The sequence below is a fragment of the Oncorhynchus kisutch genome, unplaced genomic scaffold, assembly GCF_002021735.2.
Source record: "Oncorhynchus kisutch isolate 150728-3 unplaced genomic scaffold, Okis_V2 Okis02a-Okis13b_hom, whole genome shotgun sequence".
Taxonomy (NCBI): Eukaryota; Metazoa; Chordata; class Actinopteri; order Salmoniformes; family Salmonidae; genus Oncorhynchus; species Oncorhynchus kisutch.
Window position 1 is genome coordinate 350,909 of NW_022261979.1, and position 128,752 is coordinate 479,660.

Consider the following 128,752-nt stretch of genomic DNA (forward strand, 5'->3'; position numbering starts at 1 on the left):
TGCAAATGAAATTAGCAGCCAGATGCAAAATGTCATTACCAGGGTTATTTTAAGCTTTGCTGTTTGACCTTCTTACTGTGTGTGAGAGAAACGATGGATTCCTCCAAATATGATCAACATTGCAAGAATGCTTGGCAAGCTCATTGGACATAAATATCTGTGGATTTTAATGTAATTTAAAGCATTTCCCGCTTAAAGCCACAAAGAACCCTCAAATCGAATGCTTTTTAACTCTCTGCTCTCCGGCGTGGGGACAGATCCTCAGCGCAGTATGCTGTCTGGCGTGGGGACAGATCCTCAGAGCAGTATGCTGTCTGGCGTGGGGACAGATCCTCAGCGCAGTATGCTGTCTGGCGTGGGGACAGATCCTCAGCGCAGTATGCTGTCTGGCGTAGGGACAGATCCTCAGCGCAGTATGCTGTCTGGCGTGGGGACAGATCCTCAGCGCAGTATGCTGTCTGGCGTGGGGACAGATCCTCAGCGCAGTATGCTGTCTGGCGTGGGGACAGATCCTCAGCGCAGTATGCTGTCTGGCGTGGGGACAGATCCTCAGCGCAGTATGCTGTCTGGCGTGGGGACAGATCCTCAGAGCAGTATGCTGTCTGGCGTGGGGACAGATCCTCAGAGCAGTATGCTGTCTGGCGTGGGGACAGATCCTCAGCGCAGTATGCTGTCTGGCGTGGGGACAGATCCTCAGCGCAGTATGCTGTCTGGCGTAGGGACAGATCCTCAGCGCAGTATGCTGTCTGGCGTGGGGACAGATCCTCAGCGCAGTATGCTGTCTGGCGTGGGGACAGATCCTCAGCGCAGTATGCTGTCTGGCGTGGGGACAGATCCTCAGCGCAGTATGCTGTCTGGCGTGGGGACAGATCCTCAGCGCAGTATGCTGTCTGGCGTGGGGACAGATCCTCAGAGCAGTATGCTGTCTGGCGTGGGGACAGATCCTCAGAGCAGTATGCTGTCTGGCGTGGGGACAGATCCTCAGAGCAGTATGCTGTCTGGCGTGGGGACAGATCCTCAGAGCAGTATGCTGTCTGGCGTGGGGACAGATCCTCAGAGCAGTATGCTGTCTGGCGTGGGGACAGATCCTCAGAGCAGTATGCTGTCTGGCGTGGGGACAGATCCTCAGAGCAGTATGCTGTCTGGCGTGGGGACAGATCCTCAGAGCAGTATGCTGTCTGGCCTGTTCCTTCCAAACAATGGATAAGGAAACGAAAACAAAAAGCAGGAACCACATGAGTCAGTTAAAGTGTGTTTTTGCTGACCTTGTGGCCTTTCTTAGGAATATTTATTAGTAGTGGCTATTGAGAAATCAAAATGGGGTCTGTAGGTGTTGTAAAGGGGTGGATCCTTTAGTTGGTCACCGTTCTAATGGCAACATGAAAAAGCTATTTTGTGTTTGGTGCGGTATGAATAGAGCCAGTATGTGGTGCTTCATCACGCTGTGATGAGCTTTTAAGAACACTGTGATGGTCACACCAGAAGAATCCTCTCATTGTGAAGATTACATTAAAGAGTTGTCCCTTCCTCCAAGCCCAACTCTGAACAACGCATGAAATATTTAGACGTTTACATATACCCTCATTTACATAGGGCTATGATAGTCACTCAATTGTTCAGTCAACTCTACTGATGTCACTATATTGGCACAACATATAAATATAGCATCAGAAGACAGAATCCTGAGTTCATCAGTACTCAAGCATGTTTGATGACACTAAATGACCTCTAACCTGTTTTATATCTGAGACAAAAAACACAACTTCCCATTTAGGGTAAGCAGCAGGGTAGCCTAGTGGTTAGAGCATTGGACTAGTAACCGGAAGGTCAAATCCCTGAGCTGACAAGTTACAAATCTGTCGTTCTACCCCTGAACACTGTTCCTAGGCTGTCATTGAAAATAAGAATTTGTTCTTAACTGACTTGCCTAGTTAAATAAAGGTTAAAAAAAATATATATATATTTTTTTTAGCTCTGGTAGTACTACAATGCCATCTGTTGTTGAGACTGGGGTAGTACATGATCAGTTAGGTTTGACTTGTGTCCTCAGCTCCTGTCGTTTGTGGCCTTCATTCTTGAAGAGGTAGTGACCAACTGTATGAGCTGCTCTCCGCTGTACTTCTTTGAGTTTGTCAGCTGCACAGCCTTCCTCTTCACAGCTCTCCTCCTCATCCTCCTCGCTACCACCCTGCACAAGAGAGTGGGCATCAGTTACTGGCCCTCCCTGGTGAGTTGTGTGTGTGTGTGTGTGTATATGAATATACACATATGTTGATAAATGAGGCCCACTGACCTGCCTAACATTTGTATGTTTATCATTCATAAGACTGTGTGTGTGTGTGAAGATACTTGTATTTCCATTTAAATGTATGCTGGTGTGTATAACCATGCTAACTTGTCTCTTACAGGACTGTGTGTGTGTGTGTGAGGATACTTGTTTTCCCATTTAAATGTATGCTGGTGTGTATAACCATGCTGACTTGTCTCTTGCAGGACTTTGTGTACACAGCTTTGATGGCTGCATTCTTCCTCATCGCCTCCATTGTGTTTGCCTCAGATAATGGTGGAACTGACCTGGAGAATGCTGCTGTGGTAAATGAACATCTTTACTCAGACTGTCCTCATACCTCCGGGTCCTGGTTACTGTTTTTTCAAATGAAGACAAAATATGAGCCCAAACCAAGCTGGGTTTCGATTGAAAGGAGAACCTTTTTGTTTGTTTGTTACAAGATGTTTTACTAATGTTAATACTTAGTAATAACTTATTACTATTTATTTTCAGGCATTTGGCTTCCTGGCCACTGTGGCATTCCTGGTGGATGCTGGCTGGTTTGTGAAGACCAGGGGTTTTCCTTTTAAAAAGACCAACCAGCAAGCTGCAAGCAACGGCGGGGCTCCTGTGGCAGAGGCCGAGAAACTCAACAGGGAACAGAACGAAGCAGACTAGGCCCAAGGATACCTTACGAGTGGAACACTGGTATCTCTTTCTCCCACATTTACACACACAAACAGGCAACACACTAAGACTATCAGAGGGCCACCTTATATCTGCTTAAAGGAAGGAAAGACATCTCCAGTAGTTTTAACATCTTATTCAGAGCTTTTATTCTCAGCAGAGGGACCATTTTTGTAGGAGACATGGTCTGTGTTGTATACATTCTGTTTCCTTGGACCATGGACCTGCTTGGAATGGGACCACTCATTGATAGAAATAGACCAAGGCTCTCCAACCCTGTTCCTGGAGATCTATCCTCCTGTAGCTTTTCACTCCAACCCTGTTCCTGGAGATCTATCCTCCTGTAGGTTTTCACTCCAACCCTGTTCCTGGAGATCTATCCTCCTGTAGCTTTTCACTCCAACCCTGGTCCTGGAGATCTATCCTCCTGTAGGTTTTCACTCCAACCCTGTTCCTGGAGAGCTATCCTCCTGTAGGCTTTCACTCCAACCCCAGTTGTAACTAATCTGGTTCAGTTTATAACCATGTAATTATTATTAGAATCAGGTGTGTTAGATTAGGGTTGGAGTGTGAACCTACAGGAGGGTATCTCTCCAGGAACGGGTTGGAGTGAACCTACAGGAGGGTATCTCTCCAGGAACAGGGTTGGAGTGAAAACCTACAGGACTGTACCTCTCCAGGAACAGGGTTGGAGAGTCCTGGAATAGACTATTATGAGATTTTAAGATCACTGTATTGCCTTACCACTGACTGTCATTCCTGCATTTCTCAGTGTTACTGGGATGAGCACCTATCTGTACTTGCGTCTTATCAAGATGGCTCCAGCTATGCAAAATGATGTATCTAATCTCTCTCTAAAAAATGGTTTGGGAGTTGAAGAACAATATTTATCCAGTTATTTACAGTCAAACACAAGTACAGTTACATTATTTAACTGGAAGAAATGGTTTTAAAAGTCGACATCATTTATTAGCCAGTTTTAAGGAAGGACAATATGATTCAATTCAAACTCTTTAGTAAGGAAAGGGAACAGTAAAGCCAGAAACGTTTCTACAGAAATATGATATATCTGTTTTAATGGGCCCCTATGTCTGTCATTTTATTTTAGACCTATTTCTCACAAGTATCCCCAAGTCATTGATTTCTATGGTTTTAAAATTTCAGTCCATGCAAGCAAGCTCCCCAGTATTTCTATATGAGGCCAACTCCACGTTCCTTATTGGTGTTCATACCATATAGATTCATTTTAAATATAGCAATCAATGAAACTAACTGACTATATCTGTAATGTTTTTAAATGCTTTTTCAATCGCAGTTTATGTATTTTAATTGTATGTGTTTTTCTTTATTTCAGAAGTAACTTGGAGGGGTCAGGGAGGGAGGGAGGGGTCAGGGAGGGGTCAGGGAGGGAGGGAGGGGTCAGGGAGGGAGGGAGGGGTCAGGGAGGGGTCAGGGAGGGAGGGAGGGAGGGGTCAGGGAGGGAGGGAGGGGTCAGGGAGGGAGGGAGGGGTCAGGGAGGGAGGGAGGGGTCAGGGAGGGAGGGAGGGAGGGGTCAGGGAAGGAGGGAGGGAGGGGTGAGGGAGGGAGGGGTCAGGGAAGGAGGGAGGGAGGGGTCAGGGAAGGAGGGAGGGAGGGGTCAGGGAGGGAGGGAGGGGTCAGGGAGGGAGGGAGGGGCCAGGGAGGGGGGGTCAGGGAGGGAGGGAGGGGTCAGGGTTTTGGAAGATTGAACTATTTATTGTCCTGGATGGATTTTATCTTTCAGTTTTTCTTCTGTTCAGTCAGGTGACCTTGTGTGTAATGAATTTAGTTACTTTCAGGTTAGAATGAGACCTTAATGTTCATATTTTAGTCAACAGCTAACTTAAAGGTCAGCGATATGACGTAGATGCACAAAGTGAACAGCATAGTGGGTCAATTTCCACAACTAGGAGCGTTGGCGTGCGAGTCTAAACTTCTCCTCTGTTTTGTTCCCGTGGCTACCACATTGTAAGAGGTTTAAGTGAACCTGTGCAGATATTGTGTGACTGTGTGAGAGTGAAGTCTTGCAGTGTTGCTTGTGCAACGTCATTTCGCTGACTCTACCTTTAACTCCCAGGTTGTAGATTAATAGTTTTGAAATGTTCGTTTCAGAGAATATCCTGGGATTGTACTGATGAACACCTCTTTTCCCCCAAAAAGTTCATACACATTTGATTGGCCAATGAATTACTTACTTGATAAGTAGCATGGTTAGGGTCAGAAATCCAGATTTCTTAAAACATTTCTTTAAAAAATATAATCGGAGTCAATCAACAGTGAAATAAATGATATGCTGGATTCATCCAACAGCTGATCTGAAATGTCTTAGGTGATAGTAGAAAGTAATAGGGTAGACATCTATAATACGCCTTTTTTCTAGTGTTGGAATAAGACATAAGTATTGAAGCGACTGCTGTTATAATTAGTGACCCCTGACTGACAATTCCCTTATAAGCAAGACATTCCCATCCAAGTACAGTACAATAAGTGTTTTCTCAGGACAAATACTGTAAAAGGTTCATGTGGTGTTGTCGATGAAAGCAATGTGATACTAGTGCCCTATTCCTATCAGATACACAGTACATGAAATAACTTGGTGTAAGGGTTGAAGGTTTGACTTGGAATTGGGCATATACATGGCCCTTATCTAAACCTGTGCCTTTATACTGACTAGTAATATTCATAGATAGCAATATCTACTCAATGTTTTGCGCCAATGTTTTATGCCTTCATTTTTGTAATTTAAAAAATGTCTATACTGTGTCAATAATTCGTCATGCAATAAATGCCATCACTTTTCTGAAGTATTTAGTTTCATGGGATTACTGGTTAAGAGCTTATATCTGTACATATATCTCTCTCTCTCTATATATAGATATATCTATCTATCTATAGATCTATATATCTATAGATCTATATATCTCTATCTCTATATCTCTATCTATACATCTCTATCTATATATCTCTATATATCTGTCTCTATCTATATATCTGTCTCTATATATATATATATATATATATATATATATATATATATATACACACATATATTTAAACATACACACATATATACACACATATTTATACATACACACATATATACACACATATTTATACATACACACACATATATACACACATTTATACATACACACACATATATATACACACATATTTATACATACACACATATATATACACACACATATTTATACACACATATATATACACATATATATATATATATATGTGTATATATATATATATAATATATACACACATATATTTAAACATACACACATATATACACACATATTTATACATACACACACATATATACACACATATTTATACATACACACACATATATACACACATATTTATACATACACACACATATATACACACATATTTATACATACACACACATATATACACACATATTTATACATACACACATATATATACACACATATTTATACACACATATATATATACACATATATATATATGTGTATATATATATATATATATATGTGTGTGTATATATATATACATATACATATCTCACTATATCTATCTAGCTCAATATATATCTATATATAATCTGTTATTTAGCCCTTGTAATAATTCTACTGTATCAGAGATAGTAGTGTTGTGCTGGTCCAACCCCTCAACCTACGTGTGAATTCAGTTAGTCCACAAGGGGGCACATGTTATTCACGACAAAACCATCAGTAGTTCAACAGGAATTGCTTTAGGGAATGCGAACCATAATATAAACCTTTTTTAACCACTTTAAAGATATTAATAAAATGTTCATCCCTGAGGTCATTTTTGCTATTCTAAATCCAAAGCTTATCATTTTAATGCAGTTTTAATTTTTGTACTAAAAAAAGTCAATATACTGTCCTTTTACTTAATTTTTTCATTTTAGCAATTTAGCAGACGCTCTTACCCAGAACGACTTACAGGAGCAATTAGGATTAGGTGCCTTGCTCAAGGGCACATTGACAGATGTTTCACTTAGTCAGCTCAGAGATTCTGTATTATATGGGTGGGTTGAGACCAAAGTCATGCCATGAATTTTATCCCCAGCTCATGTTATGTAAATCACCTCCACTAATGAAACTGAATAACATGACTTTATTTCCTCAGCTTATATTGTGAGGCAGATGGAGCTATAGAACAGCATGTCAGAATAAATGCAGTTGGACATGAACATGAAGCTGCTACTTTGGGCTGCTGAAAGTAAACAAATGGGGCCCCAGGGAGAGCAGGGCTGCTGGAGCCAGCACAGTGTGAGTAATGTTCTCCCTACTAGCCTCCCATCTCAAACCCAAACAACGTTTCCACAGACATCTCACTTCTTCCACTGCTCCCTCCCTCCCATCCGCCTTTCCTTCTCCCTTCTCAGACTGGACTAAGCTGCCTTCTCCTGACGTGTATGTAGCTGAAACCAAACAGAGCTTTCATGGAGGGTTTGATCAACAGGCCAACAATGGACACCATATTGCATGGGGGTAGTGGTACTGATATCTCTGATTCTCATACATAATGTCTCTGCTGCCATATTCCTGGCAGGTCTCTCTGTAACAGGCCTCTCTGCGCCAATAGAGTAGGTTGATATCAGATCGTCACGAGACCAAAATATCAAGAATATCTCCTCCATTTACATTAACACATACACAAGCCTGAAACACGGGAAGACAACATGATTTTGTCAACAACATAACTGTAATAATACCATCCAGCCTCTTTTAAAAAAGTGTACAACCCTTTCCACAGAGGGTTCTACATGTAACCCAAAAGAGTTCTACCTGGAACCAAAAGGGGTCCTCCTATAGGGACAGCTGCAGAACCCCTTTTCTAAGAGTGTGTACTTTAAAGTGAATTCCACCAGGAATAGTGAGGAGGAGGTACTAATCAGTATTTCCCTGTGTTTAGGCCATGTCCCTTTTGCGATTATGTTAGCAGAGCTGAAAACTGTTGTTCTGATTAAAGAAGCAATAAAACTGGCCTTTAGATTATTTGAGTATCTAGAGAATCAGCATTTGTGGGTTCGATTACAGAAACAAAGACCTTTCTTCTGAAACTCGTCAGTCTATTCTTGTTCTGAGAAATGAAGGATATTCCATGCGAGATATTGCCAAGAAACTGAAGATCTTGTACAACACTGTCTACTACTCCCTTCACAGAACAGCGCCATCTCTACTACTCCCTTCACAGAAAAGCTCTAACCAGAATAGAAAGAGGAGTGGTAGGCCCCGGTGCATAACTGAGCAAGAGGACAAGTACATTAGATTGTCTAGTTTGAGAAAGACGCCTCACAAGTCCTCAACTGGCAGCTTCATTAAATAGTACCCGCAAAACACCAGTCTCAACGTCAACAGTGAAGAGGCGACTCCGGGATGCTGGCCTTCTAGGCAGAGTTGCAAAGAAAAAGCCATATCTCTGTCCAGTTTCCGTGTTCTTTTTCCCATCTTAATCTTTTATTGGCCAGTCTGAGATATGGCTTTTTCTTTGAAAACGTTTGAATCGTAGTGTATATACACACACAGCATACAATAAGAAACAGTAATGTGCATGTAAGTCAAGGATCCGGTTATACTATTCGTATCTACCACTCTGAGAGAAAACGCTTTATGTTCAACGACTTCTCAACCAGTGGCGGTCGGTGCCGTTTAAGATGAGGGAGGACGCAATCGTTTTTTATGAGCATGGCCTTTTTTCTATTACAGCATATTGGGTGACTGTCATTCATTTTCCATTCACCCTGCTCAATGTAACATTGATAGGTTTAGGCTACTACATGATAAATAAACCACATGAATAAATACACCCGTTGACACACAAACATAGTCACTTTCATAGCAGCCACATATAAACCCCATGATCCCTGTGATCGTTGGATAATTCCTTCTAGCATCTACGCGCTCACCTCTCACCTTTTTCCTTCACTTTCTTTTTACTTCTGTGCACAACATATCAGCTGTCTTTGACCAGGCGAAAAAACCTTTCCAAGCCAAACCTTCATATCATAACCACTACACACAGCCTACATCGTTGTCACCATATTAGTTAATGTCAAGTCAACATGGCTACTAGAACTCAGTGGTGGAGAAAGTACCCAATTTTCATACTTAAGTAGTATCTTTACTTTTACTCAAGTAAAATAAGATTTGGTTTTAAATATACTTAATTATCAAAAGTAAATGTAGTTGCTAAAATATACTGAGCGCTGTACTCAGATTATTGCATGGTGTGCTTTCGCTGTAAAGCTTTTTTGAAATCTGACAGCGGTTGCATTAAGGAGAAGTATCTTTAATTCTATGTATAACACTTGTATCTGTTATCAACGTTTACGATGAGTATTTCTGTAAATTGATGTGGCACTCTGCAAAATCACTGGATGTCTTGTAAGCAAAACATTACTGAACATAACGCGCCAATGTAAACTGAGATTTTTGGATATAAATATGAACTTTATCGAACAAAACATACATGTATTGTGTAACATGAAGTCCTATGAGTGCCATCTGATGAAGATCATCAAAGGTTAGTGATTAATTTTATTCTCTATTTCTGCTTTTTGTGACTCCTCTCTTTGGCTGGAAAATGGCTGCATGTTTTTTTGTGACTAGGCGCTGACCTAACATAATCGCATGGTATGTTTTCACCGTAAAGCCTTTTTGAAATCGGACACTGGTGGGATTAACAAGAAGTTCATCTTTAAAAAATAGTGTATAATACCTGTATGTTTGAGGAATTTTAATTATGAGATTTCTGTTGTTTGAATTTGGTGCCCTGCACTTTCACTGGCTGTTGTCAAATCGATCCCGTTAACGGGATTTGATCCCTAAGATTAAGTATCAAAAGTAAAAGTATAAATAATTTCAAATACCTTATAATGCAAACCAGACGGCATAATTGTCCATGTTTTTTAAAATTGACTGATAACCAGGGGCATGCTCTAACACTCAGACATCATTTATAAACGAGGCATGTGTTGAGTCAAGTCTGCCAGATCAGAGGCAGTAGGGATGACCAGGGATGTTCTCTTGATAAGTGTGTGAATTGGGCAGTTTTCCTGTCCTGCTAAGCATTCAAAATGTAACAAGTACTTTTGGGTGTCATGGAAAATGTATAGAGTAAAAAGTACAAAATTGTCTTTAGGTATGTAGTGAAGTCAAAGTTGTCAAAAATATAAATATTAAAGCACAGATACCCCCCAAAAACACGTATTAGTATTTTTACTTAGTTCTAGCAGTTCTGTAAAGTACTTAACACATTAGTAAACCTGCTACAATCATGTAGAACAGTGTACAGTTAGCAAGCAGTTTAGCAGTTACACCTGCGGGCCACAGTGGCAATAAATTAATAAAACCAAAAGCTTACCTTGACTTGGAAGAGTTCCAGTGTTGGATAGCCAGCTAGGTAACATAGCACTTCTCTCTGTTTGAGCCGGGTGTTTGAGTAGGCTAAACTAGCTAGCTGCATTCGCTAGCTAAGTAAGTGAAAAAAATATGAAATATGGCTAGCTCGCTCTTGCTTCTCCTTTATTTAAGAATATAATTTTTCAAAACTGCTCAACCATTGTCTTTCTCTTTGAGTCAACTACTCACAGCAGTGCTAGATTGCTGTAGTTTATGCTTGCAGTACTAGATTCATACTCTTATCCTTTGATTGGGTGGACAACATGTCAGTTCATGCTGCAAGAGCTCTGATAGGTTGGTGGTCTCCCTCCAGAAGTTGAATAATTAATATATAATTCTATGGAAGTGGGTGAGAACCACGAGCCTCCTATGTTTTGTATTAAAGTCAATGTACCCAGAGGAGGATGGAAACTAGCTGTCCTCCGGCTATATCATGTGCTACCCTACAGAGTGCTGTTGAGGCTACTGTAGACATTTATTACAAAACAGTGCATTTAAATCAATTTTTGGGATGACGTGAATATATTTATAGTTTTTATCTAAAAAGGATAACTTGATGCTTCACTATTTTTATGAAATTCACTGAGGATGGTCCTCCCCTTCCTCCTCCACTGGTCTCAATGTCTTCTTTTCAACAAACAAGGATTCAGAGACATGGATGCTGTTGGGTTTCCCTTTTACTTCAGTCAACCAAAAGCATGTTTGGAATATAAACCCATATACAAACTCAAACACATCAGATAAAGAAGAGATGTTTAAATACACGTGATAGTGTGAGGCTGTATAAAGGTAGACCTTTTTATGATTATATTCTTCTCATAAGCAGCCTATAATACTGTGACAGACATACGACGTGAACATAAAAGCACAAAACTATCATCATAAAAATTTGCTCTCGAATAAATAATGTAAACAGGGGTGGCATTGACATATCTAACTCTAAAAAGCTTCAGGGCAACACTGAAAAACAGCTTATGTCCTCTTGATTTCAAAGCATTCAAATAGCGACCATTCAAGATGGAGGGGTGGTTTGGTCTGGCTCTCAGCCTAGCCCGTAGTTTAAACACTCTGGAGGCACTTATATGAAACAACAGCTGTCTGCTCTTCAAAGCACACACAGGTGACTTCTTATCCCTAACAACTGACCGGTCATCAGGATGGTGTATCTCAAAGAAGGAGAAATTACTTTAAACATTCTTTGTAAACTGTACAAAATAGAATGTTTAACAAAGTTAACTGGCTAACTTGTAACTATCCTGAAGTGAAACCAGTCTCGGGCTAAGCTGAAGTTCTGATTGTTTAATGGGCCCCGGGCCAGTTGTTGGGGTTAGAAGTTACTGTCGCACAGCACACTGACAATGAAGTCATCTTGGTACTTCAGGGGAAGAAATGATAGATCCGTTTTACACAGAAGCACCTACAGTTCGAGATAGAGGAAGAGTGATGGGGAAAGAGGAAACACTAGTTAACCAAAGTTTAGTCAACTAAGAACAAAAAGCACTTCCTAGCCCTTGTAACAGCACTACATAATAGCCAGCAGCACAGGAAATGGAACGGAATTAACTCCTGATCTGCGTTGCAAAAGAAAGCTCCACTGTAACAAATATGCATCTATTTCATGATATGATTACAGGTTATAATTGAATTCCTTTTCAGTTGAGCGTCTGTCTTTCAGAGGCTCGGTACATGTCGCTAGGCAATTGAAGGAAAACCCAATAAGGATTTCAAAGAATTTCAGACTTACTGGTTGGCTGGGAACCACATGTGACCTTATAGGATGTCCATATGCTGACAGCCAGTAGGAATGTGGCGATGAAGCCAAATGCCTGTAAAGGTCAACAAGAAAGATGCCTCATTATAAAAACCCTACACGTTGGTCATCTGTCAAGCATTGAGGGGAAAGCTGTAAGTCCCCAAGCTGGTTACAAGTGTAAGAGGAAAATACCATTTTAGGGGAATGATTATTAACTGACTTTTTAGATCTCAAAACTGTACTTGACAGGATGGGATGAACTCCTTAAAGGTGAATGGAAACACTAGGAAGTAAAGTTAAGAGATGTATTCCATCAACTAATACTAAACATGTGCATTTAACATTCAATTGGGATTTTGATATTGAACAATGTTTATTGGAGTAGCACCATCTTGAATTGCTATAGTAACGACTGACGCCAATGCTGACACCAGGAAACGCCTTGTCTCCACTGGACCTGAAAAGTTTCTTAAAACTTTGATAGCTTTGTCATTGAGAGGACAAAAATATTAAGGCAAGAAAATGTATAGAATGCATTTTTATGTTGGTATTTATAACATTTACATTTTAGAGTATTTTTTTTGATTGATAAGATGAGGCTGTGAAATTACATTTATTTGATAACAAGCCGACTAGACAGTCAGCCAAGCTGAGGCAACTAGCAAGCTCTTCTCTTGTCCTTTTCCATGTTAATGTTGTGTTCACTAACTGTAAAAAATAAAATGCTCATGTTGGCAATTTGAAGAGCATTTGTCATTGGCATTAGCTAAGAGCTCAAATCAACTGGCTAGTGTCTGACTGAATTTGCAGCTAGCTAGCTAGACAGTGTCAAGGAAGATAGAGGCTATAGAGACTGGACAACATGCTGCTTAGGCTGCAGACAGGGCCAAGGGAGATAGGGGCTGTAGAGACTGGACAACATGCTGCTTAGGCTACAGACAGGGCCAAGGGGGATAGGGGCTGTAGAGACTGGACAACATGCTGCTTAGGCTACAGACAGGGCCAAGGGAGATAGGGGCTGTAGAGACTGGACAACATGCTGCTTAGGCTACAGACAGGGCCAAGGGAAATAGGGGCTGTAGAGACTGGACAACATGATGCTTAGGCTACAGACAGGGCCAAGGGAAATAGGGGCTGTAGAGACTGGACAACATGCTGCAGACAGGGCCAAGGGAGATAGGGGCTGTAGAGACTGGACAACATGCTGCTTAGGCTGCAGACAGGGCCAAGGGAAATAGGGGCTGTAGAGACTGGACAACATGATGCTTAGGCTACAGACAGGGCCAAGGGAAATAGGGGCTGTAGAGACTGGACAACATGCTGCAGACAGGGCCAAGGGAGATAGGGGCTGTAGAGACTGGACAACATGCTGCTTAGGCTGCAGACAGGGCCAAGGGAGATAGGGGCTGTAGAGACTGGACAACATGCTGCTTAGGCTACAGACAGGGCCAAGGGAGATAGGGGCTGTAGAGACTTGACAACATGATGCTTAGGCTACAGACAGGGCCAAGGGAGATAGGGGCTGTAGAGACTGGACAACATGCTGCTTAGGCTACAGACAGGGCCAAGGGAGATAAGGGCTGTAGAGACTGGACAACATGCTGCTTAGGCTACAGACAGGGCCAAGGGAGATAGGGGCTGTAGAGACTGGACAACATGCTGCAGACAGGGCCAAGGGAGATAGGGGCTGTAGAGACTGGACAACATGCTGCTTAGGCTACAGACAGGGCCAAGGGAAATAGGGGCTGTAGAGACTGGACAACATGCTGCAGACAGGGCCAAGGGAGATAGGGGCTGTAGAGACTTGACAACATGATGCTTAGGCTACAGACAGGGCCAAGGGAAATAGGGGCTGTAGAGACTGGACAACATGCTGCAGACAGGGCCAAGGGAGATAGGGGCTGTAGAGACTGGACAACATGCTGCAGACAGGGCCAAGGGAGATAGGGGCTGTAGAGACTGGACAACATGCTGCTGACAGGGCCAAGGGAGATAGGGGCTGTAGAGACTGGACAACATGCTGCAGACAGGGCCAAGGGAGATAGGGGCTGTTGAGACTGGACAACATGCTGCTTAGGCTACAGACAGGGCCAAGGGAAATAGGGGCTGTAGAGACTGGACAACATGCTGCAGACAGGGCCAAGGGAGATAGGGGCTGTAGAGACTGGACAACATGCTGCAGACAGGGCCAAGGGAGATAGGGGCTATAGAGACTGGACAACATGCTGCTTAGGCTACAGACAGGGCCAAGGGGGATAGGGGCTGTAGAGACTGGACAACATGCTGCTTAGGCTACATACAGGGCCAAGGGAGATAGGGGCTGTAGAGACTGGACAACATGCTGCTTAGGCTGCAGACAGGACCAAGGGAGATAGGGGCTGTAGAGACTGGACAACATGCTGCTTAGGCTGCAGACAGGGCCAAGGGAGATAGGGGCTGTAGAGACTGGACAACATGCTGCTTAGGCTACAGACAGGGCCAAGAGAGATAGGGGCTGTAGAGACTGGACAACATGCTGCTTAGGCTACAGACAGGGCCAAGGGAAATAGGGGCTGTAGAGACTGGACAACATGCTGCAGACAGGGCCAAGGGAGATAGGGGCTGTAGAGACTGGACAACATGCTGCAGACAGGGCCAAGGGAGATAGGGGCTGTATAGACTGGACAACATGCTGCTTAGGCTACAGACAGGGCCAAGGGAGATAGGGGCTGTAGAGACTGGACAACATGCTGCAGACAGGGCCAAGGGAGATAGGGGCTGTAGAGACTGGACAACATGCTGCTTAGGCTACAGACAGGGCCAAGGGAGATAGAGGCTATAGAGACTGGACAACATGATGCTTAGGCTGCAGACAGGGCCAAGGGAGATAGGGGCTGTAGAGACTGGACAACATGCTGCTTAGGCTGCAGACAGGGCCAAGGGAGATAGGGGCTGTAGAGACTGGACAACATGATGCTTAGGCTGCAGACAGGGCCAAGGGAGATAGGGGCTGTAGAGACTGGACAACATGCTGCTTAGGCTGCAGACAGGGCAAAGGGAGATAGGGGCTGTAGAGACTGGACAACATGCTGCTTAGGCTGCAGACAGGGCCAAGGGAGATAGGGGCTGTAGAGACTGGACAACATGCTGCTTAGGCTGCAGACAGGGCAAAGGGAGATAGGGGCTGTAGAGACTGGACAACATGCTGCTTAGGCTACAGACAGGGCCAAGGGAGATAGGGGCTGTAGAGACTGGACAACATGCTGCAGACAGGGCCAAGGGAGATAGGGGCTGTAGAGACTGGACAACATGCTGCAGACAGGGCCAAGGGAGATAGGGGCTGTAGAGACTGGACAACATGCTGCTTAGGCTGCAGACAGGGCCAAGGGAGATAGGGGCTGTAGAGACTGGACAACATGCTGCTTAGGCTACAGACAGGGCCAAGGGAGATAGGGGCTGTAGAGACTGGACAACATGCTGCAGACAGGGCCAAGGGAGATAGGGGCTGTAGAGACTGGACAACATGCTGCTTAGGCTGCAGACAGGGCCAAGGGAGATAGGGGCTGTAGAGACTGGACAACATGCTGCTTAGGCTGCAGACAGGGCAAAGGGAGATAGGGGCTGTAGAGACTGGACAACATGCTGCTTAGGCTACAGACAGGGCCAAGGGAGATAGGGGCTGTAGAGACTGGACAACATGCTGCAGACAGGGCCAAGGGAGATAGGGGCTGTAGAGACTGGACAACATGCTGCAGACAGGGCCAAGGGAGATAGGGGCTGTAGAGACTGGACAACATGCTGCAGACAGGGCCAAGGGAGATAGGGGCTGTAGAGACTGGACAACATGCTGCAGACAGGGCCAAGGGAGATAGGGGCTGTAGAGACTGGACAACATGCTGCAGACAGGGCCAAGGGAGATCGGGCTGTAGAGACTGGACAACATGCTGCTTAGGCTGCAGACAGGGCCAAGGGAGATAGGGGCTGTAGAGACTGGACAACATGCTGCTTAGGCTGCAGACAGGGCCAAGGGAGATAGGGGCTGTAGAGACTGGACAACATGCTGCTTAGGCTGCAGACAGGGCCAAGGGAGATAGGGGCTGTAGAGACTGGACAACATGCTGCAGACAGGGCCAAGGGAGATAGGGGCTGTAGAGACTGGACAACATGCTGCTTAGGCTACAGACAGGGCCAAGGGGGATAGGGGCTGTAGAGACTGGACAACATGCTGCAGACAGGGCCAAGGGAGATAGGGGCTGTAGAGACTGGACAACATGCTGCTTAGGCTACAGACAGGGCCAAGGGAGATAGGGGCTGTAGAGACTGGACAACATGCTGCTTAGGCTACAGACAGGGCCAAGGGACAACCACACCCTCACTCTCACAGCCTAGGTGAACTTCATTGTACTGGAGGACAAATCTAGAAATTGTAGGATTTTTTTTACAGGTAAGATAGAAAGGAGATTATGACGTGGTTTGTTTGTGTTGCACCAGAATGCAAGGGCAAGTAGTTATGCATTGTAGGGGGATCCATTATTTTAGGTTGTGGTACTCCAGTGAGTGTGACTCATTGCAGACATAGGCACTAACTAGTAAAGGGACCCCTAGTCTTCAGTGACAATCTGAACTACTGGCTGGTTATGTCACCTCTCTTGCATGCTTTGAATTTGTTCCCATTCTGACTCTTCCTGTATAAGGCTATAAGCCCAGTGGAATGTATGTGCAGAACAAATTGAAGTTGTCAAAGCCAATTATTGTTATTATATTACTTATTCTTATCATATTTTGTAATTCCAATTTTCGATGTGGACTTGCACTTTGTTTACAGGCTTGACTGAGACGATGTAATTCCCCTCAGTGTTTTCAATAAAGTTCTTGATTTATTCATATTATATTACTTGTGTATGTCTTTCCTTATCATATGTAAGACTCAATGCCATTTGTAATATGTTTTGGTTCACATTTGTGTTTAATATACAATCCATATAAGAAAGGGTCTGATAACAGAACATTCCATAGAATTCTAGAAAAATACCACCGTTCACTAAAACATCTGGAACTCAATCATAGTAGAACATATTACTATTCTGATTAGCAGTTGTTTGGGGGGGGGGGGAAACAGATTTTCATATCAGATTGTTCTTAACTGATTACCATTTGATTGATGTGGTGCTATTGTATGTAATATCATTTAAGGGCTGTTTCTCAGCTTTCAAAATATGTATAAACCTTTTGAATATGGTTTGAAACCAGCAAATTTTCAGACAGTTTTCAAATTCGGCCTTTTTTGGGAAATCCTGCCAGTGATGCAACAATGCCAATATGGTGATTTACAGTTCCAGTTAGCTGGTGTTCTAAAGCCTAGTTTTCCACTCCCCTTTAATAGCCATTTGGCCTGCTTTAAAGGGAAATCCTGCCAGTGATGCAACAATGCCAATATGGTGATTTACAGTTCCAGTTAGCTGGTGTTCTAAAGCCTAGTTTTCCACTCCCCTTTAATAGCCATTTGGCCTGCTTTAAAGGGAAATCCTGCCAGTGATGCAACAATGCCAATATGGTGATTTACAGTTCCAGTTAGCTGGTGTTCTACAGCCTAGTTTTCCACTCCCCTTTAATAGCCATTTGGCATGCTTTAAAGGGAAATCCCACACACTCACCACATAACAAACAGAAATAAACTATGGAGAGCTTAGATATAAGGTTTCATTTTTTCAAACAGGGCCTCTCAATTATCTTCAGCTAAATGCTGAGATACTAGGATAGATAAAAAAGAATGAACATTCTTCAGCTTTGGAATGGAGCACCAGAAAACAGGAAAGCATCTGCTATGTTACTCACCGAACCAGCTTCTAGTTCAGACACACCTCCACTCTTAACAGCTGCAACAATAGAGGCAATGAAGACCAGGATGGTCCCAACGCCATAATGCAGTAACTCCTGAAACAATGAATGGTATAGATAAGTGCTGGAACGCGTGTCTGTGGATAAAGTACAGAGAAAGTTTAAAAGATTATGCACACTACTGTAAGTCTCTCTGGATAAGAAAGTCTGCTAAATAACTAACATGTAAACAATGTAAATGTGTGTGTGTGTGTATAGGCGTGTGTCATTTGCAGGGCCACTCACCGTCATTGTCCAGTTGATACAGGGGATCTTACTCTGCAGTCTGAACACATACATGAGGTAGAAGATGAGGAAGGCTATGAGGAACCATAGCGTCACCACCTCAAAGTACCGAAAGGCTGAGTAATCAGTCCAACCTCGTGCACAGTGTACACACAGGAACGCAATCAGGAGTGCTACCTGCAAACACACAGACAAATAACAGTATGATTCCAATCGTGGAGCATATTGGCACCATATCAACTCCTATGTTAAAAATGTATCTTAGTCTGCAATAGCATTGAATAGTCCCCGTGATATGCAACTGTTCAGGGAAGTCAGGAACCAATACACGCAGTCAGTCAGGAAAGCAAAGGCCAGCTTTTTCAAACAGAAATTTGCATCCTGTAGCTCTAACTCCAAAAGGTTTTGGGACACTGTAAAGTCCATGGAGAATAAGAGCACCTCCCCCCAGTTGCCCACTCCACTGAGGCTAGGTAACACGGTCAACACCGATAAATCCATGATAATCTAAAATTTCAATAAGCATTTCTATACTGCTGGCCATGCTTTCCTCCTGGCTACCCCAACCCCGGCTAACAGCTCCGCACCCCTGCAGCTACTTGTCCAAGCCTCCCCAGCTTCTCCTTCACCCAAATCCAGATAGCAGATGTTCTGAAAGAGCTGCAAAACCGGGACCCATACAAATCAGCTGGGCTAGACAATCTGGACCCTCTCTTTCTAAAATTGACCGCCGCCATTGTTGCAACCCATATTACCAGTCTGTTCAACCTCTCTTCCGTATTGTCCGTGATTCCTAAAGATTAGAAAGCTGCCGCGGTCACCCCCCTCTTCAAAGAGGGTGACACTCTAGACCCAAACTGTTATAGACCTATATCCATCCTGCCCTGCCTCTCTAAAGTCTTTGAAAGCCAAGTTAATAAACAGATCACTGACCATTTCGAATCCCACTGTACCTTCTCCACTGTGCAATCTGGTTTCCGAGCCGGTCATGGGTGCACCTCAGCCAGGTACTAAACGATAACATAACCGCCATTGATAAAAGACAGTACTGTGCAGCTGTCTTCATCGACCTGGCCAAAGCTTTCGACTCTGTCATTCACTGTATTCTTATCAGCAGACTCAATAGCCTTGGTTTCTCAAATGACTGCCTTGCCTGGTTCACCAACTACTTCTCAGACAGAGAACCTCTGGCAGTCTCTATGGGGTACCACAGGGTTCAAGTCTCGGGCTGACTCTTTTCTCTGTATATATCAATGATGTCGCTCTTGCTGCGGGTGATTCCCTGATCCACCTGTATGCAGACGCTGCCATTCTGTATACTTCTGGCCCTTCTTTGGACACGGTGTTAACTAACCTCTAAACAAGCTTCAATGCCATACAACACTCCTTCCATGGCCTCCAACTGCTCTTAAACGCTAGTAAAACCAAATGCATGCTTTTCAACCGTTCGCTGCCCACATCCGCCCGCCCGACTAGCATCACTACCCTGGACGGTTCTGACCTAGAATATGTGGACAACTACAAATACCTAGGTGTCTGGCTAGACTGTAAACTCTCCTTCCAGACTCATATTAAACATCTCCAATCCAAAATCGGCTTTCTATTTCGCAACAAAGCCTCCTTCACTAACCGCCAAACGTACCCTAATAATACTGACTACCCTACCGATCCTCAACTTCGGCGATATCATCTACAAAATAGCTTCCAATAATCTACTCAGCAAACTGGATGTAGTCTATCACAGTAACATCCTTTTTATTACCAAAGCCCCATTTACCTCCCACCACTACGACCTGTATGCTTTAGTTGGCTGGCCCTCACTACCTATTCGTCGCCAGACCCACTGGCTCCAGGTCATCTATAAGTGAAGTTGGAGACTTATATTTCCCTCACTAACTTTAAGCATCAGCTATCTGAGTAGCTATCCGATCGCTGCAGCTGTACATAGTCCATCTGTAAGTAGCCCACCCAATCTACCTACCTCATCCCCATATGGTTTTTATTTACTTTTCTGCTGTTTTGCACACCAGTATCTCTACTTGCACATCATCATCTGCTCATTTATCACTCCAGTGTTAATCTGCTAAATTGTAATTACTTTGCTACCATGGCCTATTTATTGCCTACCTCCTCACACTGTATATAGACTTTCTTTTATCTACTGTGTTATTGACTGTACGCTTTTTATTCTATGTAACTCTGTGTTGTTGTTTGTGTTGCACTACTATGCTTTATCTTGGCCAGGTCGCAGTTGTAAATGAGAACTTGTTATCAACTGGCCTACCTGGTTAAATAAAGGTGAAATAAAATTTTAAAAAATTCTGTTAACAGTAGGTTGGTCCAGATCCAGAATCTAGTTTTCAACACAAGCCAGGTCTCACATGGCTAATGTTCAAGGTTCACAATTTTCCCGCTCACATGCCGTTAAACATGCTTTATTGCTTCATATTGTAGGGCAGTTGCAGGTATATGGAACAACATTGACATTATTAAACCACAAGGGAGAGGCTGAAAGCCATTAGCCACTAAACACTTCTGTAAACAGGAAATAACACCCAAAACCAGCTTCCTCCATTTTTCCTCTGAAACACCACCATCATTCCTGTGATGACTATAAATAAGCAAGAATGTAACAGAAATGTAGTGAAGATTAAGATGCAACCCCACTGTATTCTACTGTGCCAAACACAGATATAAAGAGGGGAGAACAGACAACGTTTGTTCTCCCCTGATTTCACAACCGTTGTTATGAAGGTGTGATTTCCCTGATTTTCCTGAAGCCCTGATTTCACAACCTTGGTGTAATAAAGTGTCATTAATTAATTACGAAATTCTGACATTCTGAGAGATGATGATAAACATTCATTTATTTGAAGGTAGACAGCAATATGACATCACCACACACAATGGGACAAGTTCCTCCATTACAGAAATCAACAACAACAAAATTCTAATCTGCCAAGACTTCCACTATTTTAAACAATTACTGGACATCTCAATCAAAACTGGATGTTGATCTGACTATGGCCGGTTATAAAGGCTATTGTTTCCACTGGTATAGGCCTAATTCAGGTTATAAAGGCTATTGTTTCCACTGGTATAGGTCTAATTCAGGTTATAAAGGCTATTGTTTCCACTGGTATAGGTCTAATTCAGGTTATAAAGGCTATTGTTTCCACTGGTATAGGTCTAATTCAGGTTATAAAGGCTATTGTTTCCACTGGTATAGGCCTAATTCAGGTTATAAAGGCTATTGTTTCCACTGGTATAGGCCTAATTCAGGTTATAAAGGCTATTGTTTCCACTAGTATAGGTCTAATTCAGGTTATAAAGGCTATTGTTTCCACTGGTATAGGCCTAATTCAGGTTATAAAGTCTATTGTTTCCGCTGGTATAGGCCTAATTCAGGTTATAAAGGCTATTGTTTCCACTGGTATAGGCCTAATTCAGGTTATAAAGGCTATTGGTTCCCACTGGTATAGGCCTAATTCAGGTTATAAAGGCTATTGTTTCCACTGGTATAGGCCTAATTCAGGTTATAAAGTCTATTGTTTCCACTGGTATAGGCCTAATTCAGGTTATAAAGGCTATTGTTTCCACTAGTATAGGTCTAATTCAGGTTATAAAGGCTATTGTTTCCACTGGTATAGGCCTAATTCAGGTTATAAAGGCTATTGTTTCCACTGGTATAGGCCTAATTCAGGTTATAAAGGCTATTGTTTCCACTGGTATAGGCCTAATTCCTGTTATAAAGGCTATTGTTTCCACTGGAATAGACCTAATTCCTGTTATAAAGGCTATTGGTTCCCACTAGTATAGGCCTAATTCCTGTTATAAAGGCTATTGGTTCCCACTAGTATAGGCCTAATTCCTGTTATAAAGGCTATTGGTTCCCACTAGTATAGGCCTAATTCATGTTTGCATGTTAATGTTTTGTAAAGTAGCCTAGTCGTAGCCTAACAGTCAGAGAAAGCCACCTAGTAGACAGTGGTGTAAAGCACTTAAGTAAAAATACTTTAAAGTACTACCTAAGTAGATTTTGGGGTATCTGTACTTTACTATTTATATTTTTGACAGCTTTTACTTTTACTTGACTACATTCCTGAAGAAAATAATGTACTTTTCACTCCATACATTTTCCCTGACACCCAAAAGTACTCGTTACATTTTGAATGCTTAGCACGGCAGGAAAATGGTCTAATTCGCACACTTATCAAGAGAACATCCCTGGTCATCCCCATGGCCTCTGATCTGACGGACTTGACTCAACACATGCCTCGTTTATAAATTATGTCTGAGTGTTAGAGCACATAAAGAAAACATGAAAATGATGCCGTGTGGATTGCTTAATATAAGGATTTTTAAATTATTTAGACTTTTACTTTTGATTCTTAAGTATATTTTAGCAGTTACATTTAGTTTTGATACTTAAGTATAGTTTAAACCAAATACTTTTAGACTTTTACTCAAATAATATATTAATGGGCAAATTTCACTTTTTCTTGAGTCATTTTCTATTAAGGTATCTTTACTTTTACAACAATTGGGTACTTTTTCCACTACTGCTAGTAGTATACGAATGAATCAGAGTTTCTGTTACGCACCTCGCTCCCCTTTATCCTCAATGTTTGAGTGCATTCTCCACATTTTGGATTAAAGATCACGAAGACAGCAGACAGTAAGCAATATAAAATACAACCCAACCCCAACATTAAAAATTAAAAAATAAAAAAATATGTATAATTCTGTGCAGAACATCAGTATAAATATCTGATCAAAAACTCTTACCATTTGGGCGATTTTCAGTAATCCTTGTACAGAGCGAGTATAGCCCAAATTCAAGAATCCTTCGCCCGAAGACGATCTCGTCGTGGTGGTGGTAGTAACAACAGTATGAGACATTTTGATATGTATAAATAAATAAAATACAGTGTAAATAGTCTAGACTACAGTTTACCGTGGCCCAAGAAACACAGGCAGCTGCTACTACTGTGCTTCGTCTACTTCATGGTCGTTACTAGTTACCACCGCCACAAAGTCATAAACCCCGCCTGTTTCTACAAATCTTCTTAAAATGTGATTTTAAACCTTATGCCTAACCGTAACCTTAAAATAAGACCAAAAAGCACAATTGCAGGTTATTTTACGATACATTTTTTACGATAGCCAAGTTAGACTTTGCGGCTGTGGTAACTCGTGGAAACCCTACTTCATTGAGGGTGAGATTCAGTTGGGGTGGGGTTTCCGGGAAACAGTAGCATTTTTCAACTTCCACAGTTACAATGTTGCTTTTACTCAATGGGCCAGTTCGTTTTGCATGGCCCCAGGCGAGTGGTGAATTTATTTAAGGACCAATGGAATGGACTAAAATGTGTAAGACACCGGGTAAAGAAAAACTAACTCGCCCATGGCTGGCTGGAAGAGAAAGCGCCATCAAAACACGTATAGTCCGCAAATCACTCACGCACGATTGGGTCTCATTTCTAGCCGCATGCTACTGGCAGCATTACCGCGTGTGTTATAGATGTAAATGATGAAGCATTTACAGTCTCCACCTAAATAGTGTTCACATGATGGTTGAAGTTGATCTGTAGAAGATGATTATGCATGTAGCTATCAATCTGAATATGTTTGAAGTTCATCAAACGTATTCCTACTATTGTTAAAGACACTTTAGGCCCTATATCATTGTAGCCTGCACCATAGACCCATACCTATTCGACCTCCGTACTATATCGACAGCTGAATTGTATTTGTCCCAGGTTAATTTAAGCATTTTTCCACCCACATTGCAAGCAAGCAAGAAGCTCACATTACTTTAAGGTCAGACCTAATGTAGTTTTTGCATTGAATTGGTAACCATGTGGTGTCAACAGGTGTTACACTATAGGCCCACCATCCTATCCCAAGGGGACTGCACTAATGGGACTACCCCAGGCCATGCTAAAATAGTTTCAGTGTAGTGTATTATTTACATCTACATGCTTTAAACATCATCATTATGTCATTCTGCCACTGAACAAGGCAGTTAACACACTGTTCCTAGGCACCCACAGACACTTACAAAAAATAACAAACTAAGCACAGATATTAGGCCCATGTCAATCAAGCTACATAACAAAATGGATAGCGATGAAATAAGACTGAACCCCATCAGGAAGGAGTTTTTCATATTTCGATGCTTTGCAGCAGTAGGGTTTTGTTTCTGTCACCCCCCATCCATAAACAGCTGTTACCATGGAGACGAGGGCAGGATGCTCTTCTCTGTCACCACTTCCCGGGACTGCTACAGAGCAGAATGGGAAAGAGTGCTTAGAAAACCTTACCACATAAAGGCGCACACACACACACTCTGGCTGTGCATACCAGTAGACCTAGTCTCTATATAAGCAAGTGAAGCCAGATATGGGAACCAAACCACACCCTAAAAGGACATTACAACTGGTAACTACCAAACAACTACCTCTTTCCCAACTGTATTTAATTTTTATTTATTTATTTATTTTGCTCCTTTGCACCCCATTATTTTTTTATTTCTACTTTGCACATTCTTCCATTGCAAAACTACCATTCCAGTATTTTACTTGCTATATTGTATTTACTTTGCCATCTTGGCCTTTTTTGCCTTTACCTCCCTTCTCACCTCATTTGCTCACATTGTATATAGACTTGTTTATACTGCATTATTGACTGTATGTTTGTTTTTACTCCATGTGTAACTCTGTGTCGTTTTATCTGTCGAACTGCTTTGCTTTATCTTGGCCAGGTCGCAATTGTAAATGAGAACTTGTTCTCAACTTGCCTACCTGGTTAAATAAAGGTAAAATAAAAAATAAATAAAATAAATAAATTACCATGGCGAGCCAAACAGTCTTATGCATCAGCTGTACAAACTTAAGAACCTGAATGAGTTACTCTCTGCATGTGGTCCAGAGGAACTAGATCCTCCGTGACACTTTGAGAACACCAGAAACACTGCAGCCAAAGGAAACCAATACATTTACATGTACAAATGCACCACACTCTTTCTGCTTCGTGGTTCTACATGGACGTTTAGTTTCGTTTAGTGATGCACCACATGGTAAGAACATGGACATGGACCCAAGCGACTTTGTGTCCTTGAAAAATGCTATATAAATACTATGTATTATTATGATTATTATACACCAATATTGTCACGACTTCAGCTGAAGTTGGTCCCTCTCCTTGTTCGGGCGGCGTTCGGCGGTCGAAGTCACCGACCTTCTAGCCATCGCTGATCCTCTTTTCATTTTCCTTTGGTTTTGTCTCGTCTTCCATCACACCTGGTTCCAATCCCATCAATTACATGTTGTGTATTTAACCCTCTTTTCCCCCTCATGTCCTTGTCAGATTGTTTATTGTAAGTGCTTGTGCACGGCTGTCCTGGTGTGAGTCGGGTTATGTACCCATTATTTGATTGTTCTGTTTTCCGGTCGCGCCGTTTGGAAACACAGTTCTTGCTCTCCTGCGTCTGACTTCTCTGCCGCCAGTACGCACCCCTTACAAATATGAGAAAACACTTCAGTAGTTCGATGACAGAGTTCCTTGCAGAGCTGGTGGATGACCACACTCAACCAGAGATACACTGAAGTTTTGCCCAGATAGCATCAGCTGGTTCTGTGGTGGTTGAGGCGAATGACCGCGCTGGAGTTCTTCTTTGGGTTCACACGTCACGTGTGTTTAAAAGGAACGCTTCACTTCTTTGAAAGGAAACCCAGAAGTATAATGATGTAATGGCGCTCAGGAACAATAACAATTGTTATTGAGTAACATTTTTGACAATTACAATAACACTACAGTTACATTAACACTACAGTTACATTAACACTACAGTTACATTAACACTACAGTAACATTAACACTACAGTAACATTAACACTACAGTTACATTAACACTACAGTTACATTAACACTACAGTTACAATAACACTAACACTACAGTTACAATAACACTAACACTACAGTTACATTAACACTACAGTTACATTAACACTACAGTTACATTAACACTACAGTTACATTAACACTACAGTTACATTAACACTACAGTTACAATAACACTAACACTACAGTTACAATAACACTTGTAGGGCAATTATGTAATTGCACCCCCATAAGAATAACAATATAAAAACGGAATCTACCAAGTTGCCCCAATGTTGTGAACAATTTCAATAAGATTGACTGCTAAACTCTCGTTGATTACTTTTGAAAAATGTCTGTCAGAATTAGGGGGGTCAGTTTCATTATGACATACCTCCAGAGTTGCATTCTCTCTGCTGCGCCTCGGCAGTTCACCCCAGCTTCACAATAGCATAGTGGACACCTGAAATGACAATGGACAGCATCATCAGAATAATGGAATGACAATGAAAAGTGAAGGGTTGGCGTTATATCATGTTATATCATGTTAAGGACAGTGCTGTCTCAGCTTTATTATGCAATCTTAGACTTTCTTGTGTCACTTCAAGAAAAACACTAAAAATAATTCACCTTCATCTGGTATGGGGACACGAGAGCTTCTTTGGGGTGCTTAAAAGAAAAGAGGGCAATTTCATAAGCTTATCTGAGCTGGTTCTGGTACTTGGTGGTATACCTATGGAATTCATGGCCCAAAATTGCAATAATTGAATACTTACATTGAGTGGTGGTGTTGAGTTGAACGTCTGAGTATACCAGATTTAGCTCCATGTCGCCATCTTCTGGTGAATTATGTTTATACAATGACTGTGGGCTTTCTGTTTGTGTAGAGAACGACAGTAAGAAACTGTGTGACACATTACAGATCTGAACCATCAGCAAATCCTTCACGGTCTTGTCCACTCACCCATTTCTGAGACATTGGCGTAGATAGAGGATTCACTGACCATAGCTTTAGAAACAGGGAAGTAAAATGTACAAATGTAAACTGCTGTGACACACAAAGTTTATGACTGAATGAGAGGACATGAAGAGCTATGCTAAGACTCCACACTGGACCCAATCTTTTTGCCCACTTCTACAGAGGTGTAGTTGGGACACCAGGCAGGGATTGAAGGATACGGGAGAAGAGGGTGTAGAATACACAGACAATGAGTGGGCCGTAGACAAGAGAAGTTGATGGACTGGTACATAAGGAAGCATATGTGTGGAGACAGTGAATAACAGGGCAGCAGGTAGTCTAGCAGGTTAAGAGTGTTGGGCCAGTTCCAATCCCTGAGCAAACTAGGTGAAACATCTGCTGATGTGCCCTTGAGCAAGGCACTCAACCCTAATTGCTCCTGTAAGTCGCTCTGGATAGACCGTCTGCTAAATGACAAAAATGTACTGATTAGCCTTCCACTTAAACTGGCTTTCAACTCACACTCTGCCCTTTCATCTGAGGAAAAATTATTACTGATCAGAAATACTATTCAAAGACTCAGATTGTCTAGAAAAGAGTAAGACCCCTTACCTATAGCAGGATCTGTGCACAACTCAGATTGCTGCTTAATCTTTTCTGAATTGCAGAATCTCAGGTATCCTTTTGGAAAAGACCAGAGATAGTATATGAATCTGTAAATACGCCAAAAATAGAATATCTTAACTAGTATTTATTTTCTTACAGAGATCACCTACCTCTTTTTCTCAGGTAAAATAAAGCCACGCCAAGGAGCAGCAGCAGAAGCAGGACCCCACACACAGAGAAGGCTACGGTCAGCGCAGTGGGTCCAGGGGGGAACTGTCTCTCTGCCCTCCCCAGGCTGTTCTCTGCCCTGCAGGTGTACACTTCCTGGGTGAAGTAGGGGATTGAACTGGTCCACTGAAATGGGTGGGTTCCTATAGTGCTGACACCTGGGTCTATGTTGCCCTTAGAGGAGGAGAACCAGGTGATGGTGGATGGGGGGTTCCCCTCAACTACACACCTGAGGCTCCCGTTGCCTGGTCCGAGGGACACCTCTACCCAAGACAGGCTGAGAATCTGGGCCTTAGCTAGGGACAAAGCACAAACCTTGCATGAGTATCATTGTGGTAAAGAGTTTCATATTCCTAGACCACCAGACCCTTATTGCTGACAACGTAGTGAGACCTTTACCAATGATATTGAGCTGTGTGCCGCTGGCAGTCTGCCACTTCCCATCACCCCAGTAATAGTCCAGCTCCACTCTGCAGAAGTAAACTCCATTGTCTGTGACTGCCAGATCTCTGATGAGGAGAGAGAGATCCCTCTGCTTAGGGTCTCCTTTGACTGAGAAGCGTTGGTATGAATCTGGAACGGAGCATTCATTCATTCCACCCGTAGTAACATTTTTCACCTTGCATTGGAAGAAGGGCTTATCATGGAATTGTCTGGTGATCCACTGAACTGTGATACCTTTGGAGTAGTCTTGTTGCTTGGGGTGGGTGAAGGAGCAGGGTAGGACCACATCTCCTCCTATGGTGCTGTTCACTACAGGGGGAACTGTCATGGACCATGGTTGTGAGAAGGTGCCTAGTGGGAGGAATATTAGTTCACAATTAGAGAAATTAGAGAAATCAATCATATTAAGGATATTTCATGTTTGTTTTTTCTGATGGTCTCAAGTATTTTTTTAAACTTGTATTCTAATTGGTTCAACTGGCAATCTATTGTACTTTATCTATTGTACTCTATTGTACTTTATTTAAACACACACGTCACTACCCAAAGAATGGGGTGGCAGGGTAGCCTAGTGGTTAGAGTGTTGGACTAGTAACCGAAAGGTTGCAAGTTCATATCCCTGAGCTGACAAGGTACAAATCTGTCGGTCTGCCCCTGAACAGGCAGTTAACCCACTGTTCCTAGGCCGTCATTGAAAATAAGAATTTGTTCTTAACTGACTTGCCTAGTTAAATGAAGATTAAAAAAGGATCAACAAATCATCTCTTATGATACTGTATAAACACATACTCATGAATATTACAACACTAAAGAGGGATAATTCCTTTATTCCCAAATTATTCAAGAATGCTAAAGCTTAAATAGGAATGTTTCACCAAAACTGAATCTGAATAGAAATAGCTAAAACTGGAGTTTGGCCTACCTGTAATGACAGAGAAGAGAGAGAAGAGTTGAGCCTGCACCATCCTAAAGGTAATCAAATATATACGTATCCCTTTAGCACTGAGGAGAAAGAAAGTCAAGTCACGGAGAAGAAGTTCTACCAACACAATGCCTCAAATCAGGAAACAGTTGTGAAATGTACCACATGAGAATAGCCATTTCCCATTTAGTGCTTACTGTGAAACAAGTGAGGGCTTGGCTGAGCATAAGTGCATTAACAATGGAAGTGTATTATTTCTTTAGGCCTATTATGTGAATTTAAGATGTGTTTCCTGAGCCTCTTTACTTGGTATCTATTATAGAAAGCATTAAGACTGGAACAATAGAGGACCTCCATTTAGTCTCGTGAGATTTGAGCAATATAACAGTCCTACAGCACTTTCAGACAGTATTCACACCATTTTACTTATTCCACATTTTGTGTTACAGCCTGAATTTAAAATGGATTAAATTGAATACACAATACTCCATGATGTCAAAGTGTTGTTTTTAGATTTTTTAAACAAATTACACTGAACAACAATATAAAACGCAATATATAATCAAATCAAATTTCAAATCAAATCAAATGTATTTATATAGCCCTTCGTACATCAGCTGATATCTCAAAGTGCTGTACAGAAACCCAGCCTAAAACCCCAAACAGCAAGCAATGCAGGTGTAGAAGCACGGTGGCTAGGAAAAACTCCCTAGAAAGGCCAATACCTAGGAAGAAACCTAGAGAGGAACCAGGCTATGTGGGGTGGCCAGTCCTCTTCTGGCTGTGCCGGGTGGAGATTATAACAGAACATGGCCAAGATGTTCAAATGTTCATAAATGACCAGCATGGTCGAATAATAATAAGGCAGAACAGTTGAAACTGGAGCAGCAGTAATGTGTTGTTCCCATGTTTCATGAGACGCAATCAAAGATCACAGAAATGTTCCATAGGCACAAATTTGTTTACATCCCTGTTAGTGAACAGAGTGCCCCATGGTGGTGGTGGTGGGGGTTATGGTATGGGCAGGCATAAGCTATGGACGGAGAATACAATTGTATTTTATTGATGACAATTTGAATGCACAGAGATACCGTGATGAGCTCCTGAGGCCCATTCATAATCTGCCATCACCTCATGTTCCAGCATGATAATGCACTGCCCCATGTTGCAAGGATCTGTACACAATTCCTGAAAGCTGAACATTTCCCAGTTCTTCCATACTCACCTGACATGTCCTCCATTGACCATGTTTGGGATGCTCTGGATCGACATGTTAGACAGCATGTTCCAGTTCCCGCCATTATATCCAGTAACTTCGCACAGCCATGGAAGAGGAGTGGTACATCATTCCACAGGCCACAATCAACAACCTGAACAACTCTACGTGAAGGAGATGCGTCATGCTGCATGAGGCAAGTGGTGGTCACGCCAGATACTGACCTGTTTTGTGATCCACGTCCCTAGTTTTTATTTAAGGTATCTGTGACCAACAGATGCATACAGTATCTGTATTCCCAGTCATGTGAAATCCATAGATTAGTGTTTAATGAATTTATTTCAATTGACCAATTCCCTTATATGAACTGTAATTCTGTAAAATCTTTGAAATTGCAGAATGTTGCGTTTATATTTTTGTTCAGTATTTTTTTAAATGAAAAGCTGAAATATCTTGAGTCAATAAGTGTTCAATTCCTTTATTATGACAAGCCTAAATAAATTCAGGAGTAAAAATGTGATTTCTGAATGACTACCTGATCTCTGTACCCCACACATACTCTGTAAGTTCACTCAGTTGAGCAAGTGAATTTCAAACAGATTCAACCACAATGACCAGGGAGGTTTTCCAATGCCTTGCAAAGAAGGGCACCTATTGGTAGATGGGTATAAATAAAAAGCATGGTGAAGTTATTAATTACACTTTGAATGGTGTACCAATACACCCAGTTACTACAAAAGATACAGACGTCCTTCCTAACTCAGTCGCCAGAGAGGAAGGAAACCGCTCATGGATTTGACCATGAGGCCAATGGGGATTTTAAAACAGAGTTTACATCAAATCAAATCAAATTGTATTGGTCACATGCACATATTTAGCCGATGTTATTGTGGGTGTAGTGAAATGCTTGTGCTCCAACAGTGCAGTAGTATCTAACAATTCACAACAATACACACAAATTGTTTTGTTTTTATTTCACCAGGTAGACCAGTTGAGAACAAGTTCTCATTTACAACTACAAATCTAAAAGTAAAATAATGGAATTAAGAAATATATCAATATTAAGACGAGCAATGTCAGAGTGGCATAGACTAAAATACAGTAGAATAGAATACAGTACATACATGTGAAATTAGTAATGAAGTATGTATACATTATTAAAGTGACTAGTGTTCCATTATTAAAGTGGCCCATAATTGCGAGTCCCATAGGGCGGCACACAATTGTCCCAGCGTCGTCCAGGTTTGACCGGTGTAGGCCGTCATTGTAAATAAGAATGTGTTCTTAACGGACTTGCCTAGTTAAATAAAGGTAAACAAATAGATAATAATAAAATAGGAGAAAACTGAGGATGGATCAACAACATTGTAGTTACTCCTCAATACTAACCTAATTGACAGAGTGAAAAGGAAGCCTGTACACATTAAAAATATTTCAAAAACATGCATCCGGTTTGCAAGTAAGGCACTAAAGTAAAACAGCAAAAAAATGTGCCAAAGAAATTGACTTTGTCCTGAATACAAAGTATTATGTTTGGGGAAAATCCAACACAACACATTACGGAGTACCACTCCTCATATTTTAAATCATGGTGGTGGCTGCATCACGTTATGAGGACAAGGAAGTTTTTATGATAAAAAAAAACGAAGAGAGTTAAACACAGGCAAAATCCTTTCTAAACTCCTTTCCACCAGACACTGGGAGACAAATTCACCTTTCAGCAGGACAATAAACTCAAACAAGACAAAATATACACTGGAGTTGCTTACCAAGACGACATTGAATGTTACTGAGTGGCCTAGTTAAAGTTTGGACTGAAATCGGCTTGACAGAACTTAAAGATTATTTTTTAAATACAAAAATGTGCACATATTGTTCAATCCAGGGGTGCAAAGCTCTTAGAAAGACTCAAACCCAGAAAAACTCACAGCTGTAATAGCTTGAATGCTTATCAGATCAAGATATATTAGTGTTTATTTATTTTTATGAATACATTTTTTTTCATACATTATTCTTCCACTTTGACATAGATTATGTTGTGTCTTTGGCTATGCCGGATTAAGTGATATGACATTTCTATGAAATAATTTCTCCGTAATTAATATTACCTGATTGAGCTAATCATGTAAATCACCACAAAATAATATTTATAGAACCGTTATCTTCCGAATAAACTCTTAAAGACCTAGTAATATTTTATATCAATAGCAGTCAATAGTAAGCGTCACCTAAATTCAGTCTCATCTGAAAGTTGTAAATTCTTGGGTATCTGCACGAACCCTGGCTAACAAGTTGAATCAGCAATACAAAATTGGGTTTAATTATTTATTTACTAAATACCTAACTAATCACACAAAATTACATATACACATAATTAATCATAACTTGATTACAAATTACGTCATAAAGGAAAACGTCCCTAGCGGGCGGAACAGATATGACAGCTGGTTACACAAAAGAAAAGGGTCTGGGTTTGAGTGAAAGACCCAGGAAGACTGAGGGACACAGGGAGAAGCTGTGCTATCGTAAATACAGTATCTCATGCATTCTAAATTACCACCCATTTGGAAAAGGAAAATGCAATAAATGTTTACTCTGAGCTGAGCTTCGGTAGGTTGGTGGTAGATGGGAGGCGGCAGGGTAGCCTAGTGGTTAGAGTGTTGGACTAGTAACCGGAATGTTGCAAGTTCAAACCCCCGAGCTGACAAGGTACGAATTTGTCGTTCTGCCCCTGAACAGGCAGTTAACCCACTGTTCCTAGGCAGTCATTGAAAATAAGAATTTGTTCTTAACTGACTTGCCTAGTTAAATAAAGTTGTTGTGTGATAGATTGGATACTCTGTCTGTTCCTTCCTTGTTTGCAGTGGCTGTTGCTAACCATTTACATGGCTAGGAGGTCACTTCTGTAGTGAATAAGAGTTCAAAGTTCATACCATTCTCAACCAAAGCTCACACCGATGTTGGCTTCGTTCTGTAGATATTATCTGAACCACTCTGACATCGGATCGTCATCCTCGGAACAGGAGGTTACATTGTCGTCAAGGTTTTATATGGGAAGGGAGAGGAGGGCGTGTTTGAAAAGTTTTATAGCCCATGTCCCTTCACAGAGGCGGGCCACTGATTGAGCAGAGCCCTACCTTATGAAAACCCAAATCTCACATTTTAGAAGCTACAATCACATTTCATCCCATCATGAATAATTTCATATTCAAACATTTAAATTGAACAACAATTCCATGTGAATCCGATAACTCTGATGTGTAGACTTTCCACTGTAGAGTTTATGTCATCTTATCATTGATGAGAATGTCTCAGATGACAACCGAACTGACATCATATTCATTAAAGTACCACCGCATATGTTCAATTGGTCGGATTACCAGAATATAGTTAATTTCCTCCCAACTTCTGATGTTCCCTCTATGTTAACCAAGGTGTTTGCAAATGTAACATCAGCAGGGTAGAGAGAGGAAAAAGGGGGGGGGGGGAGCTATTTATGACTGTCATAAACCTACCCCCAAGCCAACGTTATGACAAGTATTTTGTGTCGATCGTTGACCAACAATTAAATCCATTTTAATCCCACTTTGTAACACAACACAATGGTGAAAAAGTCAAGTGTTGTGAATACTTTGTGTGTAGGACAGTGTGTTAGATGAGGGAAATACGCTATAGAATCTCATGGAATGACTGGCAGTCACGGGACAGTGTCTGAGAAACAGTGAGTCAGGTGAGGAGACAAACATAGAATCCTCCCTGCATACTCTATCCTTAACACAGCAGTCTCAGCATGGACACCCAGTCACTCTGCAGAATGGTGAATCTCCTATTGTGTTTCATGGAAGGTAAGTAAGCTACAGATGGACTCACGACTACACCATATGTGGATCAAATATTTGTCAGCCAAACTGTGGGGTCACACTATTCAGAGATATAATTTTGCACTGCTTTTTTCAGAAGCAAATGGAAAACAGAAAGCAAAGTTAGATCAAAGTGAACTTTTTCTAAAGTCTGTTAATCCTTCCTCATTTTCAAAGCATGACCGATTTGGACACCACTACCAGCTTGACATTTTGCTTACAGGATTACGGAACGATTCCTGTTTTCAAAATGTGTTTTTATACCATAGTTGAAGTTTGATTAAACATACTTTAAATTGCACAGTGAGAAAGTTTGTATCACTGTGCAATTAAAGTATCATATATCAGCTCCAGTTCTCCATCTATCCTGAGCATTAATAGCAGATATTATGACACATCCAGTCCTGGGCGCTGCTTCGAACGATGACGGCTGGTCTATGAAGGTTCAGGCGGAGGTGCGTGCCATGGAGGGCTACCCAGTGGTGCTGCCTTGCTCCTTCACCCACCCCCACCACATGCTGCACTCCTCCCTGCAGGTGGTGTGGCGGCTGGGCCACGGCCAGGGCTCTACGGTGCTCTACCACTGCTCCTCTCCCACTGGGGCCAGGACCTGCCAGCCAGGCCCTCAGCAGGACCAGCGTTATCGCCTGGAGGGGAATCCCCGAGAGCACGACCTCTCCTTGCGCATCAACAGCGCCGCCCTGCAGGACAACGGACGCTACTACTGCCGTGTGGAGGTCCCCGGACACGCACACGCCAGCTACGAGGATAAGATGGGCACACGGCTTAGAGTGGAGGGTAGGGGGATTCTGTATATGATGAGTACACTGTAGAATGTAGTACTACACAGTTTGTTTTAGACCTTGAAAGCGATCTAATGTCAACTCTGTATGAGTTTGTCTCTTTGTCTAATTGTAGATGGATTTATGCGTATTTCATGGACATGATTGTAATGATTTGGGGTGTCTGTGTTTGCCTTTCATCGTTAGCTGCCCCACGAATCCTGGGCCTGTCAGTGGAGGGCAGTGAGGAAGCTGGCTACAGGGCTCAGTGTCGTGTCCAGGGCTCTCCCCTATCTGACGTCCAGTGGCTGGGGCCTGACCAGCTCATGGAAGGCTCCGACATCTCTCCCCTCTCCCAGGAGTCCCTCGAGCAACATTACACCACCAGTCAGCTCCGGGATGTCCTCCCTGGGCAGCAGTACACATGTAGTGCCTCCAACCCCCTGGGGAAGGACCAGGCCACCCTGTACATGCTGCCCCCCAGGCAGGTGCAGGTCTCTGGGGAGGCCCCTCCGCTGCTGCTCCTGCTCTCCCTCTCCCTGGGGTTCAAGGTGCTCCTGCTGCTCGGGGTGGTAGTCTGGCTGCCGCAGGGAGGAGGCCCAGCATGGCTCAGATGCTGGTTCAAATGAACCAGTTTTAACTTCTCATACATTTTTCCATTTGTCTTCAATAAATAATACATTATGGACCTATTTGTATATAATTCGATCCCACCTCATTCCCTACCAAGGGTTTATATGTAATGAATAGAGTGTAAATCATTAGTTTATTGTTTATGAATCTAACTCATTGGTTGAAATGTTGTGATCATCTAACTATTTGTCAAGCCTCAAAATGGGGGCTACACACAAAACCTCTGTACATTTAAAGGTGAGGATGGTATATTTATTGTGGTTGTGGTGGTTTAAAGAATACAGCACAAGCATAGCTTGTTCTACAAATATGCCACATTTAATGTAATATAACAAGACGCTGCCATGTGGGGAATAGTACTCCAGGTGTCTCGTTTCAGCAGGTTTTTATCTTGTTCTTGATACCTTGTCTTGTTGAGGCATTTTGACTGATTTCACATCTATGCTAATATGGCTAAAATTAGCTATCTAGCTAACCAATAACTGTAACAATGTATTTGAGAGACAAGTGCTCATTGTGCAAATGTATTTTATTTTTTTATAAACATTGAGATTAAATAGTTTACATGTTGTCAATAGTCTAAGCCAACCAGGTGTTTCGCCCCATAATTGAGCAAGTGTCGGTTTTGCAGCTAATCAACCAACCAGTCTATCGTTTGCAAAAGGAAAACATTTATCTAGTTAACTCCTCAGTATTTCAATTCATGTTACACCTTATCAAAGACTTTACACAAGACTACAGTAGATAATATTTCATTGATTTGATACAATCAGGTTTGGACCTGTAATATGAATAACAAGTAAAAACAGTCTTATTTGTCAAGAAGTCCTAGATCAGAGACACCAGTCGGTTTCAATCATTCTGGATTGAGACATACAGTACAGCTGTTTAGAGAATAGATCTTATGAAATGCCCTTCACAAAGGGGCTTGAATCTAGTGCGTATAATGTATGAAGGGTACTACAGAAAGAGACGTGGTCATGTATAGAGCTCTACTGAAGGGGGAAGTGTAGTGGCTCTCTGTAGCAGACGGCTGGGAGAGCTTCACAGCAGCTCTGGTCGCTCCAGGTATAGTTTCCCTGGGGGTCCAGTGTCATCACGGCACACTGGCCCTGTATGGGGGTCCCTGGCTCGCCCTGGGCCCAGTGACTGAAGGACACAGCAGCCTTGCTCAGCCAGTACCACTGCCCTGTCAGTGAGCTCCGACGGAGGCCTATCCACACCTGACCCTGCGTCTCCCTCAGTTTATTGGTCACTTGAAGTAGAAACTCTTCTGTGTTCAGGCTGACCAGACTGTAGCCCTGATCTTGGCAGTACTTCAGAGACTCGGGCCAGCCACCCTGCTTGTCCCCAAGTGTCACAACCTCTGGCCTCAGCAAACAGCCCTTAGAATCTGTGCATACAAACGAGCACACACACAGACACACGAGAGAGCAATCAATATATTCCTATAAAAAAAACTGGCATACAACAGACATGAATGATATGCATAATATGCATAATTCACTGCAATACAACACTATGAAACCTCTACAACACCATACCTGGATCTGTGCTGATGCTGGCAGCCGGATTCCCAAAAACCATGCCGTTTGTCTCTCCCAAGTAGTAAGCAGCCATTTTGGAGGAACTATGCCAGATGACATGCCTCCTGTATTCTGTTCCGAAGTCAATGAGTGCCCAGGAGTACTCGGTCCCCATCATGGGAGTCCATGTGACATCCAGGGCTGTGTTCCCCTGATGCACCCCCTCTGTCTGGGCTGTGGGGGCTACTAACAGGGCCTGGTTCCTCATGGCGTTGAGGGAGTGGAGGAGGTAGCAGGTGGAGAAGCTATGCGTTGGGATGAGGCTGAGGAGTAGGCCTGGCCTGTGGAGGGTCAGGGAGACAAGACTGGAGGACTTGACCAGGGAGGAGCCACCAGGGAGGAAGGGATAGAAGGGCAGCTCATTGGAAGACTGCAGTTGGAGGGGCTCTGTGGGGGGTTCGCTGAGTAAACTCACACTTTGGTTGGTCGTCAGCAGGAAGGTAGTTTCATTCAAAGCTCCATTCTCCAAAGAGGGGGGCACGAGGTATTCTGACCCCCAAGCTGTGACGGGGTACAGAGGGCTGAACAGAAAACTACAGGTGCAGTTAGTTGTGGCAGCACATGGGTGGCTGTACAGAACCGCCACGGGGTGGTCGGCCAACACGTGTGGCTCTGGCAGCGATCTATTGAGCCCGAGTTGAACCAGTTGGAAAGGCTGGAGTGAGACAGTCTCGTTCTCACCTGCTGGCCCTGAGATGGTGACCTCGTTAGTTTCTTTATTGTTTATGATGATGAGCCTAAACAAATGATTCCCTGGGTCTATTTGAGGCTGATCATGCTTCATCTCAGGTATAGGGGGGACGTGGTACTCTGTACCCAAGCTCTCCACCGGTGGGACTACTGTGGCCTGGATGCTTTCACCTCTTTGGCTGATGGCAAGGACACTGATGTCTTTGTTGCTGGTCACATGGATTGTGTTGTTAGAGAACTTTGACCTCTTGAGTTCTGCACTTCTCCAACTTGTCTGAATCACAACTTCCTGTGCTGCATTCAGGTTCCTGGTATCTGTGGAACCCAGTTCCCTCATTTTCACAATTACCGTGGTGTCACTGTGTAGTGCTGTGATTACAATTCTGTTGTAAGGCTGAGTGGGATGGTAAAAGGCGATGTTCTCCGGGAATGCAGTGATGAACTCTTTGCCAAAGCTATTAGGAAAAGAGTGTGCTGTGGACACTAAAGAGGGGTAGAAACTGCTAAAACATCAATTTTCATATGCAAACAAAACAATTCTGCTCCAGGATAAGATTATTTAATCAACAAAAATCCCCAAACATGTCGACAGACTTAAGAGTCTGTGTTCCATATTGTTGAACTAATAAAGGAAATTGTATTTTAGATGACTATGTGCTGTTGATGATAGAGGTGGAGAACGCTCCAATACTACTAGTGTCATACCAGCAGAGGGGGACATACTACAGGCCTGATCAGCCTGTTTTCCTTTCATTCAACACAACAGGCTCATCTCAATAGTGTAAAGTGGATTCCTTTCCTATTCTCCTTTCCTTCTTCTCCAGTAATCTGAAAGGACAGGATAGGTGAAAGCTACAGCACCAGTCAAAAGTTTGGACACACCTACTGTACTCATTCAAGGGTTTATTTTCTAATAGTGAAGACATCAAAACTATGAAATAACACATATGGAATAATGTAATAACCAAAATAAGTGTTAAACAAATCAAAATATATTTCATGTTATTTGAGATTCTCCAAAGTAGCCACCATTTGCCTTGATGACAGCTTTGCACACTCTTGGCATTCTCTCAACCAGCTTCATGAGGCAGTCACCTGGAATGCATTTCAATTAACAGGTGTGCTTCATGGAATTTCTTTCCTTCTTAATGCGTTTTAGCCAATCAGTTGTGTTGTGATAAGGTAGGGTTGGTATACAGAAGATTGCCCTATTTGGTAAAAGACCAAGTCCATATTATGGCAAGATCAGCTCAAATAAGCAAAGAGAAACGACAGTCCATCATTACTTTAAGACATGAAGGTCAGTCAATACAGAAAATGTCAATAACTTTGATAGTTTCTTCAAGAGCAGTCATAAAAACCATCAACCGCTATGATGAAACTGGCTCTCGTGAGGACCGGCACAGGAAAGTAAGACCCAGAGTTACCTCTGCTGCAGAGGATAAGTTTATTAGATTTACTAGCCTCAGAAATTGCAGCCCAAATAAACGCTTCACAGAGTTCAAGTAACAGACACATCTCAACATCAACTGTTCAGAGGAGACTGTCTGAATCAGGCCTTCATGATCGAATTGCTGCAAAGAAACCACTACTAAAGGTCACCAATAATAAGAAGAGACTTGCTTGGGTCAAGAAACATGAACAATGGACATTAGACCGGTGGAAAATAAACTTTATTTTGTCATATGTGCCGAATACAACAGGAACTGAAATACTTACTTACAAGCCCTTAACCAACAATGCAGTTCAAGAAATAGTTCAGAAAATATTTACCAAATAAACTAAAGTAAAAAATAACAATAATGAGGCTATTTACAGGGGGTACCGGTACCAAGGGGAGTGTCAATGTAAATAGTCCGGGTGGCCATTTGATTAATTGTTCAGCAGTCTTATGGCTTGAGGGGTAGAAGCTGTTAATGAGCCTTTTGGTCCTAGACTTGGCGCTCCGGTACCACTTGCCGTGCGAACAGTCTATGACTTGGGTGACTGGAGTCTGACATTTTTTGGGGGCTTTCCTCTGACACCGCCTAGTATATAGGTCCTGGATGGAAGGAAGCTTGGCCCCAGTGATGTACTGGGCCGTACGCAATACCCTCTGTAGCGCCTTATGGTCAAATGCCGAGCAGTTGCCATACCAGGCGGTGATGCAACTGGTCAGGATGCTCTCGATGGTGCAGCTGTAGAACGTTTTGAGGATCTGGGGACCCATGGCAAATATTTTCAGTCTCCTGAGGGGGAAAAGGTGTTGTCATGCCCTCTTCACAACTGTCTTGGTGTGTTTGGACCTTGATAGTTTGTTGGTGATGGACACCAAGTAACTTAACTCTCGACCCGCTCCACTTCAGCCCCATCAATGTTAATAGGAGCCTGTTCGGCCCTTGGTTCCTGTAGTCCACGACCAGCTCCTTTGTCTTGCTCACATTGAGGGAGAGGTTGTTATCCTGGTACCACACTGCCACGTCTCTGACCTCCTCCCTATAGGCAGTCTCATTCTGTTGGTAATCAGGCCTACCACTGTTGTGTCGTCAGCAAACGTAATGATGGTGTTGGAGTCGTGTTTGGCCATGCAGTTGTGGGTGAACAGGGAGTACAGGAGGGGACTAAGTGCGCACCCCTGAGGGGCTCCAGTGTTGAGGATTAGTGTGGCAGACGTGTTGTTGCTTACCCTTACCATCTGGGGGCGGCCCATCAGGACGTCCAGGATCCAGTTGCATAGGGAGGTGTTTAGTCCCAGGGTCCTTTGGTCTGATGAGTCCAAATGTGAGATTTTTGGTTCCAACTGCCGTGTCTTTGTGAGATGCAGAGTAGGTGAACAGATGATCTCTGCATGTGTACGGCTTCCCACCGTGAAGCATTGAGGAGGAGGTGTGATGGTGTGGGGGTGCTTTGCTGCTGACACGGTCAGTGATTCATTTAGAATTCAAGGCACACTTAACGAGCATGGCTACCACAGCATTCTGCAACGATATACCATCCCATCTGGTTTGCGCTTAGAGGGACTATAATTTGTTTTTCAACAGAACAATGACCCAACACACCTCCAGGCTGTGTAAGGGCTATTTGACCAAGAAGCAGAATGATGGAGTGCTGCATCAGATGACCTGGCCTCCACAATCACCCAACCTCAACCCAATTGAGATGGTTTGGGATGAGTTGGACCACAGAGTGAAGGAAAAGCAGCCAACAAGTGCTCAGCATATGTGGGAAAAGCATTCCAAGTGAAGCTGATTGAGAGAATGCCAAGAGTGTGCAAAGCTGTCATCAAGGCAAAGGGTGGCTACTTTGAAGAATCTCAAATATAAGATATATTTTGATTTGTTTAACACATTTTTGGTTACTACACAATGCCATGTGTTATTTAATAGTTTTAATGTCTTCACTATTATTCTACAATGTAGAAAATAGTACAAATGAAGAAAAACCCTTTAATGAGTAGGTATGTCTAAACTTTGGACTGGTACTGTATATTGACAGGATATCTGAAAGCTATATGGTGGATGAATTTGCTTCTACCCTGTTCAGTCAGTTTTTCAAAGGAGATGATGAGATGTATTTATTGAGATGAACCCAGTTTGTATCTTCTTCAGCATTTACAGCATCTCTAATGACAGAGTAACTTTGTAAAAGGTCCTAAAACAGGTCACAGTCATGTAGAGAGATACTGTATGGGATTGGTTCACCTGAGTCAAATTCTGCCAGGACCAGGAGAACGACTAGCACCACTCCCATGGTTGTGACGAGGGCCATGGCCGCTAAAGCCAGAAGGGAGCAGGGGTGGTGTCAGATGGGTCGTCGAGGTTGGCAGGTAACTGGGCTTTAAAGGCAAATATTAGTTTAATTTATTACAATTTCAGAAACATAGCAAAACAGTCCTGTCATCTAATATTTATGTGGCCGTTGGTTGTGTTTGTTTAGGTAGCAGCTTTGGTTAGGCACACTGTGGGTTGTTTACATATCAACCAATTTCCCTTAGCCCAAATTTGACCATTTGGCAAAGAAAACATTGGAAACAGGAGGCCTACAGGCCAACTCCTGTTGTTGCCATGGCAGGTCTTTGAGGACAGGAAGTCATTTGCATCTCTGACAGGTCCTGTCATTTGAGAAAGGTGTGTAGCCAAAGTTGATGGATAAGGCTAGTTTCAACATAAATAGGCAATAGCATAAATACTTTGAGTGAAAACAATTGAGCCTAAATCTGTGACAAGTGAATTCCATCCTTACTCCTCAGACGATTATACAGATTTTTACTAAAGTTAATACAGTAAATACACTGAGTGTACAAAACATTAGGAACACCTTCCTTATATTGAGTTGCACCCCCTTTGCCCTCAGAACAGCCTCACTTTGACGGGCATGGACTCTACAAGATGTCAAAAGCGTTCCACAGGGATGCTGGGCTATGTTGATTACAACGCTTCCCACAGTTGTGTCAATTTGGCTGCATGTCCTAATACGTGTACACTGTGTATATTTGGGTATCTCCAATTGAGCAAAATAGTTTGTGGCCCCCCTTTTTTTTGATGGCAGGAGAGAAACATGTACGCTTTAAAGTACATTTCCTGCAATTCTACACATTTTGCCATGGGGAAGAGAAACATTTTGTAGTTTTAAAGCATATTTCCTGCAATTCTTCCCATTTTACCTTAGGGTGGAGATAAAATTGTTTTCAGTTTTAAAGCTAATTTCATGCAATTCTACACATTTTCCCATGACTTATGCCATGTTAATGATATCTGAGTGAGAGTGACTAACAAAATCAATGGGGCCCCCTGGTGGTCAGGACCCCTGAGAATGTGCCCTGCTTGCCCAGTTGGTATTCGGCCATGATTACTACAAGTTTAGATAACTGGCTAGACCAACTTTCCAATCTAAAATTGTTACCTGACATGGCTAATTGAGTGAGTGTCAGTGAATGACAAAACAAGTGACAAACTACTGATGCACAACCAAATTTCAAGTTTGCACCTTGTGTATTCTACTATTCTAACTCTCAACAGTAAGTTGAGACCCCGACTGAGTTCGGGGCTCCTAAGCACACGCTTATGTTGCTTATGCCTAGAGCCGGCCCTGGGGAACTCTTCAGAAATACATTTTTCATAAACACCACTCTTGTTCATTACTTTCCATGTATTACCTTTAATTGTTTGTTTTTATTTAAGCATTATTACAGATTTATACAGAATTATTATTGAATAAGATTGAGTTATTTAAAAAAGCTATCAAACATTGGTATGCTACATTTGTAGAAGCTTAAAGACAGTCTGTATCCTCTTACCTTGGGGCAGAAACACTCTTCACCTTCCCTCAGTTAACTGACTCTAGTTAGACTGTCTTGCTTTTTCCTCCTTGGAAACACTGACACATTTGTCAGTCAAACTCTTGACATTTGACAACTCTTTGCATAGAAGCAGACAGAGGCCTGGAAGACTGGGAGGCGACGGTGAAAGGTGACAAAGGAAAAGGTTAAGTAAATGGTCATAGCACCTGCACTATGACACATCCAATTCCCTTTAATAGCTTGTTGCCATTACTACATGTCAGCACTCTGATGTTGAATTGTATATTTTTGAAAGTAATGTTGAAATTCAGTTAAATGATTTTAAATGACTGAGAATGAAAAGGAGTCGATCCCAGTTCTTTAAAATGTTTGTAAAACATTGTCTGCATCGTGCATGGCACAACTGTCTTTTTGGCCTCTAGTCTACCAGGTTGAAGTATATTAAAGCAATAAGGCCCGAGGGGTGTGTGGTACATGGCCATTGGCTGTAATATGAAATAGAGGTCAACCGATTAATCTGCATTTTTGGATGCCGATTATGGCCGATTACATTGCATTCCACGAGGAAACTGCATGGCAGGCTGAGCACCTGTTACGCGAGTGCAGCAAGGAGCCAAGGTAAATTGCTAGCTAGCATTAAACTTACCTTGTAAAAAAAACAATCAATCTTCACAATCACTAGTTAACTACACATGGTTGATGATGTTACTAGGTTAACTAGCTTGTCCTGCGTTGCATATAATCAATACGGCGCCTGTTAATTTATCATCGAATCACAGCCTACTTTGCCAAACAGGGGATGTTTTAACAAAAGCGCATTTGCAAAAAAAGCACAATCATTGCAGGAATGTACTTAACCATAAACATCAATGCCTTTCTTAAAATCAATACACAGAAGGATATATTTTTAAACCTGCATATTTAGTTAAAATAAATGAATGTTAGCAGGCAATATTAACTAGGGAAATTGTGTCACTTCTCTTGTGTTTATTGCATGCAGAGTCAGGGTATACCGAACAGTTTGGGCCGCCTGGCTCGTTGCGAACTAATTTGCCATAATTCTACATAATTATGACATAACATTGAAGGTTGTGTAATGTAACAGCAATATTTAGACTTAGGGTTGCAACCCGTTCGATAAAATACGGAACGGTTCCGTATTTCACTGAAAGAATAAACGTTTTGTTTCCTAAATGATATTTTCCGGATTTGACCATATTAATGCCCAAAGGCTCGTATTTCTGTGTTTATTGTATTATAATTAAGTCTATGATTTGATATTTGATAGAGCAGTCTGACAGCGGTGGTAGGCAGCAGCAGGCTCGTAAACGTTCATTCAAACTCACTGCGTTTGTCAGCAGCTCTTAGCAATGCTTGACAGCGCGATGTATGACTTCAAGCCTATCAACTCCTGAGATTAGGCTGGTAATACTCAGTGCCTATTAGAACATCCAATAGTCAAAGATATGAAATACAAATGGTATAGAGAGAAATAGTCGACGCGTCATAAATCCTATATTAACTACAACCTAAAACGTCTTTACTGGGAATATTGAATATTTAAACCAAATTGAGCATGTTTTATTATTTATTTGAGACTAAATAGATTTTATTTACGTATTATATTAAGTTAAAATAAGTGTTCATACAGTATTGTTGTAATTGTCATTATTACAAATATATATATAAAAATCGGCGTCGGCTTTTTTTGGTCCTCCAATAAATCGGTATCGGCGTTGAAAAATCATAATCAGTCGACCCCTAATATAAATGCTACATGGCCACGCAGAGTGCCTGGATACGGCCCTTAGCCGTGATATATTGGATATCTAACACAAACCCCCGAGGTGCCTTATTGCTATTATTACCTGGCTACCAACGCAATTAAATGTAAAAATAAAAGTGGTGTCATACCTGTGGTATACCATGGCTTTCAGACAAATCAGCATTCAGGGCTCAAACCAACCAGTTTATAATATAGGGGGTGGGGGTGATTGGGCTTTATTTTAAAGGGTTTCTTATCATCAACACCAAACGTGTGTGTGTGTGTGTGTGTACCAAAAACAATCACTTTGAATAGTAAATGAGCTTTCAAATCATTGCGCACACGATTTCCATAGAAGCACAAACCAAACTGAATAGTCATCTGAAATATCGGAACACTTAAATCTGAGTTTGTGCAGAGAAGCCTATTTGGTATTGATAAGGGGAACCAGATGTAGTCACTAGAATAGAGGGACTCAACAGACTGCTGCTTCCTTTTAAAGTGGCAATCTGCAGCTCCAACAATAACGAAGCAGACACCTGCCACTGAGGGGGTGGGGCTGGATAAATGTTACCACTCAAATGGAGAGAGCAATGATACCAGTACTGACCATCCATGACATCAAAATAGTTTTACCATGTTTTGAGGCTATAACATGGTTACATTTAAATTGTTTACTAAGGAATAAAACAAGCTTTTGGGTTCGGATGGGGAACGTCAAGGTTAACTAAGCTCAAAGTATTTATAAGTTATATTCTTCAAGACTCAATGGATATATTTATAAGTAAAACATTTAAAATAATAAAATTATGAATGCCACATTCAAAACAACAGGGAACTCTGGGGGCAAAAAAATGGGCTCCAACGGGGAATTATCGATTTGAAAGGTCATCCAACTCAGAATTCCAACTCGGGAAGTAGGGCCTCTTTCTAGAGCGCCAACTTCCCGGCCTGAAGATCACGTACGTCATGATTTGACCTCTTATTTTTCTGAGGCATTTATAAGTTACATTCAGATCCCTTAATTTTTTCCACATTTTGTTAGACTTATTCTAAAATTGATTCAATGTTTTAATCCATAATGACAAAGCGATAAGTTTTGTAGACATTTTTGCAAATGTAATAAAAAAGTATTTTTTTAAACCTTAATTACATAAGTATATAGACCCTTTGCTATGAGACTCACAATTGAGCTCAGGTGCATCCTGTTTCCATTAATCATCCTTTAGATGTTTCTACAACTTGGAGTCCACCTGTGGTACTGTAAATTCAATAAACTGGACATGATTTGGAAAGAGACACACACACACACACACACACACACACACACACACGTCTATATAAAATGTCCCACAGATGACAGTGCATGTTGGCAGGGTAGCCTAGTGGTTAGAGTTGGACTAGTAACTGAGATTGCAAGTTCAAATCCCTGAGCTGACAAGGTACAAATCTGTCGTTCTGCCCCTGAACAGGCAACCCACTGTTCCTAGGCTGTCATTGAAAATAAGAATTTGTTCTTAACTGACTTGCCTAGTTAAATAAAGGTAAAAAATAATTAAAAAATGTCAGAGCAAACACCAAGCCATGAGGTTGAAGGAATTGTCCCTCGAGCTTCCGAGACAAGATTGTGTCGATGTACAGATCTGGGGAAGGGTACCAAAAGATTTCTGCAGCATTGAAGGTCCCCCAAGAACACAGTGGCATCTATCATTCTTAAATGGAAGAAGTTTGGAACCAAAGACTCTTTCTAGAGCCAGCCGCCAGACCAAACTGAGCAATCAGGGGAGAAGGGCCGTGTTCAGGGAGGTGACCAAGAACCCGATGGTGACTCTGATAGAGCTCCAGAATTCCTCTGTGGAGAGGAAGGACAACCATTTCTGCAGCACTCCACCAATCAAGCTAGAGTGGCCAGACAGAAGACACTCCTCAGTAAAAGGCATGACAGTCCGCTTGGAGTTTGCCAAAAGGCACCTAAAGGAGTCCGACTACGAGAAACAAGATTCTCTGGTCTAATGAAGCGTTACGTCTGGAGGAAACTAGGCACCACTCATCACCTGGCCAATACCAATCCTTACAGTGAAGCATGGTGGTGGCAGCATCATGCTGTGGGGATGCTTTTCAGCAGGAGGGACAGAGACTAGTCACAATTGAGGGAAAGATGAACAGAACAAAGTACAGAGAGATCCTTGATGAAAACCTGCTCCAGAGTGCTCAGGACCTCAGAATGGGGTGAAGGTTCACCTTCCAACAGGACAACGACCCCAGGCACACAGCCAAGACAATACAAATCAAAGTTTGTCACGTGCGCCGAATACAACCTTACAGTGAAATGCTTACTTACAGGCTCTAACCAATAGTGCAAAAAAGTTTAGGTGAACAATAGGTAGGTAAAGAAATAAAACAGTAAAAAGACAGGATATATACAGTAGCGAGGCTACATACAGACACCAGTTAGTCAGGCTGATTGAGGTAGCATGTACATGTAGATATGGTTAAAGTGACTATGCATATATGATGAACAGAGAGTAGCAGTAACGTAAAAGAGGGGTTGGCGGGTGGTGGGACACAATGCAGATAGCTCGGTTAGCCAATTGAGGTAGTATGTACATGAATGTATAGTTAAAGTGACTATGCATATATAATAAACAGAGAGTAGCAGCATTGTAAAAAAAGAGGGTTTGGGGGGGGGGGGGGGGGCACACAATGCATAGTCCATGTAACCATTTGGTTACCTGTTCAGGAGTCTTATGGCTTGGGGGTAAAAACCTAAACCTTGAGAAGCCTTTTTGTCCTAGACTTGGCACTCTGGTACCGCTTGCCATGCGGTAGTAGAGAGAACAGTCTATGACTGGAGTCTTAGAATTACTTTAGGGCCTTCCTCTGACACCGCCTGGTGTAGAGGTCCTGGGTGGAAGGCAGCTTTTCCCCAGTGATGTACTGGGCCGTACACACTACCCTCTGTAGTGCCTTGCGGTCAGAGGCCGAGCAATTGCTGTACCAGGCAGTGATGCTCTCGATGTTGCAGCTGTAGAACTTTTGAGGATTTCAGGACCCATGCCAAATCTTTTTAGTTTCCTGAGGGGGAATAGGCTTTGTCATGCCCTCTTCACAACTGTCTTGGACCATTCTAGTTTGTTGTTGATGTGGACACCAAGGAACTTGAAGCTCTCAACCTGCTCCACTACAGCACCGTCGATGAGAATGGGGCGTGCTCGGTCCTCCTTTTCCTGTAGTGAAGTGGCTTCGGGACAAGTGTGGCTTCGGGACAAGTCTCAAGGTCCTTGAGTGGCCCAGCCAGAGTCTAGATTTGAACCCGATCTAACATCTCTGGAGACCTGAAAATAGCTGTGCAGCAACGCTCCTCATCCAACTTGACAGAGCTTGAGAAGAATGGGAGAAACTCCCCAAATACAGGTGTGCCAAGCTTTAGAGTCATACCCAAGAAGACTCGAGGCTGTAATCACTGCCAAAGGTGCTTCAACAAAGTATTGAGTAAAGGGTCTAAATACTTTTTTGCATTGTCATTATGGGGCATTGTGTGTAGATTGAGGGGAAAAAAACAATTGAATCCATTTTAGAATAAGGCTGTAATGTAACAAAATGTGGATAAAGTCAAGGTCTCTGAATACTTTCTGAAGGCACTGTATATTCTTCAAGACTCAATGGATATGAATTTAAAAAGTCTAAAAATGGATAAAGCAACGGCAGATTGCCCCTTTAAATCAAAATAGTGACTCAGTCTGTAGTGTGAGCTGTATGTTTTGTATGCATGTATTTTAGTGTACTAGCAGATCAGTGATACAATACTACTTCTGTTCATCACCAAGCAATGTAGCTACAACAACTTGTCAGATTGAGGCCAACCAACACAGCAACAATGTAGTAACCTTTATTGCTTTCCTTCAACAACTTCATTTCCATTACAAACAAATTCAAGGGTTCATTTGCATTATCCCCCGGTTCCCACCATCCCAACCTCATAAGAATAGTACAGATACCATTCATTGTACAGTTTAAGAACAATTCATTAAAAACTTCACCGATATCAAACCAAATGGCAACATGAGGCCAATCCAAGCCACTTTATAGAGGACTGAAATGTCTAGTCACACGGTGCTGAAAGATCGCCTGTCCTCAGTGATCGTCACTGGTTTAGGAGTTACACATAGCAGTACTGACAGTTTATTCTGTGTTCTATTGTTGTACAGCGTAGGTTAGATACGGAGAAAAACGCACCTTGGACTGCTCTTAACAACAAGCTCCCCAGTAGGCCACGTTTCCTAGTCCCAGCCTGCTTAAGTACTCAACTACCAAGAGATAATGCACACCAAGGCAACGCCAATGATGGGAAAAAGACCCAAATGTCATACTTGAGTAAAAGTAAAGTTACCTTAATAGAAAATGACTCAAGTAAAAGTCACCTAGTAAAATACTACTTGAGTAAAAGTTTAAATTTTGGTTTTAAAATATACTTAAGTATCAAAAGTAAATGTAATTGCTAAAATATACTTAAGTATCAAAGCAAAAGTAATACCAATTTAAAATTCCTTATATTAAGTAAACCAGACAGTACAATTCTTGTTTTTTAAATTTACAGATAGCCAGGCCACACACCAACACTCAGACATCATTTACAAATTAAGAATTTGTGTTTAGTGAGTCCGCCAGATCAGAGGCAGTAGGGATGTTCTCTTGATAAGTGTGTGAATTTAGCCCTTTTCTATTCTGCTAAGCATTCAAAATGTAGCAAGTACTTTTGGGTGTCAGGGAAAATGTATGGAGTAAAAAGTACATTATTTTCTTTAGGAATGTAGTGAAGTAAAAGTTGTCAAAAAATATAACTAGTAAAGAAAAGTACAGATACCCCAAAAAATGACTTAAGTAATATTTAAAAGTATTTTTACACCACTGGTAAGCACAAAGTCAGAAGGAACGAGAACGTACGGCAATTTCCAACATTCATAGTATGGGGCCCATAATTGACCCAGAGGGCAAAACAGCTGCTGAAACCGATGACTGTTTGTTTTCATCAAGGTGTTCAGATGGAAGAGGTCAGTCAGTTATTGAACTTGAGGAGTCTCCTCTTTATTGAAGTCAAAACAAATTCTTGCCCCCGTACGACTTACACCCAATGTTTCATAACCTTCATTCCATATTTGTATAACACTATAGATTTAAATAAAACTAATTCAATCACATAATTCAAACTCATGAATTAAACTCAAAGAGCCATGAACAGCAGACTGATGCCTTTCCCAGTAGGACTCCTGTAACAGTATACATATTGGATAATCAATCAAAAGCATTGCTATTCATTAACACTAAATCCACGGGACAAAATTAATTAAGAATTTTTCTTTACAAAACTGCCTACAACAGAATAGCCAATAAAAGAAGAGCACAGAGAAACCCACCTATCACAGTGTTGTCCAGTGTCAAATAGGTAAAAAGGGTTTACAGCTGAAAGGGAGGGGCAGAGAAACACACAGCAACATCTTCTAGCAACACAAGTGGATTGACAATGAGGGAGTCAGTCAGTGAGCAACAGAGTGAAAGAGAGACAACACACAGAGACAGAGAGAACAGAGAGAGCCAACACAGAGAGAGAGCCAACACAGAGGGAGAGAGAGCCAACACAGAGGGAGAGAGAGCCAACACAGAGGGAGAGAGAGCCAACAGAGAGGGAGAGAGAGCCAACAGAGAGGGAGAGAGAGCCAACAGAGAGAGACAAAAGACACAGAAAGAGAGTGACGGGGAGAAAGGGAGAGAAAGAAAGACTGACAGAGATGGTGAGAGAGAGACAAGGGCCTCATTGAGCCCATTGGTTCCTGAGACTGATCTAAATAGATACATGTATATAAAAAGGTACATATAGCCTGCCCACCCCTCTCGTTGTGCGGCAGGCGTATCTAAAGTGCACAGATATAAAGACAGGAAATAAAGAACATTAATTACCGGCCAGCAACAAACAACGACACTGCTCCCTCCTCCTGCCCCCCCCCCCCAAACTCTGCAATGTTGACACACTCAAAATAAATTAAAACGCATTACATTTTGTAATGATATAGATAATAATGATAAAAAATATATAGATAGACAATCTAAAATATATACCCCATAACAGAAAATATTCCATTGGATGTAAACCGTTTAAATGGATAAAAGTGGGTTTCCCCACGTCATCATAACCAAGGGGAGGCTACAGCTCTGGTAAGACTTCCATGGTGCAGGTGCACTACACTAGATTAAACCCAGGCTACCACAGCCATGTACAGTAACACTATTGAACAGCTTTAAACCTGCCCTAAAGAAGGCATCAGTTTTAGAAACCTCCATAGACGTACTCTATACATATTTTCTTCCTTTCAAGTACACCATTATGTATGTATGGACACTGCAGGCAATACCCTCACCATTATGTATGTATGGACACTGCAGGCAATACCCTCACCATTATGTATGAATGGACACTGCAGGCAATACCCTCACCATTATGTATGTATGGACACTGCAGGCAATACCCTCACCATTATGTATGTATGGACACTGCAGGCAATACCCTCACCATTATGTATGTATGGACACTGCAGGCAATACCCTCACCATTATGTATGTATGGACACTGCAGGCAATACCCTCACCATTATGTATGTATGGACACTGCAGGCAATACCCTCACCATTATGTATGTATGGACACTGCAGGCAATACCCTCACCATTATGTATGTATGGACACTGCAGGCAATACCCTCACCATTACTCCAAAATAACAAGACCGCTCAATCGAGAAATGTGAGAACATTTTGTTTTTGAAACGTTATCTTGTTATAGTCCGTTTCCAATTTGGGATTGTTTAAGATAAGAGATGTTTGCCAATTAATTGAAGAAATATTCTGCAAACTATGGGCTATGCTGTGGTCTGTCATATTCACGTTGACAGAACATACTCTGCCTTTCAACCTACTGTGACTGATAATCTGAATCAACAGCACATCGTACACATGACTCTGATATTGTGAAGACATCTTAAGCTGCTCTTAAGTTTCTTACACTTGTACACACACCCCCATGTGCCCACACACACACACCCCCATGTGCCCACACACACACACACCCATGTGCCCACACACACACACACCCATGTGCCCACACACACACACCCCCATGTGCACACACACACACACATTAAATCTAATATGTGCTCCAAATGTATTTGGACCTTTTGTTGAGCGTCACCTGCTTTTTCAAACAGAAAGTGTCTATTGTTCAGAGTGAGCCAGATAGAGTGCTGTGAGTAGTAGCCGTCGTTGTGGTCAAGCCACCCGGGGTGCTTGGACTGCTGTTTGGCCTACTGCTTCCTATAAACCACCTGGGGACAGTCTTGACAAGTTTGAAATGCTTACAGCAACTCTTCCAATATAATGCACTAAGGGCGAGAGGCCACTACATGCATTCATAATGCATTGCCCTCGAAGTAAGTGTTACGAGGACAGACTGTACACCATATCACAGAGACTATGGATATGTTGGTAAAAAGCCTGATGAAAGTCATTCCAAGAAGACCAAGTGGTTCCTTAAAAAAGGCACACCTGAATCTAAAGTTACTGTTTTTTCACCTTAAAACGATGACAAAATTAAAAGACAAATTTCCCTCTGACTAATTTCACAATAAGAACTAAAGAAACATGGCTAAGTAGAAGTGGTTGTGTCTTTGTGCCCCCTTGGCATTGGTATGGTAGCAGCTGTTAGGGCAACGGACAGGGCCATGAAGGACACTGCCCCCTGCTGTGTGGGAGGACAGGAGGACAACACCACCTGGTGGGCTAGAGGCTGAAGTGGCACCCTCCCTGCTCCTCCCGTCCCTCCTTCATAAGGAGGTCTCAGCATCCCCATACTTCTCCCCCTGGTCATTCTCCAAGTTTATCTTCACACAGGACACCTTCACCTGGCTGGGAACAGAGAATAACACCATCACCACCAAAATTCAGTTAACTCATAGAATTTTTAAAATTATATCTAAATATAGCTGTTTAAAATTAATGAATTAAACTTGAATTTTAGTAAGTTAAATCCTCCAAACTCATTCAAAAAATGACAACCCAATACAGTGAGTATGAACCCACTCACCACCCCTTTGCCACACAACGTGCAATGTTGCAAAAATGTTTAAATGCAACATTGCAAGACTGAATGTACCCCAGGTGGACCCAAATGCTCTTATATTGGCAGTTCTAAGACACTTGCCACACATCCAGTACTATTGATTTGCAAGTTGGTGCATCATAGTATCACGATTGAGTGTTATAATTAGCCTTTACGCTCTTAGTTCATTGAAAGGTTATTCAAAGGTTAATATACTGTCAAGCACAAAAAGGTATGTGTTCAACTTCTGGACTATATAGGACAATAAGGTGGAGACATAGAAACACCAGGCTGGATTCCAAAAGGGAACACTTGCTCCCTCGCTTCTCTGGCCCTCAATCTTGAGAGTAAGCAATAATAGCCTTATACAAGGTGTCATCAACATTCCCCCACACGTAAAAGCATGTGATTGAGACACATATTGACATACATGAAATTAATGTACATTTTTAAATAGTTTCAGAATTCATTTTCAAAATATTTAAATAGAAAAGTATTTATTTATTGGTTGAAATATTTAGTCAAAATGATTATCAGGGTGTGATTTTCTGAGAGGGATGGGAGCATGCTTCTGGGTTTGGCCCCAGAAGCCAGACAGGAAGAGGAACGGTGAGCATCTGAACAATACCGAGGAAGAGTTATAGCTACCTGCCACTATGTTTCAGAGCTTTGGCACTGTCAGAGTTCATGGAGACAGACTTCCAATTGGCAGTTTTGGCCATTTCATCAGAAATGTTTACCATAGAGGGGTCCAAACTGCAGGGGAACAAACACACAACACCCTAAGCCGGGGTACACAAACACACATTTAAGGACACCACACACCCCCCCAGTTCTGAAACAAACTCATGAATGATGTTTGCTTGGCTGCAGTCAACATACAGTATTACAGAGGACCCTTAGAAAACTATCATAACCATTATAAAATGCAATACTAAGGGAAATTAGCTATTTAGTATTACTTCAAATATAATAGTTGGATGAAATAGTCGCTTGTTTGCGAGGACAGTCTGTGATTGGTCGTTTTTCTGGTGGTTGTTATGGGGCTGAGGGTCGGGTCATGTTCAACAACAAATCAAACACGAGGGCTGTATTTCATTCCACAAGGCTGTCCACTTCCATAGGCCCTTCAGAGGGGAGGAAACTGCGGTGTGGAATGAAACCGAGGTGGTCATGGGCAGTTAATCAACCAGGTGGAAGAGCAGCTGTATGAAGAGTGCATGGTGAGACTAGAGCAGGCCTGAGACTGAGACCAACCCCTGCTCTCTCCTCTGCGTCGTGTGGCATGTCCAACTCAACACTGCTGTCACACCTGCTTTGGGAGAGATGGGTCAGTGCTTCAAAAGGGGTTACTCTTCCCTGTTACATGAATATACTAGTCCATAGTTCTCCAAAGTGCTTCACAATGCATTACAGAACCCGTGAGGAACAGCACTGATGGGCCATGGTGAATGGGCCGTGACTTCCTCCAAGTATAATGGACATTGATATACTGCATCAAAATTGTCCCCAACCACTAACCTGACTTTGAGGGTCTTGAGGATGCCCGGCCCGTCGCAGGGGTGTGCTATGCCCTCTTCCACTTCCAGCATGCGCTGGGCCTCCTGTAACCATGGAAACAGAGGGAAAGTGTCAGTGGGACTGTCACAGCTCTCTGCAGTAGTCTGTGAGAACAGTTGGACACACACCTCCTTGGCTTTCTTCTTCTTGTCGTCCTCCTTCTTCTTCTTGCTCTCAGGCATCAGGTCATCCAACCAGCTCAGCTCCCTGTTGGTGAAACATAGGTCCAGCAGCTTCCGTATAAACACCAGGGCCAACACCTAGAGACACCAAAATAAAATCAGTGACTTGTACTTTTAACTCTTCATTAAAATGGCATCATCCTGACAATCCAATTCTGTGCCATCTCGTTTGCTTGACGTATTCTCTGTCTTCAGTTCAGACTTCTGTTTCTGGAAGACATTGCCTGTGAAATGTCTTTCTAGGGCCATACTAACAGCATATCCATATTATTACCATCATGGGGAAGACTACGGCGGCGGCGGACGCCTTGATGACCCACAGCAGCACCAGGCAGGTGAGCTGAACCAGGGTGAACACATGGACCTTCCACAGGGGAACGTAGCGCAGGTAGATCAGGTCCGGCTGGTGCTTAGCTGGCATGCAGAACAGCTTGATACGGTCAAAGAACTACAGGAGAGGACAACCACAACACAACCATGTTGAGACCACAGGAGGCTGCTGAGGGGAGGACGGCTCATAATAATGTCCCAAACGGAGCAAATGGAATGGCATCAAACACCTGGAAACCATGTGTTTCATACCATTCTGCTCCAGCCATTACCACTAGTCTGTTCTCTTTTACCCTTTATTTAACTAGGCAAGTCAGTTAAGAACAAATTCTTATATCTTTAATAAGGTGCCACCAACCTCCTGTGGTTCAGATGTACCATTGTGCAAGTGTGGGGGGGAGCAACACTGCAGTGTAAACCTACCGCACTGACCACATGACATAACACACCACAGACTGACCTGGATGCCTTTGAGTGAGGACACACCCATGTAGAGAAACACCCCGTAGAGGACTGGCATAGGGATGAACTAGAAAGACAACAGGGGACAGAAGGTACTTCTTAGTCATTTAATCATAGTCCTCACCCTTTTCTAATTTCTTTACCCACAAACCACTGGGGTGTGCCAAATAATACTTCCCCTTCCTCATCACTCTGGTATCAAAAAGAAATGATGTTCCACAACAGTGAAAGGATGTTGAGGATCTGATCAAGAAACCAGCCTGCAATCCTATAAGAGCGTCTCTTCTTGATTTGGAACATCATTCCAGTCTAACAGAGTCTCATCTCACCTTGAGCACCGAGGTCATGAAGACAGAGCAGCCCATGAGGATGAAGATCATGAAGCTGGTGACCCTCTGCTCTCTGATCCCCAGGAACTTGGGCTGTTCCCCGGGGGCCGAGCACTCTGACTCCAGCTTCAGACTGTTGACGTGGGAGATGGAGAGCACGGTGGCCGCTACAAACCAGGGCAGGCCCATGATGGAGCACACCCCCAGCATCACAGACACCACCAGAAGATCCAGGTGGTAGCCACAGCCTTTCTGATGGGGGGGGGGACAGTCCATCAGGAGAGAGGCCAACCAGGGAGGGGGTGAGAGTCAGTCAGGAGAGAGGCCAACCAGGGAGGGGGTCAGGAGAGAGGCCAACCAGGGAGGGGATCAGGAGAGAGGCCAACCAGGGAGGGGGTCAGGAGAGAGGCCAACCAGGGAGGGGGTCAGGAGAGAGGCCAACCAGGGAGGGGGTCAGGAGAGAGGCCAACCAGGGAGGGGGTCAGGAGAGAGGCCAACCAGGGAGGGGGTCAGGAGAGAGGCCAACCAGGGAGGGGGTCAGGAGAGAGGCCAACCAGGGAGGGGGTCAGGAGAGAGGCCAACCAGGGAGGGGGTCAGGAGAGAGGCCAACCAGGGAGGGGGTCAGGAGAGAGGCCAACCAGGGAGGGAGTCAGGAGAGAGGCCAACCAGGGAGGGAGTCAGGAGAGAGGCCAACCAGGGAGGGAGTCAGGAGAGAGGCCAACCAGGGAGGGAGTCAGGAGAGAGGCCAACCAGGGAGGGAGTCAGGAGAGAGGCCAACCAGGGAGGGAGTCAGGAGAGAGGCCAACCAGGGAGGGAGTCAGGAGAGAGGCCAACCAGGGAGGGAGTCAGGAGAGAGGCCAACCAGGGAGGGGGTGGGAGTCAGGAGAGAGGCCAACCAGGGAGGGGGTGGGAGTCAGGAGAGAGGCCAACCAGGGAGGGGGTGGGAGTCAGGAGAGAGGCCAACCAGGGAGGGGGTGGGAGTCAGGAGAGAGGCCAACCAGGGAGGGGGTGGGAGTCAGGAGAGAGGCCAACCAGGGAGGGGGTGGGAGTCAGGAGAGAGGCCAACCAGGGAGGGGGTGGGAGTCAGGAGAGAGGCCAACCAGGGAGGGGGTGGGAGTCAGGAGAGAGGCCAACCAGGGAAGGGGTGAGAGTCAGGAGAGAGGCCAACCAGGGAAGGGGTGAGAGTCAGGAGAGAGGCCAACCAGGGAAGGGGTGAGAGTCAGTCAGGAGAGAGGCCAACCAGGGAGGGGGTGGGAGTCAGATGAGAGGCCAACCAGGATACAACAGAACAAAGATGTCCTTGATACTAGTACCTCCAACTCTCTGGAAAGGCACACGCACACGTTGCAAGCAAATCATAGATTTGTATAAACCTATTGCAGTTGTTCTATAGTTATGTAAGGTAAATAGAAGTCCCCCTTAGTCTGGAAATCCAGAACATGTGTACCTGGTCAGGGTTCATGTAGTGACCTGATCTAGTATTGCTACACAACATGCAAGTGCCACTTTTCTTCTTTGTCACAACCTCTCTCTCTCTCTCTCTCTATATATACCAGCCTGTCTTCCTCTATGTCACAACCTCTCTCCCTCTCTATATATACCAGCCTGTCTTCCTCTATGTCACAACCTCTATATATATCAGCCTGTCTTCCTCTGTCACAACCTCTATATATATCAGCCTGTCTTCCTCTATGTCACAACCTCTATATATATCAGCCTGTCTTCCTCTATATATATATATATCAGCCTGTCTTCCTCCAAGTCACAACCTCTCTCTCTAGATATCAGTCTTCCAGTCTGTCTCTCACCTTGAGTTTGTGCTCCTTCCTGTTGATGATGACGGCGGTGATCTGCTGGTCCATGAAGATGAGGATGGTGCAGAGCAGGGCAGGGATGGCTGCAGCCAGCATGGTCCACCAGGGGTTGGTCCCCAGCGGGGAGATCAGCCAGCCACGGTTCTCAGACGTGGGCTAGAGGAGCAGACACGGTCAGGAAAGAACGTCACAACACACACAGTAAACCGGGACATCACAACACACACAGTAAACCAGTAGGTCACAACTAGAGGTCGACCGATTAATCGGAATGGCCAATTAATTAGGGCCGATTTCAAGTTCATAACAATTTATTTTTACACCTTTATTTAACTAGGCAAGTCAGTTAACAACACATTCTTATTTTCAATGACGGCCTAGGAAAAGTGGGTTAACTGCCCCGTTCAGGGGCAGAAAGACAGATTTTCACCTTGTCGGCCCCGGGATCCAATCTTGCAACCTTACAGTTAACTAGTCCAACGCAATAACGACTTGCCTCTCTCTCGTTGCACTCCACAAGGAGACTGCCTGTTACGCAAATGCAGTAAGCCAAGGTAAGTTGCTAGCTAGCATTAAACTTTTCTTAGAAAAAACAATCAATCATAATCCCTACTCAACTACACATGGTTGATGATATTAATAGATATTATCTAGCGTGTCCTGTGTTGCATATAATCTGACTGAGCATACAAGCATCTAAGTATCTAAGTATCTGACAGCGGTGGTAGGCAGAAGCAGGCGCGTAAACATTCATTCAAACAGCACTTTCGCGCGTTTTGCCAGCAGCTCTTCGTTGTGCGTCAAGCATTGCGCTGTTTATGACTTCAAACCTATCAACTTCCGAGATGAGGCTGGTGTAACCGAAGTGAAATGGCTGGCTAGTTAGCGAGCGCTAATAGCATTTCAAACTTCACTCGCTCTAAGCCTTGGGGTGGTTGTTTCCCTTGCTCTGCATGGGTAACACTGCTTCGATGTGGTGGCTGTTGTCGTTGTGTTGCTGGTTCGAGCCCAGGGAAGAGCGAGGAGAGGGACGGAAGCTATACTGTTTCACTGGCAATACTAAAGTGCCTATAAGAACATCCAATAGTCAAAGGTTAATGAAATACAAATGGTATAGAGGGAAATAGTCCTATAATAACTACAACCTAAAACTTCTTACCTGGGAATATTGAAGACTCATGTTAAAAGGAACCACCAGCTTTCATATGTTCTCATGTTCTGAGCAAGGAACTGAAATATTAGCTTTCTTACATGGCATATTGCACTTTTACTTTCTTCTCCAACACTTTTTTTCTTGCATTATTTAAACCAAATTGAACATGTTTCATTATCTACTTGAGGCTAAATGGATTTTATTGATGTATTATATTAAGTTAAAATAAGTGTTAATTCAGTATTGTTGTAATTGTCATTATTACAAATACATTGTTTTTTAAAAATGGTATTATTATTATTTTTAATTTATTTAAAATCAGCCGATTAATCGGTATCGGCTTTTTTGGGCCTCCAATAATCGGTATCGGCGTGGAAAAATCATAATCGGTCGACCTCTAGTCACAACACACACAGTAAACCAGAACGTCACAACACACACAGTAAACCAGAACGTCACAACACACACAGTAAACCAGAACGTCACAACACACACAGTAAACCAGAACGTCACAACACACACAGTAAAACAGAACGTCACAACACACACAGTAAACCGGTAGGTCACAACACATACAGTAAACCAGTAGGTCACAACACATACAGTAAACCAGTAGGTCACAACACACAGTAAACCAGTAGGTCACAACACACACAGTAAACCAGAACGTCACAACACACACAGTAAACCAGTAGGTCACAACACACACAGTAAACCAGTAGGTCACAACACACACAGTAAACCAGTAGGTCACAACACACACAGTAAACCAGTAGGTCACAACACACAGTAAACCAGTAGGTCACAACACACACAGTAAACCAGAACGTCACAACACACACAGTAAACCAGTAGGTCACAACACACACAGTAAACCAGTAGGTCACAACACATACAGTAAACCAGTAGGTCACAACACATACAGTAAACCAGTAGGTCACAACACACACAGTAAACCGGTAGGTCACAACACACACAGTAAACCAGTAGGTCACAACACATACAGTAAACCAGTAGGTCACAACACATACAGTAAACCGGTAGGTCACAACACACACAGTAAACCAGTAGGTCACAACACACAGTAAACCAGTAGGTCACAACACACACAGTAAACCAGAACGTCACAACACACACAGTAAACCAGTAGGTCACAACACATACAGTAAACCGGTAGGTCACAACACATACAGTAAACCGGTAGGTCACAACACACACAGTAAACCAGTAGGTCACAACACATACAGTAAACCAGTAGGTCACAACACATACAGTAAACCAGTAGGTCACAACACACACAGTAAACCGGTAAGTCACAACACACACAGTAAACCAGTAGGTCACAACACATACAGTAAACCAGTAGGTCACGACACATACAGTAAACCGGTAGGTCACAACACACACAGTAAACCAGTAGGTCACAACACACACAGTAAACCAGTAGGTCACAACACACACAGTAAACCAGAACGTCACAACACACACAGTAAACCAGTAGGTCACAACACACACAGTAAACCAGTAGGTCACAACACATACAGTAAACCAGTAGGTCACAACACATACAGTAAACCGGTAGGTCACAACACACACAGTAAACCGGTAGGTCACAACACACAGTAAACCAGTAGGTCACAACACACACAGTAAACCAGAACGTCACAACACACACAGTAAACCAGTAGGTCACAACACACACAGTAAACCAGTAGGTCACAACACACACAGTAAACCAGTAGGTCACAACACACACAGTAAAACAGAACGTCACAACACACACAGTAAACCGGTAGGTCACAACACATACAGTAAACCAGTAGGTCACAACACATACAGTAAACCAGTAGGTCACAACACATACAGTAAACCAGTAGGTCACAACACATACAGTAAACCAGTAGGTCACAACACACACAGTAAACCGGTAGGTCACAACACACACAGTAAACCAGTAGGTCACAACACATACAGTAAACCAGTAGGTCACAACACATACAGTAAACCGGTAGGTCACAACACACACAGTAAACCAGTAGGTCACAACACACAGTAAACCAGTAGGTCACAACACACACAGTAAACCAGAACGTCACAACACACACAGTAAACCAGTAGGTCACAACACACACAGTAAACCAGTAGGTCACAACACACACAGTAAACCAGTAGGTCACAACACATACAGTAAACCAGTAGGTCACAACACATACAGTAAACCGGTAGGTCACAACACACACAGTAAACCAGTAGGTCACAACACACACAGTAAACCAGTAGGTCACAACACATACAGTAAACCAGTAGGTCACAACACATACAGTAAACCGGTAGGTCACAACACACACAGTAAACCAGTAGGTCACAACACACACAGTAAACCAGAACGTCACAACACACACAGTAAACCAGTAGGTCACAACACACACAGTAAAACAGAACGTCACAACACACACAGTAAACCGGTAGGTCACAACACATACAGTAAACCAGTAGGTCACAACACATACAGTAAACCAGTAGGTCACAACACATACAGTAAACCAGTAGGTCACAACACACACAGTAAACCGGTAGGTCACAACACACACAGTAAACCAGTAGGTCACAACACATACAGTAAACCAGTAGGTCACGACACATACAGTAAACCGGTAGGTCACAACACACACAGTAAACCAGTAGGTCACAACACACAGTAAACCAGTAGGTCACAACACACACAGTAAACCAGAACGTCACAACACACACAGTAAACCAGTAGGTCACAACACACACAGTAAACCAGTAGGTCACAACACATACAGTAAACCGGTAGGTCACAACACATACAGTAAACCGGTAGGTCACAACACACACAGTAAACCAGTAGGTCACAACACACACAGTAAACCAGAACGTCACAACACACACAGTAAACCAGAACGTCACAACACACACAGTAAACCAGAACGTCACAACACACACAGTAAACCAGAACGTCACAACACACACAGTAAACCAGAACGTCACAACACACACAGTAAACCAGAACGTCACAACACACACAGTAAACCAGAACGTCACAACACACACAGTAAACCAGAACGTCACAACACACACAGTAAACCAGAACGTCACAACACACACAGTAAACCGGTAGGTCACAACACACACAGTAAACCAGTAGGTCACAACACATACAGTAAACCAGTAGGTCACAACACATACAGTAAACCGGTAGGTCACAACACACACAGTAAACCAGTAGGTCACAACACACAGTAAACCAGTAGGTCACAACACACACAGTAAACCAGAACGTCACAACACAAACAGTAAACCAGTAGGTCACAACACACACAGTAAACCAGTAGGTCACAACACACACAGTAAACCAGTAGGTCACAACACATACAGTAAACCAGTAGGTCACAACACATACAGTAAACCGGTAGGTCACAACACACACAGTAAACCAGTAGGTCACAACACACACAGTAAACCAGTAGGTCACAACACATACAGTAAACCAGTAGGTCACAACACATACAGTAAACCGGTAGGTCACAACACACACAGTAAACCGGTAGGTCACAACACACACAGTAAACCAGTAGGTCACAACACACACAGTAAACCAGAACGTCACAACACACACAGTAAACCAGAACGTCACAACACACACAGTAAACCAGAACGTCACAACACACACAGTAAACCAGAACGTCACAACACACACAGTAAACCAGAACGTCACAACACACACAGTAAACCAGAACGTCACAACACACACAGTAAACCAGAACGTCACAACACACACAGTAAACCAGAACGTCACAACACACACAGTAAAACAGAACGTCACAACACACACAGTAAACCGGTAGGTCACAACACATACAGTAAACCAGTAGGTCACAACACATACAGTAAACCAGTAGGTCACAACACACAGTAAACCAGTAGGTCACAACACACACAGTAAACCAGAACGTCACAACACACACAGTAAACCAGTAGGTCACAACACACACAGTAAACCAGTAGGTCACAACACACACAGTAAACCAGTAGGTCACAACACACACAGTAAACCAGTAGGTCACAACACACAGTAAACCAGTAGGTCACAACACACACAGTAAACCAGAACGTCACAACACACACAGTAAACCAGTAGGTCACAACACACACAGTAAACCAGTAGGTCACAACACATACAGTAAACCAGTAGGTCACAACACATACAGTAAACCAGTAGGTCACAACACACACAGTAAACCGGTAGGTCACAACACACACAGTAAACCAGTAGGTCACAACACATACAGTAAACCAGTAGGTCACAACACATACAGTAAACCGGTAGGTCACAACACACACAGTAAACCAGTAGGTCACAACACACAGTAAACCAGTAGGTCACAACACACACAGTAAACCAGAACGTCACAACACACACAGTAAACCAGTAGGTCACAACACATACAGTAAACCGGTAGGTCACAACACATACAGTAAACCGGTAGGTCACAACACACACAGTAAACCAGTAGGTCACAACACATACAGTAAACCAGTAGGTCACAACACATACAGTAAACCAGTAGGTCACAACACACACAGTAAACCGGTAAGTCACAACACACACAGTAAACCAGTAGGTCACAACACATACAGTAAACCAGTAGGTCACGACACATACAGTAAACCGGTAGGTCACAACACACACAGTAAACCAGTAGGTCACAACACACACAGTAAACCAGTAGGTCACAACACACACAGTAAACCAGAACGTCACAACACACACAGTAAACCAGTAGGTCACAACACACACAGTAAACCAGTAGGTCACAACACATACAGTAAACCAGTAGGTCACAACACATACAGTAAACCGGTAGGTCACAACACACACAGTAAACCGGTAGGTCACAACACACAGTAAACCAGTAGGTCACAACACACACAGTAAACCAGAACGTCACAACACACACAGTAAACCAGTAGGTCACAACACACACAGTAAACCAGTAGGTCACAACACACACAGTAAACCAGTAGGTCACAACACACACAGTAAAACAGAACGTCACAACACACACAGTAAACCGGTAGGTCACAACACATACAGTAAACCAGTAGGTCACAACACATACAGTAAACCAGTAGGTCACAACACATACAGTAAACCAGTAGGTCACAACACATACAGTAAACCAGTAGGTCACAACACACACAGTAAACCGGTAGGTCACAACACACACAGTAAACCAGTAGGTCACAACACATACAGTAAACCAGTAGGTCACAACACATACAGTAAACCGGTAGGTCACAACACACACAGTAAACCAGTAGGTCACAACACACAGTAAACCAGTAGGTCACAACACACACAGTAAACCAGAACGTCACAACACACACAGTAAACCAGTAGGTCACAACACACACAGTAAACCAGTAGGTCACAACACACACAGTAAACCAGTAGGTCACAACACATACAGTAAACCAGTAGGTCACAACACATACAGTAAACCGGTAGGTCACAACACACACAGTAAACCAGTAGGTCACAACACACACAGTAAACCAGTAGGTCACAACACATACAGTAAACCAGTAGGTCACAACACATACAGTAAACCGGTAGGTCACAACACACACAGTAAACCAGTAGGTCACAACACACACAGTAAACCAGAACGTCACAACACACACAGTAAACCAGTAGGTCACAACACACACAGTAAAACAGAACGTCACAACACACACAGTAAACCGGTAGGTCACAACACATACAGTAAACCAGTAGGTCACAACACATACAGTAAACCAGTAGGTCACAACACATACAGTAAACCAGTAGGTCACAACACACACAGTAAACCGGTAGGTCACAACACACACAGTAAACCAGTAGGTCACAACACATACAGTAAACCAGTAGGTCACGACACATACAGTAAACCGGTAGGTCACAACACACACAGTAAACCAGTAGGTCACAACACACAGTAAACCAGTAGGTCACAACACACACAGTAAACCAGAACGTCACAACACACACAGTAAACCAGTAGGTCACAACACACACAGTAAACCAGTAGGTCACAACACATACAGTAAACCGGTAGGTCACAACACATACAGTAAACCGGTAGGTCACAACACACAGTAAACCAGTAGGTCACAACACACACAGTAAACCAGAACGTCACAACACACACAGTAAACCAGTAGGTCACAACACACACAGTAAAACAGAACGTCACAACACACACAGTAAACCGGTAGGTCACAACACATACAGTAAACCGGTAGGTCACAACACATACAGTAAACCAGTAGGTCACAACACACACAGTAAACCGGTAGGTCACAACACACACAGTAAACCAGTAGGTCACAACACATACAGTAAACCAGTAGGTCACAACACATACAGTAAACCGGTAGGTCACAACACACACAGTAAACCAGTAGGTCACAACACACAGTAAACCAGTAGGTCACAACACACACAGTAAACCAGAACGTCACAACACACACAGTAAACCAGAACGTCACAACACACACAGTAAACCAGAACGTCACAACACACACAGTAAACCAGAACGTCACAACACACACAGTAAACCAGAACGTCACAACACACACAGTAAACCAGAACGTCACAACACACACAGTAAACCAGAACGTCACAACACACACAGTAAACCAGAACGTCACAACACACACAGTAAACCAGAACGTCACAACACACACAGTAAACCAGAACGTCACAACACACACAGTAAACCAGAACGTCACAACACACACAGTAAACCAGAACGTCACAACACACACAGTAAACCAGAACGTCACAACACACACAGTAAACCGGTAGGTCACAACACATACAGTAAACCAGTAGGTCACAACACATACAGTAAACCAGTAGGTCACAACACACACAGTAAACCGGTAGGTCACAACACACACAGTAAACCAGTAGGTCACAACACACACAGTAAACCAGTAGGTCACAACACATACAGTAAACCAGTAGGTCACAACACATACAGTAAACCGGTAGGTCACAACACACACAGTAAACCAGTAGGTCACAACACACACAGTAAACCAGAACGTCACAACACACACAGTAAACCAGAACGTCACAACACACACAGTAAAACGGAACGTCACAACACACACAGTAAACCGGAACGTCACAACACACACAGTAAACCGGTAGGTCACAACACATACAGTAAACCGGTAGGTCACAACACACACAGTAAACCAGTAGGTCACAACACACACAGTAAACCAGTAGGTCACAACACACACAGTAAACCAGTAGGTCACAACACACACAGTAAACCAGTAGGTCACAACACACACAGTAAACCAGTAGGTCACAACACACAGTAAACCAGTAGGTCACAACACATACAGTAAACCGGTAGGTCACAACACACAGTAAACCGGTAGGTCACAACACACACAGTAAACCGGTAGGTCACAACACACACAGTAAACCAGTAGGTCACAACATACAGTAAACCGGTAGGTCACAACACACACAGTAAACCAGAACGTCACAACACATACAGTAAACCGGTAGGTCACAACACACACAGTAAACCAGTAGGTCACAACACACACAGTAAACCAGTAGGTCACAACACACACAGTAAACCAGTAGGTCACAACACATACAGTAAACCAGTAGGTCACAACACATACAGTAAACCGGTAGGTCACAACACACACAGTAAACCAGAATGTCACAACACACACAGTAAACCAGTGTCTCAAATAGTAGGTTGATAATACTCTAAAATAGGGCAGTGCTATCCAGGTTTCTCTCTTTATAACTGGAAGTTGACTAAATAAATGAGTTCATATTTTCCATACCCTGATCTCATTCAATTAAATCCATTGATAATCAGGACATGGTTCTTTATCTTATCTATATAGGACATTCTTTATCTATTCAGAGTGTCAAGGTTTGTTAGACCCAGATCAGATCAGCACAAAGACAAACAGGCTCCTCCTGCCTGTTCTAGTTTAGTGAATTTGGCACATACCTGACAGATTCTGTTGTCAATCTGATGTACAGTATCATAGTAGGGTGTTAGGGGACTAAATGAAACGTTGGTTTTAGTGTTATACAGAACACTATTTCATGAGGATAGGACTGACCATTGCTGAGATATCTTATTTTCAAGTTATCGGAAAAGGTAAAAAATGTTGGACAGGTCGATGTTAATCCCTAGTCAATAATGGCAACAAACCACCTGTCTGGATTCTTAGATTCAACACGTTTTGTTCAATATCTCAAGATGTGGTTAATTTGACAAGCCTATTTCCATCCACAGATTTTACGCGAGTAAAGAGTACGTCTGAAAATAATGATCATGACAGCTGCGATGGAAACAGGAAGTTTCAGTACAATTTTATAAATGCTGACAGATAATCTGTTCGTTTGACATGGTGCAATCATTTTGTGTCTAAAATGAATTATGCAAGTAATGGTGGTGGAAACACCTTTATACACAAATATTGGTATAATAACCATCATATCAAAGTAAACTTGGGAGTCTCGATGAGATGGTGTGTTATCCTCCCACTACAACTCAGGAAAACATGCAGTTTATTAGGCTACAGATGAAATACATTCTGATGAACTTCAGTGATGACCTTGATGCTCCTTTGAGGGTCTTATTCTGGCGTCATGATGGTCAATCCTTGACTGCCGCTTGCAAATAAAAAGTAGTTATTCTACAGAATCTATAAATGTAGACCTGCCTCCCCACACCGCCTTCCCCAACTGTATCAGAGCTGTTAGCTGGAGCGCAGGTGCCAAGACCAGAGTAAGCACATTTGCTATTTTGCGCAGTTTTTGTAAAGTTGACAATGCGATGGAAATACATTGAACTTTAGATTTTTTTATTCAGTACACGAAAAAGATGAGTTTGTGTGCACTACGTCATCACACGCTGTTTGGTGAAAACACCACTGCTGGGAAAATACACAGATTGGTTTTATGTGGCTAATTGGATGGAAACCTAGCTACTGTTAAGGAACTTTCAGGACTGATGGAGAACACTGGGATGATTCAAATACAAGTCAAATCGATTCAATGAAAATGCTGTATTAAGCAAATTATCCTAAATGTTTTCAGGTAAGGTGGTCATATTATTAACACATTTTAATGCTTTATGCAAAACTTTGTAACAAATTGTAACCATTTATGAAATGATAACTTTTGATAGTACTTTATCACACACACTGAACTGTAACACAGAAGGCGACTAGCGTAATAACATAGCTTACTTTTAAAAAGGTAGGCCTACAATGGAGTTAGGTTATATAGTAATGTTATTTTTTGTGTTGAGTTACTTTGGTGATGAGAGGATGAACTGCAGCAAATTATTAGCCTAGTCATAGCTAAATAACAGTGAACTAAGCCTGTTTTTAATCGATTGTAAGGCTGTTGCCACTGAATTCTGGTAGTTTATACTTGAAAGAATAAAACCATGAATCCCCAAAAAATTCCCAGCTGGCACATTACAGCCACTGCAGAGCAGCGCTGCCTCTCACCTGGGTTATTACCTCAGCGAACTGTGTCAGCCACTCCCACACAGTTAGCACCCATCATGGAAGTGGGGGTGGCGAAACAGGAATTTGGACCATTCCCTGACAACCCAGTAGCTATGAAGCTCTACTTTGTAACTGGCTGTGTTTTTTTAAGTTTCTCTGAAAACACCTGAATGACAGAAGTGAGGGAAAAACGTTTCACCTGATATTTCAGTGAAAAGACGTCCGATGACCATGAAACAACCTCAGGACTTTCCATTGTCACTTCGATCGTACTCTGATCGGTTGAGGAATACCTTCCGCCAAGAGCAAAATATGAACACACCGATTTCGCGGGTTTCACAAAAAGGTCTTTGAACATCCTTAGCATGGCACTATACCCCAATGTCACATTCAGTATTGTGATTGCCACGTTAATGTTTTCAAATGATTTAATATGTATTTTGATGACCACATTATTGACATTAAGTCAAACAGATTTTTACAATTCTCGCATAATGTCCATTGTATGTCATGTCACTCAACACAATAATAATAATAATGTATTCGGATATAATCATTTAGACTTTTTTTTAAATGTTAAACAATTTAAAGGCCCAAACTAAACGAAATTCAGAGTAAACTGTTTGAAAACAATCCATACCTGAAAGCGGTCAGGCACATTCAGTTTGGGGGAGGGAATGCCCACCAGGTAGTCCACCAGGACCATGATCATGATGGTCAGGAAGACCGCGAAGTCACTGATGGTCGACCGTACCTGGAACACAGAAGGACAGAGAGTGAGGAGTGCACAGCTGAAAAGAAGAGGTAAAGGTTCACGTATAGAGGATCAAACCAAGGGAGAGAGCAGAGTGGTAGGACCTCAACTCACTAGTACATAGTACACATGCCACTAGTACACATGCCAAACCTTGGTGGGAAAGTAGAGCTTGGTCTTGAACTGCTTGAGGAAGGAGGAGAGGAAGAAGGTAGTGAAGAAGAGGATGACGGACCAGAAGAGGACGTCAGGGATGTAGGGACCATGGTGGCCACAAGCTGGCCCAATAAACTCCCCACGCAGCCTAGAACACTCCTACAACACAGACCGGGGGAAGGACAGTTGAGGGTTGTCAAAATAAACTTTATGTCCATGCATGAAATCAATGTCATTTTACTATTGAAATGGAAAACCAGTACGAGACAGATTACAACAATAAGAAGGTACCATGGACGCCCCATAAGCACACACACGCAAGCAGACACGCATAAAAACAGACAAACGCATGGAAAAACACACACAACTTACATCGACATCCAGTTGGGTCCAAGATATTGATTCTGGTGCGACCCCGCTGTGGTTCCAGACCTGCTGGATCTCAGGCGTGGCGTTAACCGGCGGAGAACATTGACATCTGAGACAGAGACTAAACATTAACCGACACCGTTCACCTACTACAACGGACCTAACCAAAACGCCTCCTACAACGGACCTAACCAAAACGCCTCCTACAACGGACCTAACCAAAACGCCTCCTACAACGGACCTAACCAAAACGCCTCCTACAACGGACCTAACCAAAACGCCTCCTACAACGGACCTAACCAAAACGCCTCCTACAACGGACCTAACCAAAACGCCTCCTACAACGGACCTAACCAAAACGCCTCCTACAACTGACCTAACCAAAACGCCTACTACAACTGACCTAACCAAAACACCTGAGGTAGTTTGGATGTGCAGAGTACACTTCCTTTAAACTACGTAGAAGGTCGTAGCTCAGCGTTCTAACACGTAGAAGGTCATAGCTCAGCGTTCTAACACGTAGAAGGTCGTAGCTCAGCGTTCTAACACGTAGGTCGTAGCTCAGCGTTCTAACAGGTAGAAGGTCGTAGCTCAGCGTTCTTACACGTAGAACGTCGTAGCTCAGCGTTCTTACACGTAGAAGGTCATAGCTCAGCGTTCTAACACGTAGAAGGTCGTAGCTCAGCGTTCTAACAGGTAGAAGGTCATAGCTCAGCGTTCTTACACGTAGAACGTCGTAGCTCGGCGTTCTTACACGTAGAAGGTCATAGCTCAGCGTTCTAACACGTAGAAGGTCGTAGCTCAGCGTTCTAACAGGTAGAAGGTCGTAGCTCAGCGTTCTTACACGTAGAACGTCGTAGCTCAGCGTTCTTACACGTAGAAGGTCATAGCTCAGCGTTCTAACACGTAGAAGGTCATAGCTCAGCGTTCTAACACGTAGAAGGTCGTAGCTCAGCGTTCTAACAGGTAGAACGTCGTAGCTCAGCGTTCTTACACGTAGAACGTCGTAGCTCAGCGTTCTTACACGTAGAAGGTCATAGCTCAGCGTTCTTACACGTAGAACGTCGTAGCTCAGCGTTCTTACACGTAGAAGGTCATAGCTCAGCGTTCTTACACGTAGAACGTCGTAGCTCAGCGTTCTTACACGTAGAAGATCATAGCTCAGCGTTCTAACACGTAGAAGGTCATAGCTCAGCGTTCTAACACGTAGAAGGTCGTAGCTCAGCGTTCTAACACGTAGAAGGTCATAGCTCAGCGTTCTAACACGTAGAAGGTCGTAGCTCAGCGTTCTAACACGTAGAAGGTCGTAGCTCAGCGTTCTAACACGTAGAAGGTTATAGCTCAGCGTTCTAACACGTAGAAGGTTATAGCTCAGCGTTCTAACACGTAGAAGGTCGTAGCTCAGCGTTCTAACACGTAGAAGGTCGTAGCTCAGCGTTCTAACACGTAGAAGGCCGTAGCTCAGCGTTCTAACACGTAGAAGGTCGTAGCTCAGCATTCTTACACGTAGAACGTCGTAGCTCAGCGTTCTTACATGTAGAAGGTGAGGTTGTCCAGCTTGTTGTTCATGTTGATGGGGTAGAGTTCCCCCAGGTGAACCAGCTTCTCCAGGGCCTCGTAGATGAAGATGATGCAGATGAGCGCTGCGAAGGCTTCCTCCGTGAAGCGGGTGATGTAACAGACAAGGGAGCTGGCGTCCGTGGCAACCAGGACGAGGCACATGAAGGCCGTCCACAGGCCGATGCTGGTCCTCAAGGACAGGTAGGACAGGTCGTAGTCACTGGACAAGGTGAGATGGGGACAGAGGGTTAGGGAGACAACACACACAATACTAAATGTATATGGACAACTTAAAGTACTGGCATTGGTCCTATACAACCCCGATATGTCACAAAATGTGAAATCATTTCAAACTTACAGAAGTAGGAATCCTAAAACTGAATAAGCAACAACCCTCATCCTGAAAAGCAATACTAGATCAGGTCACCTGTTGGACCCTGACCAGGTACACAAGGTCTGGATTTCCAGACTGGGGGGGACGGGAGATACACTATTTACCTTATTGAAGAACTAGGTTTAGAAAAAGCAATGACTCCGGGAATCCCTGTTTGCTTGCAACATCTCTGTGTGGGTGTATGTATGACAGAGAGAGTGGGTGTCTGTCTCTATAAGAGCTAAGGAGAGTGTGAGCCGTGTTACATTCTTCCTCTTCTCTCTGCGACCCTGTTGATCACACACACAGAGGCGAGCGATAATGGCACCCTGCAGCCTTCCACTGCTGGCCCTGGCCTGCCTGTCTCTGTTGGTCACAGCTCAGCCCACCTGGGGGGACCAGGACACCCCCTCCATGTTCAGACAGATCATGGACACTGTGGCAGAGCTGAAGGCCAAGTCTGACCTAACAGCCAGCGTGCTCGGTAAGATGGACCTGGAAAACATTATGCTGTGACAATTTAGGTTGTGTGTGTGTAAGCCTGAATTGCCACTGTGTATGTGCAGTGGAAGAGAGAGTGGGGCTGTGTATAAAGATATATGTTACTACAGTGAAAGTGCTGTGTATTCTCCATGTTTCTAGCTATGAAAGAGAGAATGGAATCCATGGAGAAAGAGCTGCAGGCACTGAAAGGTGAGAAAGCATCACCTGTTGTGTGGAGTGTGGTAACTGATAAGAATGTGGTGAGGTTTCACACACGCAGATGCGTAGACAATTACATGACAACCAATGGTGTGTGATCTGGAATATTGATGTGTGTTGATAAATGAATGAAATGTGCATTCCACAGACATTCCTAAGGTGGCGTTCGCAGCATCACTGGGAGGTAATGGACTCCAAAAGGCAGGAGACTTTAACAAAAAGCTGGTCTACAGAGAGGTCTTGACAAATGTTGGTGGTGCATACAACGTAGAGACAGGTAACACACACACACACACACACACACTTTAACCCTCTCCTCATTCTTCCCCTGTTAAAAAAACCCTGTCCTCTCAGGTGAATTCACGGCTCCGGTTCGTGGAGTCTACTACATCCGGTTCACGGCCAACGCTCCTACAGACGTCACCTTGAGCTCCATGCTGTATAAGAACGGCAGCAAAGTCATTCTGGCCGCTCACGAGAGTCCGTCCGGCGAGGGCAGCGACACGGCGTCTAATGGAGCCACTCTGCTGCTGGAGGAGGGAGACAGTCTGCAAATGATGCTGTGGGCCAACACCCAGGTCTGGGACAACACCAACCACCACAGCACCTTCAGCGGCTTCCTCCTCTTCCCTATGCCACAGCAGCTGAAGTAATAGGTCTACATCCCTCTTCCCCATGACACAGCAACCAGAGACAGACCTACATCCCTCCTCTTCCCCATGACATAGCAGCTGAAGCAATAAGTCTACATCCCTCTTCCCCATGACACAGCAACCAGAGACAGACCTACATCCCTCCTCTTCCCCATGCCACAGCAGCTGAAGCAATAGGTTACATCCCTCCTCTTCCCCATGACACAGCAACCAGAGACAGACCTACATCCCTCTTCCCTATGACACAGCAGCTGGAGCAATAAGTCTACATCCCTCTTCCCCATGACACAGCAACCAGAGACAGACCTACATCCCTCCTCTTCCCCATGCCACAGCAGCTGAAGCAATAGGTCTACATCCCTCCTCTTCCCCATGCCACAGCAGCTGAAGCAATAGGTCTACATCCCTCCTCTTCCCCATGCCACAGCAGCTGAAGCAATAGGTCTACATCCCTCCTCTTCCCCATGCCACAGCAGCTGAAGCAATAGGTCTACATCCCTCCTCTTCCCCATGCCACAGCAGCTTAAGCAATAGGTCTACATCCCTCTTCCCCATGCCACAGCAGCTGAAGCAATAGGTCTACATCCCTCTTCCTCATGCCACAGCAGCTGAAGCAATAAGTCTACATCCCTCTTCCCCATGCCACAGCAGCTGAAGCAATAGGTTACATCCCTCTTCCCCATGACACAGCAACCAGAGACAGACCTACATCCCTCCTCTTCCCCATGACACAGCAGCTGAAGCAATAGGTCTACATCCCTCTTCCCCATGCCACAGCAGCTGAAGCAATAGGTCTACACCCCTCTTCCCCATGACACAGCAACCAGAGACAGGTGTACATACACAGTAGAATTGTTTTCAACTGTTGTTAAATCATTGACTGAATTAAAAATAATATTGAGGTGAAAGTCTGCTTATTCTGTTATTATAAATAAGAATTTGTTCTTAACTGACTTGCCTAGTTAAATAAGGTTAAGCTTCTGAAGCTAAGCAGGGTTGTTCCTGGTCAGTCACTGGATGGGAGACCAGATGCTGCTGGAAGTGGTGTTGGAGGGCCAGTAGGAGGCACTCTTTACTCTGGTCTAAAAAATATCCCAATGCCCCAGGGCAGTGATTGGCAACTGCCCTGTGTAGTGTGCCGTCTTTCGGATGGGACGTTAAACGGGTGTTCTGACTCTCTAAGGTCATTAAATATCCCATGGCACTTATCGTTAGAGTAGGGGTGTTAACCCCAGTGTCCTGGCTAAATTCCCAAGCTGTCCCTCATACCATCATGACCACCTAATCATCCCCAGCTTACAATTGGCTCATTCATCCCCCTCCTCTCCCCTGTAACTATTCCCTAGGTCGTTGCTGTAAATGAGAACGTGTTCTCAGTCAACTTACCTGGTAAAATAACGTTAAAAAATATATTAAAAAATAAGTAAAATATTCTGCATATTAGACTGGGATTTTAGCTTATACCTCTTACCTCCAGTGGGACCATCAGTTATTGTCCAGTAGATGAAAGATAAATTATCTTAACCCCTGGCATGATCTTTTCTCATTGAGTACTTGGGGCTAATACCATAATACACCACAACTTGATTACAGATGATGGTCACTTCTGTTTCAGTTGAGTGTAGGTGTCAGTCTTCTCTTTACCAGCAGATGGCACTATAGTAACACCATTTCCAGATCTGGTTTACAGTAGTCTGGCCACCAGCCCTGTCCCTTTACAATGTGAACAGGCTTTCAAGTTGTAGGCCACCTTTAAATCTGATGTTAGTGCTGGGCTGTATAGGTTCCCATCATATTGCTCAACAAATCATTCCAGATGAAGGAAGGAAAGGAGACAAGAAAAAGGTGACAAGAAAGGAGGCAGGGTTCACATTCTGACACATGGAATTCCATGACATCTCCATGACTTAACATTTCCATCAACCAACAATTGGCGGCGTCTATATGTATAAAAAAAAAAAATCTGTCTCTGATCCCATATACAATCTCCTGTCGTCAGCGTAATGTGGTAACACTGGGAGGCTGCTCCCTGATCCCATGTAACATCTCCTGTAGTTAAGCAAGGCACTTAACTTAGCAAAAAAAGACACGTCCCCTTTTCAGGACCCTGTCTTTCAAAGATAATTCGAAAAAAATCCAAATAACTTCACAGATCTTCATTGTAAAGGGTTTAAACACTGTTTCGCATGCTTGATCAATGAACCATAAACAATTAACGAACATGCACCTGTGGAACAGTCGTTAAGACACTAACAGCTTACAGACAATAGGCAATTAAGGTCACAGTTATGAAAACTTAGGACACGAAAGAGGCCTTTCTACGGACTCTGAAAATCACCAAAAGAAAGATCTGTGTGAATGTTCCTTAGGCATGCTGCAAGGAGGCATGAGGACTGCAGATGTGGCCAGGGAAATAAATTGCAATGTCCGTACTGTGAGACGGCGAAGACAGCGCTACAGGGAGACAGGACAGACAGCTGATCGTCCTCGCAGTGGCAGACCACGTGTAACACCTGCACAGGATCGGTATTTCCGAACATCACACCTGCGGGACAGGTGCAGGATGGCAACAACTGTCCGAGTTACACCAGGAACGCACAATCCATCCATCAGTGCTCAGACTGTCCGCAATAGGCTGAGAGAGGCTGGACTGAGGGCTTGTAGGCCTGTTGTTAGGCAGGTCCTCAACAGACCTCACCGGCAACAATGTCACCTATGGGTACAAACCCACCGTCCCTGGACCAGACAGGACTGGCAAAAAGTGCTCTTCATATGACGAGTCGCGGTTTTGTCTCACCAGGGGTGATGGTCGAATTCGCGTTTATCGTCGAAGGAATAGCGTTACACCGAGGACTTGGTGATTTGGAGGTGGAAGGGCCGTCATGGTCTGGGGCGGTGTGTAACAGCATCATCAGACTGAGCCTGTTGTCATTGCAGGCAATCTGCGTTACAGGAAAGACATCCTCCTCCCTCATGTGGTACCCTTCGTGGAGGCTCATCCTGACATGACCCTCCAGCATGACAATGCCACCAGCTATACTGCTCGTTCTGTGCGTGATTTCCTGCAAGACAGGAATGTCAGTGTTCTGCCATGGCCAGCGAAGAGCCCGGATCTCAATCCCATTGAGCACGTCTGGGACCTGTTGGATCGGAGGGTGAGGGCTAGGGCCATTCCCCCCAGAAAAGTCTGGGAACTTGCAGGTGCATTGGTGGTAGAGTGCGGTAACATCTCACTGCAAATACTGGTAAATCTGGAGCAGCTCAGGAGATTCACTGCAGTACTTAATGCAGCAGATACTGACTGTTAATTTTGATTCTGTACCCCCCCCCCCCCGTTCTGTCTGTGGAACTTGTTCAGTTTATGTCTCAGTTGTTGAATCTTATGTTCATACAAATATTTACATGTTCAGTTTGCTGAAAATAAACCCAGTTAACAGTTAGAGGACGTTTCTTTAGAATACCTGTTAGGAAACTGTATAAAACATGTAGTCAACCCTTAGGACAGGAGAGCCACTGGTAGTGCAGGCTTTTGATCAAGCCCTGCTCAAACAGAGAGTTTATCAAGGTCCGATGGAGCATCTCATTTCTAATGGTTTGTTAGAGGGGGACTGGAATAAAAGCCTGCACTCTCATTAGCTATCCTGGAGGATGGTTGACCTCCCTTGATGTAAAACATTGCAACATACCATCAAATAAATGTTATGCCTTTTGAAATCGTTAATTCAATATATCAAAAGGCTATGGTAGGCTACAAATATTTTATTCAGCTGTTCAGTCATATTCATCTTAGAAGTGTTTACTTTGCAGGCTGACTAGTATCTATTGAGTTGTAATGTCTCATACATTGGATGCCCAAATCAACAGGGGAAAAAAAGGCTACATAGAATATTTTTCCCTAAAATTAATATTCACTATTCACAAATAATTACTTTGATTCACACGATCCAATTCACCACAATTGAACCGAATCCCAACTAATACAATAGCAAAGTGAATCATTTAAATGAATCATGAATTGTTCAAAAAAGTTAAATCAACTTTGTATGGCCTTTTTCACGAGTATCGGTGGGAAGTTTTTGGGGAGATAACATTCATACATGCTAATAATAGCTAAACAGTTAACTAGAGGATAGAAGACATGTTTTGCATTAGCTACCTAGTTCATTTGTTCTATCATATTTTGTAGGCTAGGCCTACCTGCTGCTGTAATGTCCCGACGGTCTCGCTCTTCTTGAGCAACGGCCCACTAGTCTAGCACTACGCAGATGATGCTCCCAAACACCGACACGTTAGTGGCATTCTGATCCTGGCTGATATGTAGATTTTTATTGATCAAATATTTTAAAACGGTGCCTAAAAAATGACATTAACAGAAATTATTAAATTAATTTCCATGACATTTCGAAAACGTTTTGGGAATTTATCATTTTCCAAAACTTTTCCAACTTTTATTAGGCTCCTGAGTGGCGTAGCAGTCCAAGGCACTGCATCTCAGTGGTAGAGGAGTTACTACAGAACCTGGTTCGATTCCATGCTGTATCACAACCGGACGTGATTGGGAGTCCCACAGGCCGGCGCACAATTGGCCCAGCGTCGTCCGGGTTAGGGTTTGGCCAGGGGTAGGTCATCATTGTAAATAAGAATTTGTTCTTAACTTACCTAGTTAAATAAAGGTTAAATAAAATTCCAGAACTTTCATGACAATACGAACCCTGAGGAGGTGTTTGAGACAGTTGGGACACTGCTACAGCAGTCGCCTGCACACTCACCTGCAGAACTTGAAAAGGATCTTCTCAAAGACCAGGACTGGTCCGGTGCTGCCCAGGATGGTGAGTGGCTGGCCCGCAAACATGGAGAAGGCCACGCCCGTCAGAGACGCCCCGAACAACGACTCGATCGCACTCTGGGTGTGAGTGAGAGGAGATTAGGCAAAGACGGTGAGCAATTAAACATTTTTATCACAAAGTCATCAATAACAGTAGACAAATACAATATCTCCCATTAGTTTCTGGTGACATCACTCACGATGTTTCCCTTGGTGGCCTCGCCCAGCAGGCCTCCGAAAGTGATGACAGGGGACATGCAGGCGCAGTAGAGGAACAGCACAGAGGCCAGGCACTGCAGGCTCAGAGCATCCCTAATATCGCTCCACAGGAACGGAGCTTTCCTCCTTACATCCATCACCAGGCCCCCAAAGATCCTGACAGAGGAGAGAGAGAGAGGGAGGGAGGGAGAGAGAGAGAGAAGACGTCAGAGAGCAGGGAAGCCAGTGAGGGAGTTTTAATAATAGTTTAATTGCTAGAGAGATGTGATATCATCTCTGCACCTTTAGTATTGGGGACAACTCTAAATCAGAGCCAACTCAAAAAACTGGACAGACTAAATGTAGTAGGCAGTTGGAATATAGCCAGCAATGGAAACCGTGCCAGCTGAGGGGACATAAATAATTGTCACAGACACACCTCCTGTACAGGCCACTTCAGGTCATGTTTCAGAGAGGGGTCAAGAACAGCATGTCTAAAGCCTGCATAGACTCTTTAAAGTGATGTCACCCTTAATGCCATAGTTATTAACTAACTTCTTCACTGAGCAGAATGTCATTACTCAACATTACACAGTAACAGCTGCTCAATAATATACAACTATACTTAGTAGTTCCCATGAAATAACCTACAATTGAAGACAAGTAAGAAAGAAATCTAGTACATTTTTGGTCTTTTTCATGAACTAGAAATACACTATGGTGTGGTTTCAGTATTATTGGAGAGTGAATGGTGTGTAGACGGTGTGTGTGTGGGGTACCGGTGTGTAGACGGTGTGTGTGTGTGTGTGTGTGGGGTACCGGTGTGTAGATGGTGTGTGTGTGTGTGTGTGTGTGGGGTACCGGTGTGTAGACGGTGTGTGTGTGTGGGGTACCGGTGTGTAGACGGTGTGTGTGTGTGGGGTACCGGTGTGTAGACAGTGTGTGTGTGTGTGTGTGTGGGGTACCGGTGTGTAGACAGTGTGTGTGTGTGTGTGTGTGTGTGTGTGTGTGTGTGTGTGTGGGGTACCGGTGTGTAGACAGTGTGTGTGTGTGTGTGTGTGTGTAGACAGTGTGTGTGTGTGTGTGTGTGTGTGTGTGTGTGTGTGTGTGTGTGTGTGTGTGTGTGTGTGTGTGTGTGTGTGTGTGGGGTACCGGTGTGTAGACGGTGTGTGTGGGGTACCGGTGTGTAGACGGTGTGTGTGGGGTACCGGTGTGTAGACGGTGTGTGTGGGGTACCGGTGTGTAGACGGTGTGTGTGGGGTACCGGTGTGTAGACGGTGTGTGTGGGGTACCGGTGTGTAGACGGTGTGTGTGGGGTACCGGTGTGTAGACGGTGTGTGTGGGGTACCGGTGTGTAGACGGTGTGTGTGGGGTACCGGTGTGTAGACGGTGTGTGTGGGGTACCGGTGTGTAGACGGTGTGTGTGGGGTACCGGTGTGTAGACGGTGTGTGTGGGGTACCGGTGTGTAGACGGTGTGTGTGGGGTACCGGTGTGTAGACGGTGTGTGTGGGGTACCGGTGTGTAGACGGTGTGTGTGGGGTACCGGTGTGTAGACGGTGTGTGTGGGGTACCGGTGTGTAGACGGTGTGTGTGGGGTACCGGTGTGTGGGGGGTTGTGAGGTACTGGTGAAGTGCTGCTAGATGAAAGGCTGCAGTAGACCTCTTCAGCTTCTACATCAGACACATGAAAGACTTTCCAGACCTCTAGTGAACAGCTCTCTTCATGTTTATAATGCTTTTATAATGAGCTGCCAAGGTGACCACTCAGTCTGGCAGCTCCTTTTCATCAAAAGGGACTTAAAGAAAACCCATTGTGTGTGTTTGTGTGAGAGAGACCCACCTCCCTGTCCTCTGTAGCTCTGGTCCTGCTTGGTGCTGGTCTTCCTTGAAGGACTCATTATGGGCAGAGCCGTTGGGCAATGAGGGCATTTTCCTCTTGTCCTGTGTAGAGAGAAAAGCCCCCCACAGGCCAGGTTACTGCACAGCCCTCAACATTCTAACCATCCGTACTCTACACACCGTGTCCACAGCGGTTCTCTTACAATATTACCCATCAGCATGTCTCACACGTTCAATAGCAGCTAACCAACATCTTCGTCCAGATCCCTCACCTGAGATGGGACACTCTTGGGGGGCTCGATTCGTATCGTAGGGTCCCACTCTCCTGGGGGTAGGACGGTCACCTGGTCCAGAAACTCATCTATCCCCGACAGCAGATCGTTCCGGTCTTTGGCCTTGTACGCTACATCATGGAAGACCTGGCACAGGACGACAACAGCAGTCTCTCAAACGACATGTCGCTGCTTCTGACGCCACAGCATGGGACCAATTGGTGATTGGCAAAGGTTGAAATTGGACCAATCCAGAGCGGTGTTGTAGTGCTCCTCACCTCGTCTGTCATCAGCGTGGCGATGGAGCGGCCGATCTCGTGGTACTGAGGACCCTTCCCAAACGGACCCAGCAGCAGGAACAGGAACCTGACCAATAGGAGAGCAGGATAGAATCAGAGTCCATCCAAGCACACACCACCACACATCCCGCTCAACACACAATATGTTTTTCAAAAATGGTTGTCTATTGCAATAACTCCTTCACAGTCAAAATAACGAAATGCCTGTCATGCGATTCAGATAAGTGTGTGTACACACTTACCTGGTGGGTACGGGCACCTCAGTGAGACCAGTGAGCAGCACGGCGGGTGACAGCCTGATGAAGGCTATGATTGGTCGCTCCAGGAATTCCACCTCTCCCACCAGCACGTTGGACGCCTCCGCCCCAGGAGGGATCTTCTTCATGAAGTTCATGTCCACCTGGGAGGTTGAAGGTCAGAGTTAAACAGGAAGGATACATGCTTGGATGTTCCTGAAGTTGAATTGTATTGGCCATGCAGGGTTCATAGACATTTAGACAGATTGAATTTCAGGACTTTAAACTAAATTCCCATGACAACAATTGGTGGTGTTTAAATAGAAGTATATATTTTTTGGCAGAAATGTGGTATCAACACTTGGAGGCTGGAGGCTGGTCCCATGTAGTCTACCATCTCCTGTCGTTGTGCAAGGCACTTAACCCCCCACAAAGTAGAATCCCTGTTAGGCCACTATATAAACACATGTGGTCAACCCTCAGTCTGGAGAGCTGATGGGTGTGCAGGCTTTTGATACAGCCCTGTTCAAACACGTTGCAGTCAGTTTATCAAGGTCCGGTTGAGCAACTCATTTCTAAAATGTTTTGTTAGAGGACTAAAATAAATACATGGAATAAAAGCCTACACTCATTAGCTCTCCTGGAGAATGGTTCACCTCCCTGGATGTAAAACATACAGGGTGGAAATGTTGCTCAGGCTTTGTCCAATAATTAGCTCATTCAATATATCAAAGATCATATAGGGGGAACGCATAGAGGAAACACTGAACAGTTAACTAGAGGGAGAGAGAGAACTAGCCAGGACACATGCAGGTGATGACACACAGATGCACTGAAGTTGATTTTGATGTGATTGGTAAAGAATATGTGCCCAAATAAAATACACGAGGGGAAAAGTATTCTTTTCAGATTTTACCATTTTCTAAACTTTTCCAGGACTGGAAAACATTGTAAAATTCCAAGACTTTTCCAAGATTTAAGGCCGTACCAACCCTACATTATGTGTTTGCCAAATTTCTACAAAATTCTCAACTGGTATAAACTGGAGAATATACGGTGTGTGTTTTGGTAACATGGTCAGTTACTGAGAATGTGTGTATAGACGGGTAGTTTGAGGGCTGAACTACCCCCCCCAAAAGAACCAGCGCTTGTACACCTATAATCACATGTACCAGGCAAGGAGACGGGGTACCTTATCGTCTACATTATGGACCATACCCACTACCTCTACACCGCGGACGCTACCCTCTACCCCTACACCGCGGACGCTACCCACTACACCGCGGACGCTACCCTCTACCCCTACACCGCGGGCACTACCCACACACCGCGGACGCTACCCTCTACCCCTACACCGCGGACGCTACCCACTACACCGCGGACGCTACCCTCTACCCCTACACCGCGGACGCTACCCACACACCGCGGACGCTACCCACTACCCCTACACCGCGGACCCTACCCGCTACCCCTACCCCGCGGACCCTACCCGCTACCCCTACCCCGCGGACCCTACCCGCTACCCCTACCCCGCGGACCCTACCCACTACCCCGCGGACCCTACCCACTACCCAGCGGACGCTACCCACACACCGCGGACGCTACCCACACACCGCGGACGCTACCCACTACACACTACCCCGCGGACGCTACCCACACACCGCGGACGCTACCCACTACCCCTACACCGCGGACGCTACCCCTACACCGCGGACGCTACCCACTACCCCTACACCGCGGACGCTACCCCTACACCGCGGACGCTACCCCTACACCGCGGACGCTACCCGCTACCCCTACACCGCGGACGCTACCCCTACACCGCGGACCCTACCCGCTACCCCTACACCGCTGACCCTACCCACACACCGCGGACGCTACCCACTACCCACTACCCCGCGGACGCTACCCACACACCGCGGACGCTACCCACTACCCCTACACCGCGGACGCTACCCCTACACCGCGGACGCTACCCACTACCCCTACACCGCGGACGCTACCCCTACACCGCGGACGCTACCCCTACACCGCGGACGCTACCCGCTACCCCTACACCGCGGACGCTACCCCTACACCGCGGACCCTACCCGCTACCCCTACACCGCTGACCCTACCCACACACCGCGGACGCTACCCACTACCCCTACCCACTACCCCTACACCGCGGACCCTACCCACTACCCCTACACCGCGGACGCTACCCACTACCCCTACACCGCGGACGCTACCCCTACACCGCGGACGCTACCCCTACACCGCGGACCCTACCCACTACCCCTACACCGCGGACCCTACCCACTACCCCTACACCGCGGACGCTACCCACTACCCCTACCCACTACCCCTACACCGCGGACCCTACCCACTACCCCTACACCGCGGACGCTACCCACTACCCCTACCCACTACCCCTACACCGCGGACCCTACCCACTACCCCTACACCGCGGACGCTACCCACTACCCCTACACCGCGGACGCTACCCCTACACCGCGGACGCTACCCCTACACCGCGGACCCTACCCACTACCCCTACACCGCGGACCCTACCCACTACCCCTACACCGCGGACGCTACCCACTACCCCTACCCACTACCCCTACACCGCGGACCCTACCCACTACCCCTACACCGCGGACGCTACCCACTACCCCTACACCGCGGACGCTACCCCTACACCGCGGACGCTACCCCTACACCGCGGACCCTACCCACTACCCCTACACCGTGGACCCTACCCGCTACACCGCGGACCCTACCCACTACCCCTACACCGCGGACGCTACCCCTACACCGCGGACCCTACCCACTACCCCTACACCGTGGACCCTACCCGCTACACCGCGGACCCTACCCACTACCCCTACACCGCGGACGCTACCCCTACACCGCGGACGCTACCCCGCGGACCCTACCGCTACACCGCGGACCCTACACCGTGGACCCTACCCACTACCCCTACACCATGGACACTACCCACTACCCCTAAACCATGGACACTACCCACTTACACTGTACTATGGATGCTTCCGTCAGAAGCGATGACCTCAAACAGGACACTTAATAAATAATAAATCACATAGAATATGTGCGGTTGCTGTGCTGCTGACAGCCGTACTGCTGCACAAAAAAAGATAATGAAAACATCAGATTCTCTGAACCACGGTCGACCACTACAGACAGATCAACACAGTCACAACACTACGGTCACACACACGGCACTGGCAGGTAACATGTTATGTACAGTCACGTCACGGAACACAGTCTCATGGATCAACACAACAGCACTGATTGGCCAGGGCCAGTGATTGACAGGAGAGAGGACTTACTGCAGGCCTTCTGGCACCCCCGCCCCAGGAACCACAACTACAGTGGCAAGCATGCTGAGAGCAGGACAAACAGGGGCACAACTTAATTCAGATCACACCATAAGCTCAGCTCACTCAGCTAGGGTCCAATCTGGATCCATGATGTCACCTCTTATTATAACATCATCCTCTTAATACACTGTTCTCATACCCATCAGTCCCCCAAGGAGCGGAAACCAGTCACTTTGTTCAGTATCCAGCATGTGTTACTTCAAATGAGATAGATGGAATACTTTCCGAATGCATTGTATATCTGACCCTTTGACTTTTTCCACTTGTCACGTTCAATTCATTATTTACCTCAATCTACACACGATACCCCATAATGACCAAGCGAAAACGTGTTTTTAGAAATTAATCTTTGAAATGTTTCTACAACTCTGAGTCCACCTGTGGTAAATTCAAATCGATTGGACATGACTTGGAAAGGCAGACACCGGTCTATAGAAGGTCTCACAGTTGGCAGTGCATGTCAGAGCAAAAACCAAGCCATGAGGTGGAAGAAATTGTCTATAGAGCTCCGAGACAAGATTGTGTTGAGACACAGATCTTGGGAAGTTTACCAAATAATTTCTGCAGCATTGAAGGTCCAAGAACACAGTGGCCTCCATCATTCTTAAATGGAACCAAGACTCTTCCTAGAGCTGGCTGTCCGGCCAAAACTGAGCAATCGGTGGGGGGGGGGGGGGGGGGGGGGGCCTTGGTCAAGGAGGTGACCAAGAACCCGATGGTCACCCTGACAGAGCTCCAGAGTTCCTCTGTGGAGATGGTTGTCCTTCTGGAAGGTTCTCCCATGTCTGCAGCAATCCACCAATCAGGCCTTTATTGTAGAGTGGCCAGACAGAAGCCACTCCTCAGTGAAAGGCATCACAGTCTGCTTGGAGTTTGCCAAAAGACAACTAAAGGACTCACCATGAGAAACTAGATTCTCTGGTCTGATGAAACCAAGATTGAACTCTTTGGCCTGAATGCCAAGTGTCACGTCTGGAGGAAACCTGGAACCATCCCCTACGGTGAAGCATGAGTGGCAGCATCATGCTGTGGGATGTTTTTCAGCAGCAGGGACTGGGTGACTTGTCGGGATCGAAGGAAAGAGATCTTTGATGAAAACCTGCTCCAAAGCGCTCTGGACCTTGAACTGGGGTGACGGTTCCAACAGGACAACGACCCTAAGCACACAGCCAAGACAATGCAGGAGTGGCTTCGGGACAAGTCTCTGAATGTCCTTGAGTGGCCCACCCAGAGCCCTGATTTGAACCCGATCGAACATCTCTGGAGACCTCAAAATAGAGCTTGAGAGGATATGCAGTGTCATACCCAAGAAGACTTGAGGCTATAATCAATGCCAAAAGTGCTTTAACAAAGTACAGAGTAAAGGGTCTGAATACTTAAGTAAAATGTGATTTCAGTTATTATTTTATTTCTAAAAACCTGTTTTTGCTTTGTCATTATGGGGTATTGTGTGTAGATTGAGGGATAAAAAAATAAATTGTAGAATAAGGTAACGTAACAAAATGTGGAAAAATTCAAGGGATCTGAAATCTTATTGAATGCACTGTATAAACCCTGGATTTCTGATGCTATGTATTGGCCAATCAGAGGCTTTGAAGCCAGCGGCTGCCATATTGAGTTCTCTGTAGAGCCCTGCATGGGCATTTAAACCCGAGCCCTACCTATGCTGTGACATTCAAGTCCTACCCAGGCCCGATTGCTTCAACCAAATTAAAGCCCCGTCCCTGACCGAAACCAAAAATAACTTCCTCCATTAGTAAATCCATTAGCTGTTCTGTCAGTTCGCTCGCTCTGCATGCACTCTACTCATGGCGGCTCTGAGCAAGTATCCATAGCAACGGCTCTGCTAGGGCTGCTCTGCTCAATGACGAGACATGACAGAGCAGTTAATTACTTTGTCACTCTAACAAAACTCAAGGAACATTATTTTCTGTGAAATGATCTCCTGTCTTATATTTGACGAGGTTGAAGCACTTCTGACACCATATTATGATCGTTGTCAGATATGACTATTGTGCAGCAGAGCATGAGCAAATGGCTCAGCTTCAAAATGTTTGTGATCAATTTAGTGATACACGAGCCCTGCCTGTTCCCTAGATATTGATTTACGTCGGCCCTGACCCAATGTATAATGTCGGGCCCGGGTCGGGTAGCAGAGCTCTACTTGTCTGTCCTCGTGACCGTGGGTCTACACACTGCTCAGCAGTGGGAGGAGACGTTACCTTGCTGAAGTCCACAGTGCTGTTCTCTCTGCTTCCTCCGTTGATGCGGCTCTCACTCGGTTTACTGTTCTCCAGGTTCCCAGGAGCTGACTGGGGGGATGCCAGGAGGCCTGCCCAAGGGGTGGAAGGGGTAGAAGAAACCAGTGGTCAATTGAACAGTAAAAAATGAACTGTGTTTATGGCCGATATGAATGGGGAATTGGTACAATTTGTAGACGTACACAATTATATGTGTCTGAGAAGGAGAGCGGGGGAGCTATGCATGTGTGACTCCGTGAGTTTGTTCAGACATGCAGCTGCTCTGTACATGCTGGGTGAGAAACTCCACGTATCACAACAAAGTAATCAGAGATGGTAGAAATAACTAAACAGTGGGGGGGGGGGGGTCAATAGACACCAATAGACATCCTCTGTTTACAGGACCGACCCTACGGAGGCTGGAGTTGGACAGAAAGGTTTCAGAGGGAGATTAGTGGTGGAATGTGCACCAATGGGGCCCTGCCTGTCAATCCCCTGCTTCTTACTGAACCAGTCAGCCAAGATACACCACATGGTCCAATAAGACAGCACATTTAAAGCTGGGAAAAACAGAACACACTCAGGTGTTGGTATTTACACACACGTCATGGCCTCAGCCTCTTGCTGTAAAAACGTATTTTGACCTATCATCTCACGGTCTATGAACCTTGCCAATTGAAACTAGGACTTGCTATGGAACTCACTCTGTGTAATACTGTGCAGCGTCTGTGTGCATATGGGGGTGAAACCTGAGCACGCCTCACATTAAACCCTGATATAATTTATTAGACAGTGGTAACGGGGGTAATAGTGCCCGATTACGATAACATAGGGCCAACTTCATGTAAAAAGTTACCAAACTTCGTATAAGGGTAACTCTCAACTCCAGCCTTTGCCCAAACTGCTCACATTTTCAGGTGAGAAGTTGTGGGTAGCAGGGAAATTGCTCATAAATATACATTTTTGTGGGTGGGTAAACATAGTAGTACCTGATCCCAACACTAAAGCATTCTCAGAAGTCCACTGGCACGTGCTGATAATAAAATGATGTGCATCTCAAGCAAATATGGCTCTGGACAGTTAACTCTCAGCGGAAAGGTGATGAGTTCCTGACATCTACTGCCAGTGTAAATTAAAATCCCCAATGTGGTGCAAAAAAATGAAATGTGGACTAACTATCTATTTTGTGAAGTGCACCAGTCCCTCCTGCAGCAAAGCACCCCCACAACATGATGCTGCCACCCCTGTGCTTCACTGTTGGGATGGTGTTCGTCGGCTTGCAAGCCTCCCCCTTTTTCCTCCAAACATAAATGGTCATTAACAGTCTATTTTTGTTTCATCAGACCAGAGGACATTTCTCCAAAAAGTTCCATCTTTGTCCCTATGTGCTGTTGCAAACCGTAGTCTGGTTTTTCTATGGCGGTTTTGGAGCAGTGGCTTCTTCCTCCTTCCTTGCTGATCGGCCTCTCAGGTTATGTGGATATAGATACTTTTGTACCTATTTCCTCCAGCATCTTGACAAGGTCCTTTGCTGTTGTTCTGGGATTGATTTGCACTTTTAGCACCAAAGTATGTTCATCTCTAGGAGACAGAACTTCCCTTCCTTCCCGAGCAGTATGATGGCTGTGTGGTCCCATGGTGTTTATACTTGCATACTATTGTTTGTACAGATTAACGTGGTACCTTCAGGCATTTAGAAATTGCCCCCAAGGATGAACCAGACTTGTGGAGGTCTTCTTGGCTGATTTCTTTAGATTTTCCCATGATGTCAAGCAAAGAGGCACTGAGTTTGAAGGTAGGCCTTGAAATACATCCACAGGTACACCTCCAATTGACTCAAATTATGTCAATTAGCCCATCAGATGCCTCTAAAGCCATGACATAATTTTCTGGAATTTCCCAATCTGTTTAAAGACACAGTCAACTTAGTGCATGTAAACTTCTGACCCACTGGAATTGTGGTACAGTGAATTATAAGTGAAATAATCTGCGTTTAAACAATTGTTGGAAAAATGACTCGTGTCATGCAAAAACTAGATGTCCTAACAGACTTTCCAAAACTATAGTTTGTTAAGAAATGTGTGGACTGGTTGAAAAACTAGTTTTAATGACTCCAACCTAAGTGTATGTAAACTTCCAACTTCAACTGTACACATCTCTGCCCCATGTGGGATTAGAACTCAAAACCATTGAACTATGAGCCATTGTCATCTATTTCTTGTAAAGATGGATGTAGCTACAAATAAATGTCTAATCCTCATAGCCTCCATGTTTTTTTTCTTCGTAAAAGATGCATGAAACGGTAAGCAAAAACGTTGAATTTGGTCATGTGCCTTCCTGCCTTCAGAATTTTGTGTAATGCCAGTAGTCAAGGAAGCGTCATGCAAAATATATATTGGCACACTCCACTTACCAAGACCATTGCCAAATAAGGCGTGCGGTCACCAGTTTTTATAGTAAGCCAAGAGGTGGTACCACCAAGCACATCCAGAAGGGAGTGCATTTCATACCGAACTGCTCGCTTGAGATGATGTAGAGGAACCTTCTCAAGGTGTGATGTAACCGCTGGGGGGAATGAGATTACTAGTAAATCAAAATATAGCCCTTTCGCAACCAACTGTAGAAATGAAGACCAGAATTGACGTGTTTCACTAAGTCTAAAACATCTGGTTTATTTTTGATGAAATGTACTCTTTAAGTGCTTCACAAGTCATCACGCACACAGACAGACACATACAATGTTAAGGAACGAGAGAGGTCAGATTATGTAAGGTGAAGAAGGTGTGGAGGGAGGGTTTCATGCTATTTGCAGGATATTTAACCTGCTGGAGGTGGGGGGAGGAGCTGCACCAGACGGGCAGGGTCTGCACCCCAGACTCCTCCTTGTGGTCCTTGACTAGACCGGACCGGAGCTTCAGTTCCTCCCCATCTGAAGCATGGACCTCCACACTGGGGATACTCCAGCTCCTACCCTCACCGGTCAATCAGAGTAGGGGTGGGGGACAGGCAGGGTGGGGTGGGTCTGGGTCAGTCAGAGGAGGGGTGGGGGACAGGCAAGGAGGGGTGGGGATCTGCATCTGGCTAAGGGAGGGGTGTTCTGGGGGGTGCTAAGGGGGAGGAGGGGGTGCTGGCGTTGAGCAGGAAGCGACTGAGGAACTGAGACCCCCTGGACTCCCTTGAGGAGGGAGGGGCGGGAGGTGGATAGACTTCCTATGGGAGGGGACAAGGGTAGTTGGGAAAGCAGAGAAGACAGGATGGAAAAAGGAAAGAGGGAGAGGAAAAATACATCAGGAAGGGTAAGAATACTAAATGTGTGTTGGGAACAATGCTCTTCATGCTGCGAAGCCCAGGCCTTGGAAGTGTCTTGTTAGTGGAAGTCAAAGACAAAGAGCAGGGGCATATTCAGTACATCCCAAAACGTCACAAGGAACATTTGCACAACGGACATGGAGCCGTAGTAAACCAGGAGAGATTAAGTCAAGATCAATTAACATCTGTCATAATGCCAACTGCCCACAAACAGCAGCGAACATGTTCAGAACACACACAAAAACACTGTTTAGCAAGCTTTTGCAACAATGTTACAAAAACACAATAAATGCCGCGGTTACATCACACTTTAATAAGGATATACTATAGGTCACTCAAACGGACCAATCACAAGCAAGGGGAAGCTGACCAATAATCTTCAACTGTGATTTAATTGCTACATGATGGCATGTGCACAGATTTACTTTGGTTTTAAGTTATTAACTATTAGCCTATCACAACATTTCAACAAAATTATCCTTATCACAAAAACATCTTTCCAGGAGAAAACACAATCCAGCACACAAAACAAACTCAGACTTATCACTGCAGTGTTCAAGAACAGTCATGATGGGAAAATCACATGCCAGTAAAAGGCTCATGCACCAATCAGATATTGCGACTCAGTTACCTCAGGTAATTGACACCTCTTTGAAAGACCCAACCCACTTCATAAAACAACATGTGCCTAGTACATACATTCAATCTGTCAAAACACAACAAAAAAGGGTGTAAATAAACCATTGAAATGAGGGGATGAAGAGCAGAAGAGGAAAAAGGAGAGGTGCAGCGAGGGCCCTCACCGTTTCTCTCAAGCAGGTGTGGGTCAGATTGTTTCTTGCCGATGTCAGCGAAGGAGCGCACCAGAGGGATGCGGTTGCTGAGCTTCTTCTCGTTCTGGTGGTGGTGTCTCTTCAACATGGCCTCCCTCACCTTCTGCCTCAACTCCTCCTCCAGCTGAGCTGACGCCACCATGCTGTCTATCACCATGTCTATGGGGTACAGGGTAGACTGCAGGCTTTATTCAACAGTTACATGCTTTATCCAACACATTCAACTTTCAGACTCACACACACAGTACAATGTCTGCAGAGACATGTATACACACTCACCTGCGATCTCCTCAATGGTGTTGGCTCTCATGTCCAACATGACAGTGCCGTTGAGGATGCAGCTGCGGAGCTCGAAGAGGCTGTGGAGAGACAGCGTGGCTACGTAGGGCTTACTCCAACGCTCCCCTCCATCCTCCACGTCTTCCTCAAACTTTAACCACCTACACACACAGATGAAAGGAGCTGTTGATGTGGTTGGATAAGGAAACATCCACTAGGAGTAGTGAGGAAGGGTGTGCGTCATGCCTGGCTGTCTCCCTCCACTCGTAGACGTGTCCGTCCCGGAAGAACAGCTCGTCCAGCTCAGTGAACAGGTCGTGGGGCATGTGCTCTTCATCATCATCCTCTGTCCCCAGGATGAACTGGACACGCTGGGACGGGGTGTCTGAAACACAGGGGGTACCGGTGGAAGATGGGTAATGTAGTACAACCAAGGGGAATATTAGTGGAAAAAGGACAGTAAAAGGTTTGGTATAGGAAACAGGGCTGGAGAACGGATATATGGCAATAGAGCTGATCTGAGGACAGTGAATGAAGCAGATGTTGAGGAGGGAGAGTGAACTGGTCTTAGCTACCATAGGAAGGAGACTCTCGTCCATCTTCATGGTCCGAGCGGTCTCTCCTCTTGCGGTGGTGTCTGTGGCCGCGGTGGCTGCGGTGGTGCCTCCGTTTGGTCTCTCTGCCCAGAGGAACATGGACACCCACATAGACCGCTCTGTGACCTGGGAACAGGGTAGAGAGAGGCATGGTCAATCACGGTCTACCATGTATAATAGTCTTATCTGCAGTTGGGCTGGATATATACACTGTGCATTTAAAAATCTGAATTGTCAATACGGTTCTTGGTAATACATATGGTCTGATTTCATCATTTTACAATCTTTAGATCCACTTTCTTTACAGGCCCAAAATGGCATGAGAAAAATGCAGTTGTTGTTTTCATACACTGCAGCCACCCTGGAGTTACCATCACAGACTGTGCCCCCCCCTACACACGTCTTCCTGTCTGTTGTTTACGTACGTCACACACAATGGTAACCCTTCCTTCTTATCCTCCTCTCAATTTCTGACGTGTCAAGTGGCCATACCAGAAGCGTTAAATGAATGGACGAGTTCCGTGCCGTTCTGACAGCAGCTAAGAATGGATAGAAAGGACGTCACTGCCCAAGACCCGCTGCTCTCTACTCACTGCTCGTTGTCAGGACATGGGGAAAGGAGAGAAGGCTCAAAAAGGAGAAGGACATGTAGCCTGCTCTTTGTGCTTATAAACACACTGGGACCGTTAAACCGTTCTGGATGGCATACTACTGACATCAGTCTGGACAGAGCAGATAAATGGACCAGGAGGGAGGTGAGGACTACAGCATGGTGGGTCTTCATCACACCCATGTAATATGTCATAGCCCACTAAGCTCAATGAGGGGAAAAATATATATTTAAAAAAAAAAAAAAATTTTTATTTTTTATTTTTTTAAATCACACTAAAAACATAGTATTTGTGAGTGGGGGCCTGTGTCTTCCAATGCTTTCCCTATTATGAGCCAGTGGGAGTTTTTAGTAGTAATACATCTCTGAATACTTCAGTAGTGACCTCCCTAGATGAAGTGTCCCATGCTGTGGGTGCCACGCTTAAAGGTGAGCTGTGAGCCTAGCATAGAGAAACATTACGTACCTACCCCCCCCCCCCCCCCCAAGTTCCTCTCTGGATCAGCTAAAAAAGGTCTGTGATACTCAGCTGATACCCCTGCAGGGTTTCCTGTCTAAAAGTACTTAGTTAGTTCCATTAACATGGATGACAGAGACATCAGAGACGTTATTGTTCCAGGCTTCCAGCTAACATCTTTATTGTATCTCTGGGCGTTCCTATGAATAAATAACATTCAGAGGTTTTCCTCTGTGGTTTCCATTAGCACCTCTGGGTTGTCAGCTGTAATGTTCTGCGCAGTAGGAGGAGTCCCTGGGCCACACACACACACAGCCAGTAGATAAACAATTGTCTCCATAACACTGCCGCTGGCTGGGGTCAGGTCTCCTGCAGGCTGCCAAAGTCTCCACTGAGACACAGTACACATCCATTACTATTTAGGCCTACCCCGTACCCGTGCATATCTACTCACAACTGGTGCCTCTAACGATAACTTGTTTATATTCAACTCATTGTGGATTTATTATTACGTATTTTACTTTTCTATTATTATTTTCTCTGTGTGCGGTTAGGAAGGGCCTGTAATTAAACATTTCACTGTTAGTCTAAACCTGGTCTACGTAGCACGTGACCAATACAGTTTGACGTTACCTCCCACTATATACAACCAGTAGTTAGAGACCAAAACTCACTATTTCCGGTCTTTCACATTTCAGAAACCATCATCTGACTTGTTAGACTAGGCTCGTAGGCAGGCTCATGATCAATGTTCCCTGCTTCAAATTATTTCCGCCACTGAGCAAATTTCAGTTATGCTGAGCACAAACGTGAACGTTTTGAGTTTACTGTGAACACGGAGGCTGTACCCGCTTTAAGTTAGTTTTAACCGTGGCCAAGTAGGCTACCGTGGCCATTCGATCATAATGTAGTCCTACCAGAGTGGCTGTGAGACCGGCGGTAGGATTTTACAGTGAGGAGGCAACAAGGCAGAACATTATTTCTTGCCCAGAGTGACACTTTCTATTTGCAAGTGAAGATAATAACAGCCGACGAAATGTACAAGTATTTAGAAAATAATAAACTGGATCAAATAGAGCTCTTCAAACAAAACCCAGCAGCATGCTGACCTGTCCCCTGTCCTGTCCCACAAACAATGAGAGGACAGGCTTCTTATGTGGAACCTTTATTTAACTAGGCAAGTCAGTTAAGAACACTACCCTGGCCAAACCCGGACGATGCTGGGACAATTGTGCACCACCCTATGGGACTCCCAATCACGGCCAGTTGTGATACAGCCTGTATCACAATACCCATGATGCAACTAAACGGAAACCTTTACACGTATCTGGTTAATTGACATTCAGAGCACATTAAATACAGTACCATACATACACGTTCAGATAATAAACATATGTAGTTCTACCAGCACACCTCAGTAACTATGATAAACCCATGCTTTAGAGCAGTGTTGACCAACCCCGGTCCTCCAGTACCCAGAACATTACACTTTTTTTAACCCCGGACAAACACACCTGATTCAACTAATCATCAAGCCCTCAATGAGCTGAATGTCTAGGGTTACAACAACGTTTATTGTTGGGGGTCCTGGAGGACCTGGGCTGGGAAACACCGCCTCACAGCATAAATACTATCTGGGATATAAAAACGTACGTCCCCCGGGTTTAAGCTCCTACTGCGCCACCCGTACCATTCATTAACTATGAACAGAACCCTCTTCAAAACGAGGACATACAAGGTAATCATACACATTTCTGACCATCTACCTTCACATTTTAATTAGTAAACAATATCACATCGTATCTACAACTTGGTATCACCAAAATGTATGACCAGAAAGAACCTATATTAAAAAAATATTAAAAATCTGGAGAAAACAAAAACCAATTCCCGGTGCGCCAAACTAAAAACTCTTGTTACTTCTCATTCACAGATGATCGACCAACAAAAAGAACATCGCTGCCCAACATTATCATCAATAAATAAATGTCCTTCTCATAAACCAGGTCTGGTCCTTTATCAAAGGTTTTAGATTTAAGTGACAGAGTACATAGGACCATCGTCACAGTGCCCTATAATTATGGGGAAAATGCATCCCATAACATTTTAACATAGAAATAGCTTTTGAAATAGTTGTTCCAGCCTACAGTAGCAGCCACTGTGTGGTGTCTATGATATAGCCACTGTGTGGTGTTCTACAATACAGCCTACAGTAGCAGCTATGTGCGTTCTACAATACAGCCTACAGTAGCAGCCACAATGTGGTGTTCTATGTCAGCCTACAGTAGCAGCCACTGTGTGGTGTTCTATGTCAGCCTACAGTAGCAGCCACTGTGTGGTGTTCTACAATACAGCCTACAGTAGCAGCCACTGTGTGGTGTTCTATGTCAGCCTACAGTAGCAGCCACAGTGTGGTGTTCTATGTCAGCCTACAGTAGCAGCCACTGTGTGGTGTTCTACAATACAGCCTACAGTAGCAGCCAGTGTGGTGTTATACAATACAGCCTACAGTAGCAGCCACTGTGTGGTGTTCCATGTCAGCCTACAGTAGCAGCCACTGTGTGGTGTTCTATGTCAGCCTACAGTAGCAGCCACTGTGTGGTGTTCTACAATACAGCCTACAGTAGCAGCCACTGTGTGGTGTTCTATGTCAGCCTACAGTAGCAGCCACTGTGTGGTGTTCCATGTCAGCCTACAGTAGCAGCCACTGTGTGGTGTTCTACAATACAGCCTACAGTAGCAGCCACTGTGTGGTGTTCCATGTCAGCCTACAGTAGCAGCCACTGTGTGGTGTTCTATGTCAGCCTACAGTAGCAGCCACTGTGTGGTGTTCTATGTCAGCCTACAGTAGCAGCCACTGTGTGGTGTTCTACAATACAGCCTACAGTAGCAGCCACTGTGTGGTGTTCTATGTCAGCCTACAGTAGCAGCCACTGTGTGGTGTTCTATGTCAGCCTACAGTAGCAGCCACTGTGTGGTGTTCTATGTCAGCCTACAGTAGCAGCCACTGTGTGGTGTTCCATGTCAGCCTACAGTAGCAGCCACTGTGTGGTGTTCTATGTCAGCCTACAGTAGCAGCCACAGTGTGGTGTTCTGTCAGCCTACAGTAGCAGCCACTGTGTGGTGTTCTACAATACAGCCTACAGTAGCAGCCAGTGTGGTGTTCTACAATACAGCCTACAGTAGCAGCCACTGTGTGGTGTTCTACAATACAGCCTACAGTAGCAGCCACTGTGTGGTGTTCCATGTCAGCCTACAGTAGCAGCCACTGTGTGGTGTTCTATGTCAGCCTACAGTAGCAGCCACTGTGTGGTGTTCTACAATACAGCCTACAGTAGCAGCCACTGTGTGGTGTTCTATGTCAGCCTACAGTAGCAGCCACTGTGTGGTGTTCCATGTCAGCCTACAGTAGCAGCCACTGTGTGGTGTTCTATGTCAGCCTACAGTAGCAGCCACTGTGTGGTGTTCTACAATACAGCCTACAGTAGCAGCCACTGTGTGGTGTTCCATGTCAGCCTACAGTAGCAGCCACTGTGTGGTGTTCTACAATACAGCCTACAGTAGCAGCCACTGTGTGGTGTTCCATGTCAGCCTACAGTAGCAGCCACTGTGTGGTGTTCCATGTCAGCCTACAGTAGCAGCCACTGTGTGGTGTTCCATGTCAGCCTACAGTAGCAGCCACTGTGTGGTGTTCTATGTCAGCCTACAGTAGCAGCCACTGTGTGGTGTTCTACAATACAGCCTACAGTAGCAGCCACTGTGTGGTGTTCCATGTCAGCCTACAGTAGCAGCCACTGTGTGGTGTTCTACAATACAGCCTACAGTAGCAGCCACTGTGTGGTGTTCCATGTCAGCCTACAGTAGCAGCCACTGTGTGGTGTTCCATGTCAGCCTACATTCCATGAGACTTGTGCAGCGCTGGAAAATAACCTGTTTAGCAACTTGTCCTTCAGACGTGTTTTATTGTGCTTTTTGATGAGGAAACCACTTTACAAATCAAAAATCACTATTTGCATACCATTATCACAGAGAGTCAGACAAAAAGTGTATGCTACCATCTCCCTATTGACTACGTTGCTTATTCAAGCCCTTCTCAAAATACATCACTGGCCCTTTAAGATATAAAAAAAGCTCTTTACCTGACAAGCTTTTCAAAGTTGGCTAGAAGTGTATATGTTTTGTGCTCTTGTAGGAAGCAATCACTTATCACTACCCATTGCTGACCAGAAATTGCTATAACTGGGCTAATAATGCACTAATTAGCAAAGAACATGAACAAATGTGCACATGTGGCTACATGCAGCTGTTCGCTATGATCTTTGAACAATCTCAGACGGTCTTGCATAGTTAGGTTTATTTCATTATGTTGCATTTAAAAATGTCGATTTGGTCACAATTCCTACAGTAGAGGTAAACGTTGGTGTAAACTAACAGGGAAAACTAGCAGAGTGAAGTTCAATCTCGTGAGTCTCTGCGCGGGCTGGTATTTCTTCTGCAAGGCAGTCCTGGGGAGTGGAGCACCCACACACAGCTTAGGGGGAACACTGATCATGATGTATAACACAACACAAGTAAATATTACTTTAGAGAAGTATGGAGGTTAGGAGAGAGGAGGGACAGAGAAGCGGAAGGGGAACATGGAGGTTGGGTCTGCCTGTCCCAACCGTGTGATTATGTGAATGAGTGGTAGTGTTCTAGAGAGAATGAGTGAATGAGTGTGAGAAAGAATGAAGGGGGGGAGTGAAAGAGAAGGCTCTATTAAATTAGTGGAGGCTAGAGCTGCAGGCTAATCCTCAGTAATGCTGTTAGAGCTAGAACCAGGGTGGGGGCAGCTAACACATTACATTCTCACGCTCTTCTCTACCTCATTAACCAGGGTTCCACTGTGCTCTACCTAATTAACCAGGGTTCCACTGTGCTCTAGCTCATTAACCAGGGTTCAAAGTTACCAGGGTTCCAAGTTACACGGTTCTCTAGCTCATTAACCAGGGTTACACGGTTCTCTAGCTCATTAACCAGGGGTTACAAGTTATTAGTGTTCAAGTTCACCTCACAAAGCCTGGTCTCCCCAAACACAGTTTCTTGGGAGGGGATGCAGCTACAGCTTGTGTGTGTGTGGAAGATAAATTGTTAAGAATGCCATTGTGGATCCTATAAAGTCTGGAAATTGTGCCAGGGCTTTTCCCCTGCAGTCAGAGCTCAGTGGAATGTGGGTGGAAGCAATGCATACCTCAATCACCAGACCAAGCCAGACAAACGTGACTGAATTTCTCACGATATTACAGCGCATGAGTAAAAACACACGTGTGTGTGTGTGTGAGTGAGAGCATGCATTTGTAGAATCCCCTCTGTCCTATGGCCATACAATGCCATTACACATGGGCCTCCTTGATACTGCTCCATGTATACTGTCAACATGAATAGGATCCGGGCCCATGTGATACTTTGTGTGTATATATAAACACTAAAATCAGACTTACTCTCTAGCTCCTCTTTCTCAAAGTTGGTGTGAATGGTGGAGCTAGTCTTCCCCAGGTCCACCACCGCCTCGTCATCGTTCCCCTGGAGACAACAAGGAGAAATACAAATTCATTGGGCAGATTGAAACAAAACAAAGAGAACAGAATGTACATATGGTAGAGATGCAGAGAGAAAGGACATGTATTCAGTCAATAGCCTAAATCTTCATAGTTCCCAAAGAGCAAGTTGTTTTAAAAGCTGCAATATGTAACTGTTTGAGAGACCTGACAAAATTCACATAGAAATATGAGTTATAGATCTGTCACTCACTAAAAGTCTAGTCTAAGAAGCGGTAGATATGGTCTACGTGCTCCATGCTTCCCGTTCTTCAGTGTCATTTTTGCGTCTTTTGCTTTCGGTTTTGCACACCAGCTGCAAACTATACTTCTGGTTATGGAAAATATATATTTCACAGCAGTTTAGATGGTACACTATACTTGCTTGTTTTATCACAAACTGAAATTAGGCAAACTATTAGAATTTTAGCAACCAGGAAATGGCGGAGTGATTTCATCATAGTGCATCTTTAAGCATTGAAAGAATTGTACAACAACCTAGACACTAGTGGGTAGGAAGGAAATAATGAGGTACTTTAAAAAGTGGGCCTACGTCGTCACTCCTATTGACGACGCAGCACAGCACCAGAGATACACAATGGAAGAGAGTAATACAGGTCACATTGGGTGACAGTTGGAGCTGTGTGAGGTTAACTTCCTGTTCTTGGTCTTCCACTTCCTATTAGGTTACACCTTTTAACACAGCAGTCAAATTCAATAGGACTATTTAATCTAGCCATCTCACTAAGACCACACAGGCAATAGTATAATAGTAGAGCTTCATCTGCTTCAAGACTGGACCCAACAAATAAATCATAGCTATATTCTGACTGTTTAAGAGCCTGTCATGGGAAAGACCCTGCATTTTCCATACAACTACACCATGTACAAGAACAACTCCAAACTGTCATGGTTCAGTTATGGGAGATGCCATTACCACTGCTTTTCAGGGGAACTGGAAAAAGAGCCTGTGACGAGACTTCAGCTTTTGGACATTAACAAGGTGACACTCCATCTTAACTCCTCCATATTTACTGGATTGGTTGAACAGTGCAGAAGAGAACCTCCTGACAAGACCAGTATGTAGGGGGATATAGTTTCAGGTGTTGCTCTTACGCCTACTAGGTTAGATTAATTATAAGAGAGTGTGTATCCTACGGTATCGGCCTAAACAGGAGAAAGGCCTTTGAACGCTATAGCCAAGGGGAATGACTCAGAGGGATGTCCCTGCTGAATAAAGCCTAGGCGGCTGGACACCACCTGCGGGGGTAAGCGCAGAGGTAAATATGTGTGTTGGGCACAAGCCAGCACGCCCAGAGTCCAAAAACAGGAAAGTTATTGATTTAGCTAGTACGGTTGCTGGGCCTGCTAGCTAAACAATATGGAAGGAACTTCTAGAGAACTACCCATTTAGCAAGTGCTGCTTCTACTGAAATAGCTAAAAGGCGATGGTTTCAGAGTAATTCAGTGGGCTTAAGTTTTGGAGATAGGAACCCAAATAACAAGCAAACTACCTATTCCATCACTGGTACAGTAGACTCTCAAACTAAACAGTATTAAAAACCACACTGCTATGAAAAAAAAGCACATGCCTATTCCCAATACAGACCAGAACACACATACCACACATGGAGCTTTGGCTGCTGTGGTGGTCTTCAAATTGACAATATCTCCCCAGAAGTCCATGGCTGGCAGACTCCGCAGAGTGGCGGAACCCCCTCAAACTAAAGAGCACCCAAGTCCTGCTCTAGTCACTGGATGGTGAATGGGTGGTTGGAGTGGGGAATCGAGGTGGCAGTGAACGCAAATAGTCAGGTCTGAGCAGACAGTCTGATAGTCAGGTCTGAGCAGACAGTCTGGGTGGGTGCCCAAATAGTCCTGCAGGTCTGAGCAGACAGTCTGGGTGAGTGTCCAAATAGTCCTACAGGTCTGAGCAGACAGTCTGGGTGGGTGTCCAAATAGTCCTTGAATGTGTGTGTGTGTGTAAGTACACGTGTTCACAATTTGCATCTGCTTTCAGGAGTGTGGTACAAATATATTTTTATTTTTAGCTGTGGGTGTGTCCTGAGAGCTGCTTTAAAAAGGGTGGGGGGCACCCACACAAATTAAAAACAGCATGTGGGGCACGGGGGGCAGCCGGTCTGGAGGTCAGATGTAAATCAGTCCACGTGCCACATTTGGAGTGCTAATAAAATCAATCCATAATTATTTTACAGTTAAAAAGCTAGGCTACGTGGGATTTGGAACATTAGGTTATGACAGGGTGATTAACAAAAGGCTAAGCTGTGTCAATATATTTCACTTGTGACTTTCATGAATAGGAATATTTATGTCCGCTGCATTATGCTAATTAGTGTCAGTCGATTACGCTCCCGGACCCGGGATGGGGAGTCACTAGATGTTAAAAAGCTAGGCTACATGGGATTTGGAACATTAGGTTATACTAAATGTAGGTTTCTGCACCCAAAATGTAAGACATTCGTCAGGAAGATAGATTGTTGCACTTGAAGCATTTGTACATGGGATATTGTTAACGGTTTTGTACCCATCAAATCCAACGTGGAGGAATATTTAGGGTGTTTTATGCTAGTTTGCTAGACCACTAGCCAGAATCAAAAATGTGTGCACTTATGTACAGCTCATTCGGAAAGTATTCAGACACCTTGACTTAACCCACATTTTGTTACGTTAGAGCCTTCCTCTAAAATGGATTAAATTCAGTTTTTTTTCTCAGCAATTTACACATAATACCCCATTATGACAAAGCGAAAACAGGTTTTTAGAAATAAAGGAAATACCTTATTTTACATAAGCATTAGGCCCTTTGCTATGAGACTCGAAATTGAGCTCAGGTGCATCCGGTTTTCATCCTTGAGATATTCCTACAACTTCAGTGGATTGGACATGATTTGGAAAGCACACGTCTATATAAAAAAGGTCCCACAGTTGGCAGTGCATGTCAAAGCAAAAACCAAGCCATGAGGTCGAAGGAATTGTCGGAAGAGCTTCGAGACAGGATTGTGTCAAGGCACAGATCTCGGGAAGGGTAACAAAATATTTCTGCAGCATTGAAGATCCCCAAGAAGACAGTGGCCTTTCTTAAATTGAAGACGTTTGGAACCGCCAAGATTCTTCCTAGAGCTGGCCGCGCAGCCAAACTGAGCAATCAGGGGAGAAGGGCTTTGGTCAGGGAGGTGACCAAGAACCCGATGGTGACTCTGGCAGAGCTCTAGAATTCCTCTGTCGAGATGGGATTCCAGAAGGACAACCATCTCTGCAGCACTCCACCAATCAGGACTTTATGGTAGAGTGGCCAGACGGAAGCCACTCCTCAGAAAGGCACGACGGCCCGCTTTGAGTTTCCCAAAAGGCACCTAAAAGACTCACCATGAGAAACAAGATTCTCTGGTCTGATGAAACCAAGATTGAACTCTGTGGCCTGAATGCAAAGTGTCACATCTGGAGGAAACCTGGTACCATCCCTACGGTGAAAGATGGTGGCAGCATCATGCTGTGGGGATGTTTTTCAGCAGCAGAGACAGAAACTAGTCAGGATCGAGATTCTATAGCAAAGTCATCAGACTGCTAAACAGCAATCATGAACTCAGAGTCTGCTGCCTACATTGAGACCCAATCACTGGACACTAATGGATCACTAGTCACTTTAAACAATGCCACTTTAAATAAATGTTTACATTACTCATATCACATGTATATACCATATTTTATACCAACTACTGCACCTTGCCCATGCCGCTCGGCCATCGCTCATCCATAAACTTATATGTACATATTCTCATTCACCCCTTTAGATGAGTGTATTAGGTAGTTGGGAAATTGTTAGATTACTTGTTAGAGATTACTGCATCGTCGGAACGAGAAGCACAAGCATTTCACTACACTCGCATTCACATCTGCTAACCATATGTAGGTGACCAATAAAATTTGATGATTTGAGAAAGATGAACGGAGCAAAGTACAGAGAGATCCTTGATGAAAATCTGCTCCACAGCGCTCAGGACCTCGGACTGGGGCAAAAGTTCACCTTTCAACAGGACAATGACCCTAAGCACACAGCCAAGACAACGCAGGAGTGGCTTCGGAACAGGTCTCTGAATGTCCTTGTGTGGCCCAGCCAGAGCCTGAATATCTCTGGAGAGACCTGAAAATAGCTGTGCAGGAACGCTCCCCATCCAGAAGAATGGGAGAAACTCCCAAAATACAGGTGTGCCAACTTGTAGTGTCATACCCAAGAAGACGAGGCTGTAATCACTGCCAAAGGTGCTCCAAAGTACTGAGTAAAGGGTATGAATACTTATGTAAATGTGGTTGATAAATTATAAAAAATAAACTAAAACATCTAAATACTTGTTTTTGCTTTGTCATTATGGGGTATTGTGTGTAGATTGATGAGGGAAAAAACGATTTAATCCATTTTAGAATTAGGCTGTAACATAATGTTGAAAAAGGGGTCTGAATACTTTCTGAAGGCACTGTAAACTAAGAAACACCAGCGAGCCAGTCAAATAAAGAAGTGGGTCTGTCAATCAGCCTAAACACATCCCGCCAGTCAAGTTTGGACAACTACTCATTCAAGGAGGTTTCATTATTCTACATTGTAGAATAATAGAAGACATCACAAGTATGAAATAACACATATGGAGAGCTGTCATCACGGCAACGGGTTGCTACTTTGAAGAATCTCATATATTTAGTTTAACACTTTTTTTGGTTACTACATGATTCCACATGTTTTTCAAAGCTTGTCTTCACTATTATTCTACAATGTAGAAAATAGTATAAATAAAGAAAAACCCTGGAATGAGTAGGTGTGACAAAACTTAAGTTATATATTGCACTAGTCAGTTAACTAATATGTGCCAAATTATTCTCTCCAGCTGGGCGTTGCTAACTTGCTAATGTTAGCTAAGTGGCTAACATGTTAGCTTGCAAGATCAAGCTTCTTGGTAAGAGCAGCAGAGAACATCTCCTCCGGGATTAAGATCCCTGCTCCCTAACATTTGTTTTGTGCATGCTGAAAACTGTGTTTTGAGATACTTGCATAACTTTATGAGCTGGGTTGTCTGTCCTAGTAGTAAATGTTTGCATGCGCTCGTTAGCACTTACCTAGCATCCTCTATAGGAATTCCTTTTTTTAAATAACGCCCCTTGTGTGCACTACCAGTAATACCATATATATCACAGGATGGCACAGGCATGACATGAAGGTATGGACATCTGGATACCACCCAACCCTAGGAGGAAAGTGAAAGCAATAAGCTAGTGAGCTACCGTCAGAATCCAAAGTGTCCTCAAGTGCCCTGTGACCCGACGCTGCCATCTGTCATCCTCCAAACACAGAGCCGTCCAAGGCACTGCATCGCAGTGCAAGAGGAGTCACTGTAGTCCCTGGTTCGAATCCAGGCTGAATCACATCCGGCTGTGATTGAGAGTTCCATAGCGCGGCACACAATTGGCCCAACGTCGTCCAGGTTTGGCCGAGGTAGGCAGTCATTGTAAATAAGAATTTGTTCTTAACTGACTTGCCTAGCTAAATGAAGGTTAAATTTAAAAAACCACAATGTAGAAGGAAACAGATGGCTTTGATAATCAAGACAGGCGACTCTATTCAACGGTTTTAAATATCTCACAAAAAAAAAAACTTTTAGGCTCCATGGTGGCACAAAACAGTCAGACAATCCATGGGAGGGCGAGGGCCCAGGAAGCAGAGCATTCTTCTGGGAATAATGTCTGGAGGGCTGACAAGTCTGGGTCTGGGTAATGCCACGGTAATAGTGACACAGACTCGGATGTTACTTTACAATCAATTTCATTTTTTGGCATACTTTTTAAAGTTAAACAAACCATACAACTCTATGCACAAGGACTACTTTTAACAATTTCCAATAAGGGCTGTAACGGTTCACCAAACCCATGGTTCGGTACGTATTGTGGTTTTGGGGGTCACGGTTTGGATCGGTTTCAGTACAGCAGGAAAATGAAATGCCATTCACAATGTTCTTGGCATTATCTCTTGTGACAGGATTGTTATGTTGGGCATCTCAAGTTTCCACTGTGATGCTGCGTTTGTAACCATGTGGGAGGTGGGGAATTTATCAGTTGTGATGTTGTAAATGCCAGCTGAATGCATTCATGTCATTTGAACTGGTTGAGAAAGCTGGTTGGCTAATGGCCAACAAGCTGCATCAACCATAAACTAAAAGTACAGCTATTATGATTGTAACCAAACTATAAAAAATCTAAAGTAATCTACTTAACTGTCAAAAATGCTGTTAGAGGCAATTTCCTTACTGGGTGACATCAGAGGTCACAAGGTGGGAGAATAATGTATGGAGTCAACTAGTGTAAGTTGCTCTGGATAAGAGCTCCTGCTAAATGACAAAAATGTATGTAAGTGGGTGCTCCGGATTAAAGACACTAGTAATTACCAGTTGGAGGGCCATTCAAATCTAATTTTATTAGTCACATGCACCGAACAAATGCGTACTTACGAGTCCCTAACCAACAATGCAGTTTAAAAAGAAGAATAAGAAATAAAAGTAACAAGTAATTAAAGAGCAGTAGTAAAACAATATACAGGGGGGGGTACCGGTACAGAGTCAATGTGCGGGGACAATGGTTAGTTGAGGTAATATGTACATGAAGGTAGAGTTATTAAAATGACCATGCATAGATGACAGAGTGTAGCAGCGGTGTAAAAGGGGGGAGAGGGGGCAACGCAAATAAGACTCGCAAATCAAATAGCCATTTGATTAGGTGTGGAGGAGTCTTATGGCTTGGGCGTAGAAGCTGTAAAGAAGCCTCTTGGACCTAGACTTGGCGCTCCGGTACCACTTTCCGTGCTTTAGCAGATAGACTGTTCTATGACTAGGGTGGCTGGAGTCTTTGACCATTTTTAGGAACTTTGACACTGCCTGGTATATAGGTCCTGGATGGCAGGGAGCTTGGCCTCAGTGATGTACTGGGCCGTTTGCACTACCTTCTGTACTGCGTTGTGGTCGGAGGCCGAGCAGTTGCCATACCAGGCATTGATTACAATGCTCTTGATGGTGCAGCTGTAGAACCTTTTGAGGATCTGAGGACCCATGCGAAATCTTTTCAGTCTCCTGAGGGGGAATAGGTTTTGTCGTGCCCTCTTCACAACTGTCTTGGTGTGCTTGGACCATGTTAGTTTGTTGGTGACGTGGACACCAAGGAACTTGAATCTCTCAACCTGCTCTACTGCAGCACCGTCATTGAGAATGGGGGCGTGCTCGGTCCTGTTTTTCCTGTTGTCCACAATCATCTCCTTTGTCTTGATCACGTTGAGGGAGAGGTTGTTGTCCTGGCACAACACGGCCAGGTCTCCGACCTCCTCCCTATAGGCCGTCTCGTCGTTGATCAGGCCTACCACTGTTGTGTCATCGGGCAAACTTAATGATGGTGTTGGAGTCGTGCAGTCATGATTGAACAGGGAGTACAGGAGGGGACTGAGCACGCACCAGTGAGGGGCCTCTGTGTTAAGGATCAGCATGGCGGATGTGTTGTTTCCTACCCTTACCACCTGGGGGCGGCCCGTCAGGAAGTCCAGGATCGAGTTGCAGAGGGTGGTGTTTAGTCCCAGAGTCCTTAGTTTAGTGATGAGCTTTGAGGGCACTATGGTGTTGAACGCTGAGCTGCAGTCAATGAATATCATTCTCACATAGGTGTTCCTTTTGTCCAGGTGGGAAATGGCAATGTTGAGTGCAATAGAGATTGAGATTGTGGTTCTGTAGGGGCGGTATGGAAATTGGAGGGGGCTTAGGGTTTCTGGGATGATGGTGTTGACGTGAGCCATGACCAGGCTTTCAAAGCACTTCATGGCTACAGATGTGAGTGCTATGGGTCGGTAGTCATTTAGGCAGGTTACCTTAGCGTTCTTGGGCACAGGCACTATGGTGGTCTGCTTAAAACATGTTGGTATTACAGACTCGGACAAGGAGAGGTTGAAAATGACAGTGAAGACACTTGCCAGTTGATCAGCGCATGCGTGCAGTACACATCCTGGTAATCAGTCTGGCCCTGTGAACGTTGACCTGTTGAAAGGTCTTACTCACATTTATTGTCTGGTAGGCTCGTATCACCGGGCAGCGCTCAGCTGTGCCTCCCTTTGTAGTCTAATTGCAAGCTCTGCCACATCCGACGAGCGTCAGAGCCGGTGAGGTACGAGTCGATCTTAGTCCTATATTGACACTTTGCTTGTTTGATGGTTTGTTGGAGGGCATAGCAGGTTCCTCCTTGAAAGCGGCAGCTCTAGCCTTTAGCTCAGTGCGGATGTTCCCTGTAATCCATGGCTTCCGGTATGTACGTACGGTCACTGTCGGGACAACGTCATCGATGCACTAATTGATGAAGCCAATGACTGATGTGGTACTCAATGCCATCGGAGGAATCCCAGTACATATTCCAGTCTGTGCTAGCAATACAGTCCTGTAGCTTAGCATCTGCTTCATCTGACCACTTTTTTTATTGATCTAGTCACTGGTGCTTCCAGCTGTAATTTTTGCTTGTAAGCAGCAATCAGGATGATAGAATAATGGTCAGATTTTCCAAACGGAGAGCGAGCTTTGTCTGTCTCTGTGTCTGTAGTAAAGGTGGTCCCGAGTTGTTTTCCCTCTGGTTGCACATTTAATATGCTCATAGAAATTTGGTAAAACGTATTTACATTTCCCTGCATTAAAGTCCCCGACTACTAGGAGCGCCACGTCTGGGTGAGCGTTCTCTTGTTTGCTTATGGTGGAATACAGCTCATTCAAAGCCTCTGACTGTGGTGGTATGTCAGCTCCGAAAAATACAGATGAAGTCTCTAGGTAGATAGTATGGTCTATAGCTTATTATGAGATACTCTACCTCAGGCGAGCAATAGCTTGAGACTTCCTTAGATATCGTGCACCAGCTGTTACTTACAAAAATAGTATTTCGCCCCTGGTCTTACCAGACACCGCTGTTCTATCCTGCAGCTTTTAACCAGCCAGCTGTATGTTGATAGTGTCGTCGTTCAGCCACGACTCTGTGAAGCATAAGATTTTACAGTTTTGAATGTCCCGTTGGTAGTTTAATCTTCTGCTTAGGTCATCCATTTTATTGTCCAAAGATTGCACATTTGCTAGCAGAATGGAAGGAAGTGGGGGTTTATTCGATCGCCTATGAATTCTCAGAAGGCAGCCCGCCCTCTGGCGCCTTTTTCTCTGCCTCTTCTTCATACAAATCACGGGAATCTGGAATCTGGGTCTGTTCCCAAGAAAGCAGTATATCGTCAGACTCGTTAAAGGAAAAAAAGGATTCTGCTAGTCAGTGTTGAGTAATCACAGTCCTGATGGCCAGAAGGTATTTTCGGTCATAAGAGACAGTAGCAGCAACATTATGTCCAAAATAAGTTTCAAAAAATAAGTTAAACGCAAATAAAAATATTTATAAAAAATGTTAAAAACACGTTGGGGGCACGTAAAACGTCTGCCTTGTCCGGCGCCATTTAAGTGTATTTTTTCCCCAGTCGTATGTGGCAAATTCTCACTTCCATCTTGGTTACAAAATGCACCATGTCACTGCCTCCATTAGTGCCAGATAAGCACCCTTTCCGGGGTAATGTGATGGGCTGTCACTGTTAAGTAAGCGCAACACACGATGCATTAGCCAATTCATTGAAAACTTTGGCTTGCTTATACAGAGAGGGTACTAGGCCTACCAGTTTGCAGAAAGGCGGGGGAAAAAAAGGAAGTTGGTCAACAAGGTTCAAGGACAAGGTGCTGAAACCCCCCCATTCTCAAACACCAAGAATGGGTGCATATCCACAGCTATAAACCGAGGACAACATAAACATAGCCTACCTATGGCTCTAATTTATTTAGCCTGGTCAGTCAGCTGCCGATGTTGTGTCGTGGTTCATTTCCTTTTCCGTCTTGTTCCAGTGTACTGGGGTGATGTAGGCATACATTTGTCAACATATGAAGTGTTGGCAGCTAGGCTATTCTTGTTGAGCGTGGTGAGATACTGTTAATTTTTTATTATTTTACCTTTAACATTTACAGCCAAAATGTTCCCAAACTGGAGGATTCAGGTTTAAATTGACCCCACCACTCAACATCATACAGAACTAGTCCCCAGCTGCGCTTCACAAAAGGACAGTTTGAAATGCGCAAATTAAGATTAGAATTTTGATTACAACATGCATATAGGCTCTAGTTGTTTTAATGGAAGAGCCTGAAACGATTTGAGCTCAGATTTACTCAATGTACTTATTAATAAACAAAAGAATAATGTATTAATTCAGGTTCACAGCGCGGACCGAACGGTTTGATAAGAATACCTGTACCATTACATCCCTAATCTCCAGACAATTTGACAAAAACACATTGAGAAAAAAAAAAAAAAAAGTGCAAATGTTCAAGAACAGAATGACAGTAAATTCTTTATTTTTACCACGTTTTCCAGAAACTCACGTTAAATATCCCCTCAGAATTAATATTCAAAGATGTCTGCAGAAAGAATGGGCTGTCAGCTATGATTATATATTGAGTTTCAACTACAGTAAGTGAAGTGGAATAACACCCAGCAACAGAATGAAAGTCCCTGATCTATACTATACAGAAATGTATAATTATAAATTGCCATTCTCTTCATGGTGATGTATCCTTAATAGGTACCAAAAGGTAGAAACATGTAGTATCCTCCTTAGCATGTTTAGGTATTACTGTACACACTGGCTATTATTCTAATAAACTCTGCCCCCAAACAAGACCAAATTTGGTTGGTCCGGCCCAAATCTGTACCAATCATAGACGGCTAAGTTTGGCCATCACACTACAGCACAGCATAGTATACACACCTTAGTGTACAAAACATTAAGAACACCTTCATAATATTGAGTTGCACACCCTTTTTGCCCTCAGAACAGTTCGTTGGGGAATGGACTCTACGAGGTGTCCAAAACGTTCCACAGGGATGCTGGCCCCTGTTGACTCCAAAGCTTCCCACAGTTGTGTCAAATTGGCTGGATGTCCTTTGGGTGGTGGACCATTGTTAATACAAACATGAAACTGTTGAGCGTGAAATACCCAGCAACCTTGCAGTTCTTGACACAAACCGGTGCGCCTGACACCTACTACCATACCCCAATTCAAAGGCACTTCAATATTTTGTCTTGGCCATTCACACTCTCAATGGCACACATACACAAGCCACGTCTCAATTGTCTCAAGGCTTAACAAAATTATTTAAACCCGTCTCCTCCCCTTCTTCTACACTGATTGACGTGGATTTAATAAGTGACATCAATAAGGGATCATAGCTTTCACCTGGTCAGTCTCATGGAAAGAGCAGGTGTTCATAATGTTTTGTACACAGTGTAGTTCAGTACAGTAAATTGTACACTACTGTATAAACATGTAAAACAGATATCTATGATTGATTCAGACTGACCAAATTTAAAAAAACTACTTTTCAACGTCCATTGACATCGGTCCGCAGTGGGTGAGACGGCTGGTTACATTGAATGGAAAGGGGGGGGGGGGGGGCTTATGGGTAGGTGTCAATAAGAGCTGGGAGAGGTGGCATTAATGAGAGGTGGCATTAACAAGAACGGAGTTAGGTTGTCCAGACTGTTTTTCACACTCGTGCTTTGACCACCAAGTGACAGAAAAAGAAAAAGAAAAAAAGTTATGAGCTTAACATAACAGTATGCCAGTGGAAGGGAGGACAGTTGGCAGGTGACCCACAGTTGGTTTGTGACTACTAGGAATTTCCATTGTAGCCAATTCAATTGCAGTCATTCCGTTAGGGCCCGATTCCGACCTGAAGTGCGCTTAAATGGAATGCAATTCCCTATTTAATGCACTTTTTTCTATGAGTATTCTGACCTTGAACTTAAGCATGACAATAGCGTGCTATTCACCTGCTATACGTTTTGGGTCAAGATCGAATAAAAAGTGAAACATTAAGTTATCCTTTTTAGATAAAACTATACTAAATGTATTCACGTCACAAAATGACATGAATGAAGGGCTACAGTAGCCTCAACAGCACTCTGGGGTAGTACCATGGTGTAGCCAGAGGACAGCTAGCTTCCATCCTCCTCTGGGTACATTGACTTCAATACAACACCTAGGAGGTTCATGGTTCTTGCACAGTAATTATGACAACTTCCGGAAGACGTCCTCCAACCCATCAGAGCGCTAGCAGCATGAACTGACATGTTGTTCACCCAATCGAAGGATCAGAGAAAGAATTTAGAACTGAAAGCATAGCCTACAGCTAGCTAGCATAGCAGTGCATAAAATGGAGGTGAGCAGTTGACTCAAGTAGAGATTAAGACCGTAGTTTGACATTTGAACAAATGAATGTCTTCAAAAATGGAGAAGCAAGAGAGAGTGTAAGCTATCTATATTTTGTTGTATTTTCATTTTGTTAGCTAGCGAATGCAGCTAGCTAGTTTAGCCTACTCAAACAAACAAAGACGGGAGCTGTGTTAGCTAGCTGGCTATCCAACAATGGAACGCTTCCAAGGTAAGCTTTTGTAAGGTAAGTTTCCCTCGATCCTAACTAGTTTCCCAGATCCTAACTAGTTTCCCAGTCCCTGCCGCTGAAGTCCCTGCAGTTACCCGGACTATTTGCATTGTGTGCCTCCCCCAGGCCCTCTTTTACGCTGCTGCTACTCTCTGTTTATATTATATGCAGTCACTTTAACTATACATTCATGTACATACTACCTAATTGGCCCAACCAACCAGTGCTCCCACACATTGGCTAACCGGGCTAACTCCTCTTTTTACACTTCTGCTACTCTGTTCATCATATATGCATAGTAACTTTAACAATATCTACATGTACATACTACCTCCATAAGCCTGACTAGTAGGTGTCTGATTTGAAAACAGCCCCACAGCATGATGCTGCCACTACGCTTCACCGCAGGTGATGAAGGGTGCCTGGTTTCCCCCAGATTGAACTCTTTGGCCTGAATGCCAAGCGTCACATCTTGATTTCATCAGACCAGAGATTCTAGTTTCGCATGGTCAGAGTCCTTTAAGTGACTTTTGGCAAATTCTAGGCAGGCTTTTATGTGCCTTTTACTGAAGAGTGGCTTCCGCCTGGCCACTCTACCATAAAGTCCTGATTGGTGGAGTGCTGCAGAGATGGTTGTCCTTCTGGAAGGTTCTCTTATCCCCACAGAGGAACTCTAGAGCTCCTTCAGAGTGACCATCGGGTTCTTGGTGGAGGCCGATGGAGGCCACTGTGTTCTTGGGGACCTTCAATGCTGCAGAAATGTTTTGGTACCCTTCCTCAGATCTATGCCTCGATACAATCCTGACTCGGAGGTCTACGGACAATTCCGTCAACCTCATTGCTTAGTTTATGCTCTGACATGCGCAGTCATCTGTGGGACCTTATATAGACGTGTGTGTGTGTGTGTGCGCCGTTCCAAATCATGTCCAACCAATTGAATTTACCACAGGTGGACTCCAATGAAGTTGTAGAAACATCTCAAGGATGATCAATGGAAACAGGATGCACCCGAGCTCAATTGAGTCACATAGCAAAGGGTCTAAATACTTATGTAAATAAGGTATCCTTCATATTTTTAATACATTTGCAAACATTTCTAAAAACCTGTTTTCACTTTGTTATTATTGGGCATTGTGTATAGATTGAGGAATCTTTTTAAAGATTTAAACCATCTTAGATGGGCTGTAATGTAACAAAATCTGGCTAAAGTGAAGGGGTCTGAATATTTTCCAAATGCACTGTGTGTTCTATTTACATAGTCCAATCCCATCAACAACAGAATCAACATCAAGCTCAGCACAAGGAACTAGTGTAAGTCACCTTTGCTAAATCTTTCCATGACTTCATGATGGGAAAATAAATATACTGGAGCTAGGCATAAACATGGTCTGTGTTTTGTTGTCATAGGTGGATGTGTTAGAAGTAGGCTACATCTTCTACTGTAGTTCTCTGTATTATGGAGGATTAGTTGATTATTAAGTCTAAATTGGAGAAAAGCAGAGTTATTAGTAAGGAGGGGTTGGTGTGGGTGACTAACAGGTGTCTGTTGGGGGTGGGTATTTTGTGTGAAGGTTAGTCAGCATGAGCAATTGACATGTGGGGGATTGACATGACTTTCGAAATGTTGATATATATATATATATATATATATTCACACACACGTTTTAAGAAAATTCCCAGCTATCTCCAACACAGGTATGATTGGAGAATGAAACAGGTGTTAAACATGGGCAGCGGAAAGCAGCAGTCGACGACGCCATTGTTGACACAAATTAATAGACCTATAATGAATATCTTAGAAAATACCATTTAGGCATCATTCACTTTTAAAACCATTTAATACATTTTATTTTATTATCATTTGGACTAGAGTGAGGCCATTTCTCCACTAGCCTATCTATTGTTCCTGCAGTGAGGAGGATACACCATCTAATGTTTCATCATTTATCTGAACATACATCTCAAAAAAGCATACCAGTATGCAAATTAGGGAGACAAATGAGCAGCGCTCTTAACAATGCAATTTGTTAGGATACTGACGAGTCACTCACTTTAAACGTCACTGCCTGGCAAGTCCTAATGGACTTCATATCGATAATAAAAACAAGATGTTTAGTTGACTTGTCCCGATGCAATACCATAGATATAGAACTATGGCATAGGATTTATAAATGGAAGGGATATACACAAGATCAACATTAATCAGTTAATTCGTCACCTTTTATAAACTAGTCAAGCTTGCTGTTCATCAATCAAAGCACTGTAAACAGCCGTTTACTTTTTCCCTGTTGGTCAAACATCTGTCCAGAACAGAATATATACTGTCCTGGCCATGGTGTAGTTCAATACATTGAGGTCATGCAGGGCCTATAGGTTGGCATGTTCTCTATATTTCAGCTATTACTGAGCTTTTGGGGATTATTAAGACATGTATTAAAAGGCTGTGTAGTATAATTTCTCTTTTTTTTTTTTTACCTTTATTTTGCTAGGCAAGTCAGTTAAGAACAAATTCTTATTTTCAATGACGGCCTGGGAACAGTGGGTTAACTGCCTGTTCAGGGGCAGAACAACAGATTTGTACCTTGTCAGCGCGGGGATTTGAACTTGCAACCTTTCGGTTACTAGTCCAATGCTCTAACCACTAGGCTACCCTGCCGCAAATCATTACTCTATTATTTATAACTGCATTGAAGTAATTGCATGCATTTGTTTCTGAAGTGTAATTGAGAAGATTTGAAAATAGGACGCTACCCCTTTAATACAGATGTTCCAGAAGAGATGTCGCCACAGGTCGACAGTAGGCTAGCCAAGACGAATGCTACGTGTATTTTTGTAACTTTCTTTTTGCAGACTCAGTGGCAAGTGTATCGCTAGTATGTTCACTATTGAAGGTTTACCTTTGTAAATCACTTTCCTTAAAATAAATAAACTCAGCAAGTAGATTGATGGGCACTTATTTTGCTCTGGAGAGCACGCATGTGCTGTGTGAAGGCATCATCTCAAATTATATTGGTTCATACACATGGTTTGCAGATGTTATTGTGAGTGTAGAGAAATGTACCCATGTACTAATCCAGACGCCGACTGCTCGAGAAGTTGTGACTCGCTGGAGCTTGAAATGAACAGCAAATCATATTGTTCAAATACAAATAGCATGACATTTACGTGTCTATTCTTCAAATGGTAGACTGCAGCAGAGCAGGTAAATGTTTAACTGGAATGCAAAAATACACTGAAAAGTCTAGCCCAGGAGACTCATCGTTACCACATTATATGGGACGAGCAAATTCACTCACATTATATGGATGTGCAAATGTATGCGCTCTCCCTTGCGTGTAAAGACATTTGACTGCAACCACACACACACACCATCAGCACAGACAGAAGGGGAAACACAGACATGTCACAGGGGCTATAAGGCTGAAGCATCCATTTAGAACGATCAAATGATAGTGAGAGGAAGTCCAGTTGCAGGTAGTGGGAGAGGATGGAACTAGGTGAAACTGGGTTGCCAGTATGCAGATTCTCATTGATGAATCATCCGAACACAATACCATTTTCTGTTGCCAAAACCAAATCTGTTACAAAATGCACTAAGTTGTATAGACTTGTCGCTTTGCCAAAGTAATAAAAAATGGCATCGTATTGGAGTGCAAGGTCGAATTGAGTCTGTGCACACGCGCGCTTCAGAGGAGGCGCTCCCTAACGGAAATATGCAAATACATGCTACAATGGGATCATGCTAGCTCGTGCTTGGCCATGGAAACCAATTTCATAAAGCTCCTGAGGAACCGTTCTTGTGCTGAGGTTGCTTCCAAAGGCAGTTTGGAACTCGGTAGTGAGTGTTGCAACCGAGGACAGACGATTTTTATGCGCTACGTGCTTAAGCACTTGGCAGTCCCGTTCTGTGAGCTTGTGTGGCCTACCACTTCACGGCTGAGACATTGTTGCTCCTTTGGTGTTTCCACTTCACAATAACAGCACTTACAGTTGACCAGGGCAGCTCTAGCAAGGCAAAAATTGAACAAACTGACTTGTTGGAAAGGTGGCATCTTATGACGGTTCCACGTTGAAAGTCAGTGAGGTCTTCAATAAGGCCATTCTACTGCCAATGTTCGTCTATGGAGAAATTAATGGCTGTGTTCAATTTTATACACCCGTCAGCAACAGGTGTGGCTGAAATAGCCAAATCAATTTATTTGAAGGGTTGTGTCCACATACTTCTGTCTGTGTGTGTGTGTATGCAAACACACCAGGTGTGTGCGCACCTTTCCAAATCATGTCCAATCAATTGAATTTACCACAGGTGGACTCCAATCAAGTTGTAGAAACATCAAGGATGATGCCTAGTTAAATAAATTTTTTATTTATTTATCAATGGAAACAGGATGCACATGAGCTCAATTTCAAGTCTCAGCAAAGGGTCTGAATACATTTGCAAGAACTTCAAAAAAACTGTTTTTGCTTTGTCATTATGGAGTATTGTGTGTAAATTGATGATACAAATATATATATTTCATCCATTTTAGAAGAAGGCTGTAACGTAACAAAATGTGGAAAAAGTCAAGGGGTCTGAATAGTTTTTCAATGCCACACAAACACAGTATTTTAATACCTTTTTAAGACTTCCTGGTAGATGTTTTCTAAGACCCATTTTCCATCTGTTTCACCAGAAATCAGATCCTTTGCCTATTCCACATTTTCAGGACAGAAAATGGTCAAACAATTAATATATACCTTAATAAATTACTCAGCTTCCACTTGACACCAAATTTGATGTGCTGCTATGAATGTCACTTTAGTGCCCATTGGTTCCCGTATGTTATGTAAAGTCCCTCGTGCTGAGAGGTGTATGTAGCGCCCTATGAATGAGAGAATGTAGCGCCCTATGAATGAGAGATGAGTGTATGTAGCGCCCTACGAATGAGAGATTATGAGTGTATGTAGCGCCCTATGAATGAGAGATGAGTGTATGTAACATCCTATGAATGAGATACTGGCCCCTGTAACATCCCTCTATTCTGTTTCAGTTAAGTAGTCAGGAGGACAACCCATGGGGCTTTCTTTAGCTCTGTCTCCAGGCTACAACCCACCGGTGCTGCTATTGCTGACACTTAATCCGCTCTGGGTAGGCCTGGGTGATATACGACTCATAGGCCTACACACACCCATATCGCAATTACACTGAAGAGGCCTATACACAAAACTGTAGGTCTAAACCCCTCTGATAAAAATAACAGCAGAAGAAAACAGGAAAGTCGTTCTACTCTACTGCTATGCTGATGGTTAAGAGCTTTGGGCCAGTAACAGAAAGGTTGCTGGTTTGAATCCCTGAGCCAGCAAACTGGGGGGGAAAAAATCTGCTGTTTTGCCCTTGAGCAAGGCAATTAACCAACAACTGCTCCCCGGGCGCTGATGACATGGGCGTTGATTAAGGCAGCCCCCCCTCACCTCTATGATAAATGCTGAAGACACATTTCGGTTGAATGCATTCAGTTGTGCAACTGACTAGGTGTCCTTATCCCTTCCATTTTCTGATGACAGTCTCCTGATGCCTAATCTGAACGTTCTGTGAACCCACCACTTAACCTAGTTTTGATCAGGAAAATGATATACAGGCATGCAAAGAAAAACACCATCACCACCAAGCCATCTGAGATATCAGAATATGAACAAATGGCGAGAAAACACACAACCTGTCATCTCTACTGTAATATCCTCAAACTCTCACATTGAACCATTCACAGTGAAACAAGTGGTGTATCATGCTAGTCAGTAAACCAACCAAGTTCCTCAAACTGCTTCTCTTGTTCTCACTCAATCCCCTGTTCCATTTTAGGACAACCAGCTGAAAACAAACGGATACAAACGCAACATGAACCCACTAAACTCCTGGCTACTTGTAGATTGCAATCTAGACCTATAAAGTAATACATTGAGGCCACACAGTTTGGTATTGCTATCCTTGTGGGGACCAAAGAATTGATTCCCATCTAAAATCATTTTTGCCCTAAATCTATGTCTAACTAACCTTTAACACTATGCCTAACCCTAAATTATCATTTTCCCTCATAGGGACTGAAAAAATGTCCTTGTTTTACTATCCTTGTGAGGACACACAGAGTATAAAATGTGAAATTTTAAAAAAGGTAGTGAAACATTTTAACAGCTGTGAAACAGACTCAAGGATGTAGCAAAACCTACCAAACACTGAATAGAAACTATTTTCCATTTCACACTACTACCACCCACCTCTCTTGTTTATCTTCCCCTCTTACTTCCTGTCTCCCCCGATTGCTCTTAATCTCTCCTCACAGATGTAAACAGACTTACCGTCTGCAGCACATGCTCTCCTTCCCCCTTCTCCATAACTGGGAAGAATCACCGCAGGCAGGGTAACTTCTGTTCTTACTGGAGGGGTATCCTAGGTTTTAAGCTTCCACAGTGCGTTTCAGAATCTATGCATCTCCAGATAGCCATGCATCTCCCAAAGACCATCCCACAAGTGCGAAGAAGAAGTGGAGAAAGAAAGAGTGAGAGGTGCACGGAAAAAAGGGGACAGACCGATGCACACTATTAACCGGCTGCTCGCTCAGCAACCAATCCAGTCAGGCTATGATTTACTAATGTCCCCCATCAACCAATCGCTGTCGGTCTGGCACACCAGAAAGAGGGAAAGATAAAGGTGGGGGTTGGCCATTAAAAAGAGGTAGATGAAAAGAGGGGGGCTTTGGAAGTCAAAAGGGAGAGAAAGCACGAGAGAGAGGGGAGGGGGATGGAGTTCCTCAGGGTCCAGTCTCAATAGCTTAATTATTCAGTTCCTGATAGCAGGGACGGTCATACTGACCGGCAGACACACAGTACGTGTGAGGGAGATGTTCAACACGATGCAACAAAAAAAAGTGTCAGAAACAGCTCTTTTTGGCGTTTTGAAAGGAACAAAAAATATCACCATGGGTGAATATGGCTGCGTTCACACAGGCAGCCCAATTCTGATATTTTATTCACTAATTGGTCTTTTGACCGATCACAGATCTTTTCAGAGCTGATCTGATTAGTCAAAAGACCAATTAGTGAAAAAAAGGTCAGAATTAGCTGCCTGTCTAAACATTGCCAACGCATCAAAAAAAGGGATTAAAATAGAAATACTGTGAATCATATTCTAGCAGGTTCGGTAACTTACTGATGAGTCGTACAGAAAACCATACAATTGCTACCGATCTCCCACTCTGTTCTAAGTGTTTGTATGCCGTCTGCGAGAGAGGGAAGTCAGTAAGACTCATTTGCATGACTCACTGTACTCAACAGGGAAGTGAAAACAGTCAGATGAAAAACCAAATGAGACAGATGGAGATCAGCCTCCACCGTGGGAAACATAGCCTAACCTTAATACACCAGGCGTAACTCAATAGACCTTGAAAAGACAAACATGTCCGCTTCAGCCCTCTACTACAGTGTAATAACAGGTCAAGGGACCTCCGATCATAGCGACATCCTGAATGAGGCATGTCTGTGTGAGTCAGAGAAATTCCATTAGAGCCAATTTACATCTGATAAGATAGATGTAATTGTACAAATCATTCTGTGCATTCACTTTTCTGAAAAAGCTTTTTATTTTTTTTACACAAATGACCTTTTAGTAGACTAACATTTGGTTTTGATTTGTCCCAGTTAAGTTCTCTAAAGCAGGGCTCTCCAACCCTAATCTAGCACACCTGAGATTCTAATAATTAGCTGGTTGATAAGAGGAATCAGGTTAGTTACAACTGGGGTTGGAGCAAAAACCTACAGGAGGGTAGCCCTCCAGGAACAGGGTTGGAGCAAAAACCTACAGGAGGGTAGCCCTCCAGGAACAGGGTTGGAGCAAAAACCTACAGGAGGGTAGCTCTCCAGGAACAAGGTTGGAGAGCCCTGCTCTAGTGTCCTTCCTGAAAGCTCTCAGGCAGAAAAGACTGGACAAGATATCAAAGTTCATGAACCCCTGGCTGTCCTCACAGAAGGGGTTGGAACTTGGAAGGCTTGGAAAACAAAGTGTTCAAATGGTAAACAGGTGATGTCATGATCATTCCATTTCCACACAGGACTAAGATCTCATTCACATTTCGCTAGCTCCTTGACATGGAAGTGTGGACTAAGAACACAAATGCTTATCAAATGGTTCATGTCATACATTTTCAGTACAGAGGACTTGACCCCTATTATGACTTGTCTGTGACTGAGCGTGTAGCCTATGTTATGACAGTTTATGCACAAATGGTAGGCTTCTGGCTCGCTGTTCTCTCTCTCTCTCATGGTGACGAATAGAGCAGCTCCAGTGCAGTCAGGAGTGTAGCTGAACCAGGAGGGGGGAGGTCCTTGCTATTATCCTGTTAGCAGCCACAAGCTGCAAGGGGAGGTCCCAGTCCCAGAGCCCAGGGTACCAGACTGCAGTAGGCCTCAACCTGCTGAGCTCATGACTGTGTCCACCAGTCCCAGTGTGTGGGAGTGAGTTCTGACGTTCCCAGTGTGTGCCTGTGTCAGTCAGCCGGCTTTACCCCTGCCTTTGTCTGCTCAGCCCTGCCAGCACCAGAGCTGCTGAGTCTCCAGACAGACACAATGATGCTTCCTGGTGTCAAAGCTCCCTTTAGAAAGGGCTAGACATGTGCCCACTTACCCAACCATTTATGTAAACACCTTTGACCCAAATCAGAGGTGTAAAGGGTCAATTTTGTAGTATAGGATTAGCATTCACAGATTATGCCCACTACAATAAAGCAGCCTTGTGCCTGGTAATTAGCTAGTAACTAGTCAGCATATCAACAATGTCAAGAGATGGAGACTACTTCAAATCTCACAGAGTTAGTCTGATAATGCAATGTCTAGTCCAGACAGTGTCTGTAATGGAACCTTGTCTTACACGTGACAGCATTGAGCACTTCAAACTTTAAAGACAATCACCATGATACTACATAACATGCCCTGCACGCTGTCATGTTATTGTGTTTTGTTTAGAGGTCAGGGTCCACATGCAATAAGAAAGATTTGACGCTCCAGAGTCTACACAGCAAGGAAGCATCCCACAAACATAATCAAAAAGCTCGCTAGTTCGAATACCCGAGCCAACAAGATGAAAAATCTGTCGGAAGTGCCCTTGAGCAAGGCACTTAACCTACATTTGCTCCAGGGGTGCCATACTACTATGGCTGACCCTGATAACACAATTCACTGCAATTGCACCTTGTATGTGAAAATAAAACATATTGTTTACTCAAGTGTTGACTATTTGTAAGTCTATAACAAGTCTGGTCCTGTTCTGCATCAGACCCTATAATCTAGGCCTAGGCTTACTTAGAACAAGTGGGGTTATGTTACCAGGTGGGCTATAGCCCAAAAAAAGAGCCCATGTGTGGCTGTACTGAGAAAAATGGTAATTGCATCTTTCTGTGGGCACTAACTCTGCCATTGGTTTGTTCAACAAAGCCTATAGGGGAATTGAATGGCGTTTTTGGAGGGTTTGTGGATAAACGCCGAAGGGTCTGTTGCAAACACAGGTTAAGGAGATGTTATATGTTTTGTTCTATGATAGGCTTTATGAATGTCAACATCAGTTTGTGATACAGCCAAGCAATAAACATACACAGGCTGAGCGAGAGGACTTAAAGGAATAGGCTAGTTCCCTGTTAGAAAACTGTAAATCTAGATAGTATTTGGTAGGTTAACTTCATGACCACACACAGACACATGACAGAGATTGGGAAATATTGAGCCTTGATATTGAGGCGACAGAAAAAAAGGGCACAGACAATGATCAATTTGAGGCTCGCATATGTGGTCCAGTCAGCTCAACAAATTTCTGGCCCGGATATGGACTACCATCTCTCCCAACTGCACAATCGTCAGGGTCTTATTCGTTAGGACACACTAGCAAAACGTTTTTGCAACAGAAAACGATTAATGAATATGACACTGCTGAACTCGAATGTCAGGAGGAGAACAGGGAAATACCCCCGTGTGACACAGTGGTAAACTGCCTTTCAAGAGAACTCAGTATCTTCAATACAATAATTTGAGGTCAGGGATCCAATAGTGATGAATCGGTGGATTTAAACATTGAAATGTACCATAAGAAGTTTTAGCTACAGTAAACGTCCTGTAGCTACGGTAGAGGGGGAGACATGAGACATTGGGAGTCCACGAGGTGATACCCTCTGACCACCCCGGGCGGGCGCACATGTCCTCTTAACAATAAAAAGGTTTTCCTCTCAGTTTCAACACCCTCTGAATCATCGCTAGAGAGACCGACGACATATAGGCTACTTCCTGGCACACACATGGTACCCAACAACAATTACAAAGGAAAACATATGCGCATACCTATGTCTCACGTTTATACCACGTATTAAGTAACAAAAATGAAGTTGTTTCCTATTGTAAGTTAGCTAACTACATGTTTATTGTCACTTCCATCTCGATATGCCTTGGTAGCAAAGCATAAATGAACCCCCACCCCCATTTCGTACCCATTCCTTTCTCTTGAGAAATGCGCCCTCAAATGAACCGCTAGCCACCAAGCTAACGAGTAATTTCCAGAAACTTTTAAAAAGGTGAACAAAACAAAAAACGTGACCACGACTTGTTACTTACGGATGTCAAGAGGGGTCGCATCTGTTCACTGGCCTCTTCTTCCATTTGTCCAAATTTCTGTCCCCTATCCTCTGGGAGAATTTGAATATCGAATACCGAAATAACCTTTTTTGACGTGTCACCGACACTAACTCGACTGACTGGCATTTTCACTAACCTAACGTAGCGATTTTTACATACAGAGCATAACCCGCCCTATTTTGATTGACAGTGTATGTTCTCCTTTCATATCCAAGCAGCCGGTTTCCTTTGACCAATGATAAGAGTAGAAAAGACAAATGGGCGTGTATGACACGCCTATTCCGGAGGGGCTGGTGAAAGAGCAAGGATGCTGTGTTGATTGTCTGGCCATTACTTTGCGCCAAAGGTATGATGCTGTACCTGTGAACTTTCAACAGATTCCTGGAATTCTGCCAGCAAATAACCACAAATGGTCTTCTTGTTTGTTCAAAAGCATTGTTTTACCAAAGCCATGCCAAGGCTATTGATTTAGCTATATAGCCTATCTCTGGTTTTACTGTCAATCCTTTTGGCCCATGAGTTTATCTGAAGGTAAGCAAAATAGGGAACTCATATTGGTTTTCTTATATACATTACAAGTAATGTCACTTTAACCATATCTACATGTACATACTACCTCAATCAGCCTGACTAACCGGTGTCTGTATGTAGCCTCGCTACTGTATATAGCCTGTATTTTATACTGTTGTTTTATATCTTTACCTACCTATTGCCTCCCTTAATACCTTTTTTGCACTATTGGTTAGAGCCTGTAAGTAAGCATTTCACCTGTTGTATTCGGCGCACGTGACAAATAAACTTTAATTTGATTTGATTTTCCAAGATTGACGTTGAATTTATTGTAAGTATGCATCCTAAAGCCACTCTAACAAGGTGCGTATGGTGGGAATCTGTCATCAGTAACTACATGTATGTGGTGCCTGTAAGGAGCTTATTAGAGATTAACTGGTTCATATTCATGTAGAGTTTGCCCCCTGATGTTTGTGTTGGCAGCATAATTCTGACAGATTACCTCAATATTTCAATATTGTTCCCAAGGTTTATGTTTGAATTATTTTTTTATATATTTTTAAACTCTGTTATGAAATATCTGCTCATAGTGGCTTACAAATAAACAATCAATTGCAGTGTCACCTCAGAGTAAACACAGCTGTTCTAAGAAAGTTAAAAGGTCAGTGCATAAAATAGGCCTACATATAAAAGTCATCTGAGCGTTTTTAGTCCCATGAAAAGACATGCATGTTTACTTTTGATCATCATCACCATCCTCATCACCATCATCATCATCATGACCATCCTCATCATCATCATCGCCATCATCATTGTCATCATCATCCTCATCGTTGTCGTAGTCCTCATCATCATCCCCATCATCGTCATCATCATCGTCATACCCATCATCGTCATCATCGTTGTCGTCATCCCCATCATCATCATTGTCGTTATCATCGTCGTAGTCCTCATCATCATCTTCCTCTCGTGGACATTGTAAACAGAGTAGTTTAGATATTGTGATATAGGGTTCCATTCCATTGCACCAGATAAGGAAAAAGAATGTCATTACATTAACCACTGATATGGAACTTCAGACGTGTCAGACGTAGATGTCCGCTGCCGCATGCATTCCCAATGATCAATCAGGATGGCAATACAAGTGTGTGTGTGTGTGATTAACAAGACTGCTGGAGGGCAACCCTCTAGGGACCAAAGGTGCAGAGTCTAAACATTGTAATCCCCTTAATTTGGTCTCAGGTTATTTCTATAGCCTGTTACTGGAAGTGATGCTGTGGCATTAGAAACGCTCACTAGGGGTTGGAGGTGACTTAATACCTGCTAGCTCTCTGAACATCAAGGTGCCCTTAGTTGGATCAAAATTTATATTTCAGCCACCTGTTGACCCTAGTTAAAACAATTATTTAACATTTTAGGAAAAATGTAATTTCTGAACATAACATGTAAAAAAAAAGATATTGGACAAGAAAAACTGCCAGCCACGGCTCAGAGGACCATCCCTGGTTTAACATGTATGTTAACAGCCTATATGAGACAGCCTATAGGGAGGAGGTCAGAGACTGGGCAGAGTGGTGCCTGGATAACAACCTCTCCCTCAACGTGATCAAGACAAAGAAGATGATCGTGGACTACAAGAAAAGGAGGGCCAAGCACGCCCCATTCTCATCAACAGGGCTGTAGTGGAGCTGGTTGGGAGCTTCAAGTTCCTTGGTGTCTACATCACCAACAAACTATAATGGTCTAAACACACCAAGACAGTGGTGAAGAGGCACAACAACTCCTATTCCCTCAAGGAGACTGAAAAGATTTTCCATGGGTCTTCAGATCCTCAAAAAGTTCTACCTCTGCACCATCGAGAGCATCCTGACTAGTTGCATCACAGCCTGGTATGGCAACGGCTTGGCCTCCGACTGCAAGGCACTACAGAAGGTAGTGCGTACGGCCAGTACATCACTGAGGCCAAGCTTCATTATTTCCAGGACCTCTATACCAGGTGGTGTCAGAGGAAGGGCCTAAGAATTGCCAAATTACACTGCTGCTACTCTCTATTATTATCACTTTACCTCTACCTACATGTACATATTACCTCAATTACCTCGACTAACCTGTGGCCCGCACATTGACTCTGTACCAGTACCCCCTGTATATAGCCTCGTTACTGTTATTTTATTGTTGCTCTTTAATTATTTGATATCTTATTTAGTAAATACTTATTTAGTAAATACTTACTTAAGACTTATTTTTGTTAGAACTGCATTTTTGGTTAAGGGCTTATAAGTAAGCATTTCACTGTTGTATTCGGTGTGTATGACAAATATAATTTTATTTGATTTGATTTTATGATTTTGGTTGAGCCAAATCAATGTTTTAGCGTCTATCCTATGGCTCCCCCTCCTGTCTGAATAGATTCAGTAATAATTTGAAACAAAACGTGAAACATTTAAAAACGTATTTTTACCCAAATAGCATTTAAGCCTTTATTAGATTAGTTTCTGTATATTATTTCTAAACAAGCAAGTATATTATACTGCTGTACATGTTTATAACATTGCATTAAACATTTGACAACAATAATAATACAGTCATTAAGCTCACACTTGATCCAATACAATTTACTGTTAAACAGGATATGCAATGGCTCCTTCTTGGCCTGAGCTGGAGGCAACAATATCATATGACTCTACAGACTTTCAATTATATTTCAAAAACCTAATCACATTAAAGTTGATACTGATACAAGTGTTGTACCATGTGACTAAATGAAATAGTATGTCAGATTTTTTTTACATCATACCTCAGAACAATAAATATGTAGAAAGCTCAAAAGTGTTGCAAAAATATTGCCTTGCATTCCACCCAGAACCATCTCACCCACATGGCTACTGGTCGCCATAGAGACTCCTGCCAAAGGTATAGGCCTGCAGTCACCATTCTTCAATCTCTCAGGTGAGGGAGGTCTGAGTACCTGCATGTCTTAGCCTTGACAAGTGAGCATCTTCCTGCTGACTCCTCTATCACTGATTCTTCCTACTGAATTACTGGAGCGCCACCTTGTGGATCATCAAGCCCATTGATGTTTACCATCAAATTATATTTGCAAAACTTCAGGAGAAAAGTTTCAGGCCACTCTTTCTGCGCCTCTGGGTGTCCCCCAATGAAAAAAAGCTTCCTTAGGTGGACAAATACAAAATGTTTCACACCGGCCAGCTTGGAGGAAGATATGGCAATGAACTCTGGAGGATTGGGCCTGTGAAGAGAGAGTTTAAAGGTTTGATGCCATTTTAATGGCGGACAAAAAATGGTGATATTAAAGATACACTGTAAATGAGTTCTATTACATTCAACAATTCAAAATATGTGCCATTAACTCCAAACATCTGTATATTACTAGGTAATAGAGTAAGATGTTTACCTTGGAGCTCTAGGCCGATTCTTGGCCTCTCCGACAGGCCTTTGGGTGATGAGTCTTCCCCTAGCTCGCAGTGGCAGGGTTCTAGCCTGTGAACTATGCCTCCTGGTGTAACTGGGAGCCATGACGTTCCTGGATAGAGCTGCCATGGACTCCCTGTAGACAAGGCCATGTCTGGAAGATATGCTGCAGTGGTGACACGTGGCCAACTGAGAGAGAGGTAAAATAAGGGCAGAGGTCAATGTAAAAGACACTGCCATAGGGGTTAGCTATTCAACGTTACAGACATGCTGAGACAATTACCAAAGAGATTCAAAGAAGGACGTTGAGGAAAGTAAGTGGGTGAGGATGATAAACAAATCATTAAACCAGGCCACACTACTTCCTGTAATAATGAAAGTCATGTAGACCTGGTTAAAAGTAAACCAAGACCCTAGAGGCCTCTCCCCATAAAGAACACAAGGCTAAATTCAGATGTGATAACACACATGTTGGCCCTAGCCCACTGTCAATGACTTCCCTCCACCAATAGGATATCAGGACAGCCTCTCTAGAGTCTGGAGAGCATCAAGCGCATCATAGCCCCATTCTAAACCAGAACACGCTTATTTATTTACAAGTTAATAATTTAGCAGACTCTGTTATCCAGAGTGACTTACAGATAGTACATTCTCTTAAGATAGCTAGGTGGGACAACATAGTAGGTACATTGACTCTATTGTATGTCGCACACTGGATTAAAGGCTATCATCACATTATGTTGCCCACAAATCTTCTTATGACATTCTATGGAGAACAGTGTTTCACTCTTTCTCTGCTTAGTTATAAAAATAGTAGCGACAATAACTTATGTTTTTATAATAACTATATGTTTTGGTTCTATGCATAGTATTTGTGTCACACATAAATTAAGCAAGGATAAACATGATACATTCAGAACTGTTACAGTAGCCTACAGTAATAGTTGCCTCTGTGGAAAGAGAAAGACATCGCTAAATTATAAGACTAGCCCTAAATGATTCCCCTCTTCTATCAGACATTCCTTAAATTGACCATGGAAACGATAAAACAAAGTATACATTCTTTACCTAGCACAATTCAACCATCTGCTACCACACTCCCAAATGATCAACTCACAAACATGCTTGTATCAAAGCATTGAGAGTCAACAAAGTTGTGTAAATGCCTGGAAGAGAGGAACTCACCGAGACAAAGGCTGCCATGCTGTGCTGTTTCTGTTCTTCTTCACGAGAGTCACAATGTGTGACAGTCCCTCTAACACAAAACGCTCTGTCATCCTACATATGGGTGGAGCCAGGGGGCGATGAAATAAATGACATCTCAGCCCACTGCTTCTTAAGGATGTCACCAGTACATGATTCCTGCCTACAGCCATAATCTATACTCTAGACTGTGGATTAGAGTCTGAAACCACCCCCACACCAAACCAATAGGGTTGTGAACAGCTGTCCTATTTTAACCTGAATAATCTTGGAAAGTGAACCAAGCTGTGTTACATCAACAACAATTGATTTGATGTTCTGTTCCGTGTTTCTGGGTTAGATAACGGGATATATCCTTTGTGTGATTACACAACACTACAATTTAATGTCAGAAAAGGATATTACAGGGTTGATTTTCTGTCCTAAAATGTAATCTTGCCAAATATGTTCTGATGTGTCTTGGCTGCCTATTTATAGGTTTGTGATCCAAGAATATCACTATGCAGATGTGTATCATGATAGAATACCACTCTGCAGATGGGTATCATGATTGAATACCACTATGCAGATGGGTACATGATAGAATACCACTCTGCAGATGGGTATCATGATTGAATACCACTCTGCAGATGGGTTTCATGATTGAATACCACTCTGCAGATGGATATCATGATTGAATACCACTCTGCAGATGGGTTCATGATTGAATACCACTCTGCAGATGGGTATCATGATAGAATACCACTATGCAGATGTGTATCATGATAGAATACCACTCTGCAGATGGGTCTCATGATTGAATACCACTCTGCAGATGGATCCTATGATAGAATACCACTATGCAGATGGATATCATGATTGAATACCACTATGCAGATGGATAGCATAATAGAAAACCACTCTGCAGATGGATAGCATTACAAAATACCACTCTGCAGATGGGTATCATGATAGAATACCACTATGCAGATGGATAGCATGACAGAATACCACTCTGCAGATGGATCCTATGATAGAATACCACTGTGCAGATGGATACATTTTACAATACCACTTGCAGATGGATACCATTATAGAATACCACTCTGCAGATGGATACCATGATAGTCTTTCATGGTTAAGGGTTGAGGAGAAATGGACTACTTCTCTTCTAGTCTTCTTAAGAAACATTTATGTTTGTATAATATTTTTTCATATACTTCAAACAGACTTACAAACCCCACCATACATGCCTTTATGGTGTATCTTCACAGTATCCAACGAAAAACAGATTTAATGCATCGCTCAGTTATGTATCAAATCAAAATTGTATGGTCAGAGACACATACTTAGCAGATGTTATTGCGGGTGTAGCAAAAGGCTTGTATAGAGCCATGTCATGGTGGAATGCTCTGCCACCAGATGTTACTCAGGCAAAAAGCAAGTTCAGCTTTAAAAAACAGATACAGAAAACATCTTGCATCAAAGTGCCTCTCCTCTTTCTAAAGAGAGATTGTAATTTAACTATGCTGTATATAAGAACTAATATGGATATATAAATAGTGTGTAGATAGTATTTTTGTTGTCTCTTGGTGTCTTTCCTATATAAAACTCTTATGTTATTTGTAAACAACACTTTTTGAATTTAATGTAATATATTATGTTGTTATTGTCTATTTCTGTTGTGTACTTTGTATGTATTTGTACGTTTTATGTGGACACCAGGAAAAATAAATGCTACATGTGCAGTAGCTAGCAAATGGGGATCCTAATAAATTAAACTAAAGCATTTGAATAATTCTTCAGTCTCTTGATGTCAATATACTCATGATGATTAATGATGTTGATTGTTTTTAAATTGCTTGTTTTTTGTGTTGTTGCTTTGCATCGCTTTGAGGTGTATTTATGTAATGAATAGCACTATAACAGTTAAAATACATTTTATATTATTATTACTAATCTCCAGAACCATGAATGAATTGAAGTTCATCATCATACACAAAGAGATCATTATGACATCATTGCTTTTGGAATTTGGAATTCCAATCCATTCTAGAACATTTGTAAAACCACTTGACCCATTTTCTTAGCTAGGTTCTATTCCATGGTTCCATGATCCATTTATTGTAAAAAATGAAGTCCTCACACGTTTTCTTAAGAGAACCTTTTGTCACTGAAAGGCTAAGGAAGAGAACGGGTAAGCGCTCTGAAGTATTTCTGGCAAACGTAGCACTATCATGACATATTTATTT

The 128,752-nt window shown here is 43.7% G+C and overlaps 6 protein-coding genes across 24 annotated transcripts in view; 3 read left to right on the plus strand and 3 right to left on the minus strand.

Annotated features, from left to right (window-relative positions):
- Positions 1–4,049, plus strand: part of cmtm6 (CKLF-like MARVEL transmembrane domain containing 6) — an 8,394-nt gene extending 4,345 nt beyond the window's left edge. The window contains exons 3-5 of the mRNA XM_020468846.2: positions 2,051–2,227; positions 2,494–2,592; positions 2,783–4,049. Coding sequence (XP_020324435.1) covers positions 2,051–2,227; positions 2,494–2,592; positions 2,783–2,947 — 441 coding nt within the window. The 3' untranslated portion in view covers positions 2,948–4,049. The remainder of the gene's footprint in view (positions 1–2,050; positions 2,228–2,493; positions 2,593–2,782) is intronic.
- A 19,004-nt stretch (positions 4,050–23,053) lies between these two features.
- Positions 23,054–29,442, minus strand: siglec15l (sialic acid binding Ig-like lectin 15, like). 4 transcript variants are annotated; one of them, XM_031812127.1, is made up of 10 exons: positions 29,308–29,442; positions 28,620–28,736; positions 28,341–28,514; positions 27,884–28,237; positions 27,720–27,788; positions 27,114–27,158; positions 26,926–27,024; positions 26,780–26,818; positions 26,544–26,612; positions 23,054–24,551 (listed from the first exon to the last, which is right to left on the minus strand). In XM_031812127.1, exons 1-9 carry the CDS (start codon positions 29,348–29,350, stop codon positions 26,581–26,583), a joined length of 972 nt encoding a protein of 323 aa, XP_031667987.1. In that variant the 5' UTR covers positions 29,351–29,442; the 3' UTR covers positions 23,054–24,551; positions 26,544–26,580. The 4 variants fall into 4 exon arrangements, with proteins under 4 accessions (XP_031667987.1, XP_031667986.1, XP_031667988.1 ...); XM_031812126.1 differs by having other exon boundaries at positions 28,341–28,736; XM_031812128.1 differs by lacking the exon at positions 23,054–24,551 and having other exon boundaries at positions 25,298–26,612.
- A 4,647-nt stretch (positions 29,443–34,089) lies between these two features.
- On the plus strand, positions 34,090–36,373 carry LOC109876427 (sialic acid-binding Ig-like lectin 15). The gene is made up of 3 exons (XM_020468844.2): positions 34,090–34,368; positions 34,786–35,181; positions 35,373–36,373. The coding sequence occupies exons 1-3, from the start codon at positions 34,314–34,316 to the stop codon at positions 35,792–35,794; spliced, it is 873 nt and encodes a 290-aa protein (XP_020324433.1). The 5' UTR covers positions 34,090–34,313; the 3' UTR covers positions 35,795–36,373.
- Positions 36,316–38,968, minus strand: LOC109876431 (IgGFc-binding protein). Its single transcript, XM_020468851.2, has 2 exons — positions 37,343–38,968; positions 36,316–37,191 (listed from the first exon to the last, which is right to left on the minus strand). The coding sequence occupies exons 1-2, from the start codon at positions 38,409–38,411 to the stop codon at positions 36,791–36,793; spliced, it is 1,470 nt and encodes a 489-aa protein (XP_020324440.1). The 5' UTR covers positions 38,412–38,968; the 3' UTR covers positions 36,316–36,790.
- A 10,022-nt stretch (positions 38,969–48,990) lies between these two features.
- On the minus strand, positions 48,991–121,544 carry LOC109886213 (sodium bicarbonate cotransporter 3). Of its 5 annotated transcripts, none has more exons than XM_031812129.1 (25): positions 121,356–121,544; positions 98,097–98,178; positions 91,529–91,675; positions 91,200–91,338; positions 90,954–91,114; positions 90,645–90,833; positions 86,515–86,624; positions 80,916–81,073; positions 80,653–80,740; positions 80,375–80,521; positions 80,104–80,204; positions 78,265–78,439; positions 78,009–78,142; positions 71,486–71,731; positions 69,955–70,060; positions 69,580–69,741; positions 69,313–69,426; positions 57,932–58,093; positions 56,124–56,375; positions 55,793–55,861; positions 55,277–55,450; positions 54,949–55,080; positions 54,782–54,864; positions 53,909–54,016; positions 48,991–53,067 (listed from the first exon to the last, which is right to left on the minus strand). In XM_031812129.1, the coding sequence occupies exons 1-25, from the start codon at positions 121,500–121,502 to the stop codon at positions 52,986–52,988; spliced, it is 3,468 nt and encodes a 1,155-aa protein (XP_031667989.1). In that variant the 5' UTR covers positions 121,503–121,544; the 3' UTR covers positions 48,991–52,985. The 5 variants fall into 5 exon arrangements, with proteins under 5 accessions (XP_031667989.1, XP_031667993.1, XP_031667992.1 ...); XM_031812133.1 differs by lacking the exon at positions 121,356–121,544 and adding an exon at positions 117,066–117,236; XM_031812132.1 differs by lacking the exon at positions 121,356–121,544 and adding an exon at positions 99,816–100,143.
- On the plus strand, positions 72,092–74,147 carry LOC116359310 (complement C1q-like protein 4). 12 transcript variants are annotated; one of them, XM_031812136.1, is made up of 5 exons: positions 72,135–72,368; positions 72,527–72,577; positions 72,735–72,863; positions 72,941–73,248; positions 73,908–74,147. In XM_031812136.1, the coding sequence occupies exons 1-4, from the start codon at positions 72,206–72,208 to the stop codon at positions 73,237–73,239; spliced, it is 642 nt and encodes a 213-aa protein (XP_031667996.1). In that variant the 5' UTR covers positions 72,135–72,205; the 3' UTR covers positions 73,240–73,248; positions 73,908–74,147. The 12 variants fall into 12 exon arrangements, 2 of the variants coding, with proteins under 2 accessions (XP_031667995.1, XP_031667996.1); XR_004206662.1 differs by having other exon boundaries at positions 72,136–72,368; positions 72,941–73,589; positions 73,636–74,147; XR_004206670.1 differs by having other exon boundaries at positions 72,136–72,368; positions 72,941–73,589; positions 73,903–74,147.
- Positions 121,545–128,752: the final 7,208 nt, after the last annotated feature.

Bases quoted from the DNA above. Each gene is read 5' to 3' on its own strand.
- LOC109886213 (XM_031812129.1), bottom strand. From the start codon at position 121,502: ATGCCAGTCAGTCGAGTTAGTGTCGGTGACACGTCAAAAAAGGTTATT. The intron at 55,451-55,792 runs GTCAGTCTGTGG...CCTCTCCTGTAG, and splicing joins CCTCACTCAAAGGCATCCAG to TTCTTTGACCGTATCAAGCT. The intron at 53,068-53,908 runs GTAGCTATAACT...CTCTGTTCCCAG, and splicing joins GCTCTGAAACATAGTGGCAG to CCAGGTGAAGGTGTCCTGTG.
- LOC116359310 (XM_031812135.1), top strand. From the start codon at position 72,206: ATGGCACCCTGCAGCCTTCCACTGCTGGCCCTGGCCTGCCTGTCTCTG. The intron at 72,369-72,526 runs GTAAGATGGACC...CCATGTTTCTAG, and splicing joins CCTAACAGCCAGCGTGCTCG to CTATGAAAGAGAGAATGGAA. The intron at 72,864-72,940 runs GTAACACACACA...CTGTCCTCTCAG, and splicing joins TGCATACAACGTAGAGACAG to GTGAATTCACGGCTCCGGTT.
- LOC109876431 (XM_020468851.2), bottom strand. From the start codon at position 38,411: ATGAGGGAACTGGGTTCCACAGATACCAGGAACCTGAATGCAGCACAG. The intron at 37,192-37,342 runs GTATGGTGTTGT...TTGTATGCACAG, and splicing joins CAGCATCAGCACAGATCCAG to ATTCTAAGGGCTGTTTGCTG.
- LOC109876427 (XM_020468844.2), top strand. From the start codon at position 34,314: ATGGACACCCAGTCACTCTGCAGAATGGTGAATCTCCTATTGTGTTTC. The intron at 34,369-34,785 runs GTAAGTAAGCTA...TGACACATCCAG, and splicing joins CCTATTGTGTTTCATGGAAG to TCCTGGGCGCTGCTTCGAAC. The intron at 35,182-35,372 runs GTAGGGGGATTC...TTTCATCGTTAG, and splicing joins CACACGGCTTAGAGTGGAGG to CTGCCCCACGAATCCTGGGC.
- siglec15l (XM_031812126.1), bottom strand. From the start codon at position 29,350: ATGGTGCAGGCTCAACTCTTCTCTCTCTTCTCTGTCATTACAG. The intron at 27,789-27,883 runs GTAGGTGATCTC...CTTTTCCAAAAG, and splicing joins ATTTTACCTGAGAAAAAGAG to GATACCTGAGATTCTGCAAT. The intron at 27,025-27,113 runs GTGAGTGGACAA...CTACACAAACAG, and splicing joins CGCCAATGTCTCAGAAATGG to AAAGCCCACAGTCATTGTAT.